Here is a 102,638-nt window from a genome sequence, read left to right as displayed (position 1 = left end):
GCTGCAATACTGGGTCAGACCATAGTCCATCTTGCCCCAGTATCCTGTCTCCAACACTGGCTTGTACCAGAACTTCAGGAAGAGTGTATAGAACAGGGCAGTTATTGAGTGATCCACCCCAATCTTGAACTCCAAGTTTCTGGTAGTCAGAAGGTTAGGGCTGCCCCGAGCATGGGGTTGTATCCCTGACCATCTTCATTATTAACCATTGATGGACCCATCCTCCATGAACTTCTCTAGTTCTTTTTTGAGCCCAGTTATACTCTTGGCCATCACAACATCCCATGGTAATTTGTTCCACAGGTTAGTTGTGCATTGTGTGAAAAAGTACTTCTTGTTTGTATTCAACCTGATCCCTATTAATTTCATAAGGTGACCCCTGGCTTTTGTATTGTGTGAAAGAGTAAATAACATTTCTCTATTCACTTTTTCCTCACCATTCATGATTTTATAGATCTCTATCTATATCCCCCCTTAATTTGCTCTTTTCTACTATGAACAGCCCTAATCTTTTTAGTCTCTCTTTGTATGGAAGCTGTTAGAGACCCTTGTTCATCTTTTTTGACCTTCTTTGAACATTGTCCCATTCCACTATGTCCTTTTTGAGATGGGGTGACCAGAACTGGACACAGTATTCAAGGTATGGGCGCATCATGGATATATGATATTTTCTGTATTATTTTCTATCCCTTTCCTAATAGTTCCTAACATTCTGTTCACCTTTCTGACCACTGCTGCACATTGAGAGGAAGTTTTCATAGAACTATCCACATTTACTCCAAGATCTCTTTCTCAAGTGGTAACAGCTAATTTAGACCCATCATTATATAGGTGTAGTTGGGATTATTTTTTCCAAATGTGCATTACTTTCCATTTATCAATGTTGAATTTCATCTGCCATTTTGTTGCCCCATCAACCAGTTTTGTGATATCCCCCTGTCATTCTTCACAGTCAACTTTGATCTTAACTATCTTGAATAATTTTGCATCATCTGCAAACTTTGCCACTTCACTGTTCACCTCCTTTTCCAGACCATTAATTAGTATGTTGATCAGCACAGGTCCCATTACAGATCTTGGGGGGACCTTGCTGTTCATCTATCTCTCTGGTGAAAACTGGCCATTTATTCCTACCCTTTGTTTCCTATCTTTAATCAGTTACTGATCCATGAGAGGACCTTCCCTCTTATCCCATGGCTACTTAGTTTCCTTAAGAGCCTTTGGTGAGGTACCTTCTCAAAGGCTTTCTGAACATCCAAGTACGCTATATTGACTGGATAATCCTTGTCCACATGCTTGTTGACTCTCTCAAACAATTCTAATGGATTGGTGAAGGATGACTTCCCTTTACAAAAACTATATTGACTTTTCCCCAACAAATCATGTTCATCTATGTGTCTGGTAATTCTGTTCTTTACCACAGTTTCTACCAATTTGCCTGGTACTGAAATTAGACTTATAAGCCTGTAATTGCCAGGATCTCCTGTACAGTCCTTCTTAAAAATCGACAGTATATTAGCTACCTTCAAGTCATGTGATACAGAGGCTGATTTCAGTGATAGGTTACACAGCTCTGCAATTTATATTTGAGTTCCTTCAGAAATCTTGGTTGAATGCAATCTGGCCTTGGGGCCTTATTACTATTTAGTTTATCAATTTATTCTAAAACCTTTTCTGTTGATATATCAATTTGGAACAGTACTTTAAATCTGTTGCCCAAAAAGAATAGCTCTGATGTGGGCATCTTGCCCACATCCCCTGCAGTGAAAACATACATGGGTGCAGGGATCTGGGAGCATGGAATGACTTGCAAAATCAGGGCTTTAGAGAGAAAAAAAATAGTTACTAAAACAAACATCACGTCAGGCATCTCTTGAGATTCCAGAACAGGGAATAACCAGGAGCTCACCCAGCTGTTCAGGAGGATTTCTCAGTCTCTCTCCTCTGCCACTCCTTCTCTCCCTAGTTCTGTTGGCCTCTTCTTTTGCTCTGGTCTGTTTGCTTGGACTCACATTCCCTTCCCTGAGAGTATTCTTTGCACACACTTCACACTGTTAGCTTTTCCTCCCTGCTGATGTCTGAAAAAGTACCTCTCCTTGTGTACCCCACCCTATCACACTCCCCTTAGCATAACTGTGGACTCTCACTGCAGCAGGGGAAATTACCTCTCTCTAATGACTTTGCATTTTCCTGTCAGTGTTCTCACATGCTTACCCCTCATCCTTTATTAATATTCCCTCCTTGTTTCTCTCTTCCCTGCAAGGTATGGGCATGTGTGCGTGCACGGGCACTGCTGTGAGTTTTCTATACTCTCTCCAACTGCTCAGTTCAAACGGCCACTCTGCAATCATCCAAATCGAACTGCCACAGCCCAAATCCAACCACCACTACCCAGCAGCCACTCCCTAACCGCCCAGTTCAAACTGCCACTTCCTGACTCATTCCCCCACTCCCAGCTAACAAGGGACCTTCTGGAACCTTCCGAAACCCAAGTTCCCCCCATTTTCCTGTCAGAGAGACATCACCCAAACACTCTGCCTGCTGTCTGACTAGAACTGCAGAGAGAAAGAACATCAGTCTAGCTCCATTGGGCTACAACAATTTATATCTCTAGGGCCTGATTTTCAGAGACGTTGAACGGCTACAGCTCTCATTTTGAGAGGTAGGTGCTCAGAACCTCTGAGAATCAGTCCTGAGGTTTCTAAAGTTGACCACGCAAAATTGGAGGCCACTTTTGAAAATGTCGCCCTTTAAGCTCAGTCTATTGGATCTTGCTATCTCCTGTGTTATACCAAGACATGTTGAACCATTCATTTCAGGGAAGTTACACCAGGGTGAATTTGACTATATTTGTCCAGGAATCTGAGTAATCATTACAAACAATGGAGAGCTAATACACAATTGAAGTCATTAAAAAGTCAAATCCTCTTTTGGAATGATGTCTAATGTAAATGAATCACTTATTAGACAATGCAACAATCAGCTATTCAGCTACTATTCATTATCAAAAACAATACAAGAGGATCAGCAGAGCAGAGCCATGTACCAGAAGAAGCCCTTTAGGAAAAAACACAGAACCAGGACTGGATTCTCTGTCTGCTCTTCCATTGTAATCTGACAATAGTTTGCTAATGTCCAATGTCAGTTATGTTAACAAATTTCATCTTTTTTCAAACACAGAAAGAATCAGTAGTAATATTGGCCTTCAGAAATGAGCTGAGTTTCTTGCTTGTGTTAGGAAGAACTATGTGCATTAAGGCTGAGATTTTCAAAGCCCTTGGGTGATCTGAAAGTCCAATTTCAATTAGGCAATTTGACAATCTCAGGCTAGATGGCATAACCAAAACCCTGGGTACAGGTGGGCACTAAGTTCTGTGGCACCTGGTAGAAATCTATTAAATTTTACGCCAACATCAGATACGTTAAAATCTTGAAGTTTTTATTTAATTCAGTATTTAAACGAATAACAGAATCAGTACAGCTGCCCCTGTGTTATTTAGTTTGATATTACATTGTATTTATTCTAGGCTATCCTCACATTTTCAGTTTCCACAGGTTTTTGCACTGGCAATGCCTAATGGCATTTTAGGAATTGCTGGGGCAGATGGCTGTTTTGGGAACTGGTTAGAGCAGTGGTTCTCAAACTAGGGCAGCCGCTTGTTCAGGGAAAGCCCCTGGTGGGCTGGGCCGGTTTGTTTACCTGCTGCATCTGCAGGTTCGGCCGATCGCAGCTCCCAGTGGCCGCAGTTCGCCGCTCCAGGCCAATGGGGGCTGCAGAAAGCGGCCATACGTCCCTCACTCCGCGCCGCTTCCTGCAGCTCCCATTGGCCTGGAGCGCGAACCGTGGCCAGTGGGAGCTGTGATCGGCTGAACCTGCGGACGCGGCAGGTAAACAAACCGGCCCGGCCCGCCAGGGGCTTTCCCTGAACAAGCAGCGGCCCTGGTTTGAGAACCACTGGGTTAGAGGACAGTCCAGGCTTTTGGCATCTGGAGAGGATTAGAGATTTGGGAGGCAGCTAGGAATCTGGGAATAAGCACGTTAGCTAGATTTCTCTGTTACAAGGCTCGGCAGTAAAAGTTTTAATGTTAGCATTTTAACATTCATCCTTAATTTTCAGAATCAATGACCCATTGAAATGAATGAGGCAGTTCATACCGCTCAGAGATATTCACAGAACCATAGAAATGTAGGGTTGACAGGTTCCTTGAGAAGTCATCAAGTCCAGCCCACTGTACTGAGGCAGGAACAAGTAAACCTAGAAGACTATCCCTGACTGGTGTTTATCCAACCTGTTCTTAAAAACCTCCAGCGAAGGGGATTCCACAACCAGCTTTTGAAGCCTATTTCAGCGTTTAACTACCCTAACTTAGGTTAGATTTAGGTTAGATGTTAGTTTTTCCTAACATCTCATCTAAATCTCCCTTGCTGCAGATTAAGCCAATTACTTCTTGTCCTATCTTCAGTGGACATGAAGAACAATTGACCACAGCTCTCTTTACAACAGCCCTTAACATATTGTTATCAGGTCTTCCCTCAGTCTTCTTTTCTCAAGGTCAGGCTTTCTAAACTTTTTATCATAACAACATAATTGTTATCTTCTCTCCTCTGAACTCTCTCCACATCTTTCCTAAAAGGTGGCATCCAGGATTGGACACAGTACCCCAGCTGAGGCCACATCAGCGCCAGGTACAGAGAGGGACAATTACCACCCATGTCTTACATATGACACTCCCTGTTAATACATCCCAGAATGACAGTAGCCATTTTCACAACTACATCATATTGTTGATTCATATTCAATTTTTGATCCACTATAACCCCACAGCCTTTTCAGCAGTACTTGCACCTAGCCAGTTATTCCCCATTTGGTAGTTGTGTATTTGAATTTTCCTTCCTAAGTGAAGTACTTTGCACTTATCTTTATCGAATTCCACCTTGTTAAATTCAGACCAATTCTCCAATTTGTTAAGGTCATTTTGAATTCTAATCCTGTCCTCCAGTGTGCTTGCAAACCTCCTAGCTTGCTGTCATCTACAAATTTAATAAGAATACTCTCTGCTACATGATCCAAGTCATTAAAGAAAATATTGAATAGTACCTGACCAGATATTATTTCAGGCTGTCTGCAGAATCAGGCATGAGATACTGCACTGGTTCAAGTCCATTCATGTTTCAAGGTTATCTTCCCAACCATGAGGACTAGATTTAAAAAAAAAATTAGATTCTGGAGCAAAATTCTACAGTAAAGGATGAATTCCATGGCAAACTCAGTGTCTGTGAAACATGAGGAGCCCTGGTTATGACTCTGTATAGAATCTGAACTTTAATGTACACTTTAAAAAAAAATCTTACTCGCTCAACTATCTAGTACTAGCTTACTATTCCAGAGCAGATAGCTAGATACTGCACCAAATCCCACAGCCCTTACACATGCTAAACACCCCTGGAAGTAGCTGGGAGATTTGGCTTGCCATTGGTTGTGACTGAAAGTGAGCACCATGTGACAGCTGGCTGGTGGTTCTCACATGAGATAAGTTGCCAGGAGGGGATCCTGAGGGACAATTATTCACATCACAAAATCCATCACTTCTATTGGCGCAAATTGGCATCCTATGGTGGAAGATAAACATCCTAAGGATCCTTTTGAAAAGAGAACAATACCAAATTAGCACAAGAATAGTATTAATACACACTAATATATACCATTAATATATTAATATAACACTAATAATTCAGTGCAATCTGTACAAGAGAACAGTCTATTTGGCACCCCCTTTTTTTTGCAAACTTGGCTTCAAGCATCTTGACGTGAACTCAGTAAAAGGAAATTATTTTTGTTGGTCCCTTGACTGGTCTTTTTAGATAGGTTTCACTGTAATTACGAACCTCACAGCAGTGCAGGGAGACTTAATTATGAGAGTTACTGTGGGTGCATTGTCAGACAGCTACAATCCAGTTCTTTTGGATAAGACACCTGGATCTGATTGAGATGAACCTATTGACTAGATAATTACAGTCTGTGAAGTGCTTTAAGATCCTCATGTGAACAGCAGCATGGACACACACCAAGCAAGGTTCATTAAAAGCCCCTTGACTCCACCCAGGAGCTTGGTTTTTTTAAGTCTTGCTGTACACCTCAGGATACACACTGCAAGATTTTTTATTTATTTTTTAGAAAAAAGTAAGTGACTCACCAGTTTCAAACGGTGACATTTCAGTCCTGAACTATTCTCAGAGCAGCTGGCTCCATGACACAAAGACGTGGGGGAGAGAGTCAGATTGAAATGTGAAAGCTACGCAATCTCTTCCCCCACACAGGTATGTTGCTTTGAGCCTTCAGAGCCATGTGATTGCAGAAAATCTGGTAAATTCTACACAGGAAAAAATTAAAATCATATTTTGGAAAAATCTTTCTGAGCCAGAGATAAAAGTCAACTTTTGCTAAGCTGGTTTAACGGCATGGTTTGATCTCGGAACCCCAGCCAAGACAGGGAAATTCACTGTCCCCAAAAATCTACCCTTTGAATTTGGGCATTGTAGTTCTGGGCTGCCCTTTCAAAGAGCCATCATATGATGCAGATGCAAGGTTTAGTCCTCAGCTGCACCCAATTAATGTTGGGTGACGCTTGGGGAGTGGGGGAAAGTCAGAAGAAATCCATTTGCAGCTCCCAGTCCCATGGGTAGTTCTACATGATCCCCAGTGTAGTTTGGAGCAGCCTCAGTGTAAGTGCAATATCATTATCATAAGCGTAACACCCTGCATGTGCGCATGGTGTCTCTCAATGCACATCAGTGGTGTGGGTACGTCAGTATGTATATGACATGGCAGTCCCAGCGGAGGGGCATCAGCATGGCTGATCATTGTGTCACAGGAGCTCTGCGGATAAGTTAATTAACATTTGGGATGCACTCAGCTATCAAGGTGATAGATGCATAAGCAGATGCCACCTTGCTGCTACACGTGCATCAGGGGCAGGTTTGCAAAGTGGACACATCAGCATGGCATGAGATCACAAACAGCGGACACGAGGTAGGCGGCGTGAGCATGTCAGCATGAATGCAACGTCACAGCTGTACATGTCAAAGAGGGAAAACCTCTGGGCAGCCTCACATGGGGCCGGTGCAGGATGGTTTTCTACTGGGTACATTGCACCAGTACTCATGTAGGGCACAGAGGATGTATTTACCCTGTAAAGTGCTGTCTAGATTTACAACACTAGACAAATCATTGCTCACAATGATGCGATAAAAGCACACACCTTGCTATGCCTTGTACAGTACAATCTAGTGACAGATTCTGGTGCGTGCTGGCATGGGAGATAGTCATCCAGGATTGTGTTCAATCCCAGTTGCTAGTATAAAAGAGAAGGTTTCTTTTGTGGCGTTCTTTACACAACAGTGCCCCTGGTGCTGAGTGGCAAATTCAAGCCCATTCCACTCCCTCACCTGGAGGAAGCCTTATTAAAATCAATGCTCATTCAGGGAAGAGGTGCGTGCCTGGCTGCTCCGAATGGTGAGGCATGCAGCACCGGTGACCTTGAGTAGGTATTCGCCTCATGAATACAAAGATGGATATAAAAGCCCTGGGCTCCCCCCACCCCCCCTTTTAAAAATCAATTTCCTGCTTAAGGGAGGGAAGTGCCATGGGCTGTTAAATGAGTGGCTCTGTCAGAGCTGGATTTTTTGGTAACTTCCCTAAATGCCCTTCACCAGCAGGGAAGGGGGAGGGGATTCGCTCTTTGAAGCCATTTCCTTGCGGGAATAGAAAACACGGAAAGAATTCAATTCTCCACCACAGCCAAGCACCATTGATACATGATTCGAAAACCAGAGCCCGAAAGGCCGGCAGACAGGCTGGCGGATGGCTGCTAGATTACAGTAGCAGCCGATTATGACTGTCCGCCATCTAGCATCAATAAGTGTCCCCCCATAGTGTTAAAACAGAGAAGGGAGAGGAGGAAGAATGGAGACCACACGAGAGAGAGAAAGGAAAATTAGGAAATTCGGTGCAGATCAAAAGCCCCATCTAGTGGAAAAGAAGAATGCTGCAGTTCAAACCTGTCCTTGGTGAGGCTGCGAATGGAATCTGGCTTTCTACAATGCCTCTCAGATGATTTACACTAGAGGTGGGCCAATAAAAACGTACCACAGTAGGCACCGCAGTGATGGACAAGAACACGGGCAATAATACAATCAAAATCAGTCGTAAAAGAACTCTTAATCCCGTCAGCAAGCTTTGCCTGTCACTAGCACCTTCCACCAGAGGATCTCAAAGCGCCTTAAAAACAATAATGAATTAAACACCGCAGGAAGGCTCATAGACTTTAAGGCCAGAAGGGACCATTGAGATCTTCTAGTCTGACCTCCGGCACATCGCAGGACATAGAACCTCACTCATTCTGTAATAGACCCATAACCTCAGGAAGAGAAGCATGCCATTTTATTTCATGAAACTAGGGAAGAGAAAGGTTAAATGACTTGCCCAGGATCACACAGGAAGTATGAGGCATATTTGGGAACAGAACCCAGGGACCCTGACTGCTATCTTTGAATCCTCCGCTTTGTCAATTGTGAATTAATCTTAACCCCTTAATAGCCTAAGGAGGTGTGTGTGTGGGGGGGGGAGGGTATTAGTATTTATACAGTTCCATAGGTGTGCTTGTTGCTTTTCCAGCATGCTCCTTCCTCCTAGAAGCTTTCACAATCTAATGTCTTGTCTACATGGGGAAGTTAGTTTACTGTGCATTAAGGTGTGAATTTAAAGTGAGCTAGCTATTCCGCACTAACTCCCCATCTGGACACTCTGACGGTGCACTAAGCTTAGTACACTTTTGAAGTGTATTAAGCTAATGCGCACAAAGGCACTCCTAATGCGCAGTCTGAGTGTCCACATGGGGAGTTAGGGCAGAATAGTTAGTTAGCACTGGCTAGTGCACACCAGTTACTGCTGGCTTTTTTCCTTGTGTAGATAAGCCCTAAATTAGACATCACACAAAGAGAAAGGAGGGATGGAACAGAAAGTTATGTGATGTATTTTGTGTATGTATGGCCCATAGGGGCAGTATGTGCTCAGCACCACTACAACTCTGCCTTAAGCTGGCTTTCAAACATTAAAACACCCAGAATTAGTGGGCACCTCTGAAAATGTGGGCCTCAACTTTTCCATGTCTCAATTTTTCGATCTGTGCAATGGGTAAAATAATACTTCACTGGGCAGTTGTGGGACTATGAGTCAAGGTGCACACAGTTCTGCAATATCCATGATCAGAATTCTTTTCATTCCATTCCCCAACCCTTGGTCTCTCTCTCAGTTCTGTTTTCATTCATTCATTCTCATGAGCCCAGAGTCTATGCAGGTGGAGGGGAGGAGAGAGCTCAGTTTTACAGCAGAAGTTGTGATAAGAAAAGCTCTACCCAAGCTCCAGCCCTTTGAACATTTACATTTTCTAGCTTAAGACACTGTGAAAACTGGAACTTTCAGTCCAGGCTTATTCAAGGACCCTTACCCTGAGAAAGATTTTGCTAACCTGTGGAGGAGCTCTGCAAAGACTTTATCACTTAGCAGGGGTTCTCAAACGTCATTGCACCGACCCTCTTCTGACAACAAAAATTACTACATGACCCCAGGATGGGGGACCGAAGCCTGAGCCCACCCAAGCCCCAGTCCCGAGGTGGGGGGCCAAAGTCTAAGTCCAAGGGCTTCAGTCTCAGGCAGGGGGCCTGTAATCTGAACTCCACTGCCCAGGGCTGAAGCCCTCGGGTTTCAGTTTCGGCCCCAGGCCCCAGCAAGTATAAGCCAGCTCTGACAATCCCATTAAAATGGGGGACAATCTTATAGGGATAATCTCATGCTCTTAAAGGAGGCTGCTAAAGCATTTCTTAAGGGAGCAGCCACATTTTACGCTCCTGCTAAGAGAAAGATGATGAGCAAGAGACTGGAAGAACTAGAGCACAAAACTATGGCCCCAGAGAATCAGATTAAGAGACTGTGTATCCAGCTCAATGATGCTTGCAAAATGAATTAGACATCACTAGAACCACTTATAACTAGCTCCTAAAAAAGAGATGATGTTGCTCTTTTGGTTTTCAAAAACACCTTCTGTAAGGGGAGGAACAGAACTGGCAGAATGCTTGTCCGGGAGGCACTGAAATGTTATAAGGCTTCCAGCTCTTCGCTGTTCTGGAACAACAAGGTTTGAAAGAGGGGCTCAAAAGGCAGAATAGATGGTAATAAACATTCCTGTGGAAATTTTTAAAGAGCATAATAATTTTTGCCAAATTGCCATGTGTGTTCTCCAAGAGAGAAGCCTCGGTTACAAGAGATAGCATCAAATTAATCTCTGGTGCTTGAAATCAGTGGTATTACTCCAGGGATTAATTTAACCCAATGGGGTTTAATGTGTAACACTCTAGGGAATCCTGATGCTGCTGAAATCCAGGGCCTTCTGTTTCATTTTGCTGAGTTTCCATCTCTAACTGCAAACACAATCTAAAATGTAGCCTTTATTCCCTGGATTGCTACTGGCAAAGCCACCATCAGGGCTATCCATTTCGGAAAGGTGCCCCTGGGACGTCGTTGAGTTTCAATCCGACTTTGCCAAGCATCTGAAAGGCAGACAGGTGGTGATGCAGTGGTGACTGTAGCTTTTTCCAGTTAAGTGAAATAGGGTGGCAGATGTTACGCAGGTTACCATGGAAGTTAGAAGTAATCAGCTCTCAGGCAGCTGCACAGTGGCCTGTGAGAATGGAACTGGGTTATGCATGGAAAAGATGGGTCAGAGGTGATCTTTGCATCTCTGAGTTCTAGGAGTCTGTAATGACCATTGCTTCCAATGGCGTTACCACGAAATAATTTGAGTTGTTTTGACTTAAGAAGTTGTCATTTTTGGGATTACATATAGAATAGTATGCTATTCTTTCCTCTCCTCCCCCAAAGAAGTACATCGGTCACAAAAGTTTTTATAGTGAAATGGATCAACCTCAGTCCCATTCCCTTTCTCTCCAGAATTTTGTTCTCTTAATTATGGACAATCCCTAACTGAAATTAATCCACGTCACCCGTGTATCTCTCGTATCTGAAGAAAGGAACAATACAAAATAATCAGAACATAAACCGTCCTTCAAACAGCATTGGTGGAGAGCTAGTCTACCACTTGGTGTTATCTATGGGGATACACACTTGGGATTAGCTTGCTTGGCCTATGGATGGTGTTGCTGTGCCTCTGGAAACCATCTGCAAACACACTTACCTGGCTTTAACGAGGAGAGACAAGAAATTCATGGGGTAGTTTAATCTCTTAGGACCAGAAATAGGAAATGGCTGTTTGAGAGGGAAATGCTGTGAAGTATTTAGTAATTAAATGTTCATTTAAAAATCGGAGCCACATTTGATGCTGTTAAAAGAGAAGGACTAATGATATGGCCGGGTAAATGCCAGTGCATCTCAATCCTGACCTGCAAACCTGTTTTTATTCCAGTCTCGGGCTTCCTCACACAGCTCTGTCAAAATACCTCAACCCTGACTCGCAACCACCACTCCCCCTTGCTATTCCAGCTTTGAGGCACTACACAGCTGCTCCAAAGCAGGTCTGTTCTCTGCAGCAGCACACCTTTATGTGGGTCCTGGTCTTCTTCAAACAGCTCTGCCAGTGCATCTCAGTCTAGAAAACTGAAATGAATTTTTGAAGATAGCACTAAGTGTAGTGCTAGTGAAAAGTTATGACCTGGCAGTCTTGGAAACTGGAAGCTTCTATTAATCCACAGAACATGTACATCATGGACAGTAGCAGGACAAGTTTCTCACACAATGACCAACCCATAGGCCTTAACCCTGAGAGAGTCCACATTTCCATGGTGCAAGGGCTATTCACAATACTCAGCCCATTCAGTGTGAGGGGCTGCAAGGAGTTCCAACAGTGATAGGGACGTCGGTGTCCCCTCAGAGTCGTACTGAGACTCGCAAATTCATTTCACATAGGACGCTGGGCAACCACTAAAGACCTAGCCTGGAGTCAAACTGCTGACCTAGCGCTGAAAGGCTCCACATCCCATTACCAATCCCCTGAAGTTTATTGCCTCAGCAGAGAGATTTAGTTAATGGAGACAAAGCTGAAAACCCCCCTTTGTGTTTGCAGGCCCCATCCCGTCAAGAAGAGGTCGAAATGCTAGTGTTCCTGAGTCTGGATTATGAGTTTATAAGACTACTAAGTGAGTGTAGAAGACTCTTCAAGGTACAAACACCTAGTCCTGTAGTTTAGGTAAAAATTATCTGTGGTAGAAAACAGAGTATGGTCCCTCTTCTGAAACCCATAAACCTAGCAATCCTCAGGAGTTTCTTTTCTATGCAAAGATGAAGTACAGGGTTCAAAGAAGATTCTTCAAATATCAACAGGGATAGAATCCATGCAAAAATCTCTTCTTCAACCCAGCTGGTCTCCTTAAGTCAAAAGAGAAGGTGTTGAAAACTGGTTAAAGATGCCTCGGCACCAGATGGTGCTCCTTAAGTTTGTCTCTGGGATGTAGTAGTCTGAGTGAAATCTGTCTATTAGATGCCCTGTATTAAAAATCATCTTTATATAATGAAGGCCATTTGGGGCCATTTTTGAGGCCTAAGTGTCATTTTGACACTTCCAGTTCAGCTGTTTTTCAAATTTCTGCTCAGGGATCATTTTGTCGCACCTTGGCATTAACCCAAGGCACATGATTAGGAAAGTGGGAGTCAGTTTATGTAACAGTGTGTTAACTCCTGTTCAGTTCATCACATAAAAAACCCTCAGAAATTGCCTGATAGCTCTGAAAACATACCCATGGCTTCACATAAGCAGTAATGTTATTTGGCTGTTTAAACAAGTTCAGTGGCACAAACACGAAACCATGTATATTGCTTTTAACTTGTCTTTCCTTTATGTCCTCTTAACACTTGTCATTCTAGTTACTGTGGCCTCAGAACTGACATAGACTGCAGGATGCTCTTAAAATATAATTTTACCCAGGGGTGCTGGAACTAGGGGTTCTGCTGCACCCCCTGGCTTGAAATGGTTTCCATCATATACAGGGTTTACAGTTTAGTTCAGTGACTTTCAGAACCCCCCACTATAAATACTGTTCCAACACCATTGGTTCAAATATCCACTGATATTCTCTACTCCATATACAGCACTGCAATACTATCTCAATTCAATGAGATTCTGCTCCACCTCCAATGGAGAATTCGCCATAACAACACATACCTAGTAAGTGGCAGGAGCCCACAAATGGGGATCCGTATGGATGTGTATTTAAACCTACAGTGGCCACAGCATCACTACCAGGCCCCATAATAATGCCACCATTACCACACCTCTCCTTCAATAGATACTGACTTCCTCTCCCTGGACTAGCCTTTTGGGGCTGGGCAAGCAAAGCTGCTCTCCTGCTACCCCTTTCGTCTGGGTGTGATTTAGGGCAACTGGGGCAGACACAAGGCCTACTCCTCCTCTGAAGTCATTGCTGTCTTTCTCCCTCTTCTGTTTCCTCTTTTCCCACGTGCCCCCTTATTTCCCTCCCTCCATTAGGGGAGGCACCACTACTCTTTCTGGAGCCAAGGCTCCATTGCCGGCTCTGTCGCTTTTCGCCCCAAGGGGCCCCTAAGCCCGTGGCTGCCCACTCCACCCTGCCGCAGCGGGGCAGGAGGAGGAGGAGGCCTAGGCAGAGGCTGCACACCACAGCTCCGCGTGCTGGGTGGGAACCCTGAGAGCTACCAGGGGCTGCCCTGGAAATCCCAGAACAGGTTTCCCGGTGATTTTCAAGCCTCACACCTTGTAACACTGACACAGACCCCGCCCTGTGCCTAGGTAATGTACGGGCAGACCCCGAGCTTTGGGACCCCAGCGAGGCAAGGGGACCAGCTTATCCTGGACACGGTGGGGGGGGGTGTTTTTCTCAGCCTAGCGGAACCCCATGGAGGAGCCTATGTTTCCCGCCCGAAGGGTAAGTGAGGTCGGACCCATTGGTCCGTTCCTTCAATCATCCGCTCCTGCCCGAAGCGGGCAACATCCACCTCGCGCCACCGCACCCCCAGCGTAGAAACCGCCTCGCTCCTGGTGACGCGAAGGGGCGGGGAGCGCGTTCATTGGTCGGCCGACGAATCCCGGCCACTTCCGGCTGTGGCTATGGTGACCGGGATAGCCAGGTAGGGTAGGAAGTGGGGCGCGCGGGTGGCCCCGGGGTCAGGTAAGGCTCCGTGTGGGGACCGGGCTGTACCAAGGCTACGGAAGGAAGGGCAGCCTGGGGCGGGGGCCTGGCTCTGGCGAGCTGCTGGTCCGGCTGGGGACCCAGCCCCGTGGGCTTATGGGCGGAGCGAGCCCGGCTGAGACGCCTCGTGCAAGGCGGGGAGATGGGCACTAGCCATGGGGCGGGGTCCTTGCTGATGTGCCGGTTCCGGTGACCTCTATGCGTCTGTCTCCCCCCAACAACCCCATCTCGCTGGGCATGGGAGGGGAGGCCTCGTAAAAGGGTCCTGCTGAGGTTCACGACGCTGCAGCTGCAGCCTTGCGACCCCTGGGACGTTGGGCAGAGGGAGACGCGATCAAGCCCTTCGGCTGTAACTTCTAGGTGTTACTTCTCTTCCCTGCACACTTGTTGGTAATAGAAGCTGAGAGATCGTGAGAAGGGGCAGGGGACGGAGAAATTCCTGGGAAAGCAGCCCTAGAAGTGAGCGGCGCCTGCAGCTGTGCTGCAAAAACAGCTTCTTGGTCTGGCAAACATCATGTGGCTCTCCCCCGAGGAACCCTGGTCCACTTGACATTAGTAGATCTGATGTAGAACGACTTCTGCTGTCAGATTATTATGGTACGGAGAGAAAAGGGGCATAAAGATAAGTAGCCTAAGGGACTGGTAAGGTCTGTTGTCTGGAACCTGAAAGGGAGAGTGGGCATGAAGCCTAGTGAGTTGCAGAGCACCACTGGAGAAGGGAGGTGGATCTGGCCAGTTTTGTTGGCTTTTCTTTGCTGAGTTAAATTTAGTTATGACAATTAAAGGGGCTAGTTCTGTAACTAAGTGTGAAATTTGAAAAGCTTAATTCTGAGATGTAATTGCAATCTGTGATACGAAGAATTTGTGTGTGGTGACCAGTTCTTTAGCTACAGGAGGGTACAAAGTCAAATTACTATTAACAAACAGCTGTTAATAACTTATAGTCTTGGGTAATGGGATAAAGAATATGTTGACTTCTAGGTTACCAATTCAAATCCACCCCAAGACAGTAGTAGTGACCAAAAGTCATTGCTGTCTGATGGCTGTTCAATGGCCTATATGAAACACAGAGCTGCATCTCAAGCCAGGTCTACATGAGAAACTTTTGCCAGTATATAAATGTTAGTTTGAGGGGGTAGCTATTTGCATTTGGGGTTTTTTGACATTTGTATGCTGACAAAATTCCTAGTGTAAAGGCAGTTATGCCTACACAAAAATGCTTTTGCTGGTATAGTTTATATCATTTGGAGAACAGACTAAACTTTGCAGTAAAAGCACTCTTTTGACAGTGAAAGCTGTGTCTACACTAGTATGGTTTGCCAGTAAAGCTATTCTGGAAAACCTTTTCTAGTGTAGGCCTGGTCTTTGTTTGGGTCCTAGTTGATACCTGTCAACATCAGAAAAATCACAGTTGGCACCTTTGTTGGTAGTCTCAGCAAAGAGGCGATAAACAGAATGAGTTGTACAAACTGAACTACCCCATAGATGTAGTCCGTAGAGATCAGGAAGGCTGGTAAGACAGTGTGTGAGGAGGGAAGGAAATTGCGTCACTGCTGTCCATACTGTATCTTAGGGCTTGTCTACACTGGCACTTTACAGCGCTGCAACATTCTCTCAGGGGTGTGAAAAAACACCCCCAAGCGCAGAAAGTTTCAGTGCTGTAAAGCACCAGTGTAGACAGCAGCAAAGAGTCCTGTGGCACCTTATAGACTAACAGACGTATTGGAGCATGAGCTTTCGTGGGTGAATACCCACTTCGTTGGATCCGACGAAGTGGGTATTCACCCATGAAAGCTCATGCTCCAATACGTCTGTTAGTCTATAAGGTGCCACAGGACTCTTTGCTGCTTTTACAGATCCAGACTAACACGGCTCCCCCTCTGATACTTGATGCCAGTGTAGACAGTGCACCAGTGCTAGGAGCTATGCCCCTCGTGGAGGTGGTCTTTTTAGAGTGCTGGGAGCCTCTCTCCCAGCACTGTGCTGCGACTACACACGCCACCTTAAAGCACTGCCAGTGCAGACTAGCCCTGAGTCTGGGAATAAAGATCTGTGCAGGGCTCTCAAGCCAATACCTTTCATTGCTGTTATACTCACTAATTATAACTTAAAGAAAACAAGGGAGGAGGGTGAAATTGGAGATAGGTTAATTTCTCCAAAATATTTCAGATAGTGTTTGCTCTGACAGAATAATTTTTAGTAAGATATTCTTTTTGGCTTTTGAATTTTTCCCCCCCTATATTTGTTAGTGTTTGAACTTGTGCACTACCTCAGGCACCTCAGCAGAGGACTTAGAAAGGGGGATTTAGAAATAAAGTTGTATGATCCAAAAAAATTGCTAAGATTAAGAATGATCTGTCCTGAACTCCCAATCTGGCAGTCAGGTGCTGAAAACATTCGTTTTTTCCTGTCTCACGTGGAGATCGCTGTATTGTATAATGACCACATGTCAAATCATACACAACACAGTGACATTTCCTGTTGAAATACAGATATTGTTTGACTTAACATACAGTTTGTAGTAATGTCTACAGGATGGGCAGCTTGTAGAAATAAAGGTGCAAAAACTCAAGCCTCAAAGTAATAGAACTATGTCCATTTGAAAACAAAACCCCCGAAACCACTGATTTCTTGCTTTCCATTGTGTTCTACTATGTACAACAAAATTCAAAACCAAGATCCTTACCACTTATGGTTCTTAGAGCGTCCATGGCGCTCTTTGTAAGAGTAAGAGAGTTAACCATGACATCCTGGCTAAATTCCAACTTGGGTTATTGCAGGCTGTCTCCCTAAATTCCCTCTGCCTTTTCAGTTGGAAACAGAAGTTTTGAATTTCTGTGTCATGTTGGTGAGTTCTGTGGAATGGCCAGCGAGTGCCACCTTAGAAGTTTTAGTGATGGTTGATTGTCTCTGACTAGTTTTCACATTATTTTCAGTTTTTAGAGTCCTTTGGAACAAATGGTGATATGTAAATTGTAACTTAATTATTTACATGTGTAGGAATGCCTGGCCACCCTTCTCCGTCAGTCTTGGAGGGAGGCCATGCCCCCTCACTCAGGTCCCTGACAAGGCAAGGGTTACTGGGGAAATAGCAGTTTCTAAGGCAGCGGTGGGCAAACTACGGCCCCGGAGCCACATCCGGCCTTTCAGATGTTTTAATCTGGTCCTCGAGTTCTTGCCAGTGCTGTGGCTTCTTAAGCAGCAGCATGTCCCCACTCTGACTCCTGTGCGTAGGGGCAACCAGGAGGCTCCGCACACTGCCCCTGCCCCAAGTACCACCCCCACAGCTCCCATTAGCCAGAAACCGTGACCAGTGGGAGCTACAAGGGCGGTGCCTGCAGACCGGGCAGCTCACAGAGCCACCTGGCTGCACCTCCGTGTAGGAGCCGGAGGGGGGACATGCCGCTGCTTCTGGGAGCGGCTTGAGATAAGCGCTGCCCAGAGCCTGCTCCCCTGAGCCCCTCCCACGCCCCAAACCCCAGCCCTAGCCCTGAGCCCCCTCCTGCCTTCTGAACCCCTTGGTCCGGTCCCAGTCTGGAGCCCCCTCCCGCACTCTGAACTCATTTCTGGCTCTACCCCAGAGCCTGCACCCCGAGCCGGAGCCCTCATCTCCTCCCGCAACCCAGCCCCCAATTTCGTGAGCATTCATGGCCCACCAAACAATTTCCATACCCAGATGTGGCCCTCGGGCCAAAAAGTTTGCCCACCCCTGTTCTAAGGGCTTGTCTACACAACCGGCTGGGTCGACGGGCACCGATCGATCCAGCAGGGGTTGATATATCGTGTCTAATGTAAATCTACCGCTGATCGCATTAGCGTTGATTCCCGTACTCCACATCAACGAGAAGCACAAGGAGAATGGATGGGAGAATGTCTCCCGTAGACACACCACAGTGAAGATGCCACGGTAAGTAGATCTAAGTACATCAACTTCAGCTATGTTATTCACGTAGCTGAAGTTGTGTAACTTAGATCGATCCCCTCCCGTAGTGTAGACCATCTCTAAGGCCCTGGTCCTTTAGGCAGGGCCAAGCACCAGGGAGTCCAGGGGCTCAGCCCCTCAAGCAGGGCCTGAGCACCAAACACTCGGACATCCTGGCTCTGGCAGACAGCAGACCAACGCAAGTCTGTTGGCCTAAGGTAGGGAGGGTGCCACCCCAGGGGTGGGGTTGGCAGCAAGGGGTAGGGGGTCCCTGGCCCACCCTATTGCACCAGGTCCCAGCCCAGAGCCCTAACAGTGGGGGAGGTTTCCACCACTGGGTCAGTGGGGATGCAACTCAAATACTGATCTGGATTCAGGCAAGCACATAACCCAACTATCATCTGGTATCCCTGGGCTACTTCCTATATTCACCTCATACCTGTTGTTCGGGGTTCTCTTCCAACTCCCCGAGGTACACTGCTAATGGCAACTCTCTGGGTCCTCATCGCTGTAGAGGTCTCCATTGGGTTCAGTCCTTGGCAGGAGGCATCTGTCTTCTCCAGCAGCTCCAGCCAAAATGAGCTGCAGGGCCTGCCTTTTATTCTTCCTGTCCCGTCCCTCTGCTTCCGGCAGGGCGGGTGTGGGTGTCCTGGCTTTGCCCACCAAGGGGCAGGTGGGGGAGGCCAAGCCCCCTTGCTACAACATGGATTTAATCACTTCACTGTTACGCCTGTATGTTTTTCTTATCAAATTCTGAATTAGTCTTTGAACCTCAGTCTGTCATTTGCAGAGAACTCTCATGTGGTCACATGGAAGTTCTGAGTTTACCAACTAAAAATTGCTGTTCACTTTTCATGAGATCATTGTAGCAGTTTAATAGGTGATGTTTCTATAGCAGTTTTTTGAAGTCTTAGCTGATCTTAGGTGTGATTTAAATTTCTCTCCAAAGTGGTTGGCTCAATAAAGAGATTAACTGATATGAAACATAAACAGCCCTGGGCCAAGCGCTTAAGACACTGGGACATCTCAAGGATGGAGAGAAAGGAGAGTTTTGTTTTTGTTTTTGAAATGTAGTGTGATCCAGTTTCAGGGTCTCTACTCCACTGGAGAGCTGAACTACACTTGGAACATGCTCCTACTCTGCAGAGATCTCAGCTAATCCATGAATCTTCCCTTGCCCCTGCAAAGTACATAACATTCATTATTCTTCCTGGTAGCTGTTCACTTCAGTCCCATCAGCACCAGCTTAAAAAATTCAGCCACTTTCTCTTCAAAGATTATTTTTGTTTTGTTTTCTTCTCATTCTTCTCTATATCTATATAAGCAAGGGGACCTAAATGACTCTCCCATCTCCAAGGTCACAGACAGTGTTCCTGAGGTCTGTTGCTAGAGGCTGTTCTTGGCAATTTCCTGCCAGTGTTGGAGTGAAAGTGGCTGCTTGGCCCCTTGCCACTTCCCAATTTAGATCTGTCTGCCCCGTCACCAGACCAGAGGGAGACACTATCACAGGGAGCCGCTGCTGGCAAGGGAGCTCTTTTCAAAGGTAGGAGATTGTACTTTCTTCAGACCAAAGACAGTAGCTATCACAGTACAGGGCTGCACTTCTTCCAGCACAGTCATTCCCCTACATAGGGGCTCTTCTCTCTTTTTGTTTTATTTTTTAAATGAGACCCTTCGCTTTCTAAAAATACCCTCACAGTTGTTACCATTTGTCACGTAAAGGACAACGTGATTCTAGGAGGCTGGAGTTACAGGAGAATAGGTATTATGAGAGACACTTCTTCACCGTATAACTGTCTTAGGTTTGCGGTTTTTCATAGAGACCCTTGGTATTTTAACTTGTCTGTGGAGCTTTAGTGCTCTCTTGTACTTGATAGACAGACCCTTTCACTCCTTCTGACTCCTATTACCTTCTGTTTGTTTTGTTTTGAGGGGTGAAATTATTTGCATGTGTGGCTGTGATCTGTTTTATACTATTTCATCTTTTTGACAAGTTCCCAATAATTTGTATTTGTTTATATTAATTACAGTTTTTATTTACCCTCCTATTCAAGGTCCTTTCTCCTCCCCCGCAATCTGTATGTTCTTCTGTGCTTTTGGGGGTTGTGAGAGTTATGATCAGTGATTTGCGACAGTTATGAGCTTGGAGTCCCCTCTTCTCCAGATAATTTGGTGTCATCTTAAACCTTCCTTCTAGCTGTCAGGAAAAGGTAGTGGATCCAAGTCTTGGAATGGTTATGGTGGGATCTTGAACTTTGAAGCTGGAAGTCTGGGGAATGCCCATTACATCTTAAATTAACCAGCACGGTTGATATATGGGCTGCCTCCTCGTATCTCTAGCTGAGATTCCTTTAGTTACTGTGAAATTTCATCAGGTTGTAGGCCTTCAGACCTTCTTCCCACAACCTTTTGAGTATTACAACTTGACATTTTGTGCTGTGGATAAAGCCCTTGTTGATTCCTAGCCTGTATTCCTTCTCCAGTTCACAACTACTCATTCCTTCAACCCCTCCACCAAGTAAACCTCAAGAAAACTGATCAGGGAACATTCTGATACCCTGTTGTGTCAGCAAAGATGCTGTGCTCAGTGAAACTGATAGCACCCTGCTTAATAAATGAGAGCACACCCTGTACTGAATTCCTTGGTTTCTGTGGCCATCCATTCCAAGCTGGGTCTGCCTTCACACTATCTGTCAATCGTTATCTGTATATAAACTCTTACCGCAGGACACAACAACTAAGGGCTAGATCTGTTTCCCATTAAAAGGGAATTCCGTTGACTTTAATGGGAGCTGCAGTAGTGCCCAAGGTGAGAGGTATTCTTGCCTTTCATGAACCACTGAAATCCTTTCCATCAGGAAGTTAGTCTAACTGGCAGCTAGTAGGAGCTACTTCTGTCCACCCCTTTTATGTATTTAGGGACTATCAAGCAGTGTCCAGATTCTCTCTGATACTCCACAGCATAGGCTATTCCATATATTGACCAGAAAGCAAGGTAGGATAGGGTTTTCTATGCAAGCTATGAGTAGTGAGCTAAACCCTCCCTGGAGTTTCCAACCCCAGATGGCCAGGAGAGTAGCTCCCTCCTTGAATCAATCCTAAAATGTCCTGAATGGTGGGGCCATCAGGCTATGCATTCTGCCCTTATTTCCATAATTCATTTGCTGGACAGTTCCTTAATGGTTTTAAATTCCACTGGCAGTGTTGGTCCCTGGTGATGTTCTTGATTGAATGAAGGACCTTTGCTCTCCCCATAGAAATATAGACTGTAGAACGGCGAATGGAATGCAGTAACCTCGTGCCGTGTTTACTTGGGGCAAACTGTCCTCCAGCACCAAGAGACCCAGAATGGACTAAGGTATTTTCTCTGTTGACCATGGAATCCGAGACGGTTGTTCCTTGGGCGCGGATGTTTACAAGATGGTTTGTAGTTTTTTACTTCCTATCCATTGTCTGTTGGTGCTGCCTTTTGCTTTAATTGGATTCTCAAAAACCACAAGTGAAGAAAACAGCAGATCGCTGGGAGCTTTCACCAGCCAATAGGGAGCCACACATACACAAGTCACCTTCTTCTGCAAAGCCTTTTTACCCCAAGTCATGTGACTGTGAGGAACGGGGATAGTTGCTGGTATCCGTGTTATGTTTTTTCATCCTCTTGTCTGGTTAATGGTTTCACTGTTGGTCACTGCTGCAACTCTTATGCCATAGTGATGCTTTCCAAAGCGCTGAAGTGTTCCAGCACTGCAGATGAGATGTACTTGGTACATAATGCACCAAAGAAAGGGCTAAAGTGTGTTTGTGAGCATAAACAAAAGCCTTTGTAAACATGACGTCTTAGCATTCCTCTTCCGTATCTACTGTTTCAGTGACATCCATATTAAGCTTGTTCAGTTTTACAAGTCAAAGAAATAAGTGGGGTTTTTTTTTTTACCTGTAAGTTGATCCTGAAATTGGAGCAGAGCTTAGTGATCTAGGTCTGAGGTACTTTAGCAATTCTTTCCTATGCTTATACCTCTCCAAGACAATTAAGATCAACTGTGTTGTCCCTGATCTCTGTCCTAAGGTCTCATGCCTGACTGAGTTGGGGCTTTCTTTGTCCTGGGATTCTTGTTTATAGAATTCCATCCTCAGAGTCTCTCAGTGGCTGGCAAGCCTTCCTATTCAGGTAGGTATCTCTCATCATTCGTATCTCCCGTTTCACCAGTTCTTTCTTCCTGGAAATTGTAAAATCAAAGTCCTGCTGCTGGTTGTGCATCTGGTTCACTGTGATCTTGAGGTGGAGATTAGGTCACTTGTCCAGTTTCCTCATGCATAAATATGGAAATAGAAAATGGGCAACAAAAACTATTAAAGGTACAGAAAGGCTTCCAGATGAGGGAATTAAAAAGACAGAACTGCCTAGATTAGAGAGGAGATGAATAAGAAGTGATATGATAGAAGAGAATAAAAAGTGTGGTGTACAGAGGTGGTGAGTCAGGCACTCATGTTCTTTCAGAATGCAAAAACAAGGGGATGCTCAATGAAATTAAAAAGCAGATGGCTTTTTTGGTCAGTAAACCCGATGACTGATCCCCACAACAGCCTGGTGCAGTAGGTAATTCTAATCAGTGTGAACTTGGATGCTGCAGAATTGCTATAGATGGAAATTGTCCATATCCTGTAGAACAGGGTGGTTAGCACAGTCATTGTAAAACCGGTTAAAAGGTATTATATCCCCACTGTACATATGGGGAAACGGAGGCAAAGAGGTTAAGAGCCAGATTTCCAGAATAGCTCAGCTCCCTTATAGGCACCTCAATTAAGTGGCCAGCTCCCAGTGAAAACAGCTTAGATGCCTAAATGGGAGTTGAACATCTACCCTGCCATAACTTGTTCCAAACACAAAGGGCAGTGCCAGGGCTTTGCCTCCCAGTTTTGCACTCAATCTCTAGATCATGGCCTCCTCTTGTTCTCTGTGGGTATGTCTACACATTAAGGAAAACCCGTGGCTGGCCCATGCCAGCCAACTCCGGCTCAAGGGGCTCAGGCTGTGGGGCTGCTGCAGAGACTTCCGGGCTCAGGAACCCGCCCACCCCACAAGGTGGATTGGCTTATATCCGCCTGGAATAATGTATAGGTACTTGTCTGTTATGATCAGCATTTCGATACTGTGGTGATGAATGCTATAGAAAAATCTAAGATGTTTTTATAGTACCATAGATGTGCAGACACTTCCCCGCCCAAGGAGCATGTGGTCCAACTGTGTCATGCACAAGAAAACAAATGCAAAGAGTGAACAAAAATATAAAACGAGAGAAAAGGAGGCTGTTGGAAATGGAATCTCTGAGCCTAACTTTGTAACATGGTACTTTAAGATGTCCAAAACCAAATGTCCTGTTGTGATGCTCAAATTGGCATTTAAGTGTTTAAAATGGGCATTTACATGATACTACCAATTTTGTGCAGGATTTTGACATTTTCCTGAATGTGTCCACATGAAAACTGGGTCCTGTGTGCTGGAGAGGGGCCAGGGTGGGGGGCAGAGAGTGGGTAAGTGTATGTTAGCATCTTAATCTGGTCAACATCCTAAAGGGAAAAAGGGTCACCAACAGGTTTCAATCTCTTCCTAGCTTTTCTGGCTGTGAAATGCTCATTTGCTTTCATTGTGTAGCTCTAGGAAGAACATTCCCAGAGGGAAGCTCATGGATCTCACCTTCACAGCCATTGTCCCACTGCTTCTCGGCAGCGTGGGGCTCTGTGCCCTCTTCAGGCTGCTGCAGCGAATGAGGATGCGAGCCTACCTCCAGGATGCAGTAGTGGTGATCACAGGAGCTACATCTGGCCTGGGGAAAGGTGGGTCTCGAAGCGCACTGCAAGATGGCGGGAGGCTGGGATGCGGAGGGGTATGAGTGAAGAGGAATCGTTTGTTCGGAGCCACACGCTTGAGAACATGTAACAGCATGGAGCAGAACGTTTCTGTGCCTTTGCACCTTGGAGAGGTAATGGGAATAGCTGTACATCCAAACCAGTCATGGCCACCCAAACTACACACTTCCACATAGGATACCATACCTCAGCTCTTACTAGAAAGGCCCCTATTGATTGTTTATATAAACCTGAGAGCTCATTGAAGTGGTAGCAGAAACCCTATACTGTGTCAAGGGCCTTTGCCCACCTAACATACTGGGAAAGCCAGGAGAGCAGGGCTTTGGAGCTGTGCTCCGGCTCTGCTCCAGCTCCAGGCAAAAACCTGCAGCTCCACTGCTCTGGAGCTGCTCCGCGCTTAGCTCCAAAGCCCTGGATACATGGAAAATTCAAAGACTGTTATGTCAACTTTATAAATGCCAGATGTATTTGTATGGGCTAGGGATTGTATTCTGGCTCCATGGGAAAGTTACAGGAGTTTTATATAGGAACTAAATCACTGGAGGAGGGGGGCAATTTACTGCAAATCTCTAGATTGGTAATAAGTCTGGAGAAGCCTCACATTGCATAGACAGGTTTGACCTGATTAAAGAGGTCTGAAAACCTTATCACATGATGCCCCTGACATGGAGAGAGAGGGCCACTCACATCTGATCCAAGAACTTACATGGGACTGTGAGGGACAGGCCCTGCAAAAGGACCTGGCATCTTTTAAAACTTGCTAGGTTCTGTGTGTGTGGAAGATGGGTGACCCTTGGTAAGCTAGACATGTGTACATGAGTTGTTCATTGTTTTAAGATTGGTCTTCTCTGAAATGCTGCTGTTCTGAATAAATACTTTGCTTTATGAAAGCTGGCTGGTCCCTGGTTAACCCTGTTATTGTCACTGAGAGAACCGGACTGCAGGCACTGAACTAAAGTTAGGCCTGCTGAGGGGATTACAGAGAATCGCCAGAGAAACTGCAGCCTAAATCCCCAGTCTATAGAGAGTGTTGTGGGATGCCTTAGAAGCCTGAGTCCTAAGTGGGGTGACCTCAAGGAGGATGTGAAGGGCTTAAAGGTGCAATTACCTCAAGAACTGTGACACAGACCATTTCTGTAAGACCTTCTGGAGCTGGTGGTCTGGACTCGTCTCCTCTTATACTTCCAGATTATCTTTTCCCCAGTCTGTTCCTGTCCACAGTTATGGAGCATGATTCTATGCATGCTTCTCTCTCCTTGGGTACAAATCCCAAGTGGGCAAATTTTAAGTTCAAACACCCCACCCCACTACTGTCAATGGGAGCCAAGAACTTTAAGAAATTCAAAGGTGGTGCATTTGAACAGCCATCAAGTATGTGACCTGGTAGCTTTTGTCAGTGGGAGACTTATGCGCAGGCTGGGTGGATGTGCTCTATAATTCTTCTTCCCAGAATTGCCTTAAAAAAGCTTCTTGGGCTTACAGTGTCCTTTCTGCTGTCTTGTGACTTCTCATTGTCACTTGTACAGCTTGTGTATGTCCTACCTTTTTGTGTGGATTTGTCCTTGAGGAGCAGCAACCACACTAGCGGAATGGTCAAAAATATACTGGATGCCCATCTCAGCCAGTCAGAACTGAAGACGTGCAAGTGTGAGGGGGCGGGAGGAGTATCGTGTTTCCTGACTGGAAGAGAGACAGAACCAGTGTCCTGGGACAGATCTTTGAAGTCCAAGTAGTGTATTGCAATTTAAAGACCATACGTTTATTGGGAGTCGCTTTCCTACTTGTTGCTTTTCAACTAAAGAGCAAGAAGGGATCCTCCCAGCCCAAAATTCTTATCCCCTTTTAAAATTTTAGTTCCACCCATTATGCAATCAGTTTTCCTCTCTTATAGGCTCTGCTGCATTAAAACCCCAAGCAGAGCTTATGCCATCTTTTTCCTGGGGCTATTTATACATTGACACATCTAATTACCCTTGGCAAAGTATTGTTCCACACCCTTAGATGTCATCACAAAGCTGTCCAGCGTAATTAATAAGGGATTTACTTCATTAGGTCATGATCAAAGGGCGTGGAAGGACATAAAGCTGCACTAGTAGTTAAAAATTACACCAGAAATAAATAGCCCTGAGAGAGGGATAACATCACATTATTTGTTGGTTGCCTTTTCTTAAGGGTTAGAATAATAGTAGCTGGATGGATAAGAGTTATCATCAGGGCCCTACCAAATTCATGGCCATGAAAAACATGTCACAGACTGTGAAATCTGGTCTTTTGTGTGCTCTTACCCTATATTATACAGATTTCACAGGGGAGACCAGCATTTCTCAAATTGGGCATCCCGACCCAAAAGGGAGTTGTAGGGGGGCTCACAGTTATTTTTGGAGGGGAGGGGGTCACAATATTGTCACCCTTACTTCTGAATTGCCTTCAGATCTGGGTGGCTAGAGAGCAGTGGCTGTTAGCTGGGCACCCAGCTCTGACAGCAGCACCCCGCCAGCAGCAGCGCAGAAGTAAGGGTTGCAATACCATCCCAGGCCATTCTTCTTCTGCGCTGCTGCTGGCGGGATGCTGCCATCAGAGCTGGGCAGCTGGAGAGCGGCGGTGGCTGCTGGCTGGGAGCCCAGCTCTGAAGGCAGAGCCGCCACCAGCAGCAGCAGTGCAAAAGAAAGAATGGCCTGGGATGGTATTGCAACCCTTACTTCTGCGCTGCTGCTGCTGGTGGCGGCTCTGCCTTCAGAGCTGGGCTCCCAGCCAGCAGCCACCGCCGCTCTCCAGCTGCCCAGCTCTGAAGGCAGCGCCGCCGCCAGCCAGCACAGAAGTAAGGGCAGCAGTACTGCAACCCTCCCTACAATAATCTTGCAACCACCCCCCACAACTCCTTTTGCGATCAGGACCCCTAAATTACAACACTGTGAAATTTCAGATTTAAATAGCTGAAATAATGAAATTTACTATTTTAAAAACCCTATTATCATGATATTGACCAAAATGGACTGTGAATTAGGGATGTAAAATAGTAAATGGTTAGCCAGTAAGCAGTAGTCTTACCAGTTAACTGCCCTGTTAACCACAGCCGTGCCAACCGGCCGACGGCCCCAGCCCCAGCGGTTAACAGGTTAAACAATATAATTTTAATAATTGAAACGGTTAACTTTTTAAAACAATATTTACAACCCTACCATGAATTTGATACAGCCCTAGTTATCTCATTGCAATGGCAGGATGCATTCTCCCTTCACAGAGAATGAAGCTGCCATTATACATGACCCTAGTGCATTTGGCTAGGAATGATTTTCCAAGGCCCCTGATGTTGCAGATGCCTGAAGAGGCAGTGTGTCCATGTGTTATGTTCCTCCTCTCCCTTTTTCTCCACCTTCCAATGGCATAAGTCATTTGTTTCTAGTCCAGGAATGTTCAAATACTGGACCTTAAACTACAACTTTGATTTACAGAAAAACTAGTTGAGATCCTTTTTCAAGGCGATGATTTCCATTGCACTGGCAGCTAGAGGCTAAGGCCCCCGTGTGCTAGGCACTGTATACACACAACAAAAAGATGGTCCTTGCCCAAAAGACCTTACTTTACATTTTAAGACTAGGGACAACAGGTAGACATGGGGAACGTAAGGGGACAGTAACATAGTTATGAGCAGTGACCAGAACACACCAACTGCCTAGCAGTTGTCAAGTGTTTCTAAAAGACAGAGCTTCTCTCTTACTCCAAGGCCTTTCTGCTGGGACTCGTGCTTCTGCGGCAGCCTAGCTTTTCAGACAAAAGATGAAAAATTAAGATACTACTTTAAAAATAAAAAGCTTTATTAGAAATGTGGTATAAAGAAAATGCGTCTTGCTGTAAGTTTAAGATTCTGTTGGCATGTTTGAGAGATGATTTGGTAATTTGTGAGGTGATCAACATGGCCACCTCCAACCCATGCTACTGGGATCTTTAGTGCATGTCTCCAGCTATAAAATAGATATGAAATCTGTTTCTGGTATTAAAACATCTGCTCTTCTATTATCCCCTTCCTCCAAAGAATGTGCAAAAGCTTTCCATGCAGCTGGTTCCAGACTGGTGCTTTGTGGCAGAAATGGTGAGAGACTACAGGATCTGGTGCAGGAGCTCTCTGCCAAGGCCAATCACGCAAAGAATGTAAGTATAAGGAGAGAACGGGCTATCGCATCCTGGTGCTGGGATTGCTGTTCCTGCCATTACAAGATATGCAGAATTTCTTGTTGAATGAGAAAGTTGCAATCCTGCAATTATCAGCAGTTTATGCTGCATGTATGGGAGTATAATCTAGTGAAGTGTCCTGTCTTGCAGAAAATGTTCATGAGTCAACCATCTTAAAAATGATCCATGATTTAACAAACCATGTGCGTGCAGGATGTAGACCTGTACCCCTGGCAGAGTAACTTAATTGACTTTCATTTTGTTTTTGAGCTCTACCTATAAAATTGGTGCAGGTACAATCCCAGGATAACAGAACAGGCTGGGACTCTTTGGCTATATCAGACTCATTTTATCTAACAAAGTAGTAACACACTGGTGCAAGATAGATTCCAGGGGGATTGCACTTGCTCACTCCCTGCCTGACAGCTGGTGTTGAGAGCAGGCCAAAGTGCAGTGCACTCCAGCTATTCTGTACTGGTTTATTGGCCCACAGAGTTATACATGGTGGCATAACTTAGAGCTGCCGTAGGGGGGTGCAAAGGTGACTTAAAGCTGCCTTTTGATCCTCTCTCTCACCTTGTTCCTGCACCAAGTGCAGAAATGGAGCAACATAGAACTGAGGCCCTTAGCTGTATCTCCCTCTGTCCTATCAACACATCCCCCCAAGCAGGGCAGAACAAACTGGAGGGATGTGTGCATGGTACCTCCATGTACTCTGACATCTACTTCCGCAACTCTAAGTGTTGCAATAAATAAAGCCAAGTCCGTCAGTCTGTTCCAGTGGAGCGCCCCGAGCGGGGGTTTTTCACGTTCTTTTATTATAATGGGTTACATAAATTATCCTATTATGCACATGTGCAACCTCAATTTAACTTCTTGCCCCTTTCCCTGATTGGTGCTCTATGCATTGCGTGTTCCAGTGGTACACACCTGGTCGGCGCTTAATTTGTGTGTCTCCTGATTGAGTGTGGGGGGGTGGGAACCACTTTAGCCGCTCTAAATTCGGGGGCGGTTTTTCAACCCCCTTAGTGCTTGAGAAGTGTAAAGTTTCTACACTAAGCAACACAAGAATCTTCTGCTGTGCTCTTGGGCCAGTTTCCTCATTAAATAGTTCCTTGTCTTTGGTATTTCCACCCTTCACGTCGCCACTAACCCTTCCTTAATGCAGAATGGTGATCCATGTTTGTAAAATGTTACCTGTTTACTGTGGCTCAAATCCCCAGTAGTTTGAGGATGGGACTGCTTGGAGGATGTGGGTAGGAAAGAAGAGTAGACTCTTCCCAATAGACTTCCGTGGGATAGTCCCTGACAGGATATCACAGGTAGAAAACTGATCTCCACGCCACTCCATTTCATTACCCTTGTTATTTCCAGTGCTGGGAAGATCAAGAGGTGGCCCAGTTGTGAGGATCATAGAGTTCTAAGATGTGGCCACTGGCAGCCACCCTCTATACCAGTAATACTCAGACCTCAGTAGTTCAGGATCAACATTACCCAAGAGAGTGACAGAAGTATGAATTCATTCTTTCATTTACCAAGCCTCAGTCTAAGTATCACTGCTCCATGCTATGGATGTGTGATCTGAGATTGACATGGTCCCAGCATGCAGTTCTTCAGATTTGAGCAGAAAGCCTTGTGGAGCAAGATGGAACATTGCATGCTGGGATCTGTAGCTTCTTTAGTCCATACCAAAGGAAATGGAAATTTGCTCTATTGATGATTGTGGGTTCCTTGCAAATAGCCACTGCAGCCTATGATTGGACAAAGGTTGAGTGCTCCTGCCTTCTCAGCTTTGAAGGTACAGTCCTCTTCTTTGCACCTTCTCCCTAAGAAATGGGAATGAATGGGCAGAATGGTCAGGAGTCCCGAAGAAACCTTTTCCTAACATGTAGTTTGTTCACAGATACACAAACCTTTCACTGTGATCTTTGACCTCTCTGATACTAAAATGGTAGTAAGTGCTGCTGAAGAGATCCTGAAGGGTGTGGGTCATGTGGACATACTGATCAACAACGCAGGGATCAGTTACCGAGGCACGATATTGGACACGGGGATGGATGTGGACAAAAAAGTGATGGAAACCAACTACTTTGGTCCTATAGCATTCACAAAAGGTATATACCACGTATCCCTTCCTCATGCATTCAGGCTGGGCTGTTGCTTAGCTCGTCAGATTGGGATTACCCCTGCCTTTTGTCCTTGCCTCGCCAGCTGTTCTAACTGCTCACCATTGCCCTCCGCTTTACATTGCCACCCCATTCTTAATCCTATCAAGATTCTTCAGAAAAACCCTCCTGAACTGTGTCTTTGCTCTCTCACTTCTCAGAGGCCCTTGCACTAGAATAGTTTCTTCCATAATTGTTGCGTACCCATATTTGTGTATCCCTGGTGACAGCCCTATTTTGTTTTAGTCTGGTTTGGAAAAAGTTTCTGTGTAGACAGCAAAACTGGGATCCGTCTGGGAAGTGGTTACCTGACAAGTTTAGAAATATTGAAACCAAGAGCAAAAGCCCCTTTATGACTTCCAAGAGGAGTTTCCTTCTGCCAAGCCATAGAGGCTTAGAAAAAGACAGAGACACCCTTCTTTCTCTACCCAGAAGTGATTTGCCTCTCCTCCCCTTGTAACGTTTCTGTTGCTCCCTGGTGCATCCTGCCACTTTTGCTGTAGAATGTAAACCCTCCAGTCCTGTCTAAAATTGCCCAGAGTTCAGATGGGCTCAGCAGAGCCTGTCTTCTGTGAACTGTGCTTAATTGCTTTGGCTTAACTAGCATCTGTTGTACTCTTATCCATGACCTTATGCGGGGTGTGTGTGTGTGTTATTGTAGTGCTTGGTGGTCACGATCAGGGCATACTGCGTTAGATGCTGCACAAACATTTGGTAAAGTCTATCTACCTTGCTCTTCAAACCTCCTCTGATTCTAGTTCAGTAGACATTTCAAGAGATGCCTCGTTCTCCCCTCTGCCCTGATAGAACCCCAGAGAGCACAGCCAGACTGCAATAGCCAGGTTTGCTATCCCAGCTGAAGCTGCAGTTAGTGTTCAGGTTTAAAGTGATAATCATGCTGCATGCAACCCTTTTGACTCCCAAGGAAGATGGTTCATGAGTCATTAGGAGTGTGTAGAATAGTTCATGATGCAAGGTGCCTCTAGTATTGCAGTCTCAAGTGGAGCTGGAAGATTTGGAGGGTTTGGGGGGGGGGAGAAGAGAGAGAAAAGAACCAGGAGAGAATGGATCTTCTTGGCATTGTTTAATATGGGGCCTAACAAGGAGCTTTCATTTTAATGTGAGCATCTTGTTAACCAATGTCCCCTAGCCCTGTTCCTAAATTGGATCAGCAAACCTTAGATGATCCCAGGTTTCATAGTGGCACTGCTCTTATAAACACTGATTCTGGGTAGCAGTAACAGCAATTATTGTTCTTCTGAATGAGTCTCCCCTCTCTCTCTCTAGCTCTTCTGCCCTCCATGATCAAAAGACAACAAGGCCACATTGTGGTGATCAGCAGCATTCAAGGCAAAATAAGCATTCCTTTCAGATCAGCATGTAAGTACAGGACCTGTATGCAGGATGGGGAATAAGAGTCCGGGGCTGAATATTTGGATACTATTTCCACTGCTCCCATCTTTGGAGGAGGCACTATGCATGGAATGCAAGAGCTGTGGAACATTCTCAGTGTGGGCTCAACCCTCTGACACAGTGGTCAGAAGTGTTCAAGGGAGGGGAGCCTTGATCACAAGTCTTAAAATCTTCATAGACTGAAGCACTGGTCTAAAATTCTCAGGGGACGGCAGGCCAGGATCCTCCTTCCTTACGCTGACAGCTTCATGGCATCATCCATACTAATGTCTGAGAACCCCCGCAAGCTTTAGTTACTAGGATTTGGTTCATAATCATATTGCCATTTATCCATGCTCTTTTCCTGGCTGCTGCCTGACAGTTCTCCCTGGCTGTAGGGATCCTGGAACGCAGAAGCATATCCTGTTACTTAAAGAGCACAGTAAGTTGTACGCTGCCGTACCAAAAATGCATAAGCAGATAAGGTCTTTGGCATGAAGAGCCTGCAGTCGAATCTGGACATATAAGGGTAATCATTCAGACTCGAGACAAGAGCCATCTGTGAAAAAAATTAGTGTAGGAGACGTCAAGGAAATAGGGATTTGAAAGGAGAGAGGGAGAGCTTGAAACATGGGAAATTGGAGACCATTTCAAGCATAGACTGCAGGATGAAAAGAAGGTACAAAGCTGAGAGATAAGAGGGAACAGAAAATAAGGAGGAATGCAAATGAGTGGAACTGTAAAGAGTCTGGTAGGGGAGGAACTTGAACTCGATCTATGAGGAGAGGGGAAGCCAGTGAAGGGTTTCAAGAAGGGGTTGTGACTGGTCAGAGCAGCAGCAGCAGAAGATAACAATGGTGACATTTTGAATAGATTAGATTGGGGGAGAACAAGATGAGAGGTGGAAGCTGAAGTAGCTGATACAATATGCTCCAGGCATGGACCTAGGTTTTGGAAGTTGGGATGATGAAGGGGATATGGATTTTAGAGACCACATAAAGGTGACAGGACTTAATGAGAGCCTGAATGTGGGGTGGAGTAGGGAAGAAAAGAGATGCCGATTATCTAGTCTTGCAGACTCCATGATGGGGGAGGATCAGAGTGTTCCTATTGGTCTGGGAAGAGAGACTTTGGGCAGAGGCTCAGTTGAGGTGGGGGGGGATGCATGGAAAAGAGGTGAACAAATCCTGCCCTAGGCTGTATGACTTGTCTCTGCTCCCACCTTGTTGTGTGAGCAGGCTTTTACATTAAGTAAATGTATTTGAAAGAAGCCACTCCCTGGGCCTGCTCTATGCCTGGTCATACCAGGCCCTGCTGTCCTGCTATTGGGAATTATATTCCTGCTCTGCCTCAACACAAGAACAAATGGATATAAACTGGACATTAGGAAGTTTAGACTTGAAATTAGACGAAGGTTTCTAACCATTAGAGGAGTGAAGTTCTGGAACAGCCTTCCAAGGGGAGTAGTGGGGGCAAAAGACATATCTGGCTTTAAGACTAAGCTTGATAAGTTTATGGAAGGGATGGTATGATGGGATAGCCTAATTTTGGCAATTAATTGATGTTTGATTATTAGCAGGTAAATAGGCCCAGTAGTCTGTGATGGGATGTTAGATGGAGTGGGATCTGAGTTACTACAGAGAATTCTTTCCTGGGTGCTGGCTGGTGAGTCTTGCCCACATGCTCAGGGTTTAACTGATCGCCATATTGGGGTCGGGAAGGAATTTTCTTCCAGGGCAGATTGGCAGAGGCCCTGGAGGTTTTTCGTCTTCCTCTGCAGCGTGGGGCACAGGTCAGTTGCTGGAGGATTCTCTGCAACTTGAGGTCTTTAAACCACCATTTGAGGACTTCAGTAACTCAGGATATAGGTTAGGGGTTTGATACAGGAGTAGGTGGGTGAGATTCTGTGGCCTGCGTTGTGCAGAAGGTCAGACTAGGTGATCATAATGGTCCCTTCTGACCTTAAAGTCTATGAGTCTAACCATGTATTTCCTCAATTGCTCTTCAATGCTGAACTCCGGCTCTCTTATCAAATGTGAGAAGCAGCATTGATTGTTCTAGGACCTTCTGCCCAAGTCAGATATGAAGCCCTGTATCCTGGCCAGCTTCCAACTTGGGTAATGACATTTTGCCTTTTGAAAAGCTTCCATTAAGAGTTGCTGTTCTTCGCTTCTTGTAACAAAGCAATATAGTGTTGCAGTGTGCTGTTAAATGGTGCTGTGCTCTAGTACCAAAGGGGTTGAAGGTGAAAAAATTAGCCTGAACCCTGCTCCTCCTCCCCTCTGACTGCATGCCCAAGTTGTGTTTTGCAGATGCAGCCTCCAAGCATGCCACCCAGGCCTTTTTTGACTGCCTGCGAGCGGAGATGGAACAGTATGAAATCGATGTGACTGTTGTGAGCCCTGGCTATATTCAGACAAATCTGTCTGTCAATGCTGTAACTGCAGATGGATCTCGCTATGGAGGTGAGGATTGGCCTTCTGTACTCATAGGAAACAAGATCACGTTTCTGCTAACAAACTACTCTCAACGCCTCCACCTCGGCAGTTTGCCAGATCTCCATGTTGCAGGCAAGAGAGTGATTGCATTAGCAGAGTTCTACAAAAGGGTTGCATCGGCCTCAGGAGTTTGGGGAATGGGGTTTGCCTCAGGGAATGGCTTTGGATGCTGGCTGTAGAGGTGTCCCCAAGGAGCAGCACTAAAAGCTGAGATCTCTCACAAAGAATAAATTGCTATTTGGGGGTTATACAGGGACCTCAAGGGGCTTTAAATGGTACATAGGAGCTGGTATTTTTAACAAGCCAATTCTGTGGCACTCCACACCTGTTTGAAACAAGCTTAATTGACAGTATCAGAGGCATAGCTGTGTTAGTTTTTAAGGTGCCACTGGACTCCTCGGATACAGACTAACAGATTTATTTGGGCATAAGCTTTCGTGGGTAAAAAAACCAACCCAAACACTTCTTCAGATGCATCTGAAGGTTTTTTTTTAAAACCCAGGAAAGCTTATGCCCAATGTGACAAAGTTCCTCCTCTACCTTGGTGGGTCCTGCGCTTATTGGCGGATTTGCTTACCTCACAGATTTACTCTGTGGGTCAGGAAACAGCCCAGAGACCTTCCCCTCTGGTAGAAGCCACAGTCCAGGTCAATTCCTCCTGTGTTTGATCAGGAGTTGGGAGTTTTGGGGGAACGTGGGCCCGCCCTCTACTCCGGGTTCCAGCCCAGGGCCCTGTGGACTGCAGCTGTCTAGAGTGCCTCCTGGTACAGTTGCGCGACAGCTACAACTCCCTGGACTACTTCCTCATGGCCTCCTCCCAACACCTTCTTTGTCCTCACCACCGGACCTTCCTCCTGATGTCTAATAACACTTGTACTTCTCTGTCCTCCAGCACTACGCCTGCTCACTCTCAGCTTCTTGCACACCTCTTGCTCCCAGCTCCTCGCATGCACTTCCTCTCCTCTGGCTCCCTTTGGCCTGACTGGAGTGAGCCCTTTTATAGCATCAGAGGGGCCTTAATTAGAGTCAGGTGCTTAACAGCCTCACCTGATTCTTAGTAGGTTAATTGGAGTCAGGTGTTCTCATTAGCCTGGAGCTACCCCTGCTCTGGTCACTCAGGGAACAGAAAACTGCTTATCCAGTGGCCAATATATCTCCCTTCTACTACTCTGCTGTTCCTAACTGGCCTGGGTCTATCACACCAAAAAAAAGCCTGTTAGTCTTTAAGGTGCCACCAGACTCCTTGTTGTTTTAATTGACTGTTTCTTACAGTGTTGCTGTAGCCATATTGGTCCCAGGATATTAGAGAGAAGGTGGATGAGGTAATATCTTATTGGACCAACTTCTATTGATTAAAAAAACCATACTACCTCATCCACCCGGTGTCTCTGTTTCTTACAGGGATACAAAGAATATACAATAGAAAGGAGGCAGTTAGTTGAGAGGGAAGGAGACACATGAGTTCAGATTACTGAACTCAGCTCCAGCTGAGTTTTGGGGAATATGGAAACTCTCCATATTCTCCCTCACTTCAGCCAGTCAATATGCACCTGGCATTTATGCAGTCAAATGGCAGCAAGTGAAACTTGTGAGAGCGTTCAACATTGGAGCCTCCATCCATAACTGAATTAAAATGTCTAATAACGCCTCTGGTGGATCATGTGGTTCAGTGGTGGAGCAATGGCCTGGGATCTGGGAGGACCCCATCTACTGACATGAGCTCAGCCATCACTCCAAACTTGGGCTCCCAACAAACCCATCTGAAATTGGTTTAAAAGCAAGAATCTCACTGACAAAAAAACACTGTGTGAGCTGAGCTTTCCTGGGGAAATAACCCTTCAGAAATGAGTGCTTACCTGCTGCCATCCATGCTGATTTCCCTTTGCTCTTTACAGTTATGGACAAGAACACCATTGAAGGCAGAACAGCTGCAGAGGTGGCTCAGGTGGTTCTTAATGCAGTGGGGCAGAAGAAGAAGGAGGTGCTCGTAGCTGGCTTACTGCCATCCCTGGCTGTTTACCTGCGAACTCTGTCCCCCAGACTCTTCTTCACCTTTATGGCATCTAGAGCAAGGAAGGAGAGGAAAGCAAAGGACTCTTAGTCAGAGCTCAGCTCCCCTGGGCATTGACTAGGAAAAGGAAACGAACTCAGGCATCTTGGCTTTGTCGATGGATGTGTTACTTCAAGAAACAAATGTAAAAGGTTGCATCTTACCATTGTGTGCAGAGTTGAAAGTTCCATGCAGATCAAGGGAGGCCCACGGTGCCAGAAAACAGTGCCTCACTGTCACCTAGAGGCGGCTTCCTCTACTACAGGTGAACTGCCTGAAGCTGCAGGGATGATAGCTGAGGAGAACCTTTCCCACTCTCCCCACCCTCATTTTGAGTTTTATTGCTCTCCAGTGAGTAGGAACTAAAGCCAAGCACAGGCAGACGGATGTTCACTCTCCCCACACAGTGCTTCCAGTGAACTTCAGTCCTCACCCAGGAGCTCTCCAGAGCAGAGTCTGCTCCCAGTCCGATCCAGCAGTTATCCCTTGGGTTGGAATGGTCTCCTGTGTCCCTAGTACACAGCATCACTTGATTTAAGCCAAAGTTAACTGTTCAGTGCTGCTTTTTAAACAGTTTAAAGAGCCCAGGTCTGGGTTAGGAATGACACCATGGATATCTGCACTGGATGGAGCACGAGTGACCCATTAAGCCACCTAGCCTTCCGATCAGTTTTTGTATTAGCCTTTTTCTAAAGTAGCTCTAGAAAGACAAGCCCTCCACGGCAGTGTTCGGCTCCAGTGCACGTTGCTGCCAGGTAAGCACTGAACCCCCGTGAAAGGTGGTGGCGATGGCAGCAGCAGCATCAATGTGAACCTTTGACTGTAAAACACTCAAACACCCAGCATTGTTCTACTGTGTGCCTAGAGCCAGGAATAAGCTGTGACCCCTTTGGTGCCAAGCAACAAGCCTTGTGATGACAAGGGGTGGGAAGTGAACCTGTAGGTGCAGCTAATGGAGACAGACCCATATGGTTTTACCTGTTTTAAAGCCATTATGTGTTAATTGGGACCTGTTACCTCAAAATACAGTGTGGAAGCAGTACCCTGCTAAACAACTTCAGCATTGAGGCTCCAGGAAGAGGAAACTATCTGTCTCTTCTCCCATTTTCCCTGTGCCTAATGGAGCATCTCCCTCACAGAGGGAGGCAGGACACTCATCCCTTCTCCTGAACACTGGTTACTAGTGGGAAGATTAGAATCTGTACCCTATAGCAGGGTGGTGTTGCTCAATTTTCCACTTGTTTGATAGGTCAGGCAGAAGGGGAGCGGACTCATTCTTACCTTCCTTATTTAAAAAAAAACCCTGATAGCAGAAACCGAGTAAAATCCGTCCATACCGAATCCCTGCACTCAGCTGCTAGCCCGTCCTGTGCTTATTCTTAGTCTCCATTTCTGCACACTTTACCACTCTTGCATGTGTCCTGCCTGTAAGTGCACCTCAAATGATGGAAATAAAAGTTGTACTCTGTGTCCCCTCAGGGTTTGAAATGAAGTGTTTTGTGCTGCAGCCCCTGTCAGGCAAGGCAGCTGAAGCCAATTTGGGGGCATTCCTGTGCTGGTGCCCTGCCAACGGGGAGTTAAGATGACGTTCTAGCACCATACACCTTAGTCCTAGCCCCTGCTGGCTTGGGCAGAGTCTCACTTGGAGAGTAGCCCTCTCCAGCTTCCATTCAGGCAAGAGCGAGTTGTCATGCAGGGCAGCCTTTTGCAAGGGTGAGGGGCTTGGAGGGCCTTCCCCTCTGAAACCTGCTTCAGGTTTTCACCTTAAAGTACTGAATTGCTTCTGCTCTGTGGGGACCCTTGCCCCTGAAAGCCCTAGCAAAACATTACATTGTAGAGCTGGTAACAGGATAAACATTACAACTCCTTGGACGGCTGACACCACAAGCTTCTTGTGTAAAATCTCAGAGTTGAAGCTATGGCTAGTGGAAGCTTTCTGGTGTCCTACCTGAAGCTGAAGGATCTCCCAGCTAAGACTTAAATCCAAGGCATTACCAAGTACTGTTGTCTTTAACCACTTCCTGCTTGGGAGGGGAGCGGCCCTTTTACTGAAGGGAACTTGTTCTGTGTTTGCTAGCTTAAGTTTTCAGACCTTCCTACAATGGATATGTTGTGTAGTTCTTGCTACACAGCCAGTATGTCATTTAACCTACCTGGATCCTTGCACTGTTAGTGGAATACAGCACTTCTTACTAGTCTTTTCCACCTGCACCATCTTCAGCCCCTAACAGTGGTTCCAACAGAGAACAGCGCACGAAGCACAAATTGGCAAATTACCATTGTAGATGCTGCTTGTGAGCACCACCAGGCTTGGTACACTCGGGCACATCACACCAAGCAGCTAGGAATGTTACCTGATAATGAAAGAGTTTTAGAACTGCACTGTACGTATTTACAGAAATATCATTGTAGCAGCCAGCGGGGATTCTGAACATTATTCATATTTGTAAAATGGTTTTTCCTCTCCCTCATGAAGTTTAAGATACTTCGAGCACCCCACCTGCAGGAATGGTGGCCAGGCACCAGTAGGGACTGGAGTACTCATTCTGGGGAGGAGGCTGCCCTCTGGGGCTCTTAACCCCTGCAGGACAAGAACCTCACATGCAAAGGGTTACGAGCTTTACACAAAGGCTAGGGGGTAGCTCTTGTAAGCAGGATTGGTGCAGAGCCCATGGCTACCTGCTCAACTCATCCATTGTGCAAGTTACTGACCATGCTTTGTGCTTGTTTTTATCCCCTGACTTCCCTTGGTGGAATCATCTACATCCCATCTCAGTTAATTGAATCTGAAGGGGTGTGTGTGTGTGTACACCAACACAGCCATCCTAAACCTCAGCTTTTATAGCGACTCCTCACTGTCTCCTATTGTTGATAATCTCATTACAGGAAGAACTGACAGTCTCAGGCACAGGCCACTGCTTCATTCACGTCTCACACTGTGGCTTTCAGATGGCACAGAATTCACTAGCAGCCAGGGGATGGTGCTGCATCCCGCCAAATCACTCTAGATAGTTCTGGGCTGTTTCTCCCTACACATACCATGGTAGAGCATTTCGTCTCCCCACCACCTACTCCTTCTATAACAAGAGCTTAACCCCAAAACACTACTGATACTTAGGAGGAATTTTGTACACGAAGAATCAGTTTTTAGCACACCATCCAGAATCTGCCCTTCCACCTGAGCTGGCAGCTGGATCTTGCCTTCACTGTTTATGCCTGCACATTTCTCTTGTGTTTCAAGTACTGAATTCTTCTTGTGATTAAGGTGCAATCTCTGTTTTGCTAGGACAAAAATTCATGATAGTTGCTGGCTTTGCTTGATACTGACCTCTGAAATTTAGTGCTCAAATGAGGTGTGTTTCCACATGTCCTCTCATGCCTTGGATGGAGTGACAGCTCTGTTACTGTACAAAATGGAACAATTGCTCACTGAAGCAAGTAGGTCCAGCTGCCTGTTCACAGTTCAGCTTGTAATAAAAAACCACCCTTTGACCCATTTTTTTTTAATCACTAAACCTCAGCTGATCCAGATGCACATAAGGAGAGCCCGGTAGGGTTTAGTTCCAAGTCACACCGACCCCTCCTGGGCAAGGGAAGGAGTGACACTGACTGGTACCAGCACAGAGGCTCCTTGGCAGTGAAAGGAAATGAGTGGTCTTGCCAGTCCTCCCTGTCAGGTAGGAATTTCTGCTTTGAACAGCATTGCTAAAGGAGCTAGGTGCAGGAGTCCAAGCCAGCTAGGTCCCCTCTGCCAAGTGGTACGTTCCAGATGACTTTGATTAAGGCAAGACCTGAGAAATGAGAGACAGTTGGAGAAGCGTAACTCCAAGGCTGGGCACAAAGCATTTGTTTCTTCTCCCCCTACAAAAAAAAAAAAAGTGCAGGCAGCTGCTCATTGTTGCTATAAATAAAATAGCTCTGACATCTCAGCTACTTTTAACCTTGGATGGAGATAGCTGCATTAGCAGCTTTTGTAACAGAACAAAGGCCAGGGCTTTCACAATGGCCATTGTCTAGTGAGGCCAGCCCAGGCACCCGAAGAGTCAGAAGTGAACTGATTCCTGATTCCACAGGAACTCCCTTTAAAGCCTCCACTTGGCATTGTTTACAGGCATTTCTAAATCTGAGCATTTGAGTTACTCAAATGCTGTTTGCAGGCTGTGAAACATTAGCCTGTCATTAAGGCTAAGATTTTGTCATGGTTATTTTTTAGTAAAAGTCATGGTCAGGTCACGGGCAATAAACAAAAATTCACACAAGCCGTGACCTGTCTGACTTTTGCTGCTGCAGCTCCATGGTTTCCCCCACCACCTGGTTCCCCCTCTGCCCATGGCCACTGGAAGCTGCAGGGTGACTATATTTCCCAAAGAAAAAATGGGACACCCCCAGCCACTTGACCGAGGTGTCCCCCTGTCGCCGGAACCCTGAGGTGGGCCCCACTGACTGTCAGCTAGAGTCCTGCAGCCCCTGAGGCTGAAGCAGAGAATGTCATGGAGGTCTCTGGACTTCATGGATGTGACTTCCATGACCTCCGTGACATAAACATAGCCTACCTGTATCTGTGCAGGTAGAGGACAAATGCCTGAAGCAAAAGCTTTGCCTTCCATACCAGATGCTTAAATGAAAATAGAAGACTACAAATCCCAGACCTTGGTCAAAATATTCTGCTGAAATTTCGACGTGATAGGGAGTTTTCTGGCCTGCTGTGCCATATGGAAAAAGGTGAGTTTAGTTTGGTCTCTGACCTTGTGTGACTCCATTCCAAGGTCAGTGCCTCAGCTTTGGAGGTCAAGTTGCAACAGATATTTAAGCAGGCAGTACACCTGTACATACCCGGTTCAGGTTACAGGACTTTGCTCTCATGTCCACGGGAAGCAGAGCTGTCTTTCTATAGCAGATCACACCTACCATCCCATCTGGCAGGAGGAAAGAGGAGCCTGTGTCTACTCTTTAAAATGCAGTTTTGCAAGATTGGTCAGTTACAAATGCTTTTCATTCACGCAGAACAGGATTTTGACTGTTTCCAGCTAGGAAACAGGAATTCATGCACTAGATTGAATTTTTAAATTCCAGGATAGGGCATAATTACTTAGCAATTACACAATTCAGTAGATGGCCTCTTGCACTGACAGCAAGTTCCTCTAGAAGTTATCACCAATGCCAAAGGAAGTAAATGATCAGGGCACATGTTGCTAATACTATTTTAATTTCACATAGTGGTTGCACAAATATGCGTGACAGTAACAAAATATGACAAGGGTGAAGTCGTCAGCTGCTCCCCTCTGGAGTCCTTAACTCCAATGCAGTTTAAGACTTACCTACCACACCAAGAGAACTTAATCTTACACCCAATGGAGATATGTTCACACTGGAGAAGAACCTGTATGCAAGTTGAGCAAGAAGTGCGTGGCACCAACAGGAAATTTAGACCGATTCCCACTGAGCTCAGGAAGAAAGCAGCAGGACAGCACTGCAGTCTAAGAACAGAGCATTGGTGCTCAAGATAGATCATCATAAACACCGTCACAACTGGCACCCTTCACCAAGAAGCAACTGGTGATGCACAGGAAGTCAAATACCCCATTGCTCACCAAAGCCATCCCTTCATCAGACTGCAAGGTCACATGGGCACTGCTGCTGCGTATATAAGTAGTGTGAATTGCCATGGCTTCCATGGCAAAATGTTAGGTCCCCTCCCCACTTGATCCAAACTCCTAAAAGGAGCCACTTTAGTAGGAAAGAGCGCAAAAGCATTTGAAATTCTCATCTTTTAATGGGCAATGATAACTTTGGGCTGGTTCTGTGTATACAATTAAACAATATACTTAAAGGTTTTCCCTCCCCAAAAAACAAAACAAAAAACCTTTCACACCCCCTTTATATAGTTTTCTTCCATCAACGTTCCACTGCTGGATTTGGCTCCCACAGCCTAGCATACAGCTCTCAAGTCACTGCAGATCCACATCTTAAGAGTAATGAAGAACTGAAAAACTTTGGTGCACCAGTGATGTGTTATTTTAAAAATAACAACTCTATTAAACCAAATGCCTTCCCAGTCTCCACTGCTTCTCAGAGGGAAAAAAACGTTACTGTGGGAGTCTGAATACACTTGTCTTTGTGGGTTTCTCTTTTCCCTACTGAAGTCATACAACGTAGAGTTCATAGATCTTCTTTACACAGTACACCAGGGCAGCGAGTGCTATCGTGTTATGCAGTCTCTTTCTGTGCAGGTCATCCTTTCTCACCAGCACCACAGGAGTGGAGGAAGTGAGCGTATGCAGGGGCAGGCGGGAAAGTTTATAGGCATCATACTCCACTTGGTACTTGCAGCAGGGGTCAAACTGCCAGGAGATACCGTAGAGGGTGCAGCAAGCCATGCTCAGCACGCCAGCAGGCAGGGAGATGTAATGGGAATAATCTACTGGAAGTGCCAGAGGGGTGAAGAGACAAGCAGTGCCTGCTAGGACGGCGGTCTTGTGCAGGCAGTTCCCAACTGTGATCCAGCGAGCGGTCTCGTCACCGATGCGAGTGGGCTCTATCACTATATATTTGTACTGTGCTTCCAGGGCCTGCTCCAGCTCGTACTCAAACTGGTCCTGAGCATTCTCCCCATTGTAGATTTCATGCACAATGTAACACTCCGTGGAGGACAAGATGATCCTGTTAAGGAAACACAGAATTAAGCTACAGAGCACAGAGACAACCCTTCCTCTACATTAACCCAGTTAGCTTGGAGTATGAGAGATTGACAACTGAAACCAGGTCAGCACCTTACGGTCACCTGATCGCTGCTTTTCCCTCAACAAAGTAGTATTTTTTCTAATCAAAACTCTCTTGAACAATCAGCTGCTCTCAAATGAAACTTAGAAAAGCTCTTTCATTTCGGCTTAACTATGCATTTTACATACAAGTGAACTTTACTTTCCTCACGCTGGGGAATTAAGAACTTTTCAAGAAAACAAGATCTTGCAATTGGTTGAATCCTCCTGAAACAGATTCCCCACTTGACTTCTGCCATCAGTGACATCACAGTCAGCTGCTGCGGAGATGGTGTCAATCAGCATTTAATCTGTAATGAAAGAGGTGCTGGGGCTCAAGCAATTTTTTTTTTATATTCATAACTGATGCAGCAAGCCCAGAGGTGCTGGGGCTATGAACTGCCAAGCCTAGATCTCAGGGATCAGCCCTGGCAAAAATTAAGCACTGGTGTCAATGTCACAAAGAGGAGACTGTGTCAGATGATGGAATGAGCCACCAACAGAACAAAAAACAAACAAACTATGGATACGAATACAAGTTGTCCCCTCAACGAAGGTGTTGCAAATTTTCAATGAGACATGCGTTTTGGCCACGCTCTTTCCTGGCACAGATCAGAACCACCTATGCTAATCCCCACATTTCCAGATCCCACACCTCAACCATGTTAGTTCTACAACCAAGAGCTATGCAACCTATATTCCAGCTTGCTATAAGACTGGCTAATTTGTGGGATCCAGCCTGTGGTGATAAGAAACGACACAAACGTGTAGCTACAGCGAGAGGTGACAGCGGAGCAGCAATCAGAATTTGTTAGCACATTTGGTTCCTTCCTCTCACCACACTGGAAGGCAACAGGGGAAAGAGGCGGGTTTTACTGCAACATTGGTTAAATGCTAAGAAACCGCTGCTCGCATTACCCTGGAGCAGTCTCCCTACTCCTGCCACCGGACTGTACTAGGGAAGTTCTGTACACAGACTGCATGTATCATGCAAGATCTTTGCATGCCTTTGGTAAAACAGCTGTTGGTAGTTTCCAGCTTCCTGCCCATCAGCAGCATCTTGTCCTTTATCTTGTTACTCCAAAGTCCACAGATATGTTTGCTTATCTGTGCAGTAGCCTCACATCTGTTCTGCGCCCTCAATGAGAAAGGAGAACAAAGCAAATGGCGTTGTCTGTTACACTGGGTGGGTTTTGCTTCATTAAAAGAAACTGATTTTAATATGTTCTCTTAGAGCCTCCCGTGTCCCGAGCACATGGGCTCCCAAGGATATAGTGATTTGGCAAATTCCTTTAGCACAGCAAGAGCAACCAGTACACAACTTTGCCCTACTCGCAGCAGACATCGTTCCTGATGGCACTTGGGCTCACTTGGTATTAGTGATTTGGCAACGGAGAACTCTGCAATGGAGACTGAAACTAACTCTTCTTTCTTGCTCCATTAGTATAAAGACACTAGTGTGTTGGCACTGGAAATGGCAAAGGAAGAGAAGATGCATGTTTGCAAGCTGCTGTAGTGCCAGACATTACCCTTTAAATTCAGTTTGAGTCACACTGTGAAGGGTATTGTGCAGCAGCCACCTGTAATCAAGAATATTGTTAAATTACAGGCTGTTGCCTGAAGTAGCTTGTTTACAGTGAATGGTGACAACAATACCAAGCAGCAGGAGCTAAGACTTACCAGCCTCCTTCTTCAGGACCGAAGAGCTGTTTCTATAAGAGTCTGGTTGGCAAGCAAGGTTTTCCTTGTAAGCCAGCCATTGGGCATTCTCTGGTTACATTACATTTGCCTTGAATGCGTCTGCATTTAGAAGAAGAGATTCTGCCAGTGCTGCCTAGGACAAGGACTGGTTTGCAACCTCCTATGAGATTCTATTTATTTGGTGAAGGAAACAAAACATTTCACTGTGAAGCTTAAGATTTCTTTTCCCCAAAAAAGTACGTTCTCTAGCAGATTAACCCCTTCAGTTTGTCCACTGCTCAACCTTGGAGGTGCAAGCTTTTAAAGGAAAGCATTTTTGCTAATTTAAAGGGATCGTGTCTAGTAAAAGTACAATATTTGTTATAAAACATATTGAAATATGTATTTGTTTTACATTTCAGAGAGACGTATCTAAAGTTTAAACGCCAAACAGAATTGGGTTAGCATGACAGCACCAGGAAAAGAACTCGAGCAACCTAGTTTCACTGCGCAAATAGAGTCAAATGTAGTCATGGCATATAGGGTGAAGTTAAATCTTTTCACCAATGGTTTCCCCCTCGAGTAAGTACTGAAGATGTCTTAAGTGCTAGTGTAGGACAGTAGAATTTCAGATCCAGTTCAGATTGCATCAGGGATGGGATGGGGTATTTACCAGAGGTAGTTTTTACCTGGCAAAAATCATGTTTTTTATCACCCCGGAAAAAACGAGTTATTCACAGTTTAAGGCATTTTCTATTCTGAAAACTGTTTAGTTAATGCACATCACATTACACTTAGTTTTAGTTACATATTCAAATTGTGGTTACACAAGGGAGTGGATTAATCAATTAGTTTAGGTTTGTACAAATGAAGTAAAACTACAGTGGGGGTAATACTAATATATTTAATTAGAATACTGAACAGTGGAATGCCTATGCATTTTGGTTTGGTATGTTCTCAAGCCAGTTATGCATGTCATGGCTCATTTCTGTTTTCAATACTCTATAAACAAAAGTCAAAACCATTTGATTATAGGAGAATGACAATGCAGCTGGTAGGCTTGAAGCGTTAAGCAGTCAGAGGCACACACACCTGCAGACTACTAGGTCCTTCTGGCCATGCAGCATTCTGTAGCAGAAGACCGCCTCTGATGTTGTGGATAGATGCACCCATTCCCCAGTTCTGAATGGATGTATCCAAAGCTTGACAAGGATTCGTTCTATGCTTGCTGAACTAGCCGGACATGGATGCAATTATTTTTCCTGGTTTAAACCATATGTACACCTGTATTTACCAGCACCCTGTCCTAAACTAATTTTTTTCTGGGAAATTGCTAACCCTGGAAGGCACACTTGAGACCCAGGCTTTGTGAAACAACAGCAAGTGGTTTCACCCAGTTGGTGCTAATACTTAATTAGTTCAATCCAGCTTCAAGGGGAACTGATGCTGAAGCCATTTTCAGCAATGGTTCAGCTTCCTAGCTAAAAACAAGGCTCAAGTGTCTTACATCAGAAATGCCATGTCAACCAAGTGAAGTTATGGGAAACATTTAGGTTGAGAGAAGAATCCTACCCACTGTTAAACTTCCTATAATTTTGTGGGTTGCTCAAATTAGGTCTGGCAATTTAAGAGGAACAGGCCCATTCTCAGACTGAAACACACCAACCCAGCTCAGACCCCAATACTCTCAGGCTTCAAGTGATTTCTTCCCTCTAGAATCCTTCTGGTCCTTGAAGGATCTTTGAATATCCCTCCTGTCCCCTGCCTTCCTTTCCCCACACTTTATATACTCTCATAGACCCACTTGGTCAGTAGCCTTCCGGTCAAGGAAAATAGGACAGGAACACATTAAACATTAACCATGGACTGAAATTACTATCGGAAAATAAGTTTATTCAAGCCTTCCTCTCTCTTCAGAAACTTTATCCATTCTTGGGCTCTAGGCTTTTAGGTGTGAAATCAAAACACGATGCATAGGAGCAAAAATAAGCTCAATAAAACTGTTCAGTATAAAAGTCACGAAGCAAAACAGAATGGGACGTGCACCCTCGAAAGCATCTGGCTCTAGGCGGTATGCTCTTGTAGCTCCAAGCACAGCAGCTGCTGATCCCTTGACCAAATAATCCCTGCTAGAGCAATTTATTCTTCCATCAGACAGTGCCCAAGATGCAACTGTTCATCTTGGCAATGGATTAGATAATCCCCCCAAAAAAGGAGGGGGAGGAGATGAGCTACTCAAACAATAGCAGGTGTCAGGAGACAGTGAAGTGAGCAAAAATTACATATGAGGTAAATGCAAGATAAATATTATACTAAAGTTCAGGCATGTGGGAAGTTAAATTGGGTGTGCGTCATTCCCACATGTGAGGCTGGCTGCAACAGGTGGAAAGCCTGGGGAAAACCATCGTACACAAAAGAAGAAAAATCCATAGTGTGTGTAGTGTCCCCCCATAGGAGAGAACTCTGTCTACAAGACTTACCAGAACTTGTTGACATGCAAAACAAGAAAGGGGTTCTTGCCCTCAGAGACCTCAAGTACAAAGACTAACAAAACTAATTTTCCATGACATAGGGCCTTTCATTTGAACAATACAGCACATACTGGAGCCTGTGCAGTATGCTTTTTGGAACTCGCCACCAACCCTGGAAAAAAACACGGCCAGGGTTTAAGCATGGTCAGTGCTGTGCTTGTATGGACCTAGGTGGGAGCATTGATAACTCAGTTATTCTCGATTCTCCTTAAAAGTGCGATAAGTAACCAATGTCAGAGGAGATCCATGTTCAGAAAGCATGTAATGATGCCTCACAGCCAAAGGCTGGATGTGCTAGTTATGCTTAAAAGCAGGTATTAAACTAGGCAACGTTAAATGATTTCCTAGTGGAAAGCATCTCCACTCCTGATAAGAAGTATCCACAAATCGTGCACAGTTAACGATTCCTTTGTTGCATTTATTGTTCAAGTTTCTGAACCCCTTTTATATATGATGTGGAAGTCCCAGGTTAGCTTTTTGAAAGATGATACAATTATTGTTCATGGACAACTGAATGGTGGAACCACAGGTATTCTAAGAGAGGTTTCTTGACTGTAGGTAAACAGTACTAGGCAGAAATTCATGAGAACTGCAAATGCAAAGAGACCTGTTTGAGTGGTGATTGAAAAAGATGGGCTTCCTCTCGTGTGATAATGCTTGTGATTTGCAAAACTTGCATCACATGCAACATGCACAAAAGAAATGAGTACGCCAGTGCAACTAAGGACTGAAGACTGGTGTGCGGATGAATTCCAATAGAGCCACATCACAGAAGGCCAAAAGCATACAGTGTCTGACATCCTTAGAGTCCCAACCAAACCTGAATAAGTCAGTACTGTGTGGACAGGCCAGACTCAAAATCATCAATGCACTAACCTTTTATTTCTAGATCTGGGTTCAAGTCTTGTTACTTTCAAGATGAAAAATGAGTTGTGGTCTCACTTTAATCCCTAGTGGAAAAATTCCACATCACAAAACCATCATACAATTTGACAAGCTTGTCCATTTCAGCTCAGGAAAGGTCCAGGACTGCAATGACAGGGGTACTCCACATGAGAATTGAGGTCTGATGACAAGCTTTCCCCACAGCACCGTCCCACATTCTAGCATTCTTGACCCATTACTATCAGTATCTTAGTACAGAGACAATGTCTTCAACCACAACCTTCGGAGAACAATAATCAATATGGTCAGAACAAAGAGGACAAGAAGCAACAGCACACAGGCAAAGCAAATTTCCATTCAAGAGATGCAACTTAAATGCAATAAGATTATAGCCAAATAAGGAATTCTATATAGTTCTCTTTGGAAAGAGGATTGCGGGGAGAGAGGGGAGAATAGATCAGGGAAAATGAGCCTGAGACCCTGAGAGCTGCACCAGTGATAGAAGAAGACAGCACCCACCACCGAAAACATTGCAATACCATTAAAGAGACCACACTGAGCAGGAGAAGCACCACTTTTAGTTTAACAAAAGAATTAGCTAGACTAATGGAAGCAGATCAATCACTGCTCCAAGCAAACGGATTACTGGAAATCCAAGCGGTACAGGTAGTGAAAGGAAAGACCTTTAAGACAGCCCAGAAGCCAGTAAACACAGTTGGGATGAAATCAAAGCTGCATTATTGCATTGTTCTTTCTGAGCTGTATAAGTTTGTTAGACTGTTTCCCCAGGGAACAAGTGGCATTCTGTTTTGTGCTCTAGTGGTCATCGTGCAGAATTTTAGACAAGAACTCCAAGTGCACGCAGTAGCTGTTCTCCATTATAAATTGCTTTGGGCTACAGATTAGCAATTCCCTTTAGATACTCTGCATAAAGAGTCCCTTTGGAATGAGGGAGGGAAATCAGTATTCAGTGGGTTCTCTTTAGTTTGTTTTTCAGTATTTTGTTTAACCTTTAACCACCATCATAAAACCAGCCCAGAATCGACAGCTAATATACTGTTAGATCCTTAGCCATATGCCCCACGAATAAAGTATAATCTGGTAGTGACCAAAGAGACCTTCCAGGTATCAATCAGATCTTTTATGGAGGGATATGGTCTTTCTAGTTACAGCTGCCAGTCATTTTGTTACATTTGACTAACTTTCCTAACACTGGACAGTATTTTATTCACTAGCTATTCCCTTGAGATTACCCCTCAACAGACACTCCTTTTAGAGCTAAAAACTGAGCTAGAGAAATACCTTAAAACAGCTCTTTGATGAGAAAACTAGACCGGTGTGCTCAGTCAATAAGAATCTGTCTTTGAACAAGAATTATATTCACGAACATAAGAAAACTGTATTTGCTAAATATAACATATACACGTTGTCATCTGATGATAACTGAGCCATCACCATTGCCCTGCACACAAGCCGTGTTCCCAACACCACACAAGATAGGTAGGTGTGACTTGGGAAAAGACCCCAGCCAAGACTGCAGTGGATATCTCCAATTGCACAAGTGGGAGAATATCATCATTTGGCTAAGAAGATTTACACTAAAAGCAGGTCATCTTACCATACAAAGTTATTTGGAAGGGGAATTGTCTGACAACAAAAGTAGCCCGTTGCCAGGTTTGTGTTGGGAGGGAGTGTGTAGTAGTGGTTAGAGGTACTCTAGTCACAGATTGTCTTGCTGTGTCATCTCTGTGCCTATTTTCATGCCCAACCCCTCTCCCACTCATTTGTAAAAATTAGGATCATATTTAAACCTCAGAACAGGTCAGTGAGGCAAGTAACTTGTTTGTGTTTGTGAAGCACATCATCATCACCACCACCCCACCTAGGGCCGTCAGAGTCTTTAAATTGGGCCATAGAACAAAGGACAATTTTGCTACTCCATAAAAAGAGTGCTGCTTTCAAAGGCTGTTGGTTACACTAGCTAGCAGCAGGGTGGGAAGAAGGAAGGAGATGCCAACGGAAGGGACAACAGGATTGAGCCAGAAGTTTTAAGAAAGTAATGAATTATGCATACAATTTTTAAGGAAGTGCAACAAGATTTCTCTTTCCTTTCTTTAAAGTTAGGCTTCCAAAACTTCTACAGCTACTCCACAGAGAGTTCCACCGTATCCCAGTTGCTCATCCATCCTGACAGAGGCTGAAACACAGCTGGTGACCAAACATGCATTTTAGAAAGCTCTTTGTGAGCGCAGACACTACAAAAAGCCAACAGCAGCAACTGCCACCAGAGCAGCCAGGCCAAGTATACACTCTTCCCTTCCCCTAAAATTACTCCACAGCCTCCAAATCCAGGGAGCAAAACAGCAAAATCCTAAGGACACAAGCCACTCAACCAGCATTAAGCACTCTCCAAAGGGAGGTCACTCTGAAGGTCTTCTGTTGCCTCCACCGCTTTTCAACAGATTTTTAAGGAGCGTCCCAGTCTCCAGAATGCTCCTACCAATGAGCACGTCCACGAGTTTGGCCTAAGGGTTAAAGCTGCCTTTGGTAACGTGCAGATTTGCAGTGACCTTCCCCCTGATGCTGCCTCTCTCTCCCTTTCCCTCCTCGCCCCCAGCCAAGGCACTCCAGCTGGAGCCAGCTGCAGACTGCAACGCCTCGCTGCAGCTGGACTCTGCCCTGGATTTACCCACAGGCTTGGGACTATCACAGCTCTGTCCTTAGCTCACTCTGGTAGATGGTGGCTTTGATTCCTCCCATCACTGCCCTGTTCTCCTCTTTCCTCCCCCTCCCTCACAACAGGCCTCCCCATTTCCCCCACTGGCCTGTTTTTCCCCTCTCCTCCCTCCCGAGCCCCCTGACCTGCACCCCCTCACTCCAGCGGCCTCCCTTCTCCCCTCCCCCCTTCCTCCATGACCTGCACCCCCTCACTGTCTCCTTCTCCCCATCCCCCACTGGTCTCCCCCTTCCTCCATGACCTGCACCCCCTCACTCCACCGGCCTCCCTTCTCCCCTCCCCCCTTCCCACCCCCCACTGGTCTCCCCCTTCCTCCATGACCTGCACCCCCTCACTCCACCGGCCTCCCTTCTCCCCTCCCCCCTTTCCACCCCCACTGGTCTCCTCTCCCCCATGATCTGCACCCCCTCACTCCACCGTCCCCCCATCAGTGTCTCCCCCCCGTCCGTCCCGCTCACGGCGGGGAGGGGGCCCAGCCTCCGCCCAGCCCAGACCAAGCAGGACCCCGGGTCCACGCCCCATCGCCCCTGCTCAGGCCCCTTTGGGGCCCAGTCTGGCGGCGCCCCAGGGTCCCGCCCTGCCTGCTGCCCGCTCGGCCAGGCCTCACCTCTCCCTACCGCCGCTGCCACTGCTGCTGCTGCCGGGGCCAGCGCGCCTCCTTCCCCACGCCGCCATCTTGGAGACTCTCGGCTCGAGTCGCAAATGTCTCTCCGCCAAGAGGGCCCGGGCCCGCGCCCGAGCCTGCCGGGAAATGGAGTCCAGGTCGCGGGGCCGGAGACACTGAGGGAGGGCGGCCGCCGCCAGAGCGGCCTACAACCCCCACCATGCTCTGCGCCGCGCTGGGGCCCATGGGACATGTAGTCCTGCGGGCGGCAAGGCGGGGACGCTTCCCAGTTTGGGACGAGCCGGGTGGCGCTAGAGAGGCCCAGACCCTGCGCTCAACCCCATAGTCGGCTTGTCGTCTCAGGGAAACACCCAGGGGAGTGGTTGGGGAAATGGACTACAACTCCCACAAAGCACCGGGGCGGCCACGTGGGGCCGGATATGTGCTCTCAGAGCTGGGGGCAGGGGCAGAGAGCCCCTATAAAACCCCCCTCCCCCGCTTCTATAGTCTCTGTGGGAGACTGTCCTGGCCTCAAATAGGTCTGACCCCGCCCAGCCCCAATGGCGGGGTTGAGCTTTGGGTGGACTAGTGGGGACAGGCTGACCTGGCAGAGGGGCTGAACAAAGACAGTCCTGGGGAAGAGGTGGGCTCCTGTGCTGCTAGCTATTTAAAAATAAATACTAACCCAAGCCCTATTGATCCCCGTTGACCGACTGAGAATGGGTAGGGATGCTCCTGACTACAGCTCTAGCATGGTACCCTCCATGTCCCGCTAGGAAGGAACAGGAGCGGACAGCAGTGTGATGCATGCTGTAGATTACGAACCCCCAAGTAACCTGTAAATCGCGCAGGTGCTAGATTTCTTTAGCTCCAGCAAGCCTGGGCTTCTTCTACTGAGCTAAAGAGCTATCTCCTTCAGCCATAGGACTGTGGTATTGGGTTTATGTCAGCTGTAGGCTGGTAACCAAGAAGGGGTGACACATCACTCTCAGTTGGGCAGGTCTGAGATTCCATACAGCACAGGCAGGTCTATCCTGGGAAGAGTGAGTTTAAACCCACCCAAAACTAAAGACCTGCCCCATCAAGTGAGGAGGAGTAGCCACAGAGCCGAGGAAACAACTAAATTCTGCGGGACAATGAATGACAAAATAGTGAGAGGCATGAAGGCCAAAGGTTCAAAGCAAAGGCTGCAGAGAGGAACACTGAGCAGAGAACTCTGAACACCATTCACTGCCTCATGCAGGAGCCCCAGGAGTCACTGGATGCCATCCAAGGAACAGTGCAGTAGAGGCAGGATTGACACTACACTGCTGGGAACCAGGCTTTGCTGGAATTCTCGGGCCTCCAGTTCAGTGCTGCAGCTGTGAAAATGGCACTGAAAAGAGTAACGGAGCAACAGAGGGCTGTAGAAAATACAGTTCCTCAGCTCAACACCCTCCATTGTGCCATCACTTAAACCCAGGGCATAAATTATTTTCCTGATTTTTTTAAAGAAATTCCTTTGTATGTCTATTTTTGTGGATCAAATAACAAGGAAAACTTTAGGGAGTGGAGAGGTGACAGCACCCAAGATGCGAGTCTTGGGGTTTTCACTTGTAGGCAGGCATGGTTGATACATGCAGATGGATTACAGTGTGAGGGAGAAGGATGGAGGGCAAGCAGGGAGCTGGGGCACTGGCAGGGAGGACAAGTGGGTGACGAGCTAGCTGTATTGTGTATGGATACCGTTGAGATGATAATATTTGTGCCTGAACTAAAGATTCATCCCATCTTTTGGCATGAGCATGGAATCTCTGGGAATAAGCCTGTCCTTACAAAAGGAAGTGGACTAGCACATTTCCATCTCCAGTTTCTTATGATCCCAAAGTATTTTTTCAGATTTAACAAGCTGACATATAAACTTGGCAAAAGGATGACCTCACCCACCCACTGAAATGCAGCCTCCCACAGGGTGAAACGGGAGAACCACCACCACATAGCAGATTAGGAGACTACAGGGGTGATTTTTTTTTTTGTTTAGATTGCCAGCTGTAAATTACCTGAGATGGAATTTGGCCAGGACACACCTACAGAAAAACTCACCTCAGACCTTCCAGTAAGTGCTTAGCGCAGATCACATGGACAGAAACAGAATAGAACAAGAGGCCAACTGTAATAGAAAGTAGGTGGAAGAAGTACCAGTGCTTGGCCATACCCTGCCTACTCTCCATCACGGGCCAGTACCATTCAGGAAGTGGGTAGTGCAGGTGTGGAAGGGGGTGGGGCCAGAGCAATTAGGGGATGGGTTAGATTCAGCACATCCTCTCAGCAGTGAGAGCTGCTATCCATCCCCTGGCGTAAGCACTAAGGAGAGGGCAGTATTAGGAACAGCACCCATCCTCCCTGGGGTATAGGCCCCCGGCCCTCTGAGAACAGCAGCCTTGTAGGTTTAGCAAGCTGCAGTTTGCAGGGGGTGAATCTAGTCCACTGTGCTAAAAAGAAGAGGATTTTTTCTGTCATTGATGCTTCCCCGTCTCACGTTACAGCAACACAAAAGTAACATTAAAGAAGATTTTCCAATGAAACAACGTTCTTTTCCCCCAGCTGCAGCTGAGTTCACATCATCTGCAGATAGGGCGGCCAATCCCAGCTAAAGATCTTCCTTGGGGCGATACCTGCCCTGCCCTGTCCTCGCACTCAGCCAGCAGCGGCCCCTTCCCCTCAGCAGCAGGAGCAGCAAAACTCTTCCTGGTCCCTGGGATCCCTTCAGAGATGGCCCAGCATTTTTCCAGTCCATTTACAGATGGCTCAAATGGATCTGCTCTCAGCTTCTCGGATATTGCACCTCTTCTTCTTGGATCAGACCGTGCTCCCCAGGACATGCTGCCTTGCAGGGGCCTGGTCCCATTAACTTTTAAAATTCCTTTCTCCTGCTGTTTCAGTCTATCTGCAGGAAGAATCCATCACCCAACTGCACCTAACTCCTACAAAACGTGCAGTGAGACCTTTAGAGACTACAAGAGGACAGAGCATTGGCTTTTGGTACATGTGTGAAGTGATTGAAAGTGCATTTCAGAATATTGTAAAGATGTCTGTATATCTCCCTGCTAGAAAAATACCAGTGGTTATCAATAATGGCACTGATGAGCAACATAATGTAAATAAAGATAATGCAACAACTCCTTAGTCACCTACAACTTTAAAGGCGTTGGCACATAGGGCTTAGTTGTGACATACATAGGATAAGTTCTGATTCCTTCCAGCCGAGGGCAGTGGTGCATATACACTCTAGCCATGTCATTACAAACAACATATGTTTAGAACATGCCTATAGCACTGCAGAAGTCCATTCACTAGAGACCAGGGGTTCTCAAACTGGGGGTCACAAGCTGTCAGCCTCCACCCCAAACCCTGCTTTGCCTCTAGCATTTATAATGGTGTTAAATATATTAAAAAGTGTTTAATTGATAAGGAGGGGTCGCACTCCGAGGCTTGCTCTGTGAAAGGGGTCACCAGTACAAACGTTTGAGAACCACTGCTATAGACTGTGCTGTCAAACAGCAACATTACCCTCTGTGTGATGTACAGTCAGTGGAAATAAGACTTTCTGGAATGTGGAATGTAAATAGAAAGAGTGTAACTAGCAACATTCCAGCTTTTGTGTTATAAACCAAAAACGACAAATACGCAGCTCAAGAGGTGCATCGACCAAAACCTCCAGTGCGGGCGTTTGAAATCCAAGCCTGGAAGCAGACCTGAGTTTTGCAAATGACCACCGGTTTTACAATGGATATAATCAAAACCCTACGACCAAGCACAACCCCGCTCCCCCAGCCTGGGGCGGTGGAGATCTGGCTTCAGATTCTGTGGCTTGCACCCGGCTCTTTTTGAAACAATATCATAAAAACAACTTCTGTTCAGGGGGCCGGGAGACCAAGTACTTGAGCTGTGCTCCCAGGGCTTGTGAAGGCATTAGGTCCCTTGATGGAATTTCCTTGTTTCATGGTGGAGCCTGCTTGTTATCCTTGCTGTGTACAAAATCTGCAGGGAGTAAATCTTTTTCTTCAAGCTATTGAAATATTATTCGTGCATTCTAACCCCTGAACACAAGAACGCAGACCCCCAGGTCAAGGGACAGGCTTACGACTTACCGGGCCCTTGTAGGAAACCCAGATGGAGAGAATTGGTCTTGGTGTCCTTCTTTGTTATGGTCCTGCTGCTGGATGGCAGAGGGGTCAGGCTGTGACTCCGGAAGCACTCAGCTTGAAGCAGTCATTATGGCCCAGTTCCTCAAAGGTATTTAGAAGCCTCTTTTCCATTGAAATCAATGGGAGTTGGGCTCCTAAATACCTTTCAGATTCTAGGCTTGGGTGCGTACAGCCAGCCTTAACTATGACCTCGAAATAATATTCCACAGCTTCAGTCCACAACTCCTTGAAACTGGATGGGTTCTTTGCAAAGGGGAACCTCTCCCTCCCCATTAGTTGGGCTTGGGTCCCTGTCCGCAGGGAGGGTGGTTTGCCAAAGAGCTTGGGTAGCCCTTGTTAGGGGAAAGGAAAAGACAAGAGCAGTCACAGAGCATCTGGGAATATACCGCATCATGTTCAGGTCAGCAGCTCAGCACCGGGACCAAGCCTCACCTCGTATAAGGAAGTGTCTTTCTGAATAAGAATCCAGCTATGTACTTAGATGCCATACTTTCTGAGTGCCCACCCCTTTGTGGATTTATCTTCCCAACCGCCCCTGTTGGATAGGGAACTAGCATCCCCATTTTGCAGATGGGGAAATGGAGGCACAAACAGTGACCAGCCCAAAGTCACACCAGGATTTGGTGGCAGTGTCAGGAATTGAACCCAGATTTTCCAAGTCCCAGTATCATGCCTTAATTGCAAAAATAGCCGACCCTTTCCCCAAAGCAGGAGCAGCCCCCATCAATGCAGATTGGTTAAGCCACACCTTTTATTGTATTGTATTCCATGCAATATGTTCACGTTTAATAGTATGACATATAGGGAGGGAGAATGTTAGACACAAATGAAAGCTGAAAGGTCATTTGTGTCAGGTCCTGAGTAGGAAAGGCACATAGTTACCACTGAATTCAACAGGAAAAAAAACCAAAAACCCTAGACAGAGGGAAACACAACACTGGAGGCCATACGAGAAAGAGGGAGATTCAAACTGGTTGACACGGAAGTCAGTTTGACAATGTCCTATATATTCCTTAGGCCTTTAGTTCAAGTGAGTTTTGATATCTCAACACACCCCTGAAATCTCTTTCCCATTCTTGTTCGAAGAGCGTCTAGGAGTCCGAGATCCCCCACGTTCAATCAGCACCGTTGAGTATCACAAGGTGTTGAGGGGACTCCTTCCCACAGGGATGAGCTAGGAAAGGATGGGTGATGGAAGCGGTGTAGGGAGAGTCTTCCATCACCAGGAACCTGCAGGTCACATCCAGCTGCCAGTGATGGGTTATTGTAGCATGGAGGACTGCAGCAGCACCAATGACTTGCCTTGGCTAGTAAGTATTGCTATTCCCAAACATCAAATAATACCGGAAATGAAAGGTGGTGGATGGATACAGCAGTAGAACTGTGAGCACAAACACTATCAAATGTCTCCATGGTATCAGGAACAGAAATGGTGACAGCACCTCAGAGTGAAGCAGCAGCAAGTCCCTGTACTGCGCTTGTTTTAAGGCAGGGGTGGCCAATCTCGATCTGATCTAGGAGGGCCAAGGTTCCCATGGAAATAGCACAATAGCGTAACATGTGAAATGATAACACCATAGTCCTCCAGTGGGCATTCCAGTACGAGGCATAACTTTGCATGTCTGGAAGCTGTACACCCAAGAGAAGTTAATACCAAAAGTGGGATGAGGTTCTCAGCAATGGGCTTGGCCCAGCACTTTGCTTCTACAAGGCAGCCATGCGGGCAATTCTCAAGCAACTCTGCTGGACCCCTGTTACAATAGTGTCTTCTCATCTCGAGCAACAGGAGAAGGAGATGGTGATGAGCAGGGCAATTCTACCATTCTTCAGTTTTGGTGCAGCCAGATCTGTCCCTGTGCCCATCTTCACTAGGCCTTATCTGTTCTTTGCCAAACATAACTCTAGTGTGTAGCACCTTAGATTCCTCTTGAGCACTGGGCCTTTAACTCTATACCCATGCTGCTTTTCAGATTCCCCCTACGATTTCCTAGAAGCAACAGTCAAGCCCCAGTGCATCCGAAGCATGGAGAAGTTCAGGGCAGTCTCTCTAACAATATACTACCACGAACAGCATGAATCTGAGGCATTTCTGTCACTTTCATCAGCCTTGTTAGACAGGACAAAGGTCCATTCACTTGGGAAGCTTGTGTTGTGACAGGTTTGACGATGTTGCAGGTGGGAGAAGGGGTATGAAGCTTAGAGCGACAAGGAAGGATTATATCGGAGCATTGTCAGCTAAACCATGCCAGTTAGATTTCAGCCTGTCATTTTAAGATGAGCGAAGGAACTGCTGGTGACAGCCCAGGTGTCTGAAGTCCTAGGTCTGCAGAACAGATACAGTCTAGTTTGTAGCAAGGCAGACTAACTGTAAAGTAGCCCACGCTGAGCTTTAACCTTGGCCTGGAGTCTAAGGAGGATAGTTCAGTCTTCATGCTGATTCAGTCACTGGATGCTCTGCTGAGACTGCCACCAAAGAGACCAGCTGAGCAGCCAGCGATGAGGACACCTGTTCTGTACCGCTGAGCCAAAGTCTAGTGAAGTCAACAAGTGTCTATTCATTGACTGCAGTGGGCTCGAGCTTAGGTTCCAGGAACAGAACTGGAATCCTCTCTACACCCAACTCGTTCCACTTAGACCCCTGAGCAGTGATCAGATCGTAACTTTCAGACACTACCAAAGGAGGGTGGATTTGAATATGGCCCAGCAGTGAAAGACTCCGTATCTCACTATCAATTGCCTGAGACACCCACCCCCTGGGCGTTCTGTCACGCAGAGAACAGCATCGAGACCCCTCCTGAGTGCCGTTCTCTGGAGTCTATCTAGTGTTCTGAAAGACATTTAATGAGCCCTGGCTATATTTTGGGCCTCTCAGTGCCACGATGCTGAGTGACAATGGGACAACGCCTTGTCACTAGGGGAGGATATGACAAAGCTGAGCCATGGCACACAAATGCACAGTCACCAACCACTGATACAGCAGCAGGCTGTGAGGATGCAAGCCATGCATAGCCATAGTTCAGTATCTGAACTGGGTTATTTCTTCCCCACATGCCAAATAGAAACAGGTGGGGCCCCGGCTGTGGCAGAACAGCCTGGGAGCAGCAGTGAGGGGCTGGTTAGCAGGAACTCTTGATCTGCTTCCTCACTGCCTCGCATGCCTGTGCACGGGACAAAACAGACCTCCCTTGCTTCCAAGGTACGGCATTTCATAACTTGTGAGGGAGGGAATAATAGCATTTCAGAGTCGCTCTGCTGACTGGTCTGTCACTGCAGCAGAAGCCAGCATCAGAAGGGTTAATTTAAAAATATAGTAACTGAAAAAAATAGCAACGCGAATGAATGCCGGAAGACATATATAATGTCCAATAAAAGCAAATCAGATCACATAGGCCAGGCTCCCATTAGGAGGTTAGGACTACGGCCTTCAAGATCTGGCCCAGAGATAATAATAGGGTCAACTCCAAAGTGGTGTTGCAATTTCTGTTGAAGTCAACGGGTGTTGGCAATACTCAGCACCTCTCAGGATTTAGCCTAATATAAATACAGGAGTTCCTTGCAGTTCCCGTTAGTTCACTGCAGCCCTTCTAAATCAGCAGGATGAGCTAACTGAGGGTGCTGGGGGAGAGTCAGCTACAAGTTTCACCCATGCAAGCCCAGTGACTTTCCTGACGTTGCCCCGAGTGACCTGGAGCAGAGCACAGCCCTGCACATCCTGAGCACTGAGAGGTTCCTGAAGGATAAACCCCCGCCCCGCCCCCAAAGTCTAAATGATCAGTGTGAGAGACTGGGATGGAGCAGAACACGTCCCTCGCTCCCCGCCTGGCATGTCAGCCCTCCGCTGCTGCACGAAAAGGAGAGGACAAAAGTCTGACACCTCCCCCTTGGGCGGGCAGCTCTTGGATGCAGCCATCAGGGTGCCTGGGTTCCTAGCAGTAGGGGTTAGCGGACAATGCTGGGCAGGGGAGCGGCAAGGGAAGTGACCAGTGAGTGATCCCTGTGCAAACCCCAGGCCTATGCTATTGACTGAGCGGTGGTGGCAGCAGCATCTCTCGACTCATGCGCTGCATCTGCATCCCTGACCCTCACCCTGAAGGGACATTCTGCTCCTGGCCCCAGCCTCCCACGGGGATTGGACGCATCCCCTTCTCCCTCCCCTGGGCTTGGCCTGAACACCTCAAGGATCATATCCTGCTTGGCTCAGCGTGTACGTTTGTGCGCTTGGCTGGGATGGTGGCGCCTGCTTAGCTCATCCACGGGACCCCTGAGTGCCCCTTGCTGACGGCGCCTCTGTCCCTCCCTTGTCACTCACCGCCCCTTGGAATCCGAAAGAGGCAGAGAAGCAAAGCCCGCGGTGGTGGCAGGCATTCCTAGGGCTGTCTGTTACTGCTCCAACCCCGGCAGGGAAACGTCCCCTCGTTCACGGCGGAGTTGAGTCAGCAAAATGAGAGATTGGCTCAAAACGCTCCTGTCCCTGACGGGGTAGCAAAGTTTATAACCTCCCTTCCCTTGCCCACCCCTCAAACCACTGGGCTACTGAAAGGAGGTCTGGGCTGAGCCACTGCTCTTGAGCACCCCTCCGCGATGCTGCCCGTCCCTGACAGGGGCTGACGACAGACCATCTCACATAGGTGCCCTTTCTGGGACAGAAGGCATCCAGGCCCCAATGTCTCTGGAACATGCAGAGAGAGTCCCCTAAGACCCAATCGTCCACCCTCTGCGACTTGATGCTAATGCTCCTTGCTTTGCCCGAAGGGAGCTGACCGGCCGGACCTCGATCCTCTCCAGCTCCAGCCCACACAGCAAATGGCACCAACTGGGCTTGTCAGGCTTTGTCATCGGACTCTTCCATCCCCTTCGCGACGAAAGGTGGGTAAGACCCTGCCCCTCTCCACAATCCCCCTTCAGCTCAGGACGGGTTGATCTGCAGCAGCCCCGCACGTTGCCGGAGGAGAGGTGGAGCCCAGTGGCTACCCCAAGCTGACATCCGCCCGCCAGCTTCTTGCTTTCGACGAGCCGCAGGGGTGAGGACGTTGCTGAAGGAGGCCGACAGAAGCCATCGCCTTCCACCCCGTGGCGCAGTGACAGGGGAGGCTGCTGTCAACAGAACCCTGAGCCAGCCCAGCTGTGGAAGGGCCCAGCTGCTGTGCATTACCAGGGCCCCGGCGCTATTTGGGAGGGTCACATCCCCCACGTCCGCACTTACAAAAAATCAGGATTTTGAGAGCGCGTGGGACTTCCTGAGACCGCGCAGAAGTGAAGGCCGCATCGGACAGTCAGGGGCAGGGCGTGCTGCTGCCAGAGCAGTCCGGGCTCCGCAGCCTCCTGCGTTAAGGCTGCAAGTGTTCCAGGTACTGCGGCAGGGGGTTCTCCTTGACGTATTTCTGAATGTACCAGCATGTCAGGTGAGCTCGCAGGTCCTCTTCGACCACAAAGTCCAGGGCTGCCTAGAAGCACAAGAGAGGACAGATGGGTTTACAAACGCCACACTCCCCTGGGCGCGAGCTACGACAGGATCCTGGCTTACACCCGACTGGCTGTGGGGGGAGCGGCCTGAGCACCAGGGAAGTTACCTCAGGACTCCTTGAGAGCTGGGGCCCTTCGGGCTGGTGCCATGAATGGAAACCCGCCTTGATCTGGCCATCTCTCAATCCTGGGCCCACCGAGCCGTTCCAGTGACAGCCCCCAGTGCCAGGCAGTAGGCCACATGCTCCCCTCTGGGGTGAGGGGCAGGGGGAGCAACCTGGGGCAGAAAAGATGAACTCTGACCCCAGGAACCGCCCCTCGGGGCAAGAGGTGGGGTGCAGCAGAGATGGGGCTTTGGAGGTGGAGCAGCCATAATATACGCTGCCTCGGGACTGTGTGGAAACCAGCCGAACCAGCAGCCACTCCCTCCTGCGCCGGCCACTCCTTGCACAGGGGGGCCCAGGGAGCCGCTGCCCGGAACGCACGGCCATTGGGGGACAGCCTGGCACTTGCGTGATGCTGCAAATGCCCCTTACGAGGGACGTTTCGCTGGTAACTCACAGAGTTCCCCCCCTACGCACACGTTTGGGGTCGGGGGCGCCTGTGGCGGGAACAAACAGCCCATTGACTCTCACTGAGCCTGCTGCCTCAGCAGTTGTGCTGCTAGGTGCCCGTACGAAGTTGGCCTGTGTTTCTCACTGCCCCAGCCTTCCCCCCCTTTCCCACACATGAAGCGCTGCTGGTGGGGAAAGAAGGGGTGGTGCTGGAGCCCCCCAGCATTCGAGCCCCCTCCAGGGTAGCAGTGAAGTTGCTCTTGCAGCAGATGCTGCGGCGGCAGATAGACCCTCCGCTGCACGTACGGGAGAAAAAAAACGAACGTGGTTTTAGCCGAGAATGGGTCAGGAATGGGCAAAACTCCTTCACAGAGCTAGGAACCCGCCTGCTGCTGCTTCCCATCAGGCGGGGAAAGTCCCTGCCCGTTTCAAAGGTAGCAGCATCCCTTTCCCTCTTCCATGGCCTCATGCAGACAAAGGAAGCTGCTAGTTGTCCTCATCTCCCCTCTGTGTGATGCAGAGGGGCGGGAGGCAGCGGGATTACTGCTCTCGAAAGGAAAGCAGCAGCTCTGGAACAGCTCGGTGGCTGTGCCTGCAGTCACAGGAGGGGACCAGCGGAAAAGCAGTAGGGACCTAAGCTCACTGGTATAAACTGGTGCTGCTTGCCACAGCGAGTGCGGACAGGGGAGAGCTTTTCCCCCTGCTTCCCCTTTGAATGAGAAATAGAAGACTAAGCACTTTAAAAATGTGTCAGCCTGTTCCCTGCTCATTAACTAATTAATGGCCGAGCACCTGGGCGAAAGGGGCAGGAGATGCTAATCTGCAGCCACTGGACTGATTCTAGGATGGGAGGAAAAGCATTGAATGCTGCATCTCAGCCCCGTGCAGGAGGGTCTCCAAGGACCTGTCAAGGGAATTCCCCAGAAGCAGCAAGCTAGCTGTCAACTCTGTGCCTGGACATGCAGTTTAACAGAGCTGGTCCCACGTGCTGGGTTCAAAGCTACCTACCCCCCATGCTCCCTCCATCGAAGACGTACACAGAGAGAAATCCCCATCCACTGCCCCGTTGCCCCTGCCATGAAGCGGTGCTGGAGTGGGCGAGCGAAATCCCACAGGGCCAGGGCAGCCGACAGCCCCTCACGTGTTCTCCTAATCCTCTCTGTGCTGAGTTGTGGGCATGTGGGGGGAGGGGAGAGAAAGTTGGCAGTTGCTCCGCCCCCCATTTTATTTTTGGACATAGATTCCCAGATGCTGTGATTAAACGTGTCCAGCTGGAGTAGAAAGGGCACAAGTTCCGAGGTAGAGAGGAAAAAGGGCTTCATCTGACCCAGGCTGCGGGATCACCCCCCCATACACCCACAGCCGAGCACTGGCAGCTGTAAGAGACATGTGTGAACTGCAGCATAAAGAAGGATTTACCCTCCCTAACGAGCAACCTCTGCAGGAGTGGCGTGGATACTGCAGGGGGCCGGATTCTGTTCTTGTGTCACTATAACTCTATTGGCTCCAAGGGCACGACTCCTGCTTTACGGGAGATCAGGATCGGGCCCTTTGCAAGGATATTGGGCTTTGCAACACACTTTACAGGCATTTACGTAATTCACCCCGACATCGTCCTGTGTATCGTTAGGCCTGTTTTACGAGGGGAAACCGAGGCACAGAAGTAAAGGGCCTTGCTCAAGGCCACTCACCCAATCAGGTCAAAGCCAGAATTAGGGCTCAGGATAGGAGTTATGGCTCCTGAAGGTCAAAGGGAGTAATTTGTATGCCGCAGCGGGAGAATGGAGCCCTCCGTTCCTAGCTGCTAGTCCCATACTCATACCATCCCTCCCTGGTCTGCTCTCCGGGGCTGATCTGAGCTGCTGGGATAGAAACAGGGTATTTTTATTTTCAGATGGAAAGAGGAGGTGGTTGGATTAGTAGCTGGCTGTGATGGTAGTTGCCCAGCAAGCCAGAAATAGGAACCTCTGAGTGCAGATTTCCATACCTACAGCCAGTGCCCGAGAAGGGGAGAGGATGAGAATTCTGCTGGCTGGTCACAGCGTTATCAGTCACTCATCACAGAAACCAGCTGCCCAGAGCACCCTGTGCCTGAAATGGAGCATGTGGAGTGAACTGTCTCCTAGCCAACAGGGCAAGAGCTAAGTCCCTGCTTCCATTACATGACTGCGATTCTACAGGGACCCTCTTCCCGGCCTGGCTAGAGGACAGTCAGGCCAAGCTGTCAGATGCCAGGAACAAAACAGGGCTTCCAACAGTGCCAAGGAGGATAAAATTCCCAACGGGGCATCTCTCTCTGCTGATGGAGTAGTGGTGCCGTGTCACTTAAGAAGCTCGTGTGGGGGTGTTTCTGGGGCAGCCTGCTTATCTCTGAAGATACACCTCACCTCATTCCCTGAGCTTGGAAAACCCGCTGGGGAGCCACGTGAACATAAAACCGGCCATACTGGCCATCTAGCCCAGGAATCTGGCTTCTGACAGTGGCCAATGCCAGGGGCTTCTGAGGGAATCAACAGAACAGGCAGTCGTCAAGTGATCCATCCCCTGTCGCCCATTCCCAGCTTCTGGCAAACAGAGGCCAGGGACAAGTGCCTCGGTAAAACACTTCCTGGGTACTAGACACATCATGGACGTGCTGCTCAGAGACGCCAAACTAGAGCTCCTCGGCCTTTGCAATTTGAGAGGCCTCCCAAAAGCCAAAGAGACACTCACTTGCTTGGCACCAGCTCCACCTCCATCCAAGGTGGGGAGCCACACGCTCCAGGAGCCATGCAGCAGGTGGGAGCGGTACAGCTTTGCGGGAGAAACAACAGTAAATCGCTAACGACAATCACGAGCTGGCTGAGCATCCCAGTCATTCAGCAGCAGGCAGGGGACGAACAAGGGGCACGTACAGAAGGGAGTATGGGGAATGCAGCAGGGTGGGTGTGAACGGCCAAGCACGGCAGGAAGGGAAAGTGGGCACAGCAGGAATTAGGAAGATACGCAGCAGGCCACCTTCCCCGCCACACAGAGCCAAAGCCTTGCAAACAGGTTTGCTTCATGGAGGAGGAGTGGATGGGTCAGGGGAAGCAGGGAGCAGGCCCCGGAATCAGGCTAACGCGCCCTGCTCGCAGAGGGGAGTATGCTCTAGGACTTGGAAGAGCAGGTGGAAGCAGTGAGGGACCCATCCCAAAGGGAAGGTTGGTAGTAACACAGTCTGTAGCCAGGATGATCCTGGGTTTGTAACGGGGCTGGTTGGTACCCACCAGGGACAGAGCCCAGCAGTGAAATCTAGAAGGGCCCAATGTTTCTTGCTCACTCTGGAGCTAACAGAGAACGTACCCCCACCCTGCTTCCATCGAATGCTGGTGGCCACGCTGCGGCAGACGTGCCATTTCCGTACTTGTGCCTTTAAACACCAAGTGCTAGTTGCGGCAGGGACAGACTTTTACGTCAGTGCTTCATCATATAGATTATGGCAGTACCGAAAGCAACTCGTTATTAGGGCCAATGCGATAAAAAGGAACCACTTAACCCTGCCCTGCACTGCAGGCTGAAAGGCCTGGTAGGAAAGGCCAGGCGCAGAACCTCTAGGGATTATGTTCCTAACTGGGATGCTGCAGTATTGGTGCCTGGCCTGGAAGAAAGAGGGTTCAACGCCTGGAGGCCTGGTTGGAGCAGAGCTAGTGGGACTCCTTGAGCAATGCTGGTAACGTGGATCGTTACTCCTGCAGCAGGCAATCCAGATAAAAGACAAGTCACCGGTGGCCTTGGCAGGAGAATCGATGTAGCAATAAGGAGTGGGAAAGCAGAGGCTGCCAGGTGGGGGAGAACGTAGGGAGTGATTGAGTAAGGCCTGAAGAAACCAGCACAGAAGAAGGCAGGCTGGGGTGCAGGGAATTTAATATCCAGGGAATTTAGGTTGAGGGCAGAGCATTCCTGAAATAGCTGAAGATGAGGAGTTTAGCAGAAAATGTCCATCAAGCTGCTTGAAGCCGTCAAAGGAGAAAGTAAATCATGAGCATAAATCCAGAATGGGTGGAGTCAGGAGTGTGTAACACCAACAGACCCCGGGCATCGGCGGTCGGGATTGAACCTGGGATCTCAGTGCATGAGCCTCTACTGCATGAGCTAAAAAGCCAGTTGGCTGTTAGCTAAGGCTGTAGAGCAGACACATTAATCTCTTTCTCTCTAAGTGGTCTCGGTGCCACTAGCTGGGACAGAACACCACACCCAGAAGGTGTGTGGGTTACAAGAGGATGGGGGTGAGAGGTTTTCTAATAGAGAGGCAGGGCCGTGCTACTGAATTTGCAGCCCTGCTTGTAACAGAGGAGCTGGTAACCCCTTGACAGCAGGAGGAGGAAAAAAATAGGAGAAAATGGTAAGAGATCATTCCCAAGGTCACTGTTGTGAGAGAACATGCTCTGGGTTCCCCAGCCTAGAACACGGAGCAGGAACCGACTGGGCAAATGCACACAGACAGTCTGGAGGAAGAGGGAGGAGAATGTGACACAGGGGAGTAGGCTTGGAGGTGCATTTGCCGATCACACACAAATCAAATCGGCTTGGGCATCAGCCAAGGAGGAAGCGAGGAACAGCAGCTGGGATTTGTGCCGGGGGAACCCAAGGCGTGGAGGCAGCCGGGCAGAATGTCCCTGGCATTGCAGCCTGGAGAGAATGGGGCAGCCAGGAGGACGCTCTGCAGAGCAGCCATCACAGTCCCATTCAAATCAGACATTGAGGGGGAAGAGCCACCGTCACAAAGCTTTTCTTCTGATAAGGACGGGGTGACAGGCTCTGGGCTCCTCCAACCCCCAGCAATTCTGGAAAGCCCCCCCGCTCCAAATCCCACAAGAACACCAGATCCCCTCAAAGCTATCATCTCCTCAGCTTGCTGCCGACCCAAAGCTCCCCGTCCTCCTTCCCACGACACACACAGGCAAGAGGCAAAACACTTGCCAGCCACTGCTGAAGAGTCTGTGATGACACGGGAAGGACACCAATGAGAACGGAACATGCCCTCTGCTACATTATTGCATCAGGCAGCAGGAGGAGCAGCTGACCCACTAGCACGGCTTCTAGAGCCTCCATCCCTCAGCAGGCCCACAAGAAAGGAGTTTATCATCGAAAATCCATTCATTCCCCAGGCCTGTGCATTTCCCAGCGCGTCCCATCCTCCATGGGACCCTTCGATTGCAAGCTCGTTGGGGCAGCGGCTGACTGATTTGACTGTGGTTTTTCCTTCTTGGTACCATGAAGGAGAATCAGTTAAATGAACGAAAGCCAAGCTGCGGGGCAAGGAGGAGAGGTTAACATGAGGGTCACAGCACCTGTAATTTGGGGTGGTTTGGTTCTGCTCCCACAAAAAGGTCACCTGGACAAACGGTGTCGTTCCACAGCTTTGCTGACATGCTATAAAACAAGGCGCATGGGGAAGATCCAGCGATCAGACACAGAATGCTTTGGATCCGTTGCGCTGCCGAGTGGCTCATGAGCATGACAGAACAATGAAGCAAAGAGACTCAAGGAAGGAAGAGCCTGAACCAACGCTGCAAACAGAAAGGGGGGAATAAAAGCTTGCGTGTGAGAGAGAGACCCCCATCCCCGCAGCAGATTCGCCAAAACGCTGCAGCGTGCAAACAAAGAAGGTCTTGAGGAGTCTACACTAAGGGAAGGAACATAAATCAAGGGAAGTTATTCTCTCACCAGAGAAGGCAGGAGCCAGAGCACGTTTGCACGTGGAACGCAGCTCTGGTCTCCATACTACCGGAAAGAGATGGAAAGATCACAGCAGGGAGCAATCAAAGCGATGTATGCATCATGGCACGTGGGTTATGAAGCAATGAGGCCGATTCAGCCTACGGAGCAGGAAAAGGAAAAGGAACATTTCCTGCCGAGAAAGAGGATCCAGCGAGAGGACGAGGGACGGAGCAACGCGAAGAAGCCATTTCAGAGAGTGACGCATTCGGGAACAGCAGAAACGCACTAGCCCAGAAGCAGAAATTCCTTCATAGCATGGGGTGGTTGAAATTGCAAACAGCCAAAAAAGTCAGCAGCCGCATTAAGCGCGGAGGCAGCTGGGCAACCTGCCGGGAAAGGAGAGCGGAAGGAACATGGCCGTTCATCAGGATTTATTAGAGCAGGCCCTAATTGGCCATATGGTCTCCCCTGGCTCTGAGTATTGCTGCATCTCTCCACACCTCCCCTTGCTCCTTCTGCAGCTTCCTTTCAGTGAGTGTTTCTGGACATTGGTGCAAATCACCCCCAATCGAGATGGTCTCTCCCCTTTCTCTGGTGTTCCTGCGTGCCACCCTTCTGGAAGGCACATGGGGCCAATCCCTGGAGTCACAGGCCTGTGCTGGAACAGACCCTGGCAAAAAGCCTTTTTTTTTTTCCTTTTGCAAAATTTCATTAAAATGCATGTTCACAGATTCATTTTGTGGCTCAGGAATGTCAATTTTCGCAACTTTTTTTTGCAAAAGGTTCTGTTTTGCATCCAAACCTCCAAGATGGAGGGGATTTTTGGGGAGGGAGGGGTAGAGAGCTGAGAGGGGGCATGTTTCCCCCCCTCCCCCAAGATTTGGAAAAATGCCAAGGTTTGTGCTCTAAACTGGTCATGTTTCACAGTGTGTGTCAAATGGGTCACTTGCGTGAGTTCTAAACACTCTGCTGAAGCATCCCGCTGCTCTTAGCCATTTTAGAGAGGCAGCGTGGTGCAGGGGTTAGGACACTGGATCTGGCTTCTTGTCCTGGCTCTGCCACCGACCTGCTGCCTGACCTTTGGTAGCTCACTTCACATCTCTATGCCTCTGCTTCTTCTCCCACCCTTTGTCCATTGTGTCCCTTTAGCCTGTAAAGTCTCTGGGGCAGGGTCTGCTGCTCACTCTGCGTACATACAGCACCTAGCGCAACAGGGCCCCGATCTCAGTTGGGGCGTCAATGCTATTGTGAGATAAGTAATATTAGTCCATAAAGGAAGGTAAAATGTTGCTAGAGGCTGGTCGAGTCGTACCTTAGCCAGGTGCTTGGCTATTCCTCTTCCTCGGTAGGCGTCTGGTACCTCCGTGTGCTGCAAGTCCACTATCTTCTTCCCCACGTACTCGTAGAGCAGCACTGCCCTGTCGTGGCAACCTACGGAACGCAAGGCAGGAGTTTAGCTACAGAAATGCCTTGGGGGGAGAGAACCCTGTGCTTGGGGTGAATGCAGCTCACAATGATGCTAAGCTAGCACAGGTATCTATCATAACTCCTGGCATCTAAGGATCATCTCTGCTGAAGGAGCTTGCAACATCTCTTTATTGGAACAGAAGGAGGCCACCACAGTCTAGCGCACTGGAACGCATTGGCTCAGATTTTCCTCCTACTTATACTCCGATTCCCCATGTCATGTAAATGAGGTGTAACGGAGGGCAGGACCTGGCCTATTGGGATAGCTGTGAGGTTTCCCCACCACACACACCCCAGGCCTTGAATTACTATATTATGATGAAATGATTTGTAATATGTACAAATCTTGTGCCAACTAGAGGTTGTGGGGGAGGGGGAAAATGGAAACAAACAGATCTTTCCTCTCTAATATATTATTTTTTCCCCCGTGGCATATAAAGTCTGCTAGCATTTTCTGACATGGCAGCCAGAACTGGCATTTCAAACACTTTAGATCTAGTAGAGAAGATAAAAATTCTTCTGTGAATGAAAACACACACACACACACACACAAATTAGGATAAATTATGTTTCCATCTCTAATCATCATCAAATGTGGCACACAAACATGCATATTATAACACTGTTAGTTTCTCTTCGTAATTCAAATACAGGGGAAAAGGTCTCAGTACGTGGAAAGTGGTGTGTGATACGTTTCAAAGATCCTGAAATTTGACCATTATTAGAAGAGAAATCATTTGAATTCTGCATTTCCACAGGGCGGGTTATGCTTAAAGTTTCTCAAAGGGATTTGTGCCAAGGATTTAGATCAGCCTTGCTGAATGGTTGTGAATGTTCACCAGTCCAGACACAGAGGGCTCTGCACCTGGGGCAGTCATTGCACTGGCCTAAGAAATCCATATAACACACTACGAGATCAGAATGGTAAAATTTCACACCCATGTTGTGTGAGCGTAATTACAAGCTGGGCTGGACAATGCAGGATCTGGCCCAGGTACTCACTCATTCTTACTACGATAAAGAAAGGTTAGTGATTGATATTTTGTGCAACTGTCCAAAAAACAAACAAACAAACCAACCCACCACACACACACAAAAAAACCCACCACATCAAATGTGTAGAATTTTGCACACCCAACTTAGATACTGGGGTGTGCAGGCGGCATGTAAAGGCAGCTACCATTATTTTCTCAGCAACAACTCACGCACAGCAATTTGATAGTAATTTAGACAGAACTGATAGATTTTGACATCAGTGCATAAGAAAGTTTCTGAAACCCACAAACAGAGCTGATGGATCACAAAATACTATCTCCCTCACCAGCCAGTTGCAGTTGGCTGTTCTGCATGAAGTCACATTTGTGAGTACGTGGCCAGCCACCGGTTACTGGTGAAAGCGTTTACCATACCCCAAGCTTTGCATGTTTTTGTACAAATGAAAATTCAGTCACAAAAATCACACCAGAGTGACTGTTGTTTACCCCATGTCATTTGCAAGTTTAGAAAGTTTTAACCATGCCATTAGAGAGTCACATGTGATCCATGTGATCTGAGTGACCAATCACACGCCATGTGATCTGAGTGACCAATCACATGCCATAAATAGCTGAAGCAAAGAGCTTGCAAACAACAGATAGATGGAAAATTCCTGGCTATTTAGGAAGACAGGACTGGAGTCACTGAGTCCAGTCTTCTGCTATCACAGGCAATCCAGTCTTATCAACCCATTCATAAACTTATCAAGCTCCATCTTAAAACTCGTTAGGTTCCTGGCCCCCACCACTCCTGCTGCAAGGCTGTTCTAGGACCTCACTCTGATGGTTAGAAAAATTTCTTCTAATTTCCAGCCTAAATTTATTCATAGCCAGGTTAACCCCAATTGTTCTTGTACCAACTTTGTCCTTTAACTCAGATAGCTCTAATCCCTCCCTGGTGTTTACCCACTGGTATTTTCACAGAGAGCAATCGTATCCCTGCTCAGCTGGCATTTTGCTAGGCTAAATAAGCCAACCTTTTCCAGTTTCTTGCCAAACCGTTACACTTGAGGAAATCAGGCTTGGGAAGTGGACTGAAAGGCAACTAAGTTTATAGAGAATCCTGCACCTGGTCCTCCACTGCCCTGCATCTTCTGAGGTGCAAAGTGGGAAATAAAAGCCTATGAAATCAGAGTATATATATGTATCTCATAGAACTGGAAGGGACCCTGAAGGGTCATTGAGTCCAGCCCCCTGCCTTCATTCACTAGCAGGACCAAGTACTGATTTTGCCCCAGATCCCTAAGTGGCCCCCTCAAGGATTGAACTCACAACAAGTGGTTTAGCAGGCCAGTGCTCAAACCACTCACACTCGTTCTGCACTGGTGGAATGACCCACATGGAGAATCAGGCCCATTCAACCAGCTCTATCTGCAAAACAGGGATGGGAATTATACCCAGTTCTCCCACACTGGAGGAAACAAACTGTCATGCATTTGGAGCTGCCCTGTGATCATTTATGGACACTGGGATGTTTACGGTATGATGAGATTGGTTTAGTTTAATACGGGGGCTGTCAGGAAAAACAAACAGGAAAGAATGTCTGGAGAAATGCCACTTGTCTGCACTCAGTTGAGTAAGAGACGACATCAGGACAGAATAAGGTCCATGAACCCAAGCAAGCAAAGGAGCTACAGCAGGGTTAGAAGAGGGACCCTCTCTCAGGAGAAGGCTGTAGCTGTTTTGGGGGAAGCAGCTGGAGACAGAAGGACCCTGCGCTGGCAGTGTCTGGAGAAACTGCGCCTGCCTGGGTAAGCCTTTAGGTAAGACAGACATGCACATAGATTGTTCGCTGGTTGAAAATTCTTTTCCTCTAAAATGCTTTGTTTCTACTGTTAAAATAAACAATATTTTGGTGCCATCTGATCACTGTGTTCACTGCCGGTCATAGACTCCCGAAGGGAAGAACAGCAAGCGTCCAAACGCAGTCGGACCTACTGGGTAAGAACGATACCATTGCCAAGGGCCAGTCTAGGAGTGGAGAACTGCAGAAACTCACGCAGGAGAGCAGAGCTGAGAAGCCCAGGAAGGGGCGAGAGGTGAGCTAACCCTGTAACAGTGACACAAACCCATCCTCCGAAGGAGGAACTATTACAACTAAAAGCACCTAGAGAAACCTATCTTCCCCCAGGAGATCGACAGCCTTAATCTCAGGGAATTAGAGCAAATTCCACCACCCTCTTGTGGTTTCCACATTGCACTGGGCACAGGAAGCAAAGAGTTCAGTGGAAGCGGGATCTATTACAGATAGTGCCCTACCAAATTCATGGTCCATTTTGGTCAATTTCACGGTCAGAGGATTTAAAAATTCATAAGTTTCATGATTTCAGCTATTTAAATCTGAAATTTCACGGTGTTGTCATTGTAGGGGTCCTGACCCAAAATGGAGTTGTGTGTGTGTGGGGGGGCGGGTTCGTGAGGTTATTGTAGGGGGGGTTATGGTACTGCTGCCCTTACTTCTGTGCTGGCTGGCGGCGGCGCTGCCTTCAGAGCTGGGCAGCTGGAAAGCGGCGGTGGCTGCTGGCTGGGAGCCCAGCTCTGAAGGCAGAGCTGCCGCCAGCAGAAGCATAGAAGTAAGGATGACATGGGATGGGATGGCCACCCTTACTTCTGCACTGCTACCTTCAGAGCTGGGCGCCTGGCCAACAGCCGCCGCTCTCCAGCCACGCAGCTCTGAAGTAAAGGTGGCAATATTACGACTCCCTAAAATAACCTTGTGACCCCCCCTCCAACTCCCTTTTGGGTCAGGACCCCCAATTTGAGAATGTTGGTCTCCCCTGTGAAATCTGTATAGTATATGGTTAAAGCACACAAAATGCCAGCTTTCACCGGCGGAGACCAGATTTCATGGTCCATGACGTGTTTTTCGTGGCCGTCAATTTGGTAGGGCCCTAATTATTGCAGTCACCAGTAGCGCCAGCTATAATTAAAGGCTTTAAACAGTTTGTTATAACTGCTCTTTTCACACGCTCCTAATTTTCCACCACACTCGTCTTCGGGGTTGAAAATTTCCATGGTCTCCGGCTGATTTTTTGGAAAAAGTTTAAGCAAATCCTTTCAGCTGTTTTTACTGAGCTGTGGCAGAGTGGGGGAAAAAAAGTTACTTTTCTCATTCTATAAAAACATATTACGTATATGTGCATGCATGCGCGCACGCACACACAGAATACTGCAGCAAAAGATGTCTTAAAATATGAAACCATGCCCTGCGCAGCATCTTGATTGAATATTTTTACTTGTTATCACAGTAGCAACTAGACACTCCAGCCGAGATTGGTGCCCCATTTTGCTAGGAGCTGTACACACACCTAACAAGGGACAGTCCTACCCTTGAAGGATTTCTAATCTGATTACACAGAGAAAGAACCTATTATCCCCATTTTAGAGATGAGGAACTGAGGGTCAGATTAGCAAACCATCCTTATTCAGCTAAGTATGCGAACACATGTTTAACTTTAAGCACATGGGCAAATCAGACCATAAGGGGTTTGCAGGGCCAGCAATTGAACCAAGATGCCCAAGTTTCAGTCCAGCTCCTTAAATGCAAGGCCATCTTTCTTCTCAGGAAGTGTTAGGGCTTTTACTCGCACTTTTTAAGTGAACGTTTCATCAGTTGTCTGACTTGTTGAAAATTATGCCCCAAGTATGTAATAGAAAATAAAGTTGTTTCCTGGCGTGCAGGTAGACATAGGTGTACTCTGCATGGGTACATGGCCAGTTCAGTGTGCAAAGGCCCTGGTCCTGCTTGGAAGGTCCATGAAGAGCCCCACTGAAGTGCATAGGGGGTGCAGGCGTCCACCTGTGCATGCAGTTGCTTTATTGTTGAAAGCAATTTACAAACTGGGGAAAGTCACGGGAACTTGGTCCCTCCAACAGCAGAACAGCTTTGGAGCAAGGGCCGTACAAGCTTCCCTGGAAGGATTCAGAAGCTTTGGTACCTGAATAGCTGGATTGTTCTCGTTTTTCCTTTTCTTGCTTTCTCATCCTTTTTAGACAGGGAGAAAATTAAATGCAAAGGACTGTGTGAGGGATGCACAGTTAATTGTTACATAAAATCAGGAAATTAAGAAATTAAGGTTCCAAGAGCAAGGTCACAAGTGGCCCACAGAGGAAATAGTTGATCTTGTGTTTTGTTTTGTTTTGAATTGGTGGATAAAGATGCCTGGATGTTTGGGGTTTTTTTGGTCAGAGTAAAAGCTTTTGTCATGCTTTTCCTAGCCACCATGGATGTATGCCACACAAACTGGTGTTGAGCTCTGTGCCTTTATCCTCACACACAACTATTTGACATCTTCATCATCTGGACCCATGGGAAGTCCATCAACCTCAACCTGGACCAATCTATACCTTCATGCCTCCAGCTTCCATCCCGACACACCACAAGATCCATTGTCTACAGCCAAGCACTGAGAGACAACACCTAGAAAATCTCCACCAAGCATTCTCAAGACTACACAGACCTGCCAACCTGAAAGCATATTTCACCAGCCAGCAACTGCACACACGCACAATAGTTCTTGCTCAGGAATCCCATGCAACAAAAAACCTCGCCAACAACTCCCACCACATCTACACCCAGCAACACCATCACAGGACCTAACCAGATCACCAAATGAGACAGTCTCTAAAAAAGGATAAATGGACACAAATCAGATATTAGGAATGGCAATATAGACTTAAGGTGGCATCCTGCAAAAAAAAAAACTAGGAGACAGACTTCAAGAGAAACTGCTGAGCTCAGTTCATCCTGCAAATTTGACACCATCAGCTCAGGATTAAATAAAGACTCCTCCCCTTCATGTGATCGATTTAGAATCTTCCAAAGTAGATACAATTTTATGGTGATTGAAGAGAGAACAAAATTACTGTGGAAAAAATAGTACATGATCATGTAATTAAAGACTGTGTCATAATGCACTTGCAGAACAGGAGGGGGCTGAGTTAAGGTTGCACAGAATTATTCTGGCTTTGCCCAACTTCTGAGTGCATGACTTTGCAACCTTAACATTCTTTTACCTGTTTCTCTGTGTGTGTAATTTCCTAGGGAAAAACGCAAACTGAAAATTGCTTCATGCAGCATCATATTGACAGCCACATGGATCATCAGCAGGTTTGCAAGCTTTAGCTCCACTGCACAGACCTCTACCACTTGAGCTAATGGAGTCACTTATAGCAGTAGTAGGTTGTCATCCTCTATGTGGACCAGCACTAGAAGGGAATGAGATACACACTTTACCCCAGTGGGTTTCACAGGTGTTTGCCGACAGCAGAGGAATGGCGAGACTCTACAGTCTTGAGCTCCATTCCAAGCTCTGGAAGTGGACACAGACCCTTTTTTCTCCCACTTCTTCCAAAGCTTCATCCTTTCTCTCCATCCTGTACCCGGCTCAGTCATGTCTCTTCATCCCAGTCCTGGCTTCCTTGCCCAGATATTTTTAGTCTCCCGCAAAGTCCCATTCTCTCCCCTACTTCCAGTCTTCTTGCCCATCCAGTCCCAATTCCTCCCTCCTGGCTCTCTGTGAGAGCCATCTCTCCCCTTCTAGTCACGGTTATATTCCCCTGCCTTCCCAGTTTCCTCCTCTCCACTTCCAATCTCAGTCTCCTCAAACCCCACCCCAGTCCAGGGCTTTTATCCCCCATGAATTCGAATCAGGCAGCTTCGTCCTCCATGCTGGCTGGGTGCCAGCTGCGGGGGGTGTAGGGAGGACTGGAGGTGTCATTGAGAACACAGTATGATGTCCTGGGTCTCGAACCAGGTTTGGGAGTCCCCAGACAGTCGCCATCACCACATCCTGGCCTCCACCCAAGGTCTACTGAAACCTGGTGGGCTGAGAAGCTGCTAGGACTATAGCCCCAGCCAAGGTACCACCCCTGGGAGCTCTGATTGGAGGACTGCTCGGCTCCTCCGATTGGTCCAACTACACTATTTAAGCCAGGAGGAAGTTCGTCAGAGCAACAAAGTGGTTTCCGGTTGTGGCTGTGTTGGACCCTGCTCGTGCCTGCCTCCTGCACCCAACCCTGTTCCTGATTCCTGCTCTGCTCCTGCCTTGCCCCCGTTCCCGCCATGCTCCTGCTCCATGCTGGGTCCTTGCCTCTCCTCCTGCCCTTACACCTCGTCTCCAAGCCTCAGTGACCAGTCCTGGCTCCAACTCTGACTTCTGACCTTGACTTCGGCTTAGCCCTTGGCTCTGGCATTTGGCATCTGACCTCGGCTCTGCCCTTCAGCGGTGATTTGTGGTTCCGACTCTGGCTTCACCCCTGGCTCTGGTGACTGGCAGTTGATTCTGGTGCTGACCCGTGGCTTCGTTCCCCAACCTGGACACCTGCTTCGCCCACTAGACCTGACTCCAGCTCTGACCACTAGGCCAGACCCCCTCCATCCTAGTCCATAACACACAGGAGAGAGAGAGAGTCAGTCTCTCTACTCTTAGTTATGGTTGCCAGCCCCATCCGTGCCCGCTGCAGCCCTGAGGAGAAGCATGTTCAGTCGCTCCGATGGGAGGGCACATGCACAGTTCTGTCAGCACTAGGAACTATGAGAGGCTCGAGCACGCTCACTGAGGACGGAATCTTCGTGAACGTAGGCATTAAACTCTAACAAGGCTCTACCGGGCGTGTGTAAATCAAAGTTTTTCAAAGGCTAATATCTTGGCCAGATTTGAGCAGATTTTTTGGGGGATGGCACAAGACACAAGACCACCCTGCTACCAAATTTCAAGGCACTTCTCAATGGCTTGGAGGCATTAGAGCTTTTCAAAGCAAAGGCTGCCAGGATTTTTTTTAGATGGCAAAGCAATATATTTCCCCTTAGCCTCGTTCTTGGAAAAGGCAAAGCCATTTTATAATAATAATAGGAGATATACCAATCTCCTAGAGCTGGAAGGGACCTTGAAAGGTCATCAACTCCAGCCCCCTGCCTTCACTAGCAGGACCAATTTTTGCCCCAGATCCCTAAGTGGCTCCCTCAAGGATTGAACTCACAACCCTGGGTTTAACAGGCCAATGCTCAAACCACTGAGCTATCCCAACCGTTTGGCTGGTTTATTTTTTTTAAATTCTTCCAGAGGCAGAAACCCAACATGGAAAGTTTCAGCCCAAATGGTTAAAGTTTGGCAAAGTTATAAGCAACTGACAACAGTCTTATAATGGGAAGTGTCAAGCAACCTTAACAATAGGCATTACTACCAGCCCAGCTTGTAATGTCACAGTTTCTTGAGTCAGCAGAACATCTCAAGCTCCATTAAAGTCAATGGAATTTAAGCACATGCTTCAGTGCTTTGTTTAATCAAGGTCCAAACGCTTATAGTAGATTAATATGGTACTGCATAAGACCCTGATCCAGCACTGGGTATCCCCAGCAGCTGCACGGTTTGTCCTTCACAGTGTCCCATTGAAATCAGCGGGCTTATGACCCTTTGCAGCATCACTACCTGTGTCATTAAACATATAACATAAAGATACTGAATAGGAATGTACAATACAATCCCATTCATGTGGCTTTGGGGGCCTTCTCTTTTATCGGTCTTGGCTTTTTGTGTGTGCGTGCGATTTCCGCTTTGCAACCTAACATTGCACCAACCCCGCTTCTTGCACGTAGCACAGGGATGTGGGTAGATGCATGAATTGGTTATTATTATTGCCATGTGTTCACTGTGTGACTGAATCTGACACAGCCAGAGGCCAGAACATGAACTGCATTTTTCAGATGGAAAGAAACATAGAAGAGATGATTTTTCCATGTTCATTCATTCCACCCACAGCAATAAGCAGTTGCATCTTGCCAGTCTGCCATTACCTATCCCCTCCCCGCCAGTCTCTTGGGAGAGAGACTTACAGAGAGGTCTTAGTTGTTCAAATGAAAGCTTTGCATGGCATGGAAGTGCCACTGATGATGCTGGGAAATGAGACGGGATTTTTCTTCAGTTCATCTCCGATGCAGCATCTGGTTTTCAGTGGAGTTCCTGCCTTTTCTTCCCCATTTTTTCTCCTCTCTCTTTCTCCCCCCTGTTTTTTAAACATACATGATTTTTCAGCTCCATGGATGAGGCAGAGGGAGGTCAGGCGACTTTCCTGAGGTCACACAGCGACTCGGGGCTCAGCCAGTATTAGACTCCAGGCGCCTCCTTTGTTCCCGTCACGACACTCCCCATCCGATGCTACCTGTGCTGGTTGCAGCCCGGCGGCGACAGAGATCCAGAGGCAGGAGAGGAAGGGACAATCTCGTTTGTAAGAATTCAGAGGACAGGGTGGTAACAAGACCCCCGCACCTGGTCTTCACAGCGCTCCTACCCCTGCCAGAAGTAATGGCACTGTCCCCGTGCCAAGAGCAGTGGGAGGGGAGCGGCTGAAAAAGCCCCCGGCCCGGACACTACAGAATGAAATGAAAACCGGTTCTGAGAGGTTATGACAGAAGCCCCTTCCCCACTCCACAATGGCAAGAAAGGAGGCTTCATGAGGCATCAGCTGAAGCAAGACACCAGGAAGTTCAGCCAGCCTGAATAAGTGGCCATCTGCAAGGGGCTCTCTCACCAGCGGTCCCATGCGTTAGCGACCCCGAGAGTCTGTCTGTCTTGGGGAGGATTTAATGGTGTTTGATCAGAGTGCGCCGGGAGGTCTCTTCTCCTCAAAGGAGCTTTGCAGGACAGAGGATGGACTATCACATGGGCTGATTGCAACCAGAAGAGCGCGTGCAATGCAGATTATATAGCTGACGGCGTCGAGCATAAACCCTTCTACCTCAGTTTAGGGAAGGCACAAAGCAACGTGAACAGCATATGTCCCTGGTTTCTGTTCTCTTCAGGAAGCGTGGAGATTAACTTGCATAAAACCCAGGACTACTCAGGCTTCAGAGAACCAATCTCCAGCCCCCTAGACCATGCGGACCTACAGCCCAAGCCCCCCAACCCCTGTTGCTCACCACCCACCACACCCGACAGCTTATGATCAGAACAGGCCCTTATGCAGCGGTGGAAGCAAGGTGGCAAACTTGGGCTTTAAACCAGCTCCCACAGACACTCCTAGAAAACTGCCAAGGTCTTCAGGGGCAGCACCTAATGGGGCAGATCCCCAGCAGACGCAGAGGAAAGTGGCTCCAGTTTGCACACGGACTGGGTGTTGCCAGGGTGCAGCTGTGGCTCTTGTTCATTCAGTCTGGTGGGGCTGACAGGGGTATCAGAAGCGGAGGGGAAGGCTGGCACCAGCTGCCAAAAGGTGGCAGCAACTTAGCTTCACTGCTGCTCAGAGTGCCAAGTCCACCGGACCCAATTCACTCCCAGGACCATTGGATGTAGCAGGTTCAGCAGGACACTGCAGCAGGATTTCAATGGACGGGCTGCAGCAGGCAGCACCAGGGAAGACGTAAACTGCCTCCCCCCACCCCCACACACATCTGGGCATGGAAAAGAGCTCCCCCTATGGAATAATGGGTCAGCTCATCAGAGGCCAGAGAATGCCTCGGCAGCAACCAGGAGCCATCCTGGGGTGGGTGAGCGTAAAGCCTTGCGTAAGGGACGTTAGGCAGGAAGAGGTTAGGGGTCCCTAGTGAGATGCGGGTTCCAGACACTAGAAAGCAGTAGACACCCCTTGCCAACCATCCCGAGAGACACGCCCGCCAACAGGACGCCATCAGCATGTGACTGGCACGAGTGGGCTAACCTGGACTCAGCTTTGCCAGCCCTTTAGCCGGCAGGGCAATGCCTCTGAACAATGAGGGCTGTTCTGGGCAGTATCAATACTAGGAAGCCTCCAAGCAGGGAAAACAATAGAACAGGCAGCACCAGGGTGGGGGATGGCGCAAACGGCTGCTGTGTTCCAGGGATCGCCAGCCGGGCAGCCCTGGAAGTCTCACATGGGCTTTCCCTTCGAGCCCAGGATTTTGCTTAACACTTCTGTACATTCAGGTGCTAAAACCTGGAAGAGATCAAATCGGGAATGCTGCCTGAGGAGGCACATGGCGAGGGGGGCGGGAGAAGGAGGGGAAGGGGAGAGAGACACACACACAGACAGACGGCAGCAGACCAGTAACTCTGCACCTTTGTTACTTTGCATTTATTCAAACACTTTGGATTCACAGTCCCTTTCTGAACACCACCTTCCTCCACCCTTTCAGCTTTCATGTCCAAGCAGCAGAGATTCCCTGACAGTGTTCCCAAGTTACTGGGACACTCCCCACCTCCTGCCATCCAGGAATATGGGAAGGGCAAAGTGCTCACGAACCCTCCCCGCCCCCGCAAGTCACACCTGGCAGGCTGAGAAGCTGGGCCTTAGACAAACACACATCACAGGCTGAGCTGGTGTAACTGACACGGTGCGCAGCCACAAGGAAGGGGTGTAACAAGATCAGCAGCTACGGGCAGGTGTGAGAAGGTGCAGGTCATGTTATCCACACCCTGAGGGGATCAGCCTGTCAGGGACACCATGAAGGTCTTTGTAACCCACCGCTTGGAATCTATCTGCCCACCCAGTACCTGAGCACCTCACAGTCTTCAGTGTATTTAGCCTCACAACACCAGAGCAGAGCCATTATCCCCGTTGTACTGATAGGGAAACTGAGGCACAGGGAGATGATGTGACTGTCCCAAGATTCACACAGGAAGCCTTTGGTGGAGCAGGAAATTCCGACTCCCAGGTTAGTACCCTAATTAGCAGGCCTCCCTACTCCCAGTGGCATTTCTGCCAGCTCCTCTATATTCTGCACAGAAACATCACTCTAATAATGATTTATCACCGTGGGAATCTGTTCTTCATCCAGCCCCAGGGACTCTACTTAAGGGCTTCTGTGCCCCTGCACAGGACTAGCCAGAAAGTTGTCCAGCTGAGGTGTGTTTTATAAGCTGCCTGACTGAAAAAAAAATAAATAGGAACTTCACTAATGCCACAACACCCCATGCAGAGCCTCCTAGTGTCAAGGTGGGTGGGTGGGAGGTGGGGGAGAGAAATCAGAAAAAGGCCAAGATCCCCCGAGACGGCAAAGAACATGGAATGGCAGCCGGGGAAGTTACAATTCTGCTGTAACAGGGAATTCACAAACCAATCAGGGAGACAGAGCCATTGCCGGGTTCCAGCATCCATCCCCTCCTCTAGCCCAGGAAGGCAGCTCCAGCTGTCACAGCTTTACTGCAGGGGAACTTGGCTGTCTGCAAACCAAGGAGGGGAGTCCAGCTGGAATGCACAGGACGCCTCCGAGCTTGCCCCACAGCCTAGGGTCTTGAGATACTTTGGCACAACAGGCCTGTTGAACTCAGTCAGGAATGGAAGGCTGCCATCGTACACGCACTATCAAGTAGTCACCACAGTGCTATATATCCTACAATGTATATAATATCCTACAGCTCGCGTTCCTGCAGAGAACCGGACCTCGGAGAGGAGCTAATTTAGGAAGACAACCAGAGATGAAATGTTAGATTTAAAGGTTACCAGGAGCAACCCCTCGACCCCATAGGTAGGTTTGGGAGGCTTAGATTTTTCATTGGTAAAGGTCAATCTCACACACACACACACTTCCACCGATAATAACTGAAATCTACAGATTGGCAAAGGAAGAAAAATGGTGCTTGAGAACTTAGAGTCTAAATCCAGCGAGTCAGACTTTTGAATTAGGCTTGTTACAAAAAGGACTAGCAAATGGATGGCAAAAACAGGTCTGATCCATGCCACCCCCACCAAACGTGTGCTCGCCTCTTCTCTCCCTCACCCAGTGGTGGCTCCTAACCCAGCAAGCCTTGGGAGCAGCTCATATATACAGGTCTGCAGCCTCCTGCTGCCCCAGCCTTCTCCTCTGCTCCCATGGCACTTAGCTCGGCCAGGACAGCATGTGCAGCCCAACCTGATGGGGCCCAAATCGAGCATCCCCAGCCTCCGTCCTGAGCAGATGAGGAGCAAAAGGAGGAAGAGATCTAAGCACTAGAGAACAGAAGAGAGAAACATTCCTCCTCCCTCACTCTGTCGCGTGTGCAGTGAGGAGAGGGAAGGGTGAACGTACAGGGCAGGGCGGTTGAGGGGCACAGGAAAGATACATCAATTCATAGCAACATGGGCTGCAAGAACAACTTGAGAACAACTGTCTTAATAGCTTCTGCATTAGCTTACAGGGTCACTGGGTGCCCACTACCTAACTCACCCCTTTGGGACACGCCAGGAGTATGGAAGATACAAACCATCTCTATGAAGACCACAACCAGCACGTGGTGCTCCCGTCCAGGGCCCTTTCTGAGCTAATGGGGCAAAGCACAGACATTTCTAGCCAGAGTCTGGATTCTCTTCCTTGATTCTTTCTTGTTTTCCCATCTCCCAGGGCTCCAATTTTCCCTCCCCATCCAGCCCAAACTTCATCCTGGAGAGATGAAGTTATATGGTGTCAAAGTTAGACTCAGGACTCACAGTTTGTCAGACCACTCTGTTTTATTAGCACAGCGCTCTGCTAATAACACCCAGATAATGTGAGCACCATGCAAGACACAAACTATCTTATTTATACAGATAAAAGGGTGAGAACTTAACAAGATAACAAAGGAAGCAGAATCAGATACGTTTACCTGGGCTAGGCATGCATATTTTATTTCCTTACTATTACCCATCTTCTGTTAATGTTTCGCCATTAGCACCATTGTTTATGCCTAATGTTTCTTTTCCTGGCACCTGTATTTCAACATTTCTTATTTCTGCTTAAAGGTACATACAACATTTCTTTAATCCATTCTTATTTTTACAATATAATTCATTCTACTTTCACAATGGCCAAAAGCATCCTGGAGCCCTCTCAACTCCAGTCAGACTCCTGCGATTCACAGCCCAGGATTCCCCTGCAGCAGTGACCGTGGCTGAGTAAGAGACTGAGCGACATCAGATGACTTTTCATGCCATGTTGTAAAGCTTTGCCTATGAGAAACGGAATGGATTGAAACCCATTGACTTTGGGAATGAGGGGGGGAGCCATTCAATTAACTGACCCGAGATCAGCTTTGGAAGTCGTGGCAGAAAAGCGAGTAGCCATAGTGGGCTTTTATGCAGACGTGGTGGTTGACTGAGTTTGCCATGTGTAATGAAGTATCTCTACATTTTACATGCAAGACATGGCCTCAGCGTCTGGGTCCCTCCCGGTTGCTATTGCTTGACAGAGGCGCAGTCTATCGGGGGAAATTTACAAAGGATTCCACCAGTGCTGATGCTGCGTTAACGTTAATGGTGAATCAGTGCATTCCTGGCACTGGCAGGAATTATTTGTCTAAGACCAAGACCTTAGACTCCCCAGTGAAACTTATCAGGCAAGTTTCCCGAGCACACATTCCAGCTAGTTCTGGATGGTTCCAGAAACTCGCCCATGGCAAAGAGATGATAAATTTGAAATTAACCAAGCAGGGCGGCAGGGAGAGGTGCAACATCGGCAGGTACGTTAGGCGCAGGATGACCATGTCAGGGATATAAACCCTCTTGCATCAGGGCACAAACAAACCGCTAGCTGACGGGGTGAGGAGTCAGTTCCCCCACTGAGGATCCTGGCTCCTTCATCTGAAGCATGTCTCATTTCAAGACAAGCTAGGAGCACAGGGGCACAATCTCAGGCCTCGGGATCACTAGGAAAAGAGATGTGTTCTCACCACGTTAGCGAACATCTGGTAACTAAGGAGGGAAACACCTAGGGTGACCAGATGTCCTGATTTTATAGGGACAGTCCCGATTTTGGGGGCTTTTGCTTATATAAGCACCTATTACCCCCCACCCCTGTCCTGATTTTTTACACTTGCTATCTGGTCACCCTAGAAACACCTAGTGCAGGCAAGGTCAAAATGTGCTACTGAGATTCCGGCTGCATTACCTAAGTGAGCTCTGAATAGCTTCGTAGCTCCTAGGAGCGGAATTGGTGACATCATGGAGCCGGGATCGTGCTTAGGAGCCGATCTCAGGGCTACAACTGAGCCTTGCAGAACAGATGCAGGAGTAGATCTCCTTGTCCCCAAAGAAGTCGCCCCTGTCAAAGCAGTCCCTGCAGGACGGAAGAAAGTGAAGAGACTGGGCCACCTTCTCCTCTCCGACACGCTCCTGGCCTTGCTGCAGTGCCGAGGGAGGGTGGAGTCAAAGGCGGAGAAGCAATCTCCATAGCTAATGAATCCTGAACTTGCGTCAGGCAAGCTGAGCAGCGCCTCACCTTTGCAATCAGTCATCAGCAAGATTCAGTTACAGCCAGGTAAACCAACACTTTCCACACAAGGCAGTCAAGGGCTTTGGCCTCTCACCACAAAACCCAGATTCTAGCAACACATCAGCTCAGCCATCCCCACAAGCTGTGGTCAGGCACTTAGTGAGCTGAGAGATCAGCTTCTTCCATGAGCTAAACCGTTACAGAAGGGACGAGAGGCAGGGCAGAAGAGAGGGAGAACGTGCATCTCAGAAATCTGATGAGCAGATACGTGACAAACTGCCGTTCACTGACTAGCTATCAGATCAAAGGGCTCTGCTCCTTTATGAACTCTGGTGGCTCGGTCTGAAGAAAGCGTATTTAGCAGATCTAGTCTTTGCATCAGGACAGTTTCCTCTTGCATCGCTGTCTTGTGCTAGTACCCTGGGAGTTTATTGCTTTGTCAGGTACCTCCAAAAAGAATTTCACTGCGTGAAAAGAAATACATGCATATATTTCTCTGAATGAGAGGTTTTCCCCTCCAGACACAAACAACAACCCTTCCATTCAGAATAACCTTTATTGTATATGGAGAATACCCACACAAGAAAGAACACAAGTAAGATCCCTCAGAGATAACACAGTGTGTTTGTGCCCTCTGCAGCAGTTTTCACCTGAACACAGAATGGCTGCTGAATTCTGCATGTGGGTAGAGTGATAAGAAAGGGACAGGTTCAGGACACAGAAAACAAAGAGCCATCATGATTTCATAGGTAAAGAAACCCACCGGGATTTCAAAAGCTCTGTTCCTTTCAGGGTACTGGTTTAAGTGAATCACACTGTGCAGTGGGGTGAATGATTCAGATAAGAGAGGATAAGAACTTAGTATCAGAACTCTTGAACTTTCACCTAGAAATGAAATGGAACCTGAATCTTTGGTTAAATGAACTAACTCTGCTGAATCACCACAAAGTCATTTTCACATACCTCTCCTGCCCCTACATGGGCTCTGCTGACGCTGTAGGAGACTGGGGATCAGTTACAAACTCTTGGGTTGTGAGTGCTGCAAACCAATGTGACTGAAAAATGAAGCGCGATTCTATTTGGTGCCATCCCAGCTCACTGGTAAGTTTCCCCCTTGGCCAGCTGAGAGGTTGAATCCCTGACTTCCCTACCTGTGCAAGGTCCCCTTTGATCCTCTCTTACACAGATATTCCAAAGCAGGAATCGCTCCCTCTCCAAAGGACGGAAAATGAATGGTCACCCGGGATGGGTGAGATCAGAACAAGGTGCTTAAGCTCGCTACCAAGGCAATTCAAGCATTTATTTTCATCGCCTGAAATGGTGGCAGATGCACAGGGGGGAGTTCAGAGGGGACTCGAAGGCCATGCTTACGCTATGGGTTCTTTGCCAGGACAGCTATATGGGATGGGGTGTATGCCCCACATCGGCCCCGAGAGAGCGGAATCAGGCCAGGCAGGCCCAATCACTCAAGTATGCGGAAAACGAGGAAGATTTAGGCTGTGTGGAGAGCTTTGATCAGAAAGAAGCACACCTGTGAGGGAACAGGCAGGGGATTCTATAAAGCCAGGAGGCCACAAATAGTGTAGGGGGGCAGCAAGGAGGAAGCCTGTTGTCTCTCTCCCTGGAGTCAGGGAGACTATACTAAGTATACTAGACGTGATAAATCGACCCCCGCTGGATCGATCGCTGCCCGCCAATTTGGCGGGTAGTGTAGACAAGCCCTAAGCCAGCAGCTCACTGGTGACCCTTTTCACACAGCAAGCCTCTGAGTGCGACCCCCCCTTACACATTTAAATCACTTTTTTTATATATTTAACACCATTATAAATGCTGGAGGCAAAGCAGGATTTGGGGTGGAGGTTGACAGCTCGCGCGACCCCCCATGTAAGAAGCTCGTAACCCTCTGAGGGGTCCCGACCCCCAGTTTGAGAACCCCGGCCCTAAGCTCTCTGGGAGCAGGGATGGTATTACTCTGCTTGTACAGCACTCGCCGCAGTGGTGCCCCCACCGTGGCTGATCCCAAGGTAGTACTGCAATAAACGTGTTAATGTGCAACTTGCAGACACGCCTTTCCTTTGCACATTACCTCCTGAATTTGGCCCTCTGAACGTAAGGGAGTCTGAGTCAGGGCAACTAAGCAGCTGAGGGGTCAGAAGAGAGGAGTGAAGCAAGAAACACAACTAAGAGGATGATGTAACGAGGTGTAAAGCAGCCCTCCCACCCCCAGCTTTTTCTGGCTCCTTGGCATGTGAATCACAGATGCATCAGTAGGTCTAAGGGAGTCTGACCAAATAAAATGGAATCTAAAGCTTTGTCTACACTGCGGGGGTTGCACCATTACACTCCTTTACACACCTCCTCTGAATTTAGTTCCTAGTCTTACAAAATGAAACAAATCGAGCCCAGCCCGTCAGGAAACGCTCGGTGTTTTCAGTACATGCTAAGCACACTAGTGAGCTGATTGCAGAGGTGCTCAAAGGCTGCAGCCCTCATCGAGTCGTGGGTGCTCCTCTCAAAATCAGGCTGTAAGTGCATTCAGCATGTGACTTTTTTTTAAAATTATTATTATACAAGTGTTTCATTGAGTCAAACATTATGTGGTCACTTAGCAGCTAAGCCTTCCCCACAAAGAGGAGAACACATGGCATCTGTTCTGGGTCTTAAGATCACAAGCCCACCCAGCTCCACCTTCCCTTAGAGATAAGGGCTTGTGTAAATCACGGGTTTTTAAAATAAAGTCATCACGGCAGCACCAAGGGTAAGTGCTGGCATTTCACAGGGGATGGACAGCCGCCGAGTCCCCCCTCCTCACAAACTGCGGTGACTTTTCCAACAGTGGATAGATGGAAGCAGACGTTCCAGCCTCCTTCTCCTGGCTGAGGCCCCAGCTGCTCCGGGGGGTAGTGGGCTGCTCCTGTCCCAGAGAGGGGTGGATAGGTGGCAGGCCGGTCCCATCCCGGGGGGTAGAGCGTACGTGGTATAATGGGTAGAGAGTGTCTTACCACACGGCACTGTCCGTCTGGCCCAGCTCCAGCCCTGGCTGCTGGTGCAGCTTCCTGCCTGGCCAGCATGGGATGTGGGACAGCACCAACACACAGAATTTAGGAGCCCCGGACCACCCTTCAGTGGCCTCCAGCCGGCCTAGGGGAGACATTGCAGGAGCTGAGACTGGCACCTGCCACTTGGAGCACGAGCAAGTGTGTGAGGAGCACCTCCCTGGCAGGAGGGATCCGGGCAAGACCAGGATCCAATCCCCCCAACCCTGCTGGGGAGGGTCCCTTTCACATACACACCCTGATCCACCCACCCGGGAATCACACACCTGCACATGCTCCAAGCGGCTGCTGTGGGGTGGGCCAGGCTGAGGCTCCCAATTGCCTCACCTTGTCAGTGCCGGCCCCGTCTCCCTGCTGGCTAGCCAGACAGGAAGCCGCTGCTGTCTGGTGCTTAGAGTCCCTTTCCCCTCCACCCCGGCCTGCCCCGAGCAGCCATGTTATCCCAGGGTTGTGATTTTCCCAACAGCAGGGAGGGGGAAGTGGACATTCCCACTTCTGCCTTCCCGCTGTAGGAAAAATAAATCACAATTCTGGGCTAACTTCACCGCTTCCGGGCAGTCCGTGAAACTGGGATTTACTCAGCGCTGCCAGACGGCCGGCCAAAACGGAGTTTGTGTGCAACAAAAGAGCGCTGTCTCGCCAGCTCCTCACCCTCGCCTTTCAAACGGCTCTCAGGCTTTAGGATGTTAGTCACAACTACTGCTTGAGACTTTCGTGAGGAGCATGAGGCCACGAAGGAAGGAAGGTCCAGTGGGTAGGTCCAGAAGACCTGGGGTCATTTCCCTGCTCTGCTACAGGCTTCCTGCGTGACCTCAGGCAAGTCATTTAGCCTCACTGTGTCAGTTCCTTGTCTGTGCAATGAGGACACTAGTACTTCCTTCCCTCACAGGGGTGCTAGGGGATACGTTAAAGATGTGGGAGATGTTCAGATACTAGATAGATGAGACTGAAGGCAGGTGGTCTCTGACGCTTCCCTGCCATTTGCTTCTGCATGTTCCAGTCCACAACAGAGCATTGTGTGCACCCAATGCATTGAAGGGTAGGGCTGACACGAGCTGCTGCCTCTGGGCCAAATTCTGATCTCAGTTACACTGGCATAAATCCAGAGTAACACCTCCAGACTGTGTCAGTGAATCTGACTCCAACTTTGGTAAACTGGCACAGTTCCTTAAAAAGAGGTAGAAGCCACTCCCAGGGAATGGTTTTATTTTCTCCTCACTAGATCATTCCCCAGCTCTCAGCCCAGAGAGGAAATACAGCTCGGACACTATTCCTAAACTTTGACGGCTGGGGAGTTCAAAGAGGATCATTAAAGCTGTTAGAGGAAGTGACTGCAGAAGAGAAAGGCAGAATTAAGAGGAACAAGTTGTTCTAAGAAGCTACTGCATCCGTCTGATCCAGGGAGCACTCTACCAAGAGCAAGACCAGATTTCTTAGCAATGACACCAAGCAACTGGCATGTTACTACGGAGAAAACAAACAGACCACAGCATAGAGTATTAAGCAGAGACAATGCAACTGCCACTGAAAGGGACTTACTTAGAAAACAGAGAGGCTCACTTTAAAAAAAAAACAAAACAGTTTCCTGTTGAGAATTTACCTCAAGATGAAGTAGTTGGAGAGGACAGCTGTGGTATGTTAAAGGAGCTCTGTCAGCTTAAAAAGAAAATCATATTGTGAACCGTTTTCTTTGCCCGTGTTACTAACACCACCTTAGCTGATTAAAAACCCAGTCTTCTTACTTTCTGCATTCCCTTCAGGTGGGACAATGAAACTCAGCAAAGTCTGTTTATAATCAGTTTCACTTTCAGGTCCTGATATTTCAGCATTTGGGAGGCAAAGAAGGAATGGGAATCCGTTAAATGAAACAGCTGCTTTTATTCAGAATTTTAGAAGCCATATATGGCAAAGAATTTTTTGGGGGAGAAATGGGGGGAAGCTAAGAGTTCCCCCTAAGATGATTAATATGCCTCATGTGCGAGACAAGAATTTCATCATCAGGTTACGCACAGGGAGCAAATGGAAACAATGATGAACCATGAACAGCTATAGATACTGACACGTTCTTAACCTATATACAATTACGTCTGTGTTTCAGGCACACCAGTACCATTAGGTGCTTTTGAACTAGCAATGACTCCTGAAGCCCATAGATGGTATGCGAGGGAATCAGATAATTGTTGGTACGCCTGCATCACGTTGCATATGACAAGAGCATTGTGATCTGGGTACCCCTTCGAACCCACAGGAGATCGACCTATGCTTGCAGGTTTTACTGTATTAGAGAGAATTCAGACAAGGGCATTAAAGTGCCACTGAGAGTAAGCACAGCAGAAATGGGACAGATGGAAGGTCTCTCACTGCTAGAGATTTATTGTGGCTTGATGCTTGTTTCCAGTCTCTTAATGAGAGATGTTTATCTTGTGACTGGTTCTAGGTTCTGATTTTATAAACAAATGGCTAATAATAATATGAAAATAAAAATAGATTGATTGACACTGGAGCAATAAACATGCAGCACATTCAAATGGTTAGGACAAGTTTGTGATTTTATTCCCAGCTCAGCCACTGATTCATTATGTGACCTTGAGTGAGTCACTTAATTTCTCTGCACCTCCATTTCCCCATCTGTAGAATGGATACACTACTACTAAATTTCTATACAGTGTTTTGCGCTGTGCAGATGAACAGTGGCATAGAAGTACTTAACAGTAATATGAGTCACTCATCATACCATTGCTGAGATGTTGCATTTGGAATCATGGAGGACCAAATTTTCAAGAGAACTCCGAGCCAGATTCTCACATGCCCCATAGCCAGCAGCAACCACTGAGGCACTGACAGCCAACGCACCGAGCTCTTGAAAATCTGACCATTGGGACCCAATCCAGCTCCCACTGGAGTGACTCTCATTGACCTCACAAGAGTTAAATCAGTCCGATACTGAAGTGACTCATTTTGTGCCAGGCTGAAATTAGCTTATCCACATTACATTTCTGAATAGGTGGTTTTCTGTTTGTTTGAAGTGTATTTTCCACCAGCCCCTTTTCCAGCTGCTGAGGATCACTTGCCAACAATCTGACTGCCAGAGATTTTAATCTGGAGTACTCTGATGAGAAATTAAATCCCTAATAATCTTCTGCCCATAGTCTTCCCCTCACTTTTTGCACGTGCAACCATTTTAAACAATGGCACCAATTTATGACTCTACATACAGGTTTCAAGTGGGAACCCATCACAATGGATTTATTTTGATCTCTTGCAATTCAAAGAGACTGCCTGGCTTGATCAGTTTCTCAGTCTCCCCATACTCAGCTTGCAATGTTTAGTGTCCTGTCCCTCTCACCCATTGCTCAGCCTGAAGATTGCACTTGTAATTAGTGGTTTAAAACACAAACAAACAGACAAACTGGAATAAAATGTAGGACTATTCTTGTTGTTTTATTGAGAATGCCTCCTACTGCACATATAATTTCTGAACTATCCACTGACATTTTTAAGCAATCTACCCTACAATTTCTGTAGAGCTGGAAGACAGACCATTTTGCTCAATTAAACAAAAAACAAAACAGAACCAAAACAGCCTTTGGGATCATTGTATGTTTGGAACTAACCATTAAAACTGGCTGAGAAAATTTTTGCCTGACAACAAGAGATATTGTTGGGTGTCTATTTCTCATTCTTACAGCTAATCAAATGCAGCAAAAGGGATGGCTTATGGGGTCCACATTAGAACCAGATTGTTGTGGTATTACTAACTGTAATAGGCCCTGATCCTGCAAACACGCCCACAGGATCAGGGCCGACGAGGGGCGGGGGAGGAAGGGGGAAGCCAGTACAAACTACAGGGGCCCGGCGGTCCAGAAGGGAGCCCGGGGCCCGGCTTTGTCGGCCCTGTTTAGCCGGTCCACCCTTGCTGGGGGGCCCAAAATTTTTTTTTCACCGGGGCCCGAACCCGCTCTTGGCGGCCCTGCTGATTTCAGTAGGATTTCTCCTGTGCTAAGCGGTCACACGGTTGGGCCTATAACAGATCAGATCCAGGACCTCCCCAGCCTGTGCAAAGAGCTCTCTGCACATGGGCCATGCACTTTTAGGATTGGGGTCATGGAGAGGACTTCAAATTTATTTAGCTACATCAAGCTTTAATTTCTATTTTCTAAATAATATAGACCAGTTTGTAGCCTGAGGTTCTAATCCTACAAATACTTACACATGTGCTTAACTTGACTACTGCAAGTAGCCCCACTCAATCAGTGAGACTGCTCACAGTAGTCAAGTTAAGTATATGCATAAGTGTTTACAGACTAAGGCCTAACGGTTTTCTTCCTCCTCCTCCAACTCTACACTCCAAGGTAGAAATTACTTCTTTTTTTTAAATCTGCAACCTGGCTTCTTAACACTTTCATTATGTGCAATTTACTGAGAGCACCAAAGCCAGAGAAGTCACACTCCAAGAAGTTCCCATCTGCATTTAAAATGTTATTTTGTAAGCACCTATCAAAATTATCTCCCTGTCCTGAAAACTGCATGCTATGGATAATCTTTCACATCTCAGGGTAATTTATAGAACGTCTGCTATTTCCACTCTCTGCCTTTCCACCGCCAGTCTGAAAAAACAAAGGGTATTTAACCAACAACCTGCTAGATCTGCTCCTGTTACTTTTGAGCACCAGATCCAGGGCTAGTTAGTTATGTCAGTGAGGGGAGTTTAAATTTTTGTAAAAAATGGGGATTAGTCAGTATATAGGGAGGGCTTGGCGATCAAGGCAGTTAACAGAAAAGGGAAGAAGTGGGTAGTATCAACCTTAGTGGCCAGTTTATAAATAGAGACAAAGTGGTGAGATAATATCTTTTATTGGACCAACTTCTGTCGGTGGAAGAGACAAGCTTTGGAGATTCACAGACCTCCTGTTCAGGTCAGAAAAGATAACCAGCTGTGCACAGCTAAAAATGTTTATAAATAGATCTTACAGAGACAGGTGTTCCTCTACCAACCTGAGCAGAACAGATACAGCAGCTGCAGCAGTTTACCAGAAAGTAACAAAGACAGGATAGAGGAATGGAAGGTTACTGACAGAAGAGCTTGCAGGGGAATAGATTTAGGCACGTTCCTTAGACCTTTACCTCCTCTATAGCTCTTTGGTATTCAGTGGCTCTTTGTTGACACCCAAACTAATCTGTTGCATAACCACCCTCGATGTTGCTGTAAAATAATTTAGGAAAAGGAAGCGAGAGAATTCCCTAGCTGGGAGAGGAAAGCCAGTCCCTGGTTTAGCTAGAGGGCACTCTTCTCGTTACCAGCCTCTTTGCTTTACTTGCAAACAAAAGATAGAAAACCGGTGGGGTGGGGGGTGAGGGTGGAGGACGGCGAGAGAAAGGGAAGAAAGAAAAGTGAGATCCCAGGGTCAGCCGGGACCTTACCATTCAGCCGCACTGTGAATTGTCTCCTCCTGCGATCGTGCTCCACCTGGATGGGGCAGTTCTGCTCCAGGATATTGAGCTGAGCTGCATGTGCCATGTTGCTGGGTGGGCTGTGGCTTGGAATTTTGGGGTTGTTTTTTTTAACGTCTGTGCAGGGACAGAGAGATTTAGTTATTTCTAGGGCTGGACCAGCTCCTTCTCTCCCTGGTCAGCAGGGGGAAGGTACAGAACGATCACCGGCGGGGAGAGACATGATGAGCTCCTGCTGAAACTGACACACACACACAAAAAGCCAGGAAATCAGCTGTGAACTCACGTGCTGACCTCACAGCCAATGCCCGAGCAGCCTTTTTGTTTTGATACATTCCATTCGACTCTTAAAGGAACACTGCACCTTGAAACCCACCCCCATTCCCGCACCTTCTCCTCCTCTCCCCCTGCTCATATATCTAGAAGTGAACTTCTGTGCCGAAGGGAAAAGAATCACGCTGTCTTAAGAAAGGGGGTAGTTTTATGATTCATTTCTCCCCACCCCCAAGTGATTCATTCCCTCCTTAGAAATGATAGAGCCTGCTGATTGTCCTCAAGAGGCATCTGGACTTACCTGACATCACAGGCTTCCCTGCTCTGTGACACAATGGAAATCCGAAATCATTTCCTTTCTTTCTGTACCTACACGGGGAAATGTTCCGGCAAAGCTATGCCAGTACAGTCACACCACTCTAGTTATAGCAGTGTAAAGCCCCGTGTGGACGTTCTTACTACAGAATGAAAGTGCCTTTTTCTGGTTTAACCCAAGTTTGAAAGCAGTTGAGGGAATACACCTGTTTCCAAGGAACATATTTTTCTCTGTGGGTTGCGAAATCATGATGAGCGATACCACAGAGCTCACTTTAATTAACAAGTTACACTATTTTGCAAAAACAGAGCTAGAAACAAACTTATACATTGCAAAAACAAAGCTGCTGCAGAGGACAAAAGTTCCTGTGCAATCTGTCTTGTGAATTGAACAGGCTCACAAGTATTAAAAGAAAACATGTTCTTTGGCTTCGCCACCTTACAGGATACAGTCAGTCTTTAAAATTAAAAAATAATTAAACTGCATAGTCAGCGATTTTTACTGTGGTTTCAAATCATGCGCTATATGAAAGATAGAGGGCCCGATTTTCCACTCACAGCCAGTTGCTGCTCCCTTACCCTGAGCCCCCTGGCCCTGGAACAAGAGCCACTGCCACCCTTCCCTTCCCTGCTATGCAGAGGTGGCTGTCACAAGAGGCATCTCCACCAGCTTTTTGCCAGCAGTGAGTTCCCCAGCAGGAGGGGAATTCTTCACTGCTTCTCTCCAGACTCGAGCTGCTTTCAGTCCACTTTGTGCTGTGTTCATAGTGAAAAGTGAATTTAGCAGACCAGACAATCCAGGTCCTTTATTTAGGCCATGCTCCTACAGTGAACTCCATGTTGGAAACCTCTGTGTCCATGCAGCGCCCTACTGCAGGGATTTGTCAGTGCAGACCTCATTACAGTATCCCAGTCTTGAGTGAATCTCAGACAGATGTTCCTTCTCTATGCCCTGGTCTCCATTGGACACTGGATTATACTCCATTTGATGCTGTATACATCTACTCTAAGTACCTAGGTAAAGACTTAATACAAGTTCCCAGTATACATTTGTCTGACAGTTTTCACACAATGCATTGTTAGACTGTGGAACTCATTGCCAAGGAAGTTGTGCAAGCCAAGAATTTAGCAAGATTCAAACAGGAACTTGACTATTATATGGATATCAAGAATACCCAGAGTTATCTTCAGACTTCAGGTCTTAGTCCAAGCTTTAGCTGCTAGAAATCAAGATGAGACTTAATGGGGGGGGAGGGCAGATTATCCCACAGCTGCCCACAGTGGGGTTCTTGCTTCCTCCTCTAAAGCATCTACTGCTGGCCACTATCAGACTGAATACTGGAACAGATGTCCACAGATCTGATCCTGTATATATGGGCATTCCCATATTCCCATTTTTTTCTCTCTACGAACGAGTGTGATACATTTGAGTGAAACTGCTTTGGACAAACTTAAAAAAATACAGTTTAAAAGATTATTGGAGAAGACTACATTATTGTTATTCTGTATCAAATGGTAGGGAACTGGGAATAATAATATTTAATAATTAGTAATACTTTGTCCATCTATAGTGCCTTTAAACCAAAGATCTCAAGGAGATTAACAAACTTGAATTAATTAACGTCATCAAGTCTTTGTCCAAGGTCACACCCCATATAAGTGAGGCAGGATGGTCCAGTGGTTTGCATGTTAACTTCAGGCTCGGTAGACCTGGGTTCAGTTACTTTCTCTGACACAGACCTTTTGTGCCACCTTAGGCATGATACTTAGTCCCTGTGTATCTTTTCTCTCTCAGAGGTGTTGCGAGGATATATACAGTAAAGATTATGAGGAGTTCAGACACTAGTAATGGATGCTATATATGTACCTTAATAGAGGGAGCTAAGCTTAATAGTCCTGACTAGTAGCCCACTACTGTAACTAATAGACAATGCTGTCATCTGTGTAGCTCCACATAGTCCTGTGAAAGATTTACCAAGAAACATGTGAATTAAATGAAAGGGAGAATTTAATTTAATGTGGACAAAAGCCAGCTCCACACACCTGGATTCTTTCAGCAGCCCCCTGAAAATATGTTGCAATATTAGATGCTATGGATTTATCTTCATGTTGCATGAGGATTATACCCTTTAGGACTTCAAAACAGGTACTCAAATGCCAAAGCAGCATCTCTCCCAGCTGAACTAAGGAGAATTCTCAAGTGCTTTTGGTAATTGAAATCTTCTATCAGGTTTCCAGCCACTGAGAGGCAAGACTGTTGCATGTCATTGTCTGAGATCATGGAGTGTTTAGCTGGATGATCCACCACCTACTCACACACTGATCTCTCCATTCCAGAGCCTACAAATCCACACACTGACCCACAGCATGTAATAAAACTTTAGAAATGTGTGGTGGCCTTTTAAGAATGTTAAAAATCCATCCCCATATGGAAAATGATAAGAACATTTGAGCTCTGTTGGGAATTTTATCTGTATCTCTGCCTGGTTGCCTCTGCCTCAGGCCAGCAAAGCAATAGCTGCAGCCTAGGACAATCAGCTCAGACAGACAGAAGGAGTCGCAGGCCGCAGAGAAGGTAAAGGTGCTCAGAATAGGACCTCATCTTGGGAAGACAATGGGAGTTCTGCCATTGACTTCAAGGATCACCAGCATCAATCCCAGAACTGCCTGTTATTCTGTGTCATCAGGATTCAGGCCATGAAATTCCTGCTGGATATTTTTCTTTATTACACTCAAGGATGTTTTGTATATTTTTACTCTACCTAACAATGATGTCATGTTACCATATCGAATTTTGATGATAAAATATTGTATCGATACTTCTGCAGCTCCTTTCTCATCTGAGGATCTCAAAGCACTTTAGAAACATTAGTTTAACTAAGCTACACAGCAATGTGGGCCTTAGATGAGAAATACAGAGGGATTGTTTCATTTAGCCCTTTCAGGGCAACCACCGCTGGTGAGGAAACCAGCACCTGTTTAACAATGCAGAGTAACGCTGCACAGTGGTTTGGGAGAGGAAATGAAGAACAACACTTAATTTGATTTAAACTAAAAGGGAAATTCAGTGAGGCTAAATATAATTACTGGTGATGGAATTTGCCAAGGTATGAAGGTTAACACCTCTGCACTTGCAAAAAGTCCCAGAGGCTCCACAAATGGTCAAGACTTCACAGAATTGTCTTTTACCTGGAAAAGCAGCACCTCCAGTAGCAGAATTACTGGTTCAATACTGACGCAGAGCGAAAAATGCCATCTACTATGTCACCAGCGCCACTTCCTGCAGTGGTACCTAGGAGGTTTTTTTCCCACTCAAATGCTGATCAAGCCCAGTTCAGAACTGGGATCACAGGAGAAGGTGGTGTGGCTGCCAGTATAGAGTTCAGACTCTTACTGATTCATAGACTCATATGTTTTAAAGCAGAAGGAATTATTATGATCAGCTAGTTGATCTCCTGCAAACACAGGCCAGAGGACTGCATCTAGTAGTTCATGTGTTAAGCCTGATGACTTGTAGTTGAACAAGAGCAGATATCTAGTCCTGATTTAAAGATGTTAAAGATGCAGAATCCACCATCTGCCTTAGGAAGTTGTTCCGAGGATTAATCACCCTCACTATTAATAATATGTGTCTTATTTCCAATCTGAGTATTTTTTGCTTCAGCTTCCAACCACTGGATCTTGTTCTGTCTTCTCTGCAAGATTAAAGAGCCCTCTAGTACCAGATATTGTCTCCCTCTGTAGGTACTTGTAGACCACCATCAAATAATCTTTTAACCTTCTTTTTGATAAGCTGAATAGATCCAGCTCCTTAAATGTCTCACTATAAATCAAGTTTTCCAATCCTTTCAACATGCTTGTAGTTGCACTCTGAACCATCTCCCATTTTTCAAAATCCTTTTACAAGTGTGGACACCAGAACTGGACATAGTATTCCAGTGATGATCTCACTAATGCCAAATACAGAGGTCATATCATCTCCCTACTCCTATTCAGAGTCCCCCCTGTTTATACATCCAAAGATCGTGTGAGCCCTTTTGGCCACAACGTCGTGTTGAGAACTCAGAAATTTGGTAACAGAGGGATTTTCAATCGAGTAGACAAAGGTGTAACAAGATCTAATGGCTGGAAATTGAAGCTGGATAAATTCAGACTAGAAATAAGGTGCAATTTTTTTACAGTGAGAATAATTCATCACTGGAACAATTTACCAAGGGCAGTGATGCATTCTCCATCACTGGAAATTTTAAAATCAAGATTGTCAGTTTTCCTAAAAAATACACTTTAGTTCAAACAGAAATTCAGGAAAAACCCATGACTTGTGTTACACAGGCAGTCAGACTGGATGTTTTCAACGGTCCCCCCTGTCTTTATAATCTATTCATCTACATTCAGATGGTTTCCAGCCTGCTTCCTTTTCCAGAGTCACTATTTTCCAGGATACAGACCCCCATCCCGTAACTATGACCACAATTCTTTGTTCCAACAGTTAGGCCCCTGAATTTAGCTGTATTAAAACTGCACCATTATGAGCTGGGTGTAGGGTGACCACCCATCCCAAATTGAGCGGGACAGTCCCAAAATGCAGAGTTCAAGTCCCAGTCCTGGGCTCAGGGCCGGCGCTTCCATTAGGCAACCCTAGGCGGTCGCCTAGGGCGCCAGGATTTGGGGGGTGGCATTTTGTGCGCTCCCCATGGGGCGCACGGGAGCTTCCGGTTCCGCTCCTGTCGCACCGCCAAAGAAGGACCTTCTGCTGACGTGCCGCGGAAAACAGCGGCAGACAATTGAGTAGCTCAATGATTGCCACTGTCGCCTGCGGCATTTCAGCGGAGGGTCCTTCTTTGGTGGCGCAACGGGAGTGGAACCGGAAGCTCACGCACGCCCCATGGGGAGTGCACAAAATGCCGCCCCCTGAATTCACCTAGGGCACCAGAAACCCTGGCGCCGTTCCTGCCTGGGCTGAATGACTCTGGGACAGCATTTGTCCTGAATTCCCTGCAGCACTGCTCTGCACCTGCCTGAGGCTCCAGGGGGTGCCAGCTTCTTCCTGCTGGTGATGGTGGAGGGGGGGCTGAGGTGGGCCTTAGCCCCCCTCACCATGAGGCCCCGCCCCCTGCTTCTCCTCTCCCCTGAGGCCCCGCCCCCTGGCCAGGCCAAAAACCAGAGCGGGGCAGTAGTAACAGCTGCCCTGTATGGTGTATCTCTGGGGGTGGGCACACAGGCCTGGGGCTGCTCTTGGGCATCCCGGCCCCCTGTCCAGGGCAGGTGGAGGGTCTGAGGCTCCCCACAGTGGCCCGGGCTCCCTGGGTGGCTCTTACCATGGCCTGGCTGTGTCTTCTGGCCTGGCTAGGGAGTGGGACCTTGAAGGGAAGAAGAGGAGAAGGGTTTGGGGCCTGAGGAGGAGCCGGAAGTGGGGTCATGGGGGGGGGGTCCCTCCATGTGTCCCTCTTTTGCCTTTTGAAAAGATGGTCACACTAGCTGGTGAAACCTTGTTACGGGTTCCTCACGGAGACTGATAAGCTTGAATACACTCTTCAGTTAACATAATTGTAAGGACAAGCCCCATCTAGGATAAAGGGAATATGTGAACACACCCAGGAATGTTCCTTGATTATTGCTTTGTGTACGGCTCTGTGTGTGTTGTGTGTGTGAAGGTGGAACACAGTGGACAGAAAGCAACACAGCCAGCCAGAAGGAGCAGCTGAAAATGCAGTGTCTGACCCTGAAATAAACTTGGCGGGGGGGGGGGGGGGCGGGAGGGAGGGAGGGGTGATGTTTCTGGCTCAGGGTGCAGGCTGAAAAGAGTTTTCTTGCTGTTGTGAGCAAAAGAAGCTGTTTTCTGCTATTTGCTTCCTTGTGTGTACATTCATTGTCAATGAACAAAACTGCATCAAAGAAATACCTGACTACCACAATTTCTGCTCCCAACTGGAACATCCCCAGGGTCCCAAACTAGCCACTCAGGCCAAAAATGGACCACAGCATAAAAAGTAACTGATTTCATTTCCGACAGCAAATTACACTCCTGCCTACTTTAGGCCAGCCCTGTGCTCCACTGGACTTACTTAGCTATTGTGAAAACCATAGTGCATCCTGGGGTGTCAGAGCAGAGTGTGGGGTCAGGGGATCAGGACGGCGTTGGCCCTAAAAACCAAACAGTCTATTTTAGACTGTCAGCTGACAATGGTAAGCTCATTGTAAATGCAAAGTGTTTGGTAAGTTGTTCCTATGGTTAATTACTCTCACTGTTAAAAAATTATGCCTTATTTCTAGTCTGAACTTGGCTACTTTCATTTTCCAGCCATTACATCTCCTATAAGTACTAAGCATTACAATGCTGATTATTAATGTGCTGAATACCCGTCTCATAGGCCTGGCTATTGAGGACATTCAACAATATATGGCTGCCAATTCCAATGCAGATGCGGAAGTCTCCTGTGAACATAAGGTTTAGTGAAGCTGATGTGACACCCAAGACCTCTCTTCCCATTGGCTTTCCCTTGGTAGGGATGCACTCAGCAGGACTGTCCCCTCCCACCCTGTGTGCATTCTTCATAGAGACCCGGACAATAAAAGAATTTGTGGAATGAAGGTGGGTGGAGAATATAAAATCCTTATGTGGGAGATCTGCCTGTGAGTGTGTTACTCAGGCAGCTTACTCAGCTTGTCCTTTAAGGCAGAGTTTCCTAGTCTATGTTGCCATTAAAATATGTGGAGGAAAGGTACAGTTGATTAAAGCTCAGGGCAGAGGAGAAGGTTGGTTGGCTGGTTGGCTAAATCACTAACTTTTCTCCACTGCATTTCTAATGAATTTGAGTTCTCTGTGAGTCACATTAAAAAATGTGTTCGGTGGCTGAAGCCTACAGATCCATTTTCAAAAGTGGCCACTAATCATGAATACTTCCATTCTTGGGTGCCCTAACTGCCGTACTTAGGGGCTGATTGCCAGAAGTGCTGTGCATCCGAAACCCCCACTCTCTTGATTTGGAGCTATGGGTGCTCAGCAGCTCTGAAAAGCAGATATGAGATGCCTTAAGTTGGGCTCCTTAAACATGAAAGTTTTGACCTTAGCACTTGCTTGATGTTTGTCCATAACACAAAATCCGCCACACAGGGCTGAGCCAGGGAGCAAAGCACAGGGGAGATGGGAAAGGAGAGGCACTCATTTAATGCTGCAGACCAGGACAGAAATAAGAAACAGCAGCATGCCAGAGGGTGATGGGAAAGCAGAGGAGCTCCTGAGGGCTTGTGGGAGCCAAGGACAACGGCAGGGATGATGAGGGAACAAGAAGGAGCACCGGGAAGTGTCTGATTTCAGTCTTTCATTTTCCCTTGGAAGAAATGCTGGCACTCAGCTCCTGCAAGCCCTTCCTCACTATGGTCGATAAACCCTGGCCATTAAAATGCAAAGCCAACATTTGTGCTAAAGAAACCTGGAAGGGCCAGCTGTAGAGAGGTTCTCCAGAGTCTCATTAGTTTCTGGCCTCTCTGCTGAGTCTGCCGATGCCCACAAGGGGGCCAGCTGATGCAGTGATTTTTACCAGGTAGACACTTATCTCCTGGCAACTGGCCAGAGGCCACCAGTCTGTTATCAGACAGTGACAATGTTTGGTTACTCCCATGCTGGATCTGAACCAGTGACCTAGAGGTAGGAGACTTGGTATCTCATTATCAATCTCTGAGCCATTCAGTGACCCTTAAGATATGTCCTTTAGCATGTGACACCTGTTAAATCAGATCCATTTCTTGGCCTAACCACTGTGATTGCCTTAATATTCCTCCCACTAGGTGGCACAATCAGCACAACTGAAATGTCAGTATTCCCGAAACAAGTCTTACAAACAGCCTTCCTGTCAATTCGATTCTGCGGGGGTCCTGGGGGCAAGCCAGGGGGTTCTTCCTGGTACTTGGGGTGACAGTGTGGTGAGGCTGAGGATGGGGAGTTATGGATGACCTGCTTCTCCTTTCAATGTGCATACCTTAAAACAGGGATGGGCAAACCTTTTGGCCCGAGGGCCACATTGGGGTTCCAAAACTGTATGGAGGGCTGGGTAGGGAAGGCTGTGCCTCTCCAAACAGCCTAGCCCCCGCCTTCTATCCGCCCCCTCCCACTTCCTGCCCCCTGACTGCCCCCCTCCGATCTCCCGACCCATCCAACCCTCCCTGCTCCTTGTCCCCTGACCGCCCCCTCCTGGGACCCCCGTCCCAACCGCCCCCTGGAACCCAATCCCCTATCCAACCCCCCCTTGCTCCCTGTCCCCTGACTGCCCCAACCCCTATCCACTCCCCTTCCCCCTGACAGGCCCCCTGGGACTCCCATGCCAATCCAACCACCCCCTGCTCCCTGTCCCCTGACTGCCCCCTGGGACCCGCTGCCCCTTATCCAACTCCCCCACTTCCCACCACCTTACCATGCTGCTCAGAGCACCAGGACTGGCAGCCGTGCCACCCGGCCGGAGCCAGCCATGCCGCCATGCAGTCTAGAGCACCGGGGCAGGCCGGCGGCTCTCGCAGCCACGCTGCTCGGCAGGAGCTTGCAGCCCCACTGCCAGGAGTGCTGGCGGCACAGCGAGCTGAGGCTGCAGGGGAGGGGAGCTAGCCTTCCTGGCCGGGAGCTCAAGGACCGGGCAGGTCAGTCCCACAGTCCGGATGTGGTCCACAGGCCGCAGTTTGCCCACCTCTGCCTTAAAAGCATGTAGCATAAACACGACATAGCTATGTATGGGGGATGATCATTGAATCCATACATGGTGCCAGAATCTTGAGAAGGAGACAGTAGGAGCAGGATGAGAGAAGGCAGCAGTGTGTGGGGGACTACAAACCATTAGGGAATTGCAGGCTCTGGAGAAGAGTGGCAGAGTTGGATACAAGAGGAAGGAGAGGCACATGGTGTCCTAGTGACTCTTTCAGGCTGGGGAAAGGAAGGAGATGGTGGGATTGACGGGGGAGGGAAGGCAGCAGCATAAGGAGTGACAGAGGGGCTTTAGAGCAGAGAGGGAGGCTGTGGGATTGGGATTCATCAGAGAGAGAAAGCAGCAACGGGAGTGAGAAAATACGACTTCCTGTGGCTGGTAACTTGTCTTCTTCCAGCAACACTCCTTGAGGTAAAAGTATTGTCCTGAAAGCCTAAACTGGCATCTGCCTTGAAATCTGGTGTCCTGCATATTTCGGAGGCTGTTTGTGGAGTGTCACTGAGTTGTGATGATTTGTGATGTAGCAATGACAGTTCCATGGAATTTGATGACATCTCACTGCCATGTGATTCAGCTTGATGCAACGGGGCAACATTTTGAAAGCAATACGATGACACTCTGATGATGAAACACAGGGATGCTTTGTTGCAATGTGATGTTTTGCTGCACGGTGTCCGCGTTTTCACAAGATTCAGCCACGTTTTGCCTCGTCGCGGCTACGTTTCGATGCTCGGTGGCAGCGTTTTGCCAAGATGTCGCTGCATTTGGGAAGTGATGTGCCCAGCACTTTTTGGACCTGGTGCAGTCACATTTTGCTGCAACATGGCGGCACCGTC

General features: G+C 47.5%; 3 protein-coding genes and 2 long non-coding RNA genes across 13 annotated transcripts; 2 read left to right on the top strand and 3 right to left on the bottom strand.

Annotated features, from left to right (window-relative positions):
* Window positions 1-14,016: 14,016 nt before the first annotated feature.
* On the top strand, window positions 14,017-37,773 carry DHRS7B (dehydrogenase/reductase 7B). 9 transcript variants are annotated; one of them, XM_039491696.1, is made up of 8 exons: window positions 14,300-14,830; window positions 21,413-21,578; window positions 23,806-23,987; window positions 28,054-28,169; window positions 30,094-30,304; window positions 31,643-31,735; window positions 34,060-34,212; window positions 36,141-37,773. In XM_039491696.1, exons 2-8 carry the CDS (start codon window positions 21,436-21,438, stop codon window positions 36,344-36,346), a joined length of 1,104 nt encoding a protein of 367 aa, XP_039347630.1. In that variant the 5' UTR covers window positions 14,300-14,830; window positions 21,413-21,435; the 3' UTR covers window positions 36,347-37,773. The 9 variants fall into 9 exon arrangements, with proteins under 9 accessions (XP_039347633.1, XP_039347637.1, XP_039347630.1 ...); XM_039491697.1 differs by lacking the exon at window positions 14,300-14,830 and adding an exon at window positions 17,913-18,140; XM_039491698.1 differs by lacking the exon at window positions 14,300-14,830 and adding an exon at window positions 19,662-19,698.
* Window positions 37,774-42,048: 4,275 nt separating this feature from the next.
* TMEM11 (transmembrane protein 11) lies at window positions 42,049-51,899 on the bottom strand. The gene is made up of 2 exons (XM_039493068.1): window positions 51,494-51,899; window positions 42,049-42,955 (listed from the first exon to the last, which is right to left on the bottom strand). The coding sequence occupies exons 1-2, from the start codon at window positions 51,559-51,561 to the stop codon at window positions 42,439-42,441; spliced, it is 585 nt and encodes a 194-aa protein (XP_039349002.1). The 5' UTR covers window positions 51,562-51,899; the 3' UTR covers window positions 42,049-42,438.
* LOC120373957 lies at window positions 43,230-50,892 on the bottom strand. The gene is made up of 2 exons (XR_005585824.1): window positions 50,224-50,892; window positions 43,230-43,364 (listed from the first exon to the last, which is right to left on the bottom strand). It is a non-coding gene; the product is annotated as an uncharacterized LOC120373957 (long non-coding RNA).
* Window positions 51,900-56,410: 4,511 nt separating the features above from the next.
* NATD1 (N-acetyltransferase domain containing 1) lies at window positions 56,411-92,820 on the bottom strand. The gene is made up of 3 exons (XM_039493165.1): window positions 92,492-92,820; window positions 68,689-68,807; window positions 56,411-61,121 (listed from the first exon to the last, which is right to left on the bottom strand). The coding sequence occupies exons 1-3, from the start codon at window positions 92,586-92,588 to the stop codon at window positions 61,005-61,007; spliced, it is 333 nt and encodes a 110-aa protein (XP_039349099.1). The 5' UTR covers window positions 92,589-92,820; the 3' UTR covers window positions 56,411-61,004.
* LOC120374005 lies at window positions 71,750-88,711 on the top strand. Its single transcript, XR_005585850.1, has 3 exons — window positions 71,750-71,916; window positions 81,208-81,317; window positions 88,293-88,711. It is a non-coding gene; the product is annotated as an uncharacterized LOC120374005 (long non-coding RNA).
* Window positions 92,821-102,638: the final 9,818 nt, after the last annotated feature.

The sequence above is a fragment of the Mauremys reevesii genome, linkage group 10 (genome assembly GCF_016161935.1).
Source record: "Mauremys reevesii isolate NIE-2019 linkage group 10, ASM1616193v1, whole genome shotgun sequence".
NCBI classification, from domain to species: domain Eukaryota; kingdom Metazoa; phylum Chordata; order Testudines; family Geoemydidae; genus Mauremys; species Mauremys reevesii.
This window is presented reverse-complemented; position numbering and strand designations above follow the sequence as displayed.

What these genes read in the sequence shown, in the direction of transcription:
- NATD1 (XM_039493165.1), bottom strand. Translation starts at nt 92,588, where the DNA reads ATGGCACATGCAGCTCAGCTCAATATCCTGGAGCAGAACTGCCCCATC. An exon ending in ATTCACAGTGCGGCTGAATG is followed by an intron (nt 68,808 to 92,491) that starts GTAAGGTCCCGG and finishes TGCGTTCCGTAG; the next exon opens with GTTGCCACGACAGGGCAGTG. An exon ending in TAGCCAAGCACCTGGCTAAG is followed by an intron (nt 61,122 to 68,688) that starts GTACGACTCGAC and finishes TTGTGCTTCTAG; the next exon opens with GCAGCCCTGGACTTTGTGGT.
- DHRS7B (XM_039491696.1), top strand. Translation starts at nt 21,436, where the DNA reads ATGGAATGCAGTAACCTCGTGCCGTGTTTACTTGGGGCAAACTGTCCT. An exon ending in CATTCCTTTCAGATCAGCAT is followed by an intron (nt 31,736 to 34,059) that starts GTAAGTACAGGA and finishes TGTGTTTTGCAG; the next exon opens with ATGCAGCCTCCAAGCATGCC. An exon ending in AGATGGATCTCGCTATGGAG is followed by an intron (nt 34,213 to 36,140) that starts GTGAGGATTGGC and finishes TGCTCTTTACAG; the next exon opens with TTATGGACAAGAACACCATT.
- TMEM11 (XM_039493068.1), bottom strand. Translation starts at nt 51,561, where the DNA reads ATGGCGGCGTGGGGAAGGAGGCGCGCTGGCCCCGGCAGCAGCAGCAGT. An exon ending in GGCAGCGGCGGTAGGGAGAG is followed by an intron (nt 42,956 to 51,493) that starts GTGAGGCCTGGC and finishes TTTCCTTAACAG; the next exon opens with GATCATCTTGTCCTCCACGG.